General features: G+C 52.1%; 2 protein-coding genes across 3 annotated transcripts; both read left to right on the forward strand.

Annotated features, from left to right (window-relative positions):
• Positions 1-8661: 8661 nt before the first annotated feature.
• CCDC57 (coiled-coil domain containing 57) lies at positions 8662-113444 on the forward strand. Its single transcript, XM_060134261.1, has 19 exons — positions 8662-8688; positions 21688-22102; positions 23291-23399; positions 31486-31587; positions 33017-33174; positions 33339-33413; positions 34734-34934; positions 40121-40279; positions 42278-42440; positions 42838-42972; positions 48866-49088; positions 49736-49888; positions 54737-54840; positions 57808-58008; positions 63227-63413; positions 79963-80063; positions 84356-84475; positions 84907-85123; positions 113202-113444. The coding sequence occupies exons 2-19, from the start codon at positions 21696-21698 to the stop codon at positions 113402-113404; spliced, it is 3018 nt and encodes a 1005-aa protein (XP_059990244.1). The 5' UTR covers positions 8662-8688; positions 21688-21695; the 3' UTR covers positions 113405-113444.
• Positions 113445-116524: 3080 nt separating this feature from the next.
• On the forward strand, positions 116525-135298 carry FASN (fatty acid synthase). 2 transcript variants are annotated; one of them, XM_060134473.1, is made up of 42 exons: positions 116525-116682; positions 118620-118757; positions 119549-119701; positions 120943-121116; positions 121332-121532; positions 121646-121768; positions 121853-121968; positions 122059-122193; positions 122847-123309; positions 123395-123582; positions 123671-123860; positions 124524-124618; positions 124751-124885; positions 124990-125193; positions 125312-125427; positions 125664-125836; positions 125910-126101; positions 126183-126263; positions 126379-126564; positions 126749-126928; positions 127005-127208; positions 127846-128150; positions 128430-128822; positions 128905-129069; positions 129166-129284; positions 129372-129526; positions 129681-129884; positions 130058-130208; positions 130295-130473; positions 130559-130678; positions 130874-130996; positions 131106-131329; positions 131408-131609; positions 131745-131896; positions 132009-132100; positions 132309-132460; positions 132554-132799; positions 133042-133230; positions 133510-133740; positions 133853-134073; positions 134161-134259; positions 134354-135298. In XM_060134473.1, exons 2-42 carry the CDS (start codon positions 118631-118633, stop codon positions 134741-134743), a joined length of 7548 nt encoding a protein of 2515 aa, XP_059990456.1. In that variant the 5' UTR covers positions 116525-116682; positions 118620-118630; the 3' UTR covers positions 134744-135298. The 2 variants fall into 2 exon arrangements, with proteins under 2 accessions (XP_059990456.1, XP_059990457.1); XM_060134474.1 differs by lacking the exon at positions 116525-116682 and having other exon boundaries at positions 118658-118753.
• The last annotated feature ends 4046 nt before the right edge of the window (positions 135299-139344 follow it).

Consider the following 139344-nt stretch of genomic DNA (forward strand, 5'->3'; position numbering starts at 1 on the left):
TCTTAGAAATACACACATGCCGCGGGAGAGGTACACGCCCCAAGCGGGATCAGGTAAGGTTACATTCAATTTCTCCTTTACACTTTTCTAGAATTTCTCAGTTTTCCCGCAGGGAATATCTATTAGTTGACTTTTTTTTTTTTTTCAATTGAGGTGATATTCACATAACATGCAACGGATATGTAAAATGTACAACTCAGTGGCATTTAGTTTATTCATAATATTGTACAAACACCAGCTCTCTCTAGTTTCAAAACTTTTTCATCACCACATTAAAACCCCATAAAAATACCACCCTGTACTCAGTAAGTCATCATTCCCCATTTCTTCCTCCCCCATCCTCTGGGAACTGCTAATCTGCATTGTGTCTCTGTGAATTTGCCTGTTCTGGGTACATCACATAAAAAGCATCACATGGTATGTGGCCTTTGTGTCTGGCTACTTTCACACAGCACAGTGTTTTCAAGGTCCATCCATGTTGTTGTCTTTATAACTTCATTCCCTTTTATGACTGAATAATATCCCACATTTGGTTGTCCATTGATCTGTCAATGGACATTTGGGTCATTTTTACCTCTTAGAGATTGTGAGTAATGCCGCGAGGAACATTCCTATAAGGTCTCTCTGTGGACATAGTTTTCATTTCTCTAGGTCATATACCAAGGAGTGGAATTGCTGGATCATGATAATTCTATGTTTAACTATTTAAGGAACTGCCACACTGTTTTCTGTTTTCCACCTGCACCATTTTACATTCCCACCAGCAATGTATAAGAGTTCCTGTTTATCCACATCCTTGCCAACACTTGTTAGTTTCTGTTTTTTAAAAATCAAAGTCATCCTCATAGGTGTGAAGTGATATCTAAGTGGTATCATACTGTCATTTTGATTTGTATTTCTCTTATGACTAATGACAATGAGCATCTTTTCTTGAGTTTATTAGCCATTTGTATATCTTCTTTAGAGAAATATCTGTTCAAGTCCTGTACCATTTTTTCAAGTGGATTCTATTTTTTTGGTTGAGTTTGTTTGTTTGTTTGTTTGTTTTTAGCTGTGTGGGGTCTTAGCTGCAGCATGCGGGCTCTTAGTTGCGGCATGCAGGCTCCTAGTTGTGGCATGTGGGATCTAGTTCCCTGACCAGGGATTGAACCCTGGCCCCCTGTAGTGGGAGCTTGGAGTCTTAGCCACTGGACCACCAGGAAAGTCCCTTGGTTGAGTTTTAAGAGTTCTTTATGTGTTCTGGAGGCTAATCAGATATATGCTTCTCCTATTTCCCAGGTTGTCTTTCCACTCTCTTACATTGTCCTCTGATACAGAAAAGTTTTATATTTGTTTCTTTGGTTGCTGTGTTTTTGGTGTCATATCTAATAATCCATTGCCATGAAGATGTACCCCTATGTTTTCTTCCAAGAATTTTATGGTTTTAGCTCTTACGTGTAGGCTGTTTTTTTGTTTTTGTTTTTTTTTGCAGTACGCGGGCCTCTCACTATTGTGGCCCTCCAGTTGCAGAGCACAGGCTCTGGACGCGCAGGCTCAGCGGCCATGGCTCACAGGCCCAGCCGCTCCACGGCACGTGGGATCTTCCCGGACCGGGGCACGAACCTGCGTCCCCTGCATCGGCAGGCAGACTCTCAACCACTGCGCCACCAGGGAAGCCCGGCTGCTGAGTTTTGAGTGGATTTTTGTGTATGGTGTGAGGCGGGGATCAGACTTCATTCTTCTGCACGTGAAGATCCAGTTGTCCCAGCACCACTTGCTGATCTATTACTTTCATAATTACAAAACTAGGTAAAATATAAGCCTGCTCCTGTGTTTAAATTGAAGTAGGCATTGCTCGGCATGGGCCACCTTTTGGGTCTAGATGCTGCCCTGGTCTCTCCTTCCTACTCCTGGGGCAGCAAAGCCCTGCCCTAGAACCTTATCCCCTCCAGCACTCGCACGTCAGTGGGCAGATCACCAGCCTCAAGCCAGAGGCCTTAGTGATGGGCATGGAGTAGGAGGCAGGCTCACCTGGGTGCTGGGGGAGGAGCAGCCCACCCTGACATAAAGGGCGTGAGGTGTCTGGAGCCTTGGCTGCAGCAAAGGCCACTGGCTCTGCGGGGCTGACCTGGCCTGGGGAAGCCAGGCCAGGTCGGGTCAGGCCTTCAGAGAGACCCATCTCTCCCTGGGATCAGACCCATCTCTCCCTGGGATCAGGTCAGGCCTTCAGAGAGACCCATCTCTCCCTGGGATCAGGTGGGGACACAGCCCTCCCCTCTCAGCTCAACCTTTCAGCCTAGAGGCTGGATAGGGCATGGCCCCTAAGGTTTGGACTTTCCCTGCCCCAACCTGCTGCCCCAGGCCCTTTGGATCCAGTCCCCCCAACTTTTCCTCCCATTTGCTTCATTCCACCTGCCCTTGGTCCCACAGGTGGCCACTTGGGGATCTGCCATCTCTGCCCCATCCTGAGCTGTGGGCTGGGGGTAGGAGGAGGGTCAGGTCTCCCTCTCCCCCTCCTTGGAGCCAATCTAGGTCCTGGGGGTGGGATTGGGTCAGGGTTGGAATTGTCACTTCGTGCTTTCCACTGGCTAGAGCCCCCCAACTCCCTCTTTGCTCTTTGTGTCCACACCCACTCCTCTCCCTGGGTCCTCCCACACCTGTGCCCCCAGGCCCCACAGGCAGCCCTTCCAGCCTTGCTCCCTGTGGTCCCTACTACCCATTCCTCCCTCCCCTCGTCCTGGAGGCCACACAGTCCAGGCACCCAACATACGGCTCCTCTGTCTGCTGCCTGCAGCCCTGTTCTCCCTCTGGGTCCCACAGGCTTGGGGGCTGCTGCTGTGGGACGCTACCTCCCTGTGCCCCCCTCTGCCTTGCCTGTCGCTGTTTGCCCCCACCTGTGGCCTGAGTGAGGTGCCGCTGAGCGCAGTGGAGTGGCCAGCCAGGGAAGGACTGGTGGCCAGAAGACCACTGGGGGCTGGCGGTGGGAGGCTCCCTGCTGTCGGGCCTGGCACAGCCTCCTCGGACGGGGGCCTGGAACAGAGCTGGCGATCACACAGCCTCTGCTGGCAGTGGCTGCTCCCACGGCCTGTGCACAGCCTGAGGGCGGCCGGGCTATACCTGCAACCTCGCCTGCTCTCCAGGTGAGGCGAGGTGCCCCTTCACAGGTCAGGGCAGCTGAGGAGGCTGGCTGAGCCCAACACCGCACAGACTTCCGCTCAGTTGGGTACCTTTCCCAGGGGGCATCTGGCAAACGCTCACTGTCCCACACTCCCTGTCCAGGTCCCCAGCCCCCAAGTGCAGTGGCCGTTTCTCAGACCACAAGCCTCCAGACCCCCTCTTCTCTCTCTGTCCATCTGGAGTTGGGGGGTAGCCTCTCCCCTCTCAGGGCCCTCAAGACAATCCTTGTGTTGGTGACCCCAAGGCACCCCTGCAGCCCAGACTCCCTGAGGACCCTCAATTCCCTGCGCCAGTTGGAACTCCCTGCTGCCACCCCCTGCACCGGGGGCCTTCCTCCGGGGTCCTCTCTTTCCCTCACTCCCACATCCAGGCCTGGGCAAGTCCTGCAATTCCTCATGCCCTAGGCCGTGGACCCCCAAGCCTGGGAGAGCCTTTGCCCACTCTGGTGCCTGGAACAGAGTAGGAACTCCAGGAATGCAGGTGAGTGAGGACATTCGGGAAAGGGCAGCTTCACACACCGTCCAGCCTCCTCTCCACCCCTGCAGCCCATTCCTCACACGCGGCCAGAGGCAGACTCCCAAAGCACCCCTGGCCCGGGCCTCTGTCTCTCTTCCTTGGCTACCATTCAGGTCTCACCTGCTCAGGTGGGCTGCCTGGTGGCCCAGGTAACTTAGCCCTAGCCACGCACTCTGCACCTGACCTTGCTTTGGCTGCCTCTCCCGACCTTACCGGGGATCTGCGTACCCTCTGGGGGTGAGCTGGGTGTGGGCCCACCTCATTACTTGCTTTTGCTCTCTAGGGCTGAAACTCGGCTCACCTGGGCTGCCCCCTCCCAAGCGATACCCGGATTTACAGCTTCCCACTAATCCCCCTAATCTCAACTTGGAGCATCTCAGCCCCAGGGGACAGAGGTCATGACCCAGCCTGGCACGCGGAGGCCCGGGAAAGTTCTCCTGAGGTGGTGGATGGAAGTCTCAGCCCGACCCTGCCCTTGGCCTTCCCCAGGCCAGAATGGCCAGCTGGAGGATGCAGCCAGGCCCTGGCAAGGAACCAGGCCCGGGAGCCACGGAGGGGGCCGAGAGAGTGGGCTGGGCTGCGTGCCAAGCTCTAAGCATCCCTGTAGCCACCGGGAGGGCGAGGCCTTGCCCAGCCTTCCTGTGCCAACCGCAGTCCTCCTCTTCCCGGTGACTCAGCACAGCTCGGCGGAATGTCTGGGGTCACTCAGGAGAGGGTGGAACGAAGCCAGTCCCTTGCCCCTCAAGCGCCAGCTCACGGGTGGTTTGCAGGGAGGCGTGAGGGTGGGTCCTGTCCCTGCTCTGCTTGGCCACTCGAGCCCCCGGTTCCCCTCACCTTCGTTTCCTCACTTTCACTCCAGAGGGTGGACCTCACGGTCTCTGGGGATTCGGTTACTGGAATCCCTCAGCCTCCCCGAATCCCCTCAGAGGCCACAGTGGGCAGCAAAGTGAGGTGGACATCAGCCCCCCGGGCAAGACGGCTGTGGGGGTCGGTTGACCTGGCGAGGTGCACCCTCTCTTGGTGCCCACTTGTCGGGCAGCTTGTCCTTTTGGCCATGGCCTCACAGGGAACACCGCACTCTGTCCCATCCATGTCCATAGCCCTGCCTCTGCCTCCAGGCCTCAACCTCTAGGAAATGGCTATGTTGGGCCTCCTGGTTCTCTTGTCCCTTCCAGGAGTGCCGTACTTCCAACCAGAGTCCCTTCCTGGTTGTGGCGCCACGAGGACGCCCTCCCCTGCCCCAGCCTGCTGCCGGGTTCGCAGGGCACCCCTTGTTCGGCAGGGGCAGGGATCATCCCGCTGGCTGTCCATGGCCTGGCACATACTGGTAGCGGGGGGGACGGTGAAGGACATCTCTCCCACTGAAGCCTCCCAGCTGGTCCCTGTTTCCTCAGGACCCTACCAGGGAATTTGCCCACCTGCTTCTGGTGGTCCAGAGGGGCACACAGAGGCCCAGGCAGCAGGTGGCAGCCTGGCCTTTCCTGCCCTGGGGCCTGTGAGCAAGTGGATAGGTCATTGCAGCCTAACACAGGCACCTTCCTAATCCGAGGGGGAAGTGACTTGCTCAAGGCCATGCAGGCTGGTGCCTAAGCTGGCCCCACCCAGATCCCTGTGCTTTTGGGACCCCATGAGAGGCCTGCAGCAGGGCTCCCACTGTGAGGTCAGCTCCCAGCACTATGAGCCCCACGGCCAAAAATTGGAGGAAGGACCTGGAGTCATGGGCAGTCAGAATGGGGGCCTCGTCGGGCAGCCCCTGGTACTCCCCTGGGGGGCACTGTCCTGGGAGGGCATCCAGCTGCCAGGCCAGGCTGCCCACACAGGGGTCACTTGATGATCACCAAGGTCAGGCTGTATTCTGGGATCTGGGAGCCACAGCCCAAGCCCAGCCCTTTGATGCGTGGCCATCCTGGTTTATACCACCCCACAGCGAGCCAGCTTGCCACCCAGTGTTGACATCTGCTCTAAGCTTAGGTGCTGGGGGCGCCAGTGGGAGCAGGATGGCTGACCACGCCCAGGCCAGCAGACTTGGCCCACTCCTGAGCCCCCTGGCCTCAGTTTCCCCATCTGTAAAGTGGAGAGAGTTCTAGAATCACCCGAAGTGTGGCTTTGAGGGCTTCATGTGATATAGGGGCCACCCCACATGACAGGCCGGGAAGCAGGGCCCCCCTCAGAGCCCACTGGCTTCTCAGGAAGGTCCAGCACTAGTCCTTTGCTGGCCCTTTAGTGTCCCTGCAATGTTGTTATTATCCCACAAGCATTGTACCCTCACAAGCTCCAACTGTATGCTTGGGGTGAGGGGGCAGTTTGATCCTGGCTATGCTAGTCACGAAGGGGCTGGGCAGGGTCCCTTAACCTCTACTGTTCTGTTACCACACCTGTGAGGGGTGACCACAGGGTGGCCTGTGGGGAGCTGGCCCTGGGCTGATATTAGCCCAGGGAAAGCAGTCTGTAGCAGGTTGAATGGTGGCCCCAAAAAGACGTGTTCTGGTGGTCCCAGTACCTTAGGATGCGACCTTCCTTGGAAATAGGGTCTTTATAGATGTAATTAGTTAAGATGAGGTCACATGGGAGAAGGGTGGGTCTAACCTGATAGGACTGGTGTCCTTAGAAAAGAACACATGTGAAGACACACACAGGAGGAAGGCCACGTGACGACAGAGGCAGAAAGTGGGGTGATGCATCGATGGGCTGAGGGGCACCAAGGACTAGCACCAGTAGTCACCTGAAGCTGGGAAAGGTGGGTCAGGATTCTATCCAGGGCTTTTGGAGGGAGCAAAGACCTGCAGCCACCTTGATTTTGGCTTCTGGCCTCCAGAACTGCTGCCTCAAGCCCCCAGTTTGTGGTCACTGTTATAGTGGCCCCAGGACAGACACACAGTCAGTCAGCATTGGCAACAGCAGGGATGCAGCAGGCTGGCCGAAGGGTCACCTGCCTTGCAGTGTGCGCAGAGGGCATTCTGGGTGGAGGAGTAGGTCTGGACAGGATGGTGGGCAGGTTGGGGGAGACAGACTGGGAGAATGTGGGGTCTGGCCTGACCTGTGGGGAGACCAGGCAGAGAGCTGGGTAAAGAGTAGGCAACATGTCCCTCCTCCCTTCCATGGGCATCTACTGGGCTCCCAGACGTGGGGCACAGATAAGGGGCCGAGCTCCAGAGCCTAAGTGGACAAATTTTCAGACCTTAGAGGGCCTGTGGGGTCTGCCAGGAGTGACAAGGCCCCTCTCGGGGTGGTGAGGGCCTGAGCTCTCAGCAGGGCCCACTGCCGGCCTCCATCATTTTGTGGGCTGTGTGATGTGCAGGGGCAGGTGAGTACCATACCTCTCTGGGCCCAGCACCCCAGAAGCCTTAACTGGGGCTCAGGTGAGGGAATCAGAAGTTCTGGGATGTTGGGCGATTGAAGTGGTAGAAGCTGGCCCTGCCACAGAAATCAAGGCCATGCTGCTCCTGGGCCAGCCTTAGGGTTAGTGCTAGGGTCAGGGTCAGGGCTGGGGTTATTGCAGGGATAGGGTTACGGTAGGGTGGGTCAGGATTAGGGGTTAGGATTAGTGTTGGGTTGTCACAGAGTTAGGGGTTAGGGTCAGGGTGAGGGTTGGGGTTAGGTTTAGTGTTGGGGTCAGGGTCAGGGCTTGGGTTAGGGTGACTGTTGGGGTAATTGCAGGGATATGGTTATGGTGGGGTGGGTCAGGCTTTGGGGCATAGATGGTGAGGTGCAGAGATCATATTTATTGTTAGGATTTGTCTTTATTCAAAGGGGTGTATCCTCTTGGCCCTTTGGGTTTACATAGATACACCCCAGAGGCCCTTCCCTGGGGCTGAACTAGCACCCATGTAGTTCACATGTTGTTCAAATCTATGAGGAATGGAGGGTGTTATCCCTAGTTTATGGAGAAGCAAACAGAGTCCCAGAAAGCTGTAACAAGAGGAGCGGAATTGGGATTTGAAGCTGGACTGTCAAGCAGGTTACCCTGGTCTGGAGGCCGTGAGGCTGCCCAGGGCCTATGGGATGTAGGTTAAAGGTCATGGGGACCCGCTGTGGCTCCTCCAGGCAGGCAGGACTATTTTCACGTGGTTTCTGTGCACTGATAGGATCACATCTTTCATTTTCCATGAGGCTTGAATTATTGATCTGCCTGATTTTTTTTTTTTTTTTTTTTTTTTTGCGGTATGCGGGCCTCTCACCGCTGCGGCCTCTCCCGCTGCAGAGCACAGGCTCCGTTGGTGTAGGCTCAGCGGCCATGGCTCACGGGCCCAGCCGCTCCACTGCATGTAGGATCTTCCCGGACCGGGGCACAAACCCGTGTCCCCTGCATCGGCAGGCGGACTCTCAACCACTGCGCCACCAGGGAAGCCCCTGATCTGCCTGATATTTAATAACCCCTGGACCTCCCTCCAAGAGCTGCCTCCTAAAACAGAGGGTTGGGACTTTTGTCCAGCACTGGCAGGAACAGCTTGGCGACTGGCCCTGGGCAGCCAGAAAGCCATCAGGGTGGAGAAAACACAGATGGAGAGGAGAGGCTGGACCAAAGACTATGTCACCCCGCCTCTGTGCCCATCACTGCCTCTCTACAGCCCGGGCCCCTCCCCTCCCAGGTACAGTACCGCCCCGCTCCGTGCAGTCCCACATCCCGACCCGTCGGAGCCGCCAACAGCTTCGGGGCTGCGAGACGGGCGGGATCGTGGAGCCCAGCTGGACTAGGGGCGGCTGTCGCGCCGGGAAGCCTTGGCCGCCTCCCGTCCACCCGCCACCCACTGATAGTCCTAGGCCTTCCTCCCTCGGCTGCACCTGCGCTCGGGCCGGGGGGGTGGGGGGGGTAGGGGGTGGGGGTGGGGGGGTAGGGGGTGGGGGTGGGGTGGGGGGTAGGGGGTGGGGGTGGATCCCGGAACCTGGCTTCGGGGCTCACGTTTCCAGCCGGCGGGATCCGAGCAGTGCACCAAGCGCGCCCGGATAGCGGCAGACGGACTCGGGTTACCATGGCAACGCGCCGGGACCGGAGGCTGCTCGTAGCAGGCGTTCTGGGTGAGGCGCGGACACGGGGGCGGCGCGGGGGGCCGCCGAGGGGCCTCAGGGGCCCGCAGCGTGGGAGGCTTCGGCCTCTCGGCTCGCTTTTCACGGGCGTCTTTGCTTTCCTTGGAAAAACCCGAGACGTTCAAGTCCTGCCAGACGCAGTGCGCTGGGTGGGAGGGCCGGGGGCGTTCTCTGCCGGCACGCTTTGTTTCGAGTGCTCTAGTGTTTATTCGACCCCTCCAGGAACCTGAAGAGGTGGGTGCTGCAGAGATGAGAGAGTTTACCCCGGACAACAGCCAGTGAGGACGGGTTCAAACCCAGGCAGCCTGGTCCAGAGTGATTTTCTTTTTTTAATTATTTGAGACTTACAAAAGAGTTGCAAAAGGAGTACAGAGATTGCCTCTTTACCTTTTGCCGAGATTCCCCCAAATGTTAACCTCTTATGTTACCATAGTTCATTTTAGCAAACTAAGGAAACTAACACTAATACAAAACCATGATCTAATGTATAGGATTTATTCACTAAGCAATTATCCCACGAATGACTTTAGTCTTTTACAAGATCCAATCCAGCACCATCCGTGTTTTGTCTTCTTATTCGTTAATCTGGAGCACTTCCTCTGTCTTTCCTTGACTTTTATGAGTCAGTTATTTTGCAGAATGCCCCTCAGTTTGGGTTTATCTGATGTTCCTTTATGATTACTTTTAAGTTATGCATTTTTATTAAGAAAAACCTTACCAGTGAAATTGTGTTTTTCTCTGCATCTTATCAGGAGTCATCTGATGCTGATTTGTCCCATTACTGCTGATGCTAACTTCGGCCGTGTGTTTTAGGTGATGTCTACAAGGTGTTTCCCTCATCAAGTTACCTTTTTTCCCTTTCTAAATAGTAAATATCTTGTTTATAACCATACTGCCAACGAGTAATTTTAGCGTCCAGAAGTGAGCATTTTCTGAAACAATTATAAGTGTTGCATTTGCCACATGGTAATTTTTCCGTTTCCATTATTTCTGCTTTTATAAGTTGGAATTGTACTGTAAGGAAGAACTTTTCCATATTTTAATTTGTTCAGTTATTTCTTGGTATAGGCATTTTATTTTTATTTCATAGGTTATAATCCATTACTGTCATTTATTTTGTTGCACTGTTGTCCAGATTTAGCCCATTCAAGTTGGCCTCTGCCCTTTTAGCCTGTCCTCAACATTTTGAGCACTTACTTATTTTCTGACACCACAAGATATTCTGGACTCATTTTGTGCTTTCCTTAACCTAGCCTGGAGTCAGTCATTTCTCTAAGGAGTGTTGGTTCCTTTTAGTTTAGATGTTTTTTTTAGAAACCAAGATCTGGGGGAGGTATGCTCATTGCTACTGGAGTGTCATTTCTTTTTGGCTTTCTCAAAGGGCGAGCTGGGAAACATGTATTTGTGTACACTACATACATCCGTATCTATTTCTATATCCATATATCTGTACATACTAAAAACTGAGTTTATATTGATACTTCCAATTCCAATCCATCACCACAGGGTTCATTCTACATTCCTTTTCCTCTAACTCTGGCTCCTATTGTCCTCAGTACATTTACCTTTTTGCTCAATCCTAGACCGCATATAAAGTAATTTCAGTATTACCAATCCATATTTGTGTGAAAAACAAACCTACTAAAGTATAATATTTGCATGTGGTTGTTTTTGTTTTTTTCCTTAGAATATATAGTTAAAATGCTGTTTTACAAAGTTGTCTTAGTGTGTTTATGTTATTAATTTGTAATAAAGTGAGGTTCATTTGTTTCTGATTATATTTCACTTTGAGTCCTTATTGATTTTTTTTTTTTTTTTTTTTTTTTTTTTGTGCTGCAGTGCGTGGCTTGTGGGATCTTAGTTCCCCAACCAGGGATTGAACCCAGGTCCTTGGCAGTGAAAGCACGGAGTCCTAACCACTGGACCGCCAGGGAATTCCTGATTCCTTATTGATTTAAGTTTTGGTATGTGAAACATTTATGTGGTTCTAAAAGTGAGCACAGTATCAGCTCTTAACTACAAAACTATTCAAACTTCTATTTTATCATTTATTCGCTTTTTTGGGGGGAGAGGCAAGGAAATCTGGCAGCTGTAAATTCAAATAAAAAGCACTCTGTTCCCCTCACTGTAGCAGTATCCCTCACCCCAAGCAAGTTCTGGTGATTGAATTAAGATCTATCTGCTGCTCATCTCTCTCAGATTTTACAAATGGTCATGGGTACTGTTTGGCAGTCAGTGAAGGACAGGAGAAAAGGCTTGGGTCATAGGCCCCGAATTTTCATCCCCTCGATCCTCTTAAAAATTGTCTATACCGAGTTTAGTTCATGCTGGGATTCCAGAGGGTGCCAGCACTGAGTCCCCTGTCCTGAGTGCAGAGATGAGCCACCTCTGGAATTTCTTTCAAGTCCCACAAAAATGTTCTATAAATTCAGCTTTTTGAATATATTTACAGAGCACCAGTAAGACAACATGCCTTACCAAAGTAGATTTGGGTTTTCTGCATTAGGAATGGCGGTTGAGTGGAAAGCCAAATGTATCTGGAGCCACAGTCCTTCGGAGGAAGGAGATAAAAAGAAACCTCTGCTTTAGGTGTCTCTTTGCCCAGCCATTGTGCCTAAATGGCTTGTTTGTGAGCGTCTAGGGACTGACTTTTAGCCTTTACAAATGGTCCTTTTTTGTACATTTTAGAGTTTGCAACTGCTTATGTTTTACTGAAGTCATGCAATGTTTTTTCAGTAAAGTACTTGTCAAGTGTTTATTCTAAAACAATTGCTCCAAGTTTTTGGTCAGACAAACAAAAGTGTGATTAGTTCTACTGTCACATCTGCAATTGGGTAGCCTGTGGGTTCCTCTCTGATTTGGTCATCTTGGCAAGGGGTGAGATTGGCAAGGATGAAATCATCCTCCCAGGCTCCTTCCTGTATACCCAGCTTATAGTCGCTGCTGCCAGCTTGCTGGAGAGTTGGGGCCCCGCCAGGGCAGGGTGAGCCCCTCTGCAGAGCCCACTTGGCTTGGAAAGCTCCTTCTTCTCCATGGAGCTCCTTTTCATATATGGTTTCTTAGGCCTCATCCTTTGCCCCGAACTCTTGTAAGTATGATGTCGGCTGTTAGGAGATGCTTGGCTATAGATCCTCCTTGCAGCCCTGGCCTTGTCGTAATCTGTGAAGAGACACCTCAGAGTCTCCCAATGCCTGGACGAGCCAGTTTCTGAGCCTCTTTCTCAATGCTCCGTTTGATCTGACAAGGCTGGGCCTGCATGGTCAGGGTCAACTGCTGCAGACCACTGCTGGGTTTTGGGTGAGAGAGTAAGTGCCCGAGCTCTTCCACACCCCACTGTATAGTCTGTGGTGGCATCTTGACACCAGGGGTGCATTCGAACTCACTCATGACTGAGGTGGTCTTCAGATAGGGCCTCTGCTGCTTGTGTCTGTTTGCAGCCTGCAAATTTTCCATGTTTGGGAAACCATGACTTTCATGAGGAGTAACTTCCATCTTCCTAAGACCCAGAATTTCCAAGTGCCTTTCAGAACTAACAGGTAAATATCCCCTTTAGATTAAAAAAAAAAAAAAAAAAAGTTTAGAAAGCTCAGCATTTTACAGATGAGAACATCAGAGTGATGAGATGACCTAGCACAGTCCTGGTCCATCCCCTGCTGACCCCACTGCTTCTCTTAGAAGATTGTGAACGACGTGGGCCAAGATGAGTTGACAGTGCGCTCCCCCCGCCCTTCCCGGAGATTTCTCCAGTTGCCCCAGAGGTTTTGTGTGGTCCCTCCTGTAAACTGGGTGTGTACTGGGGATGCCTGCTGGCTGACAGACAGATTGGGTCCAGATTTTGAATCTGTGACCTTTAATAAAAGCCGATTATTCTCAGCCTTGGGGCTTTTAGGATTTGTGATGGATGCAGGGCAGGCTGTCTGTGATGGGGTGGGAGGGAAAGGAGCATAGCACTGGGCATGTCGAGGTCCAGTGGAGCATACACAGTAGAAGCTGGTTTCTCTCTGGGGACCGGCTGGAGGTCCAGAGGGAGCTGTGGTGGGCAAGATGGGCCAGGCCCCATCCTAGGGGTCTTCATATACTGTGCCAAACAGGTTGAACTTTCTTTTGAAAAGGCCACGTGCCATGGGCACAGTATCACGTGGTCAGATTTCTGTACTAGGAGGGCAATTTCCATGGGTGGCTGTGTGACCGATGCATTTAAGAGGCGAGCCTACGGATGGTCCTCAGAGGAGGGAGGCCCGTTGACGTCACAGACCTCCGTGTGCTCTCTCTGTAAAGAACCGCAGTGATGACTCAGGCATTTCATCAAAGATCACAGTAGCATCGGCATCATTTAAAGTTGTGTATTTGCTTAAATCCTGATTCTTTGCCTGTGAGTGTGCACAGGCATGTGGGTGGTCTGTGTGTACGCCGATTTCTGTTGACAAGACTATGCCAGAGCCCAGAGCTCACTAGGCCACGCACCAGCTCACACTCACGCAGCCCCACTGTAGTCAGCTGGCTTTGTGCATATGTTGGCGTTTGGGGAGCCAGCCATTAGACGTCAGTTAGTGTGGGTGAACGCCCAACTGTGGAGGTCATCGAGTCACCTTGTTATTCCACTCCGGGCTTTTCTTGAGCTTGGTGGCCAGGCTGACCCGCTGGAACCCTGGTTTCCCAGTGGTCCTGGGAGGCTTGCAGCCAGGGCAGGGGCCACAGACTGAACAGGATGTGTAAGCCTCCTGAAGGCTGAGCAGAGCCCCTTCCTGCCTTTCCCTCCGGGCAGGGCCTCCCTGACCTCTGACCCGAGCAGCCCTGCGTCTCCGGCCACGCTAGTGATGTGGGAAGTTACCTCCTCTGCCCCTTTGTTTCCGTGCATCTCTGTCTTGTCCCAGTAGGGATGACAACCCGTTGGTGTGGGGACCTGGCCCGTGTCTCCAGCAGGTGAAACAGCACCTGACATGTAGTAAGAGCTAAATAAATACTTGTTAAATGAATGAATTTAAAAAAGTTTGCTATGTTTATGAGAATTTTACATAGTATTTTTTTTCTGGCTACAATGATATACATCCTAACTGGAGTAGTAACAAACATTTGTTATCTCCTTCAAGGTGCCAGGGATGGGCGTACAGAACAGAGTGTGGTGACCTCAGGACATACCTGGGGAATCCCCTCGGCTGTCTACCTGGGGGAAATACTTGGCAACTGACTGAACTGGAAGCCAATAACTCCAGTTTTTACTGAATTCAAAACTTTTTAAAGTGAATGTCCTTAGTTTCCCTGTAGTTCATTGATACAGCCAATAACACACTTAAAGATCAAGTTATTGTTGATCTAGAGTGACTGAATCTGAAGGGAGAGGGCTGGCGATCAGAGTGTGGGGTGCTTGGGTATTTTGGAGTGGGGGAAACCATGGACGGGGTAGCAGAGGTGGGCCAGGCACCTCAGCGGATGCAGGGTCATCCTCTGTGGTAGAGCCACCTGGGCTCTGAGACCACCTAGTACACAGGGTTGTGGGTACTTTAAGGAAGCCAAGCCTTTGGAGGAGGAGGAGGAGTGGTTTGGAAGGGCCCTGGGGGAACAAAGATACCTGCCTCCGGGGTTCCTCTGCTGTAGCCCCAGAGCCCCATGTTTATGTGTTGTCATGTGATAGTTTTCTTACTTTTTTTTTTTTTTTTTGCGGTACGCGGGCCTCTCACTGTTTTGGCCTCTCCCGTTGCGGAGCACAGGCTCCAGACGCGCAGGCTCAGCGGCCATGGCTCACGGGCCCAGCCGCTCCGCGGCATGTGGGATCTTCCTGGACCGGGGCACGAACCCGCGTCCCCTGCATCGGCAAGTGGACTCTCAACCACTGCGCCACCAGGGAAGCCCGTCATGTGATAGTTTTTACCATTTAGTTATTTAATACATACTTTTGAGCGCCTCTTGTGTGCTGGAGTTCCAAGTATGGGATACCATGTGGAATGTGTAGGGAAGAATGATAACATAAGCAATAATCCACCCGCTCCTGGAAGTGCCACGCAGAGAACTTGGATGGGTCTACGGCATTGCACCAGTTTGGGTCGAAGTTGAGGGGGGATTTCCTGGAGTGATCCTTGAGTTGGTCTCAGTGACAGGAAGGAGGCTGCTTGTGGGTTGGGTGGAGCATTCCAGGCAGAGGGGCAGCTGGATTGAGATTGACTGACGGGGTGGGAGGGGGAACCATTCGGCACATCCCAGCCCTGAATGTAGCGATCCAGGTGTTGTAAGTGGACCGAGGAACCGGAAGCACTGCTGGGCGGGGGGCAGTTAGGCTTTTTTTTTAAGATTCCTTTGGTGGCTCTGAAAGGGCAAGTATGGAGCAGAGGGGCCAGTTCAGGGTCTGGAGTCAGTGAGACTCCAGGTGAGGGATGATGGTGGCTGAGGTGTGGTGGGGGGATGAGAGACAGCAGGAAATCCAGGCTAGTTCGTGGTGTTCAGCTTGGGCAGCTGGGTGGAGAGGGGTGCCATGGGCAAGCTGAGGGCAGCGGGGGCGGGGGCGTGCAGAATTGAGGGTGGCAGGCTCAGGGTTTCTGTCAGCACCCTGTTAACTCGAGATGGCAAGCAGGCCCTGGATGGATGCAGCTAAGGAGAGGCTGACAAGGCCGCACTGGGCCTGTGGGTGCTGGGCGAGGCAGGGTGCGACTGCCTAGCAGGAGAGGTGGTGGAGACCGGGGCTGTGCCCAAGGTCTGCCCCGGCAGAGCTCTGCTCTGCCCCAGAGCCCTGCGGGGAGGCCACCACACTGTCCCTGGTTAGGACAGCTCTATCAGGACACTTGTGGAGTTCGGCCGTCCCTTCTGCTTAGGACCCTGCTTCCGAGTTCGTCCTCCCTCCCTGCCCTCACACTCAGGACGCTTGCTTCCTGTCCGATGCCACATGTCAGGGGGCGCTTCCTCCATCAAGCCTTCTCAGATTCTCGGTGGACACCGAGTGGGTGTCCTACGTTTAACTCAGTTCCCACACTAACTGCCTGGGGTTAGTGCCGATCCCACGAGATGCCCCCCTTCTGGATGCAAGTCCAGGTTGTCACCTATGCTCTGCCCGACTGCTGTAAATCAGGGTTCCCATGACGCCTCTCCTCAGGTTCAGTAACGTGCTAGAGCAGCTCACAGAACTCTGGGAAGCGCTTTACTTACTAGATCACCAGTTTATTATAAGCGGATACAACTCAGAGCTGCCAGATGGAAGACACAGGGTAAGGTGGGTGGGAGGGGCCGGGAGCTCCCATGCTCGCTCTCCTGGCACACTGCCCTCCACACTTCCACGCCTTCACCAGCCCAGAAGTTCAAACCTGCTCGTTCAGGGATTTTTACGGATGCTTTTGAAACCGTGCATAATAATTAGTCAAACCCATTCACCTGCCTTCACTAATCAAGGTAGTTTTAAGACTTGCATGTCCTCCGAGCAGCATGTAGCCTAAACAATAAGATGTTTGCCTGAGTTGTTTTCCAGGAACTTGGAGTCAGCTGTGTCTAGTTCAAGCTGAGCCAGTTAAGACTGGATAGGACCACCAACCCTCCAACTGGGCATGTAGGAGTGTCCGCTTGGTGACCTTTTAACACTGGGGGGTCGAAAACTCCACCCTCAAAACGTGCAGAGGCCTGTAGCCTAGTTACACCTGTGCAGACCGATTACCAAACCTTTTTTCAATCACCTTTCCTCATGAGCTTGCCTCTGACTGCCCTGCTTCTTTATTCCTGATCCCATAAATACCCCGAGCCCCTTGCCTCTGGGGAGGTGGATTTGAGATTTGATTATCTTGCAAATAAACACCCTCTTTGCTGCAACCTTGGTGTCTAAGCGAGGCTTGTTGTGTGGGGGGCAAAGTGAACCTGGTTGCCAGCCACAAGGTAAGTCCAGAGGGACGTTTTGCCTGTGCCTCGTTGGCCCCTTGCCAGTACTGAAAGCCTGTAGAGGAGTCTGAGCATCTGCTTGGTCTGTTAGTTCCAGGGACCGTCCCCTGGATTTCCCCAGGGAGGTGTTGCTGACCTTCGGTGCTTAGTTTCATTTTGCAGCAAAGAGACAGGTTTTGGGTTTGTTTTGTTTGTTTGTTTTGCAGTACACGGGCCTCTCACTGTTGTGGCCTCGCCTGTTGCGGAGCACAGGCTCCGGACATGCAGGCTCAGCGGCCATGGCTCACGGGCCTAGCCGCTCCGCGGCATGTGCGATCTTCCCGGACCGGGGCACAAACCCGTGTACCCTGCATCGGCAGGCGGACTCTCAACCACTGCGCCACCAGGGAAGCCCCTGTTTTGTTTTTTTTAATTTATTTATTATTTATTTTAGGTTGCATTGGGTCTTTGTTGCTGTGCGCGGGCTTTCTCTAGTTGCAGCAAGCGGGGGCTACTCTTCGTTGCAGTGCATGGGCTTCTCATTGCGGTGGCTTCTCTTATTGTGGCGCACGGGCTCTATGTGCGCGGGCTTCAGTAGTTGTGGCATGCGGGGTCAGTAGTTGTGGCGCACGGGCTTTGCTGCTCCGCGTCATGTGGGATCTTCCTGGTCCAGGACTTGAACCTGTATCCCCTGCATTGGCAGGCGGGTTCTTAACCACTGCGCTACCAGGGAAGCAGGTTTTGGGTTTTGAGTTTTTGTGTTTGGAAGATGTCTTTTGGGTGAGTAACCTTCTTAAAGAAATGCACCTGTGCCTGTTGCCAAACACCTTGGCTCCCTGTGCACCAATGCCGAATAGAAATACGGAGACAGAGATTTGGAGGAAAAGAAATAGAGAGGCTTTTATTTCTCTGCCAGGCAAAGGAGAGACACGGCATGCTGGCACCTCAAGAACTGTGCCCCTGCTCCTCGGGGAATCAGAGAAGATTTACATGTGGGGCTTGCAGTCAGGCCTATATGATAAGGATCAAAAGTAGTGAAGGTCTTGCATTCTTTTTCCTGCATTATTTCAAAAGAGTCACAGCTGGCCTCAGGCAGCCTGGTAATTGGGTTGTTGGGTCCGTTTGTCTCTTGGTTATCGGCCTGCGACCTTCTTTCTGAAATGCAGATGCTACAAGGGAGCGCAGGATGTCATTCAGTTAGTGTTAAAGAGTGATAGGTTAGCTTTGTGAAGTACAGATCTAGTTACAGACACTACAGATTAGTAACAGTTAAAACTAGGAGTGATTAACTCTTTCAGGCCAGGTTATGTTTCTTGTCTAGCCTGTTCACTGTTCCCTTTATTTTTCTTGTTCTCAAGAGAGGGAAAACTTCATTTCTATTTTTGCTGCAACATGCCTAGATTGTTTGCCAATCCTGTCCAGATTGTGGGTTGGAGGCCCACCTGGCAGGATTTTTAAACCTGATTGTTTAAACCATTAGCCACTGGTGATTGATTCAGCCTCCAGCTCCTCTCCTTTCCCTGAAAGTTGGGAGGTGGAGGTGCAAGTTCCAACCCTCCGGTTCCCCTGGCAACCAGCCCCCAACCATTGGTTATCTAGGGGCTTTCCAAAATCACCTCATTAACATAGACTCAGGTGTGGTTGAAAGAGGTTTGTTATGAATAATGGGAGACATCCTTTCACCTGGAGTTATTTCAGGAACTAGGAACAAAAACTAACTAAAGATGCCCCTGTAGCTTCTGTCACTCAGGAAATAGGGTTTTAGGAGCCTTGTGCCAGAAACCGTGGATGAAGACCAGTGTTTGTTGCTGTATCACAACCCCACAAGGCCCTGCGTTCTCCTCCTTCTCCCTCAGCCTCTCGTGCCTGTGCCCTCTCCCTTTGCTCCGCATCTCTGGTGCAGTCACCCCAAGACAGGCTGGGCTGGAAGGGCATGTGCCTCCTCCCCTCCGTGAGGCTGGCCTGCACCCCCAGTGGACACCGGGGAGTTGTGGATGGATGTTTCTGTCCAGATTGAGATCATCGCGGACGCCTGAGGATTAGGGGCTGCGAGGACCAGCCTTAAGAAATGATAGTATCTGTCACACAGGTGCTAATAAAAGCGTCCCCTGCACAAGTGTCTGGAGGTCAGCACAGCAGGCCTGTGGGAGAGACTCAGCCTATACTTTTTCTGTCCTCTGTGGCTGCTTTCACACAGAGTTGAGGGGCATCAGTAGAGACCCTGTGACCCACCAAGCCCTCAATGTTTACCGACTGGCCAGGAAAGGGAGAAAGCTTGCCAGGCCCTGTCCTGCACAATTTGTTTCCCTTATCGTAAGGAATTCATTTAGATCTAAATGCCGACAGCTTCACCTGGGAAACTGCCTTACTTTTTCCTCATGAAAGATGGCAAATCCTATGATGGATCCTGTTTTCCTTTGTGCTTTGCCTTCCAGCAAGCCCTTAGTCAGATGCATTGCTCAATATTTAATAATTACCTGGACTTCATTGCCCATTCCTAACGTTCATCGTGTGTTTCTTTTTTTTAAAATCAATTTTATTTATTTATTTTTGGTTGCATTGGGTCTTCGTTGCTGCACGCAGGCTTTCTGTAGTTGCGGCGAGTGGGGGCTACTCTTCGTTGCCATGCACGGGCTTCTCATTGCGGTGGCTTCTCTTGTGGAGCACAGGCTTTAGGCGCGCGGGCTTCAGTAGTTGTGAGCTCAGTAGTTGTGGCACACTAAGCTCACGGGCTTAGTTGCTCCGTGGCACGTGAGATCTTCCCGGACCAGAGATCGAACCCGTGTCCCTTGCACTGGCAGGCAGATCTTTAACCACTGCACCACCAGGGAATTCCCTCATCGTGTGTTTCTTATTTTACTTTCTGTGTTCTGAGCACTGTTCTGCTGAGCTGTGAGAAACAAATGTCTGAAAAGTTTGTTTCATGTTCCCACCGTCCACGGGGGTAGACAAGCACGTAACACGCATCTTCTTCCAGAAAACGCACCTCATTGTTTCTTTAGTCCTGACAGAATATTTTGGGAGTCTCTAAATACTAACCCAGACCACTTTACTTTTTTTTTCATTTTGTTTCCAAGATGTTAATAGTAATAATTTTGATTACACAGATAATTTTTTGGTAGGGTGTGTGTGTGTGTTTATTTTTTGGTTTTTTGTTGCTTTTCTCTAGAGTTTTATGAGTTCTGTTATTAGTGATCACCTTTCACAGGGCAAAGAGTCCACAGCTCATAAGCTAAGCAAGACTTGGGCTGTCTGAGGAGAGCAGTGCTGGTGGCAGCAACTCTGCAGGTGTTTGAATTGAGGCCCTACGAAGAGTTCAATCACAGTAAACCTGATGCCATCAAAACGTTGTGTAAAATGAAAATTTTGTTCATTTCTTACCTCCACTGGGTTTTAGAAAGTAAGGTTTCGTTGTAGAACTTTGTGGGTTTGTTTTTCTTTTAATATTTATTTATTTGCTGCATTGGGTCTTTGTTGCGGTGCGCAGGATCTTTTGTTGGCGGAACACGGGCCCTTTGTTGTGGTGCATGGGCTCCAGAGCGCGCAGGCTCTGTAGTTGCCTCACGCAGGCTCTCTGGTTGTGGCACGTGGGCTTAGTTGCCCCACGGCATGTGGGATCTTAGTTCCCTGACCAGAGATTGAACTGGTGGTGTCCCCCGCATTGCTAGGCAGTTTCTTAACCACTGGACCACCAGCGAAGTCCCCCTGTTGTTGGTTTTTGTTATCAGTAATTTCAGGAGTGAAATGAACTTCATGTCTCTAAAAAAAGTAGTCCTCTTTCTGGTTTAGAGAGTGTTTGCTGTAAATGTAATGTTAAAAATAAATTTTAAAAAAGACGCTCAGGTTCTCCTGTTCCTGTTTCTGTGTTAGTTTGTGGATATTTGCTTTACATTGACCAAGGAGAACCAGTATTCATGCTGCTGGTGCCCCTTGGGAGGGGCTGCATGGAACCTCCACAACCTGCAGGGTGTCTTCACAGGCCCCTGAAATCTTGTTCCTCTGCCCAAGAGGGTTTCCATGAATGTGTATTGACCCTGTGGGTTGAGATGGCCTGGGACAGTTTGTCTTTTTCATTTAAAAAAAACCCACTTAAAATGAATCAGACATTTCAGACTCTTTAGGGACAATGATACACAAAAGTCACTGCTGGATGCCTGCCTCAGACCCCACCTGGCCTTCCTGGAAAAGCACTCTCAGAGCCGGGCATCATTCACATGCCACCCTCTACCCCAGAAGATGCCGGTGGTACGTGTGCCAGCCTTTATGCCTTCTGGGCCTGTTGTGTAGCTGGCAGGGCCTGACCCATGGCCTCGGACCCATTGCATAAGTCAAGCCCAGGAGATTCCCCCCCCACCCCCACCAGCGGTTCTGCGTATCAGAATCCACCCCATCTCTGCCAGGTGATGGGACCAGGACAGTGGTGGAGGTGCCCTGGTGGGGAGCAACCCTCACCGGCCCTGCCCCTTGTGGGCCATCCTCTGTGGAGACGGGAAGCAAGAGGTCTTCAGACACTTGTTGGCAACTTGACAAAGTAGTTTTATGCTGTTGAATTTAATAAAAAATCGGAGTTGTGTATTATATATCTTCGTTTTTGTAATTTTCATTTTTGTTCTAGCACTTTATTGTGTTTTAGAAAAGTATCAGTGCACGATGGACTGGAAACACAAGAACAGAGGGGCCTGCTTCTGGGTGGTGAATCTCCGGGAGCCTGCATTCCAGCTCCAGGAGTAGAGCATGGGGGTGGGAAGGGGCATTAGCTCAGGGGCCACCTGGGGCCAGTCACAGCTCAGCTACTGAGCGGCCTTTATGAAACTATTTTAAAGAACCTAGCTTTTGTAGGTGAGCAAACAACACTCCCTGTCTTTGCTTCCTCTCTTACCTCGGTGATCCTGCACTTACTGTCTGTTCCCTCTGCTGTAGGGTGAGGATAGGGTAGAAAGAGCCTTTGGGGTCTGGGCCTAGTATGCCCCTGCCCTGCTGGAGCCTAGGGGAGCTGCCTTTGGCTCTCCAGAACTCAGAGTGTGACCAGAAAGCCAGTAACTGGCCAGAGCATCCTCCTGCTTTGGTGACAGCGATCATTTAGTTGGGGATCTGAGGTGTGTGTTGTGGAAGACAGGGTCCCTAACGGTGAACCCGTTGCCTGCCTCCTCTTTGCTGCAGCTGCCGACATGCTGCCCCCGCCCACAGAGCAGGCCCTGAATGCCCTGCTGGCTCGCAAGGAAGAGGAGTGGCGAGCACTGCAGGCCCAGCACTCCCAGTTGCGGGAGGCAGCCCTGCAGGACGCTCAGCGCCAGCTGGAGGAGGCACAGGGGAAGCTGCGACGCCTGCGGGAGGACTTTGTCTACAACCTGCAGGTGCTGGAGGAGCGGGACCGGGAGCTGGAGCGCTACGACGCTGCATTTGCCCGGGCCCGTGGGCTGGAGGAGGCCAGGCAGGCCGAGGTGAGCGAGCTCAAGATCGAGGTGGCCAAGCTGAGGCAGGCGCTGGCCGGCGAGGCCCGGCGGGTGGAGGATCTGCAGCAGCAGTCCCAGCAGAGGTTGCAGGAACACCGCCTAGAGCTGGAGCGGGTCCACAGGTGAGGGCCAGCAGACCCCACTCCCCGACCCTCCACACGCCTCCCGCCCCACAGCGCTGCCCGGCGCCCACCTGTCCAGTGTTTGTCAAGGGAAGGCAGGCAGGGCCACACCTGGATGTCTTTTTCTGGGTCCCAGTGTGGCTGAAATTAGTGGAGATTTGTTCAACTATTTGGAATTTTTCCCCATGATTTACAAATCTGTATCATTATAATAAAACATATTTGAGCTTATGATTATTTTAATGGTGTGGAATATATATTAAATCCAAAACTAAGTGAGCTGACTTGAGGCAAGTCGACTGAGACCCTGAAGCTGCCGTCAGGCTTGTGGGCTCCGCTCACGGTGAGAAGGGAGGTCAGGCCTCAGCTGTGCGCTCTGCTGCAGCCTTGAAGTGCTGTACACTGTTTTGTGAAGTGTCTCCTCAGGTCTTCTGCCCATTCTTTTTCACCAAATTGGGGACATTTTCAACCGTTATTTCTTCAAGTATGTTTTTGGCCCCACCCTCTTTTTCCTTCCATTCTGGGACTGCAGTGATGACCATGTGAGTGTCACATCTTTTGTTATCCACAGGTCTCTGAGGCTCTGCTCATTTTTTTCAGTCTATTTCTATTAACAGGTCAGGTAACTTTTGTTTTTCACTGGTTCTTTGCTCTAACATGTTCATTCGGCCTTCGAGCCCAACCAGGGTGTCCTTTGTTTTGGTTATTGTACTTCTCAGTTCTCAAAGTTCCATTTGATTCTTTGTTACTTTTTCTTTGCTGAGAGTTTCTGATTTCCATTTGTCCTAAAACTGTGCAAAATTGCTTGTTGAAGCATCTTTATGACGGCTGCTTTAAAATCCTTGTTAGATCATTTCAGCATCTGCGTCATCTTGGTGTTAACATCTGTGGATTGTGTTTTCTCATTCAGGTAGAGATTTTCCTGGTTCTTGGTATGACCGGTGACTTTTGATTGTATCTTAGGCACTTTGGGAATTGTGTTGTGAGAGCCTGGATCCCACATCACGTACTCTTCTGCAGGCAGTCACCTGTCCAGGTGCAGCATGTAGGTCCCCTGGGTCCTGCCAAAGCCACCCCCGCAAAAGTGAAGCATGACCTGTCACCTCATGTTTGCAAAGGTGACCCTGCAAATGTGTAGTTTGGAGACTCTGCAGTGTTACTTTTCTTAACACTGCACTTTTCACACAGTGACAGGAACAGTGAGCTGGACCAGCAGCGGGAGCAGTATGGGAACCTGAAGTGGAAGCTGGAAAGGAGGCTGGAGGAGCTGGACAGCGAACTTGCCCTGCAGCGGCAGGTAGGGCGTGGGGTCCAGTTCCTCTTCAGGTGCCCACCCTGCCCGCCCTCTGTGAAACCAAAATTGTACCAGTTGGAGAAGACCATTTTGTTAGCCGTATGGTATCCTGGGATCACAGATTTCTACTTTATGGTGATCTGTGGGGAAGTGTGATGGGGTGTCTAAATCTTCCTCTGTAGTAACTCCCCCAGGGTTCTCTTTCCTTGGAAATAGAATAAACATTTCCTCCTTTATTTATTTTAGAAAAAAGTATTATAAAGTTAAAGTTTGAGTTATTTACTGTGGAAAAGAGCTGGGAGCTCAAGTTGTGATAACTGTACTTCTTTCAACAAAGCAGTAAATAAGTTTAAATATAGATGTATCAGCTGACAGGTGACACTTAAACCTGTCACCAAAATTTCTCCTTGGTGTCATTGAAACTCAGCCTACACTGAGAGACTCAGCTATGTTGGGGTTTGGGTGAAGGATATCCTTCACACTTATGGCCAAAGTCCATGTCTGGCAGGGCTGCGTGTATGCAAGGACATGGGTACCCTTGGTCTCCTTCCAGGATGTGCCAAGCTTGTGTCATCGTAGCAGTGACTGGTGTTTATAGAAACTGCCTCATGGAGCTCCTTGTGCGTGTGTGTGAATTTATCCGCTCAACACAACAGAGACACAATTTTGTTCTACATTTTCCAGATAGGGGAAACATTAAGTAACCTGCCCAAGATCCCCCTCAGTAAGTGGCAGAGCCGTAATTTGAGTCCAAGACAATTCCAGTGCAAGAACTCTTAGGTACTGTCATCCTGCCACAGGATAACAACTCACGCCTCATTTTTATAAATTTATTTATTTTATTTATTTATTTTTGGCTGCACTGGGTCTTTGTTGCTGTGCACGGGCTTTCTCTAGTTGCGGCAAGCAGGGGCTACTCTTCATTGTGGTGTGCGGGCTTCTCATTGCGGTGGCTTCTCTTGTTGCGGAGCACAGGCTCTAGGCGCGCAGGCTTCAGTAGTTGTGGCTCGTGGGCTCTAGAGCGCAGGCTCAATAGTTGTGGCGCACGGGCTTAGTTGCTCCACGGCATGTGGGATCTTCCCAGACCAGGGCTCAAACCCGTGTCCCCTGCATTGGCAGGCGGATTCTTAACCACTGAACCACCAAGGAAGCCCACGCCTTATTTTTAGACTGTGTCTGTGATATTGGAGAGGAGCTGGATCTAGAAGTCAACCTGTCTGTGTCCTCACTTCTGCCCTTCTTGGAGTGATTGAGTGACTTGGAGTGATTGGCTGACTGAGCCATTGAGCTCTGAACTAGGCCCCTAGTCTCTCCAGTGGATGTGCCACTGGGCAGATGTGAATGGTGTGCCTGCCTGTGCTGGTTCCTTTTCGGGCACTGGGGTCAGCGGTTCTCAAGGAGGACAGACCTGTCAGCTGGCAGACTGAGGCCTGACTGCTGGGCCCTCTGTCCCACAGCATAGCGTCAGTGTCCTGAGATAGGACGGCATCCTGATGTGCTGTACCCATCAGGATGGAAGGCGCCCATGGACACAACTGTCCTTGTGACCGAGCTTTCAGGCATGGCCGCATCTACCAACCATGGCTGGTGGAGGAGGGGGCCCTGCCCTTTCCTTCCCCTCTTGGAAGCTTGAATTTTACTGTCCATGATGCCATCATCGCTTAGAACATTTGAAATTTCCTGCAGAGGACTTTCTTTTGGAGTCCTCAGGGACCAAAGAACTTTTCCATTATGGGCGGGTTTGACTTTTGGAAACAGTCCAAGGTCACTGGGGCATGAGCTGAGTGATCAAGACCAGGTATGACTCATCTAAGTCATGAGGTTTCCTCAAGTGGCATTGGAGTCCCTTCCAAAGAAGGAGTTTCGGAAGGGCTCTGGGCAGTGGTGGGAGTGTCCCAGTTAGCAGGACAGTCAGTGGCACTTGGAGGCAGCAGTGCCCTGGTGGGAGTTGTGGTCGCTGGGCTGGGTCTGTGGGTGGCTTCCCAGCCTGTCCACACTCAGAGCCCTTGCTCCGACTCAGGCTTGTTCAGGCTTTGAGCCCCCTTGTCCACAAGGAGGGCACCTCCGGATGGGAGTTTTTATACCAGCCCTGTCTCTGGAAGGAAGGAAACTTGACGTCTGGACTCTCCAGCTCTGGGCTCCATCCAGAGCTGCTGCCAGGAACTTGGGCAGCCTTTGCTGCCTAGTGTGGTTCAGGGACAGCTGGGGCTCACGCCAGCCTCAGGGCTGTGCTGCCCACGCCCGACTCTCTGTGACTGAAGAAAGGGCCTTATGTGCTCATCAGCTTTGTGGGCTTCCTTTGGGCTGGTTTCCCATCTCCTTTTTCTGAAGATCTTTGTGTTCATTATTGACTTGTCAAAGGTAGAATTGATGCAATGGTAATAGTGATTTTTATTTTCAAGAAAGAAGTATAAGATGACGGGAGCTGAGTTTGTAAGCTGTAGACTGTGGACTTAAGGTGTTTCACTGTTGGTTAGCAGTCACAGGATTAGAAGCCACTGGAGGAGAAACAGTGATTTATTGATTTATTCATTTAACAAATAGACTTTGCCAGACACCATCCCGGGCCCTGGGGTTAGGGCTGAGCAGGGGCCCCACCTGCCCTGAGAGTGAGCTGGCCCTTGTGGGGGCACAGTGGACACCCGAACATTACAGGCTCTGGCTGTAGCATCCTAGGGACGTCACCTGCATAACACAGGGAGGCAGGGTGGATGGGGCTGATCTTTAATAGGCAGGTCAGGAAGGGCACCCTGAGAAGAGGACTTGTGAGCCCGCCTTCAGTTGGCGTCAGAGTTCAAGTTCAAGGGGGCTGAGATAGCAGCGGTGTAGGCCTCCCAGGCCCTCGTGAGGATGGCCTTTGCTCCAAGTGAGGTGAGAAACTCTTGGGGGCTTGTGAGCCAAGTTGAGTTTTTAAAAGATCCTCTGTTGTTGGGTTGAGGACAGCCTGTGGGACTGGGGAGGCAGGAAGACAGGAGGAGGCTGCCGCAGCCCCAGGTGAGGGGGCGGGGCTTGAGCCACTGGCAGGTTCTGGATACACCTAGACGGCAGAGCCAGTGCACACGCTGATAGATGAGATGGGGTGAGAGGCAGGCGCCGAGGACACATCTGGTTTGGGGCTGAGTGCCTGGCGGGATGACTTGCCCTGTTTGGAGATGGGGGAACCACACAGGGAGGATGGGGAGGGCGCTTGGTCGGGCTGCATAGAAAGTGGTTTCTGCGCTCCCAGGTGGACAAACTGGGAGGTCAGGATGGAGCAGGTGGGCCACAGGGTACAGAGCTAGGAACCTGGGGCACCCCCAAAGGGTGACTGTAGGCAGAGGAGCCATCCAGGCTGAGCCGGGGACATCGGCACAGGGCAGGGGCATGGGTGGGGGACTAGCAGGAGAGGGGCCCCCAGGAGCAAGAGAAGAGGGTGGTCGGGAGGCGGGCCTGAGCCGCGTGCCTCTGGGGTGAAGTGGGGATGGGGAGTGGACTTGGACGCAGCAGTGCGTGCAGGGGTGGTGGCTTTCTTGTTTCCTCACCAAGGACACTAAATGCTTGCCCGCTGGTCTGGGCCAGGCTCTGCCTGTGCGAGGGATTCCTGCCCCCTGGCAGCCACAGACTGCAGAACTTGGAGCAGAAACCAAGTGCTTCAGTATTTTGTAGCGTTAGGAGTGAATCTCAATGATTTTCATATTCTGATCCCAACAAGGGTTGCTCGTGTGACCCCTTATACTTCGTCTTGCTTCTCAAGGGATAAAAAAAGTATGTTTTCAGTTGTACTTCTGCATGGTGTCTCTGAGGCCCCCCACCTTCCGAGGAGGGGAGGGAGGCTGCTGTGGAGTTTATTGCAGGGCGGAGGCAGACGAGCCCATTCTTGCCGGCACGCTCAGGCTGGGTTCAGTCTTCCCCGACTCTTCCCTTCAGGAGGCTGAGTCTGTCCAAGCCTCTTCAAAAGCAGGGGCCTCATTACTTGGTCAGAAACCTGGAATCCTGCTAGTGTGCTGGGCTCTCCATGCGCTGTGCTTTCCAGGACGTGCATTTCAGTTTGACTCTGTCCCTCAGTGTGTGATTTCTGCATCTGTATCCAGACCTCCCGTCCATAGGGCACATCAGCCACGAGCGTCTGCTCTCCTGTCACCACTGTAAACAAGACGATAAAGGACTAAGGACAGTGAGAACCCACAGCAGTGACGGGAGCAGGAGAAGGGCCTCAGCACACGGATGAGTGAGCCTGCGCCTTCCCGGGGAGGGCGGGGGCAGCAGCTGGGAGCGGGCCTGTGGGAAACGCAGCCAGTGGGCCTACAGACTCAGAGAGGTTAGGCCTTGGGACACCAGGGGCCATGCACGTGCAGGTGGATGTCTGTATTTGGGGCCGCGAACCACCCCCCTCATGTGCAGATGGAGTGCCCAGCAGCCAGGAGCTCCTTCCCCAGGCAGAAGCTCAGCACAGTTTTCTTTACAGAAATTGAACTACCCATGGGGAGAAGGAAGGCGGCTGTGTGGGCCCTGTCTGCAGCGCAGACCTGACATTAGGGAAGCAGCGACCTCAGTCGGCTCTGCGAAGATTCAACTTAATTGAGCTGTAATTTCCTACAGTCCATGCACCCATGTTAAGCGTGCAGTTCAACAAGGTTTAACACAGGTACTTGAGTAACAACCAAGGCAGAACTTTACTGCCACCCAAAGTTCCACGTGCTTCTTTGCAGTCAGGGAGCAGCACCCCTGGCACCGCCCCACTGGCCTGCTTCCTGCCCCTTGCGGCGAGATCTGTCTTTCGGAGAGTCCTGTGAGAATGGAGCCGCGCGCTGTGCCCTTCTTTGTCTGGCTTCTCTCTCACCATGACGTGTCTGAGGCTCATAGTTGTCATATAGTTGGCAGCTTGTTCCTTCTCGGTGCCAGTGCTGTGTTGTGCGGAGGTGCTAGTCTCTTTCCGTTCTCTGTCAACGCACATTTTGGACACTTGGGTCGTTTCCAGTTTGGGGCCATTTCGAATGAGGCTGCTGTGAGCATCCTTGGCCGTCTTTGAATGGACACAGGCTACATGACCAGGAGTGCAATTTCTGCGATGTGTCCTACGGCTGTGAGTAACTTTTTAAGAAACTGCCGAGCTGTCCTCCAAGATGGTTGTAGCGTCACATTCCACCAGCAGCAGATTAGAGTTCTAGTCGCTCCCCGTCCTTGCTAGCACTTAGTGTTGTCAGTCTTTTTCTCTTTAGCCAGTCTAGTGGTTGTGTAGTAGTGTCTTACTGTGGTTTTAATGTGCTTATGCCTGATGATCAAAGATTAAGCATCTTTTCACATGCTTACTGGCCATTCATATATCCTTTGTGAAGTGTCTGTTCAGCTTTCTTGTACTTAAAAAAATTGGGTTATTTGTCTTTACATTACTGATATGTAAGAGTTCTGCATATATATTCCAGAAACAAGTTCTTAGGTATATATATTTCAAATATTTTCTTCCAGGACTTCCCTGGCAATCCAGTGGTTAAGACTCCGCGCTTCCACTGCAGGGGGCATGGGTTTGATCTCTGGTTGGGGAACTAGGATCCTGCATGCCACGGGGTGTGGCCAAAAAGAAAAATTTTCTCCCATTCTGTGCCTTTCCTTTCCCTTTTTGTAACAGTCTCTTATGAATAGCAGGTGTTTTTTAATTTCAGCATCCCAGTGAACTTTTTATTGCCTCATTCCTGAGTAGGAGCATATAACTGAGGCAGGATTACAAGACAGAGAAATGCCAGCAACATAAGAAGAGGCCCAGAGGAACAGGGAAAATGACCCTGGGTAGGACAGAGATGATTCCCGAGACAGAGATCCTAAAACCCGCCGCCGTGTGATCAGCTCAGGTGTGAGGCAGCACGGTGGGCCATGTGGCCCTGCCCGTGCTAGGCTTGCCCGGGCATGGCAATTGGTTGTCCGTGTTGGTCTAGCTGTCTGCGTGGGCAGCTCTGGTGCTGTGGCCTCCTGGGCTCCGCAGGCAGTGCCAGTGATCCTGCAACTCCTGTCAGCCCAGTCCTGGAGGATGGGCTGGGAGAGTAGCCACCTTCCTGCTCCCAGGGCAGGGGCTGGCTATTTCCCTCCTTCCCATGAGGCTCTTCCTGTGTCGTTCCCCCAAGGTGAGAACTTGAGCCTCTTGGGAATGGGGTGGGGACAGAGCCAGCCACTCATCACATTATATCTTCATTTTCAGTGTCTAAGAGCACATTGTGGGGGCTTCCTGAGATCAGTGTCCCCAGGGGTGTATTTTGCATCCTAACTCAGGATGCCAGGAGGAAGGGCCAATCATAACAACAAAGAATTTTGACAATTAAAAGTATGTATAGAGCCTTCCCTGGCCATCATTAAGACTCCACACTTCCAATGAGGGGGCCCGGGTTCAATCCCTGGTCAGGGAACTAGATCCCCCATGCCATGACTAAGAGCCTGTATGCAGCAACGGGGATCCCGCGTGCCTCAACTAAGACCCAGCGCGGCCAAATAAATAAATAAATATTTAAAATTAAAAAAATAAAAGTATATATAAAGAAATTAATTCAGAAAATGGAAAAAAGACACAGAAAATCCAAGAGAGAATTTAAGAGACATGGAGGATAAATCCAGGATTCATCTAACAATACAAATTCCAGAAACATACAGCAGAGAACAGGAAGGTGTCAGATTATCAAGTAAACATCATAGCCACTTCTCAGGGTGGGGACTTCAGACTGAAAGGCCCCCAGAGCCATGAGCAAAAGGGGTTTCAGAGGAACAAAGAGGAGGTGCTGCAAACGTCCAGAAAACCTGTAGAGTCAGAGCCTGGCCCAAATTCCTCAACCTCAGCTTGGGACAGAAGACACATGACAAGGTCTTCAGCACTGCTGGGGGAAGAGATGTAAGCCCGGGGCCCTGGGGTGTGAGGGTGTGGATGCCTCTGGCTGGGTAACAGCCTCTCAGGAAGTTACTGGAGTGTAACTACTGAGCGAGCCCTGTGCAGCGTGGCTGTGTGTCGGGGCCGAGGGGTCAGCCTTTAGCTGCCTCTGTTTCCCTTTTGAGTTCAGAACATTGAGAACCAAGAGATGGAGTGGAGGAGGCTGCCAGGAGAATGGGGGCCTGAGCTGGGCGGGTCCCCAGGACTGGGTGGCCCCAGTCACAGGGCTGAGCTGGCAGCCTCACCTGGAAGCCCGTGAGTCTGAGAGAGGTGGGGCAGGGAAACTGAGGGCAGCTCCTACTCCAGCCCCCTGGGAGAAGGCCGAGTGGGGCAGGGGATCGTGGGACTCTCACCCTGATGGGAGCTCTTGAGCTGGGGAAGGAGGTCCTTTCCAGCAGGAGTAAACCAGGAGAGAGGATGAGGGCATCCAGGAATACCGAGGACCGCCTAGGGGAGCTGTGAGTCTCGGGCCTGGATGCTGGCTGTGAGGCAGCCCAGGGAGAGACCAGATGGGCATGGAGACTGAGGGCCCTGGAGGGACCATACCCCAGGAGAAGAAAGGGTCACATTATGGGGTGTGTCCTGGGAAGCAGACACCACTCAGGAAACAGGAGAGAACCAGACAGAGAAGGGGCGGCGAGAGAGACAGAGAATTGAAAACTCTGGGAGAAATGAGATGGGAACCGTCATAATCGTTCGCTGTTGGGTGAGCCGTGAATCACTTTATTGTTGTAATAGTTTATGGACTTTTGGGTTCAGCCCGTGGGTGAGGCTTACACAGCCAGGGGAGTGGAGCTGTGAGCCCCGTGTCGGAGGTGTGGGGTGGGGCTGCTCAGGAAGCCGGCAGGTAGCGCGGAGGGAAGAGTGGCGTGTTGTTTAGAGAGAGACATAGACGGAACCAACAACAGAACTGCTGGGAGGGGTGCTTCTGAGCTCATGGGCCTGGTGTCTCTCCTTGTGGGTCCACTAGCAGCTCTGTCTGTGCAGAGCAAAACCCCACAGGACCACAGGGGAGAGGGACAAACCTACGTCCACGGTGGGAACAAGAGCCCTCCGATGTCCTTCATGCAGCGTTACAGGCCCCAGTCCCACTCTTGACCTCGTCCTCCGCTAGGTCCTCTACGTCCCTCCTACCCTCAGCGTGCCAGTGGGTCTTTGCTGGCCCCACCGTGCTCTTTTCACCACCAGCTCTTTTTGTTCCAGGAGCTGCTCCAGGAGTTTGAATCTGAAATGCAAAAGCGGGAGCACGCGTTCCGCCTGCAGGCTGACAGCATGAGCAATGTGGTCCTAGCACACGAGCTCAAGGTAGAGGGCGCCCTCGGACTGTGATCATTTCCTCAGCAGAAGTGAGAAGCCCCTTGCGAGTTAGGGTTCACATGAAGGCCTCCCGCTTTGTACGTGGGCCTCGATCTCTGCCACACAGAGTTGGGGGTGACATGCAGGTGACATGCTTGCCACTGTGCCTGCCAGGGCCCCGGTCAGGAGTGATGGCCACTCTGCCCAGCCAGAGGAACGCTGGTGCCACCAGTCCAGGTCTAGTTACCTGACCTTGAGGAAGTGTCTCCCTCTGGAGAAACCACCACCCCGCAAACTCTGTCCTTGGCCTGTGTACTCCCGTGACACCTCGGAATGGGCCTGTGAGGAGGTGCCACTCATCCCCCTGTTTTCAGGAGGAGGCCTGTCTGCAGTTGGTGCTCCCAGCCGTGGTGCCGGCTCCCCTCCGTGAACAGGACTTCTCTAAAGCACTGGCCCCAACATGGCCAGGGCACACATGAGGAGCACGCATGCCTGGCCTTTAGCACCGAGACAGGGAGCAGCCTGGAGGGGAGGGGGAGTTGTGCCGGGGACAAGGAAGCAGGGTTGATGCCTGGCCCGGCCCTGCTGCCCCAGCTGGTCACATCTGGGCAGCGTCTAGCCAGGTGTTAGTAGTAAGATCGACACCCTGCACTAGTGGTCAGCAAGGTCCCTCCTCTAGGCTGCCAGCCTCCCCACAGGGCTGCAGTCCAGGGGGCAGCACCAGGCCCTGCCTGACCCCTCTGCGGAGTCTCCCTGACTTTCCCCTGGAGGAATGCACCCAGGGCCAGTAGGACCTTGAGGCTGGGGCTGCCTCACAGTGACACCACCACCACCCCCGCCCCGAGGCCACTTTGAGGACTTCTGAGCACCAGGGGAGAGAGAGCAGGCGGGACGTGCAGGGCCAACCTGTGCCTCACAGTGCAGTGGGCACTCCTGTCAGAGGAGCAGGGGACAGGGGTGGGTGAGCCAGGGCATGCCCCACTCCCATCTCCAGCTGCCACGAGTCGGTTCTGGTCCCCTGAACACCTGCCCCTTGAGGGCATCACAGGTTATACACAGAACTGATTTGGGGGCAGCAGTACCATCACCTCTGCATTATAGTCGAGGAAGCTGAGGCCCAGAGAAGCTATTTAACAACTGAATGTGTGGCTGGGGTTTGAGTGGGGTCACTCAGCAGGGAGCCACGTTCGTACAGCCTCCATCTGGCTGTGTGATTCCAGTAGCAAATCATGCCCGAGTCGGGTGCTGGGGTACGACAGGGACTCACACGGGGCCCGTGCTCTCAAGGTTGTGGGAGCACGTGAGGAGACTCACTGTTCTATTGCTTCTCAAATTCCAGTTTTCCTTCGCTCCCAGTTCTGATAAAATGGTAAGGCTTACCTCTAGCACCTCAGTTTGTTCCACTTATATCCTTATTTTGAATTCTTCTCTTTCAAAGATTAAACTGCTGAACAAAGAGCTCGTGGCCCTGAGAGAGGCCGGGGTGAAGGCTGCGGAGTCCCTGCAGAGCGCCGAGGCGGTGAATGCAGAGCTGGAGGATAGGCTGCAGCACAGAGACTGGGAACTCAGGGACCTGGCTGCCGTGAAGGACGCCCGGTGCGGAGTCTCGCCATCTCCCTGTGGGCGGATGTGGCCAATGCGCCCGATGTTTTGCATGGTCTGGACTCCAGCCTGGAGGCATCTGCCTGTTCTGGCTTTTTCCAGGCCGGCTTTGCTGTAGCCCCTTACCTGCTTTTTCCACTAATATTTGATTCTTTCAGGATAAAAGACTTAGAGGGTAAACTTCACTCTGTGCAGCTCACCAAGAAAAAAGAAGAGGAGACGTTTAGGAGGAAGTGAGTGTTTCTGGCTCCAGTGTCAGCGTAGGGAAAACGTTCCCTGATCCCCTTGGGGGTAGACCCAGCCCTTCTGTGGGACTGTTAGCTGGGTCAGGCCTGCCCTTCCAGGGCCTCCCCTCACTTTTCAGTTCAAATTAGTATATTTGTGTGTGTTTGGAGGAATATCATCAAAACACTGAGAATTACAGAACACGCCTTGTAAAATGAATTGCTGAAAGCCGTCCAGATTGACACTTAGAGCCAATATACTTGACCCGTTGAAACAAGTCTTGGGAACAGGGTGCACGCAGATGCTCTGTGTCCTCACACACTGCGTGACCCCGCAGAGTCGTGTGCAGCCCAGGTGGCGTTATTTACGGAGCCAAGGTGACAAGAAACCTGTGTTCCTTGGTTCCTTGGTGTGGGCTGGGGTGTCCATGCCCTGGAGTCTTGGTGTTTGCCTTTTGAAAGTAACTAACCAATGGTCACAGAATAATGCAGTGCAGAAATAACTCCCTCCCTTCACTAGCTGTCATGATCAAACTTTTGTTGTGATTTGGTGAAAAAGAAAGGTATATCCTGCCAGAAACTAATGGGTACAGCAACTGGCATGAGTATAGTTTTTTGCTACTAGAAGGTGGAAAATACTGAACAGTTTGCAAGGTGAGTAAGATGAAGATTGATTGTAATTGGAATGAAAAGTACGGCATGCGACTTGATTAAATAAGGCTTAACGATCTCATTGAACAATGCTGATGGAATCTGAAAGAAATCATGTGGAATTACATTTTTTAGGGCTTTTTACTCTTCATCAAAACCAAATAGAATAAAAGCATAAAACATCATGGACATCACGTCAGCTGTCAGCGACACCCAACAGTGTATTTTCGAGACGAATGTTCTGTTCACAGAGTTCCAGTAGGCTTGGCATCTCTAGCAAAGACAGACAGGCAGCCTGCATCCCGCGGCCCCCAGTTCTGGGAAGCCTCAGATTCCGGGTTGAAAGCAGCCCAGCAAATGGGGTAGCTGCGAGGCCAGGGCAGTTTACACCTGCCTTCTGCTTCCCGAGTCCGTACGGCTTCTGCTGGTGGCCCTTCACTGAAGCACATGTTCTGGGGTCTTTCTCCCATGGACTGTGAGCTTGGGAGGGCTGGGGCCCGGCATCTGAGAATCTCTCAGTCAGTGTTTTCGTGTGAGGAGTGAGGAGCAGAGAGAAGCGGGCAGAAGTGCCCTTCAGGAGGACACGCATGCAGCACTCCTGCAGAATGAGGAAGGTTCTAGGCTCGGGGGTCCTGAGCAGGGCCTGTGTGAGCCACTGGGGACCTCACTGTGTTTCAGGCATGAGGAGCTGGACCGTCTGGCCAGGGAGAGGGACACGGTGCTGATGGCAGTGAAGAGCGCCCATGCAGAGCAGCTGCAGGCGGTAGAGGCCAGGGCCCTGGAGCTGCAGGTGAACTGCGAGAACCTCGAGGTGCAGCTCCGCAGGGCTGAGTGGAGGCAGGCGGACACCACCAAGGAGAAGGACGCCGCCATTGACAAGTGAGCTGCGGCTGAGGGCCTGGCTGCCTAGTTAACCTGTTTCAGATGAAGGGAAGTGGGCACAGGCTGTTGGGAGTCACTCCTGCAGCTCCCGTCACTGTTGTTGTTGTTGTTGTTTTAATTTTATTTATTTATTTATGGCTGTGTTGGGTCTTCGTTGCTGCGTGTGGGCTTTCTCTAGTTGGCGGCGAGCGGGGGCTACTCTTCATTGCGGTGCGCAGGCTTCTCATTGCGGTGGCTTCTCGTTGTAGAGCACGGGCTCTAGGGCGCGTGGGCTTCAGCAGTGGTGGCTTGTGGGCTTGAGCAGACGCTCAGTAGTTGTGGCACACGGGCTTAGTTGCTCCGCGGCGTGTGGGATCTTCGCAGACCAGGGCTTGAACCCGTGTCCCCTGCATTGACAGGCAGATTCTTAACCACTGCGCCACCAGGGAAGCCCCTCCGTCACTGTTTTTAACCATTCTCTTTTTTCATTTTCCTTTATTTGAAAGTATGTGGTTAGTATGTGTGGATGTATGTATGAATGTGTGCATTTATTTATTTGTGGTAAATACACATAGCATAAAATTTACCATCTTAGCCATTTTTAAGTTCAGTGGCATTAAGTACATTCACAGTTGTGCAACCATCACCCCATTCGTCTCCAGAACTCTTTTCTCTGTAAAACTAAAACTGCCCATTAAACAGTAACTCCCCATCCCCCTCTCCCAGCCCCTGACACCAACCATCCTACCTTCTGTCTCTGTGAATTTGACTACCCTAAGGACCTCACATGAGTGCAATCCTACAGTGTCTGTCCTGTGACTGGCTTGTTCCACTCAGTGTGATGGCTTCAAGGTTCATCCACGTTGTAGCGGGTGTCAGAATTTCCTTCCTTTTTAAGGCTGAATAACGTTGCATTGTTTGTATAGAACTACATTTTGTTTATCAGTTCATCTGCTGATGGCCATTTTGGTTGTTTCCACCTTTTGGCTGCTGTGACTAGTGCTACTGTGACTATGGGTGAAAAAATATCTGCTCAAGTCTCTTCTCAGTTCTTTTGGTATGTACGCAGAAGTGGAGTTGTAGGTCATACGGTAACTCTATGTTTAACTTTCTGAGGACCTGCCAAACTGTTTTCCACAGTGGATGCACCATTTTTCACAAAGGTTCTAGTTTCTCCATAAACTAGTTTCTTTTTGTTTTTTTAAATCAAAAACCATTCTTTACAATTATTTTTTATTTTTTTGGCCACACTATGCAGCTTGCAGGATCAGTTCCCCAACCAGAGATTGAACCCGGGCCCTCGGCAGTGAAAGCACAGAGTCCTAACCACTGGACTGCAGGGAATTCCCAACTAGTTTCTTTTTAAACTCAGTTTTCTTTTTCGGCATCTTAACCAGGCCATGACATGTAAGCCACTCTGTCCCACTGTGCCTGATGTCTGCAAAGGGCCGCTGTAACTGAAGTCATAATTGAACTCAGCCTTTTGGCGGCCAGTAAGGAAGTGATCTTTAGAGAAGCTGTGTTTACAGAAGACGATTAAGATAAATAAGTCATTTATAGAGCCTACTGTTTAGCAACTGGCTTTTCTCCTTTGTTTGGAAAATATTTGTCTCTCTTTTTTTTTTACAGAGAATTCTCTGCCAAGTTATATTTCTACTTACGGGGAAAATGGCTCTTAAACTATAAAATACCAGGAAGTTAAAGTTTATTCAGGATAGCTTCCTTAGAGTCACACGTTATATTGTTTGATCTGTTAAACGCAGGCAGCGGTAGCTGGAGGGGTGAGGCAGCTCAGTCTGACGGGCATGTGTTTCCCCAGCCTCTCCTCCGTTTGGACAGGCTCTCCCTGGGCCCTTCTCACGGATGGCAACTCAGATCCCAGTATCCGGGTGCACAGAACTTCCTGCAGGCAGGCCTCCTTCCTCTGCTCTCACCTCTTGGCATGTCCACCCTTGCGTTCCTTCCTGTTCTTCCGTGGGACCAGTCAAGTGGCCATGACAAGCAGCATCATTGGGTTCCCAGGAGAATTCTTAGTGTCTGTATCAGTGTCTTTTCATTCCCAGACATACTCATTATAAATCAGCGACAAAACGGCCCATACTGTGAGCTTGCTGTCTCTTTGGGCCTATTTGTGATAGTTTTCCTGAGACCAGTGGTTTGTGGATGGCAGAGTAGAGAAATGATGACCTGAGACAGTGTTGTGAGAACCATGTGTGTCCGTGCAGGTGTATAACCTATCACATGGAATATGGTGCACTTTAACCTCCTAGTACCCAGAGGTAAGATGCAAAAAGAAATAGGTGAAATTAACTCCAGGGGACTTCCCTGGTGGTCCAGTGGTTGAGATTCCACGCTCCCAATGATCAGGTTCAATTCCTGGTCAGGGAACTAGGTCCCACATACTGCAACTAAGAGTTCACATGATGCAGCTAAAGATCCTGTGTGCCGCAACTAAAAAGATCCCGCATGCTACAGCTAAGACCCAGCACGGCCAAATAAATAAATGAATATTTTAAGAAAGAAAAAAAAAAGAAATTAACTCCAATAACATTATATCTAACTCAGTATACAGTAAGTCCCCTACATATGGATGAGTTCCGTTCTGAGTACACGTTCCTAAGTCCGATTTGTTCATGAGTCCAACAAAGTTAGCCTAGGTACCCAACTAACACAATAGGCTATATAGTATTGTACTGTAATAGGTTTATAATACTTTTCACACAAATAATACATAAAAAACACACAAACACAAAAAATAAAACATCTTTAATCTTATAGTATGGTACCTTGAAAAGTACAGTAGTACAGTACAACAGCTGGCATACAGGGGCTGGCATCAAGTGAATAGGCAAGAACAGTTACTGACTGGAGGAGGGAGATGAGGTGGGAGGCGGTAGAGCTGAAGGATCGTCAGCAATTGGAGATGGAGAGCAAGCTGCAATTTCATCTACACCTGACCTTAATGGCACAGGTTCTGGTTCCTTGCTGGATTCAATTCTATCTACCCTCTTAAAGAAACGATCCAGTGATGTCTGGGTAGTAGCTCTTCTTTTCTCGTCTTAGATGACATGGTAGCACTGGATTGCATTCTGAACGGCTGCAGCAACCTTTGTATACCGTTCTACGTTTGGGTCCTGTGCCTCAAATACTATCAGTGCCTCCTCAAATAAAGAAAATCCCTTGCCATTTCCTGCGTCGTGAATCTCTTCAGTTCTTCAGTTACTTCTTCATCTTCGTGTTTCTCTTTGTCCTTTCTCTGGGTCTCCAATTCCATCACGTCTTCATTAGTAAGCTCCACGTTCACATCTTTGAAACTTCGCAACTTGAGTTGCAATTGAGTAGGTAGAGGGGAAGGAGTGCTTTGGAATTCCAGGGCAGGCCAGGCATCTCGTGTCCTTTCATCTTCCAGCGACACACAGATCGGAGGAGAGCCTTTCATTTCCCTCTGTCACGTCAGACATGGGGCACTCGAGGCTCCAGGGCTGAGTGTCTGGTGGGGCACAGCCAGGGTGAAGCCCGGATGCTGTGGGCAACCAGCCCACCCGCACACACTTCCCAGTGTGGACTTGGCTCCAGGTCGGTGCCTGGGTTGGGAGCCAGCTTTGTCACAGGTTCCTGGGCCCCCACCTGCTACTTTCTCACCCCGACAACTACATGGGACCAGAGCAGGTGCCGCCCCAGAGAGAGGGTGCTGGGCAGACCCGGAGGGGAGCAGCTCCAGCCCCCATTCTGACACCAGCACTGTGTCTTAGCTGGACAAGTTCTGCAGTTTCCAACTTTTTGTGGCCCCTTGTGATATGAGGATGAGCTTAGTTAAGAGTCAGTATGACTCTGGACATATTGTGCTAGAAGTAATTTGTTTAAATTATATGGGCTTCCCTGGTGGCGCAGTGATTTAAGAATCCGCCTGCCAATGCAGGGGGCCCAGGTTCAATCCCTGGTCAGGGAACTAGATCCCACATGCGTGCCCCAACTAAGAGTTCACGTGCCACAACTAAGGAGCCCACGGGCCGCAACTAAGACCTGGCGCAACCAAATAAATAAAATAAAAATAAATATATATTTTTTAATTATTAAAAAAAACCCCAGCACACCGGCCTTGGCGTTTAGGCCTGTTTAAGCTGAAATGTTTAAAGAAGCTTCCCACGAGGGAACCTGCTCCCTTCTCCTTCCCATCTCTGCCCATGTTCGGATGGAGCTTTGTCTGAGGCTCAGGGCAGCTGCACTCGGGACTTTGATCCAAGGCCTTATCGGCTGACAGCCATTTGCCTTCCCACAGCTCGTCCACCTCTGCACTGCACTCCGTGGCCCACCTGTGGGCCTGTGGCTCTGGGCAGTGGCCAGTGAGTGATCACAGCATTTACCCCACAGCATGCTGAGTGCAGATTAGGAGGGAAACAGGCCAGGGCTGCAAATAGGGTGACCACCCTGCGAGCTTTGTGTGGTTAATATCATGGCTACTCTAGTCAATATCGTTAGGTGTTCTTTCTAAAGTTTCTCTTCTTGGGAGATTTATCATATTTTTGGTGATTCTACCAAGGAATGTAAAGAGTTTCTGTAGAACCTTATCTTGCTGTTCAATTTGGAGATATGTGTTGAATGTCTCTATGTGGAAGGGCTATGCCGGGCATGGCAAGGGGTGCCCAGGTGAGTCAGATGGCACTGGTTCAAAACCGTTGGCTTGGGCTTCCGTGGTGGCACAGTGGTTGAGAGTCCACCTGCCGATGCAGGGGACGCGGGTTCGTGCCCTGGTCCGGGAGGATCCCACATGCTGCGGAGCGGCTGGGCCCGTGAGCCATGGCCACTGGGCCTGCGCGTCCAGAGCCTGTGCTTCCGCAACGGGAGAGGCCACGACAGTGAGAGGCCCGCGTACCACAAAAAAAAAAAAAAAAAAAAAAAAACAACCATTGGCTCTGAGAGACACGCCCTGGCACACATTTCCCCGCGCACCTGGCGTGGGCTTGGCATTCTGCAGGTGTTAGTCGATGCTTGGGTTGGTGGGAGGGACGGGTGTGTATTTCTTCTTGGGTTGGACCATTTCTTAATCTAGGCAAGGAAGCCTCTGCCCTGATGAGTGTGAAAGAGACCCTGATCTGTAGCATTTCCTTTGAGGGCTGTGTGCATGTGTGTGTGTGTATTTGTTGTAAAAGAGAGCTTTAGTGAGAACCACGCCCACATTCACGTTGCTTCCCTTCTTTGTTTAGACTTCGGGAAGATGCATCAGCTCTAAAATCTGGCTGGGATGCCCAGATTGCTCAACTTTCCAAGGAGATGATCTCCAAAGACCTCCAGGTTCAGGCGCTGCAGGAAGAAGAGATGAAACTGAAGGCACAGCTGGCCAGATGCCAGCAGGACATTGGAAGGTACCATGTGGTGGGGGAAGGGGATGAAGATGGGGCGGCGGGGTGGGTGGTCAGAGGAGGCCTTTCCCACAGAGCGCGGTTCTCGGTCTGCACCAGGGCTGTAAAAGTGTGTGTGCCATTTGGTCCTGTGTCAGGAATCACCTCTGAGGTCTTTTGTCTGACTGTTAGTGTCTTTTCCTATCAGTTGGAATGAGCACTTGGCTAAAGATAATATTCTCTTTCTTGAGAAATCATTGAAATATAATAAATGTGCCAATTTTAACTGTACAATTGATGAATCTCGACAAATATGTACATAAATATGCAGTATAACCACTACTACAGTCAGGATGTAAAACCCTTCCATTGCCCGAAGCCCGAAGTCCCCTCCCACTTCGGCACCTGCCAGGATGCTTTCTGTCACTGTGGGTTTCTCTTGATCTGGAATTTCATCTGCGTGGAATCCTACTGTTTATAGTCTTTTGTGCCTGGTTTCTTTGGATATTTATTTGAATATTCAGGTTTTCCATTTTGTGTGTGTGTGTCGCTTTTGGTAATTTGTATCTTTCCATGAGTTTGTCCATTTCATCTAATTGTTGACTTTATTGGCATAAAATTGTTTATAGTATTTCTTTATCGTCCCTCTAATATGTGTAAAATTTGTAGCAGTGTCCTCTCTCCTTCTTGATACTGGTGACTTGTCTCTTTTTTCCTCCATCAGTCTAGCTAGAGATTTATCCATTTTACACATCTTTCCAAAGAGCCGGCATTTGGTTTCATTGATTTTTCTCAATTGTTTTTCTGTTTTCAGTTTCACTGATACCTGCTCTTATCCTTACTATTGTCTTTCTTCTGTTTCCTTTGCTTTAATTCGATGTTCTTTTGATAGCCTCTAAGGCTTTCCCCACAAGGTCTCATCTGCCAGGAAGGCTGGTGGGTTTTTTATTTCAGACATTTCACTTTTCATTTCTCTCCTCGTGTGTGTGGTTGCCTTTAATCTCTGAACATATTTACAGTAGCTGTTCTAAAGTATTTTTCTGCTAATTACATCACCTCTGTTGAGGGTCTGTTTCTGTGGCAGCCAGGTCCCCCAAGTAAGTGGGTCTCACTCGGCTGGAATCAAGGTGTCGGCCGGACTGCCCTCTCTTCTGAGGCTCGGGCTCCCCTTACCAGCTCATCTAGGTTGTCGGCAGAGGTCACTTCCAGCAGCTGTGGGTCTGATGTCTGTTTCCTTGCCGGCTGTCAGCCGGGGTTGTCCTGGCCACGTGGTCCTCTCAGCACGGCCAGCAGGAGAATTTCCCTGTAGTGGGCAGGATGGAGCCTTACTTGGTGTCCCCTGTAGAAGGTGTTACCATCCCGCCCTGGTCACAGCCCTGCTCACCGGGGAAGAGGCCTTCCAGCGATCTTCACCCAGCATTGCTCTGTGTGGCTGACGAGAAGCCTCGTGCGGGTCCGGTTCACTCCCCCACGCACTTTTCTTCCATCCCAGCCGGCGGTCTGTACCTTCCCCATGGCGTCTGAAGCCCCTCCTGTCCAGCACTCGGAAGCTTTCAGGCAGAAGGCGCATATCCCTCCCCAGCCATGGTGGATTTCCTCCTATTTCCGTGGTTATTTCCTCCTTCCATTCTGATTTCTCCCAGCCCCCTGGTAGATGGACGCTGGTCTTCTGAGTTCTGTTTGACCTTTCAGCGCACTGTTGACTATCGAGCTCTGTCTGCTCTGCTGTGAACCCTCTTGCGTTTCTCTAGTGCAACCATTTTCTTGTTTGTCTGAGTTTGCTGCCTTTCTTCCTGTCTCCTCTTACTGAGTTTGACCTCCTCTCCCACAGTGCTGGGTTTCTCGGTATTGGGAGACCCGGCCGCCTGCTCCTCTCTGAACCTGGGCCTGTGTGAAGGTGTCAGCCAAGCCCGTGAACAGGGCTGGCCTGGGGGCCCAGGAGGAGCGCCTCCCACCTCAGCTACGTCACAGCCCAAAGGGACCTCAGGAAAACGTTCAAGTTGATGGTTTTCACCCCCGCAGGTACAAACAGCAGCTGTCTCTGGCAGTAGAGAGGGAGCAGAGCCTGGAGCGTGACAAGGTGCAGTTGGAGCTGGACTGGCAGCGCCGCTGTGAGGGTGTCGAGCGGGAGCAGTACCGGCGGGCTGAGGACTTGATTCAGGGCCTAACCGCGGCCAGAGACCAGGTCTCTGCTCCCCAGGGCTGTCTGACTTCTTTCTGCAGGAGGAAGGGCTGGGAATGTCCACTGAGGTGCATGGAGCCCGGCTTGGGCCCTCACTGAGTTATCCTTTGCATTTGAAAACACTCAGCCTCACTGAGCAGTTTGATTTATAACAACAGGACTTAAAGTGATAAGATGAGTCTGCCCATAGCCTTTCTCTAATGGCCAGTGCAGCTGCCTCTGGAGCTGGATCAGCGATTGCTGTGCTCTGCCGGCTCTGATGGCCACGTATTTGCTGGGGTTTCTCACCCGAGTGTCTGCTGTCTGCTTCCCCGCAGGATGGGGAGCTGGTCTGGACCCTGAAGGTGGCACTGCTTCCTTGTAATCCTCCCAGGATGAACTGAGTCTGTGTTTTCCCCAGGTTGCTGCCAAGTTGCAGGAGACAGAGCGGGTGCTGTGTGGCCAGGAGGTGGTGCTGAAGGCCGTGACCCGAGAGAGAGACCAGGCTGTGCAGGCGCTGCGGACGCACGGACTCCACCCTGAGGAGGAGGCGCAGGTGAGGGGCCACCTCCTGCTGAGCCTCCGCACGGCTCTTCCTCCCAAGCCCCTTGGAGACACCCACTCCCCCAGCCAGAGGGAAAATATGCCAAATAGAACCAGCACTGGAGGCAGGTCTTTTCAGCCCTATTTCTTTTAAAATGACTGTTTGCACAAACAAGGGTGAGGCTGAGCCTCAACCAGTTAATGGGAGTCTACACTCAATCTTTGTATCTTCAGCATCTGAAATATCAAAAAAACCCCAAATTCAGATATTGCACCGTGGCAGACAGTAACACGAAGAACCAAGAGGTTAGAGCTTTATCCCAAAACACACTTCTTCATACGTGGTGAGTAAGCCATGCAACATGCGACGATGGCCGTTCCTCTCATAAAGCACAGACTTCCTTACTGCTTTGCACTGGCCAGAGCCTGATACTGTGGGATGCCTGCGGGTTGAATGGTGGCCCCAAAAGACATGTTCCGGTCTCAGTGCCTCAGGATGGGACCTTCCTTGGAAATAGAGCCTTTATGGATGGAATTAGTTAAGATGACATCACATGGGAGCAGGGTGGGCCCAACCCAATAGGACTGGTGTTCTTAGAAAAGAACACACATGAAGACAGACACAGGAGGAAGGCCATGTGACGACAGAGGCAGAGAGCAGAGCCTGTGTCTGCGGGCCGAGGGGTGCCAAGGACTAGCGCCAGTAAAACCTGAAGCCAGAAGTGGCAGGATTTGACTCAGAGTTGCAGAGGGGGCATTTGCTTCCACTGAGGGGGACCCTTGGCGCAGGCCTAGAGTTTGGCATTACAGTGAACACAGCCCATGTCTTGCCTTGCCTCTTGCCTTGTCCCCCGTCCAACCAGGGCTCCAGAGGGAAGCCCTGTCACCGGGCTGCTAGGAAATCTGGGCAACCCGCAAGGAGAAGTGCCTTCCAGAGCTGCACCAGCAGAGCGCAGCCCGAGCCTGTCTCAGACATGACCTTCCTGGTTCAATGGCCCATTGTTTCAGTAGTCTGACCTCTGTCCATTTGTGGAAAGTCACTTACCCGGTCGTCCAGGATAATGGAGCCACTGAAATCCTTAGGATGTCTCCAGGGGTGCTGGCCTCTTCCCACCTGTCCAGCTGTCCACCTGCAGAGGGAGGATGGATGTGGCACAAGCTGCGTCTCCAGGCGTCCACCCAGCCCTGCTTGTGCCTACGTGCGGGAGTGCAGGTCGTAGCTCATGTGTCCTTGCTGGGAGGACTCGTGCTCACTGCGGGTGGAAGGGGGCCCTGGGGCCTCACTGCGACCTCTGTGGCTGGCACTTGTCCGCAGTTGGTACTGGGTTGACCTAGCGTTCACCTGGTGGAGGTGGGCTCCTGCCAGCCATGCTATGTGGGCAGTGACTGTCCTCTCTGCACAGGTGACTGCGCAGCCCCCAATCTGGCCACCCTCAGAAACCTCAGGAGCTTCCGAAACACACCCCTCTGAGTCCCAGCAGGACCTACTAGGCCCGATGCCTTAGGGGTTGAGCTCCGAAAGACGAGTCTGTTAACAAGCCCCTGGGGAGATTCACCGTCAGCCAGTCGTCAGGTTTGGGAGCACCGGTGTTCCCAGGTGGGGCTGACCCCAGCCTCCAGAGTCACCTGTGGTCCTGGGGGCTCACAGCAGGTGGTCTCTGCATGGGTGCCTTCCCTAGGACACATAGAGAAAGCAAATGCCTCTTTTTTTTTTTTTTATCAATGAGCCCCCACCCCAATTTTTCGTTGTCATATTTTCCCCCCAGGCTGGCAATTAAAAGAAGACATGTGTCTCCAAGCACCAGCTTGGCTGGTCAGGGAGGCCTCTCATGGCTGGTTGCCTTGTTAAGTAAACAGGGGCTTTAGAAATGGTCTAGGGGTCAGAAACAAGTGCCCCGCCCATCCATGCAGAGTGGGGAGATGCAGTGGAGGCACCTGCGAATGTGAGCTGGCGTGGCGGTCTTGACAGAGATGTGGCTTCCAAGCCAGGACCCAGGGTGGGGCAGAATGCTGCACAAGTTCCCGGCTGACCCAATGGAATGAAGTTTTTTGAATCCTGCAGCTAATAGCAAAACACCTGTGCTCCTGTAGGGGGCCTTAATGCTGGGAACAGGTTAAGGATGTGACCACCTGGTAAAGCGGCAGGTGTGGGCGGGCAGCAGTTGGTGCTGAGTTCTGCAGGGGTGAGCCCTTGGCAAACACTAAGGTAGGAGCAGTGAGGGAATCTGTCATACACCGAAGTCAGAAATAGAGGCCGCCAGGGAGCGAGACACTGTGCTTCCTGGGGAGCGATGAGCCCATCACAGATTCCACTGTTCAGATGGACAGGCTCTAGGCTTTGGCCACATCTTCTCCCTCGCTTGGTACTAGTTCCGAGCACGGAGCCTCAGCAGAGCCGTGGTGATCACCCCACGGAGACCAAGGCACCACCGTCGGGCAGGCATTACCAGGGCAGAGACGCAGCCACGGCCGCAGGGGCAGAGGATTCGCCTTGCAACTGGGCTGCACTGCGGCTTTGAGGTGGATCCTGTTGTTCAGGACAAGGAAGCTGAGGACCTGAGAGGAGTGGTCCCTGCCCCACAGGTGGCAGAGGGAGAATGTGAGTAGCACCAGCCAGCTGCACACTCACGGCCCCGACCACACTGCTGTCTGCCTGAGTGGGAGCAGCCTGAGGCTCTGCCACGGAGAGGGTGGGAAATGGCCCAGTGGGCACAGAGAGGGAGGTCGGGTGTTTGCAGCAGGAGCAGTGGGGCCAGAGCAGTGGCTGGAAGGCGACAGAGCAGGTGCATAGCAGAGCCAGTGGTGGCTTGAAAAGCTGGGAACTGTGAGTAACAGAAGAAATAGCTTCATTCTGAAAGTAAAAGTAATATGTGGCCACTGCAGAAATTTTACAATTTTAGTTCAGCACAGTGTTCTCTGGAGTCAGGTGGGCCCAAGGTTCACTCCAGCTCAACTCCTCCTTGGCCAGACCTCTTGGGTCCCCCGTGGTGCCTTAGTGGGAAGTTGGTGACAGCGTGTGTCATGTGCTTGCTCAATGCCAGGGCTGAGCGTCGTGGCCAGGTCAGACCCATGGAGGCCGTGTGCTTGTCTGTCATCAGCGTGTGGCTGTGTGTGGTCGGGTGGCCCCCGAGAGCTCGCGTCTCTGTTTCCTCATCTGTGTGAGGGGTACCCCTGGGAACGCTTGGCCCACTGCGGATGGATGTGAGCTCTGCAGATGTGAGCCAGCATCACTTGGAACAGAGAAGAGAACATATCGTGTCTGTCTGACACTCAGATGTTTTAGTGTATTTCCTTCCAGCCACCTGTATCTCCACATCCCATGTATGTTCCTGTGCCCATACTGTGTTCATATAGCTCAGGTCATGCTATATAACGTTAATTCTTTTTTAAAGTTTCCATAAATATTTCTCACATCATTAAAATTCTTTAAAAATGCAGGACTTCCCTGGTGGCGCAGTGGTTAAGAATCTGCCTGCCAATGCAGGGGACATGGGTTTGAGCCCTGGTCCGGGAAGATCCCACATGCCACGCAGCAGCTCAGCCTGTGCGCCACAACTACTGAACGTGCGTTCTAGAGTTGTGAGCCGTAACTACTGAGCCCATGCGCCACAACTACTGAAGCTTGCGCACTTAGAGCCCACGCGCCACAATTACTGAAGCCCGCATGCTCTAGGGCCTGTGTGCTGCAACTACTGAGCCCACGTGCTGCAGCTACTGAAGCCCACAAACCTAGAGCCCATGCTCTGCAACAAGAGAAGCCACTGCAATGAGAAGCCCACACACCACGACGAAGAGTAGCCGCCACTCGCCACAACTAGAGAGAGCCCGCATGCAGCAGCAAAGACCCAACGCAGCCAAAAAGAGAATAAATAAAAAATAGAATTCTTCAAAAATGCAACTTAAATGGTTGTGTACTTTATTGTATGACCATGCCACGGTTTACTTCATCATTCTCTCACTAATGGCCGTTGGGATCATTTGCACAGATTCTTGTAATGCTGCATGGGCATGTTTGTGCGTCTCTGAACTTGTTAGAAGCTCGCGTTGTGTACACATAGTCTTGGTCTCTCTCAGCAGGACTGGTCAAAGGTCCTTGCGAGCCCAGCTGGTTTGCTTTGCTGGTAAGCAGGATCCAGCAACCAGTCGGAAAGTCAGAAAGTCTCAGGATGGGACCTGGGCCTTGAGTGGGGAGTGAGCATGTGCTGCTTCCTAGGGGAGGACCTTCGTTCCTGCCCATTTGGAGGTTAGTGTGCTGATGGGGCAGCCATGGAGGAGAGGAGCCTGGTGCTTTCTGCAAGCAAACATCCACAGAGGGCTGGGTTGTGCTGGGCCCAGACGCAGAGAACTAGGCAAACCACGGGCTCCCTTCCTCTGTCCCCTCCTCTGGCACCCAGTTCTGTATAGGCAGTGTCTGAAGACAGTGGTTTCATAGAATTTGTGTGGTTTTCTAGTTGTTTACAGCCAGAAGGCAAGTCCCGTAGCAGCAAATCCCTCATGGTCAAAGGCAGAAGTCTCTCTTGCCATCATTTTCAAAGGAGATTTTCACTCTGGGTGACAGGTTTTTATTTTCTTTCTGCACATGGTTCCATTGTCTTCTAGATTTCATTGGTTCTCATGAGAAGTTGTCAGTTTCTTGTATTTGTTCTTCTGCAGGAACATAATGTGTCTTTTTTTCCTCTGGTCGCTTTTAAGAGGTTTTCTTTATCATTGTTTTTTAGCAATTTGACCATGATATGCTGTTTGGTGTAACTTTTTGTGTGTTTATCTTGCTTCAGGTTTCTTGAACTTCTTGGATCTGTGGATTTACGTTTTCATCAAATTGGAAATTTTTTTGCCAACAAGTTCTGAATCCTTTTCTGTCCCCCTCAATGATCTGGGTTAGTGTGTTTCTGCTTCACATTATTCCGTGGTCACTAGAGCTCTGTGGTTATTTGTTCTTTTTGGTCTCTTTCACTCTGTGCTTGAGTTTGAATACTTTCTGCTGCTATGTGTTTATGTCCCCTCGTCTTTTCTCCTGTAGTGTCTGATCTGCTCTTAATCCCATCCTAGCCAGTGAATTTTTCCTTCAGACAGTATACTTTCCATCTCTGTACATGCTATTTGGTTCTTTTTTGATATCTTCCATTTCTCTCTTTATGTTCATGTTTTTCTTTAAATCCTGGAATATATTTATGGGAACTGCTTTAAAGTCCTTGACTGCCACTTAGCATGATGTCTTCATGGTCCTTCCATGTTGTAGCATGTGTCAGAACATTGTTCCTTTTTCTGGCTGAGTAATGTTTCACAGTGTTACCCTTTGTTTATCCATTATCTGTGGGTAGACATTTGAGTATTTCCATTTTGGCTACTATGAATAATGCTGCTCCAAACATGTGTACAGGTTTCTGTGTGTATGTATGTTTTCAGTTCTCTTAGGTCTATACCTAGGAGTGGAATTCCTGGGTCGTATAATAGCTCTGTGTTTACTTTGTTGAGGAACAGCCAGACTGTTTTCCACAGCAGCTGCACCATTTCACATTTACAAGCCACTGCATACCTTTACCTTTTACAGTGTACAAGGATTCCATTTTCTCCACATCCTCAGCAACACTTGTTATCGTCTTTTTTATAACTACCACTCTAATGGGTGAATGATGGGCTTCTGACTAAAAAGGAAGGGTCCCCAAATTTCTCAATAAAAATTATCTTTGAAAAACCGTGGTCTTGTCTTTATGAAACACAGAAGAAAAAGTTTTTTCATACTTCTGTCAACATTACCCACCTCCAGGACAGATGACGGGGAGCAGGAACAGGGGGCAGGTGGACGCAGATGCAGCTGGCCTCAGTGCACAAGGGAATCATCAGTTCTTGGCTGTAACCAATTTCTTTTCTTTCTTTTTCTTTTTTTTTTTTTTCGTATTTGACAGATGCTTGTAAGGCATCAAGAAGAAGAAATAAGTAAAAGTTTTCCATCTACTGTGATCCAGCATCTACAAGAGCAGAACACAAGCTTGCGAAATGTTATTGCACAGATGAGGAAAGAAATGGAAACTCTAAGTGATCAGATTCTTCCTTCTGCCCAGTTAGGAGGGGAGACCTCACAAACAAACCAGCCTGGCCCAAAGGCAGCCGCTGATTCAGCTGTACCTGGTGAGCGAAGGGGAGAGGGAGGATGAGATGCCATCTCTACTGGGTCCATGATAGGCTTCACTTGGAGTCTTACAAGTGAACATCCCCTTTGATAGATTACTTCAAAGTATGACAGCTGCTTTTCCTCCAAGGGAAGGGTCTTAAGTCAAATATTTTGTATACAATAAAAACTTTTTATTGGTAAGTGGAGGGAAAAAGTGAAGGATACACACTTGACGCACTTAAAAACCAGAGCGAGACTTGGACCAGGGACTGGGTTGGCGTTGTGCTCTCCTGGAGTGGGCAGGTGGGGCTAGAGGAGCAGGCCCTTCCTCAGGGGAGCATCCAGGCCCCAAAGGTCGCCCAGCCCCACGCTATTTGGAGCAGGGTCTCGAGGGGTGGTGAGTGGAGGGGCAGCGCCTGAGACGGCTGCACTCAGGATGATATGGTTGTGTCGGTGCGTCAAGGGTTGCAGGACTGAAGGAGGGTGAGTGTTCGCTCCTGACCATGGGGCCCCCTTGGAGAGCATGGCGAGCTGATCTCTGGAGGGGAGGGTATCAGACACCATGGGACAGTCATGAGGGTCGGGCAGAGGAGGACAAGGGTGGTAGATAAAGGGTGAGAGTATAAACACATGCGCCTGTGTGTTTACTGGGTTTTTTTGGAAGATTATGTTCTGGCCCTTGAAGCAGAAATGCGAACTCTAAAGCATAAATTAAAAACCTTGGAGGAACAACTAGAAGATGTGTTAGATGCTTCGAAGACGACCTCGTCCTGTACTGGCGTTCAACCCAGTGTCCTGGCCTCCACAGACACCACTGGTGAGAATCCTTGTGTCGTGTCGTGTGCTCCGTCCAGTGACTGTCTAGTAACACAGCCCGAGGAGCTGTTACAAATGTGCCATCCCAGGAGCCCCTTGTCCTCCTGAGCCAGCCACTGTCCTGACTCCTCACCCTGTGGCTGAGTTTTCATACAAGTGGAATTACACGTGTGTACTCTTGTCTGGCTGTCTCCAGACTATTCACACCATTTCCTCTCCCAACAGCAGTTGTGAGAGCCGTTGCTCTGGTTCCTGCTGACACAGCACAGCTGGCCATCTCCTGTACAATATATCCATGAATCTTATTTATTTTATACATAATAGTTTGTACTTCTTAATCCCCCGCCCCTATCCTGCCCCTTCCCCCTTCCCTCTCCCCACTGGTAACTACTAGTTTGTTCTCTGTATCTGTGAGTCTGTTTCTTTTTTAGTTATATTCACTAGTTTGTTCTTATAAGTGTTATACAGTATTTGTCTTTTTCTGTCTGACTTCTTTCACTTAGCATAATGCCCTCCTGGTCCATCCATGTTGTTGCAAATGGCAAAATTTCATTCTGTGACCAAGGAGGCAAGAATATACAATGGAGAAAGGACAGCCTCTGCAATAAGTGGTGCTGGGAAAACTGGACAGCTACATGTAAAAGAATGAAATTAGAACACTCCCTAACACCGTATACAGCAGTAAACTCAAAATGGATTAGAGACCTAAATGTGAGACCAGAAATCATAAAAGTCCTAGAAGAAAACATAGGCGGAACACCCTGCCATAAATCTTAGCAATATTTTTTTGGCTCCATCTCCTGAGGCATCAGAAGGTCTTAATTTAAGACAAACTTATCCGTCAGTCTGTTCCTCTGTGGTTGGTCCAGGATCACAGGCTTGTTCTAGTCTCTGCTTTCATTACTCTTAACTTCCTTTTCCGACAACGAGAAGCCTGGCTCCCGACCTCCTCAGTACATTATTTCTTCAATCCAGTTCCTGGGTGTGAGCAGCCTCCCTAGCACGGAGGCCTTTCCCCACATGGAGGCCCCACCCTTTTACCCAGGCCCTCCTGGGCTCTGACAGCCAAACCAGGCTGCCCTCCACCCTGACACCCTCGCCTGCTGGGCCACCAGCCCCCAGGCAGATCGCTCACAGAGGGTAACCTCCTGCCACCGCCCATCTGATCATTTATGGGTCCATTGTTCAGGAAGGAAAGGAAGGGGCAGGCAGGACACTCTGCCTACCTAGTCATCTTGTCCCAAATAGTGGACGTTTTATTTTTGTCTTTTCCAGTGCTGATAGCTTTTACTTTTTTCTCTTGTATTACTTCCCCTGAGTGGAATCTCTAGTATGATGTTGATCATAGCTGGCTTTCTTCCTGATCCCAGAGAAGAACTTTCAACACTTTAAAGTTTAATATTTACTTTTTTTTGTCAGATTAAGGTTTCTTCCTATTCCTACTGTAATACAAATCTGTATTTTTTTGCCATGATTCTATCAGTTTTTGCTTAATGTATTTTGAAGCCTTGCTGTTCAATGCATATACATTTATGTTTTCTTGGTGATTTCACCTGTGTATCATTATGTGGTGTTCCTCTTCATCCTGGTAATTTTCTTTCCTCTCAAGTCTACTGTCTGATGCTAATTCAGCCAGTCCAGTTTTCTTCTTCTTCTTCTTTGGCCAAGCTGTACAGCATGTTGGATCTTAGTTCCCTGACCAAGGACAGAACCTTAGCCCCCTGCATTGGAAGCACAGAGTCTTAACCACTGGACCACCAGGGAAGTCCCAGTGCTGCTTTCTTCTGATTGGCGTTTGCATATATATCTTTTTTTTTTTTTTGCATGTATATCTTTATCGTCCATTTTCTTTTAACCCACCTCCATCATTGCATTTGAAATGAATTTCTTGTAGGCAGCATGTAGCTAGGCAGTTTTGAAATCCATCTTGTGATACTTTAGCAGATGGGTTTAGAGTGTTTGCACTTGCTGTAATTGTTGCCGTGTCAGGAGCCAAGCCTGCCATTTCACATTTGTTTTCTATCCGTCGGTTTCCTCTTTCCTGCCTCCACTGGGTCACTTGAACATTTTTTAGTGTTCCACTTTAGTCTAGCTTTTCAGTGTATCTCCTTGGGTACTTTTTCTAGTGTTTGCTCTAGGGATTTCAATATCCTTACTTATCACAGTCAACTCGTGTCAACACTGCAATTTCAAGTGGAATGTGGGGATCTTACCACCAGTCAGGCCCCATCACCCCCTTTATTGTCGCAAATACCACCCCTCTGTACATCGAGAACCACATCAGACAGGATCCTCGTTTTTGCTTTCAACTGTCAAACATAATTTTAAAAACTCAGGAGGAAAGGTATGGTCCATTCTTTTCCTGGATCCTTCCCCTCTCCGTGACTCTTGATTCCAGGTTCCTTCTGTCTGAAGCACTTTCGTCAACACTTCCTTTACAGCAAGACTGCTGGTGACAAACTCTTGGTTTTTCTTCATCTGAGATGTCTTTATCTCACCTTCATCCCTGAAGAGTATATTCACTGGTATAGAATTATGAGTTGACAGTTCTTTGCTTTCAGCACTTAAAATATAGCATTTTCTTCTGGTGAGAAATCAGATGATCATTTCTGATGAGCAGTCCATTGCCTGTGAATCATTTCTCTCTGCCTGCTTTCAGAGTTTGTCTTTAGTTTCAGAAATCTGATTATGATGGTCTGTGCACAGATTTCCTTGGCTTATCCTTTTGACATTGAATCTGAAGATGTGTCTTTTGCCAAATTTGAGAAGCTTTCAACCATTATTTCTTCAAGTATTTTTTTCAGCTCCACACTGTTTTTCCCTTTCGGGACTCCAATGGCAAGAGTGTTAGATCGTTTGTTATTCTCCCACAGGTCACTGAGGCTCTGTCTGTCTGTCTGTTTCCAATCTGTTTTCTCTATTGTTCAGATTGGAGAATTTCTATTATATCTTCAAGTTCACCAGTTCTTTCTTCTGTTGTCTCCCTTCTCCTATCAAGCCCATACAGTGAGATTTTTATTATGGTTTCAGTTCTGTAATTTCCATTTTGTTTTGCTCTGTATTTTTTATCCCTTTGCTGAAACTTCCAATATTCATTTGTTTTGAGAGTGTATCAGATTGCCTGTTGGAGTCACCTTAACCTGTCATCTTGTTGTTGTCTTCTTCCATTCAAGGTGAGATTTTCCTTGTTGTTGATATAATGAGTAATTTTGGATTCTGTCATGGACATTTGAGTGTCATGTCATGAAATCCTGATTGTCTTTGAGTCTGTTTTAATTCTGCTTCTGTTTTACCAGCAGCCGTGCGGGTCTCCCTTTTCCTGGGCCTTGGTTCCTGGTCTTAGCTCAGTGGTGTCTCTGAGTCGTGGCTGCTCCAGCACCAAAGTTGGGAAATACAGGAAGGAAAAAACTCCAGGAACTCACTGTGGGTCGTCCTTTGATTCCCAAGGTCCCCAGCCTCTCTGCCTGCTTTTCCTCCCTGTTCAGAATCTCCTCATCTGGCTTGGTGTGTGGTGTCCAGGGCTGTCAGCTGTAATCAGGGAGAGGAGTGGGGTGGAATGCACACACACATTCATTTTGTTCAGAATGAGAAGCTTAAATTGGTCTTTGAATGTTAAACCAACCCTGCATTTCTGGAATAAACTCAACATGTGATATATTCTTCTGCTAATATTTTATTGAGAATTATCACATTTATGTTATGGGTAAGATTGGCCTGTAATTTTCCTTCCTCTTGATGTTCACGTCAGGTTTTGGAATCAGGATTATTCTGGCCTCATAAATAAGTTGGAATATGTTCACTATCTCTCTGTTTTCTGAAAAAGTTTATATTAGACTTATGTTAATTTTTCCTTAACCAATTGATAGACTTCAACTTTGAAACCACCTGGGCATAGAGTTTTCCTTGTGGGAAAGTTTTAAATTTTTAGTTCAGGTTTTTTTCACAGTTAAAGGACTATCTAGATTTTCCTTTTTCTGTGTCATTTTTTGATGTTATAATTTGCTAGAAAATTGACTATTTCATTTAAATATTCAAAAATTTGGTATAAAGTTGCTTTGGGGAGTGTATTCTCCACACATTTTCACAGCCCCCAGGATCTAAAGTAACAGCCTTTCCATCTGCTATATTGTCTCTGTCCATTTTTCCTGCTTAATCTCACCAGGGACTTAACTTTTTCAAAGAACCTCCTCTGGTCTTATTCACCCTCTATTGCACGTTGTTTTCTGTTTCCTCAGCATCTAATACTGACTTTGTTCTGTCCTTCCTTGTACTTTATTTGCTTTTTTTCCTCATTTTTCAAATGGATGTTCAGTTCATTTATCTTTCATCCTTCTTTTCTAAAATAAGCTTGTATGGCTATAAATACTTTTGAAAGGACAGCATTAGATGCGTTCCTTAAGTTTGATAAGCAGTGCTTTTATGATAATCAGTTCAAAATAATTTCTAATGTCCACCGTGATTTCTTCTTTGACCTGTGGGTTCGTGGACATTTTCTTAATTCCCAGCCAAACGACCAGGAGGCTATGCAGGTTGGCCTCTACCAGACACTAGCTGGAAAGGTTGGATTTTTTTCTCCACGAAGACTCCTGCTTTCTTGGCATAAGGATTGTTCTTCATGTGCAGCTCATCTCAGTCTTTGGGGGCACCCAGCTGCATCCACTCAGCTTTAGAACATCTTAATGTCACAGCAGACCAGCAGTGACAGTAGGCATCCTTAGGGGAAGGCAGAGAAGAACACACCTCTGCCCTGGATGCCTCAGATGTCCATCTCCTCAAAGGGAGGACAGGCAGTTGGAAGTTCCCAGGGCTTTAGGAGATGTGAGTCTGACAAAAATCTCTCTCTCTGCAGGAGGAGCTGTGCCGGTTGATGGTCCATCCACGGGACTGGCGCTCCAGAGGCTTGGAGACAGGGCACATCTCCTGAGCTCCCTGGTGGCACAACTCAGACAGAAGGTATGGCTGCCCTCTGATGCTAGACTGTGTAGGTCTTCCGACTGAAGGCACTCCTGGGGTGGCACTGAACCCCAGGAACCTGCTGTGGCCTCTCTGTGCCTCAGGTTCTGTGCAAGGAAGGGGTTGTTGTGAGGAGCAGCTGGTTCACCTCTCGTGTGTCCCTAGAAGGCACGCAGTGAGGACCTGGTAGATGAGAGAGGAGAGTCCAGGGCATGAGGGGCAGTGCTGGCCATCGATGTGCAGGGCCCCGTCTCTGCCCTCCCAGGACATGCTGGGCGAGTCCCGGGACCCGTGTTAAACCCAGGCACTAAGCTGTGGCAGGAACATGTGCTCATCATCACTGTGACTCTAGATGCCTTGGCCAGTGGCGACCCTTTCTGTCCCCTGGCCCTGCCTTCCTTGGGGACGGGTTGTCACCAGGTACTCGGCCAACCCACTGCTTCCTGGGGAGGCAGGACAGCTAGGCAAACTCCAGTGCAGTTCCGCCCTGGCATGATGGTGCTGGTGTCACAAACTGTGCTTTATTGCTATTAATTCATGATATCTCTTTTTTTTTAGTGCTTTTTATTAAATTCTGGTAAAATATACATAACATAAAGTTTACCATTTTTGTGTGTACAATTCAGTGACGTTAAGTATATTCACAGTATCGTGTAACCATCACCAGGGTCTGTTCCCAGAACTCTTTCATCATTTGAACAGAAACTCTGTCCCCATTAAACACTAACTTCCTGTTCCCCACCCCCAGCCCCTGGTAAACTCTACTCTTTCTGCCTCTACGGGCCTGAGTCCTCGGGGAGCCTCATATCAGGGGAATCATGCAGCACCTGTCCTTCTGTGACTTGCTCATTTCACTCAGCATAATGTCCTCAACGTTCATCCATGTTGTAGCAGGTGTCAGAACTTCTTTCCTCTTAGTAACTGGAGAGTACCCCGTATTTAGTGTACCCATTCATCTGCTGGACACTTGGGTTGCTTCCACTGTTTGGCTGCCGTGAATGTGGTGGACACATTCTGCTGTGAATGCGGTCTGTCCAAGTCCCTGTTTCAGTTCTTCGGGGTATGCATGAAGGAGTAGAATTGCTGGGTCACAGGGTAATTCTATATTTCACTTTTTGGAGAGCCACTAATGTTTCCACAGAAGCTGCACACTTTCCACCCCCAGCAGGTGCACGAGTGTCCCCGTGTCTCGCGTCCTCACCAGCACCGGCTGCTTTTGCTGTCTTTTTGACTCTAGCCGTTCTAGTGGGTGTGAGGTGGACCTGACCTGTGGTTTTGATTTGCATTTTCCTGATGAAAAATGATGTTGAGCATGTTTTCATGTGCTTATCGGCCATTTGTATATCTTCTTTGGAGAAATGTCCATGAATATCCTCTGCCCATTTTTAATCGGGTTGTTTATTGTGTTGTTGAGTTTTCAGAGTTCTTTGTATGTTCTGGATACAAGTCTTTTGTCAGATATATGACTTTTTTTTTTTTCCCCCACACCGCAGCATGTGGGATCTTAGTTCCCCGACCAGGGATCGAACCCACTCCCCCTGCATTGGAAGCACAGAGTCTTAACCACTGGACCGTCAGGGAAGTCCCCCAGATATATGATTTGCAAACTTTTTCTCCCATTCTCTAGCTTGTCTTTTCATGGTCTTGACAATGTCCCTGGGAACACAGTCCTTACTGCTGGTGCTGGTGGTGTTATGCCACTCTGTCGCCTTGTGACGTTTCTTTCCCATGAGGCCGTTTTCATGTGCCCTTTCAAGTCCATAAGTACATAGGTTACACCATCCTGCAGACTCTGCATCTTCCATGGAACAGAACACCTGGCTGGTGACAGACATTGCTTGGCGATTTCTGTCTTTTGTGGGGAGCAGGCAATGCCCAGAAATCAGATGCCTTGTCTTGGCTGAAAGTTCATTTTTGCTGTTGCAGTGGAGATGAACTGGACCACTTTTCTGTCTCTGGGATTACAGACCTATGTCACATATGAGAGGAGGGGGTCTTCAGATGCTTGCCCTTTCCCAGTTCTGCCCCACCATCGGGATGTTACATCCCCCCACATGCCAGACACAGGAATAAACATGTAAATAAGAGCTTTTAATCCTGTCTTGATAATGATAGATGGTTTGATTATCCTGAGGAAAAAAGTCTACCTTGAAGTGTTTTTTAGTTAACAGTGTATGTTTATCAAATGGTCATTTTTTTAGTGTATGTGAATAAATAGAATAAAATATTCATTATGAATTCTTTGTAGGAGGCTCTCGAATAGGAAGATATTTTATCTTCCTGAGAATAAAATTGGCAAGTTGAGGGTGTAGAGAGGTGTGTCTGTCTTTCTACCTGTCCTTTTCCCCTCCTTATGTTGGGAGAGCAGACGTTGTCGAGAGAGGTAGCTGAAGGACGGGGCGGCCCTGGAGCTCTGGCCAGGGCTCTACTCGGGCACCTCCTAGCCGCCCCGCAGCTGCCCCAGGTTGTTCGTGCAGCCAGGACTTCCCTTCCTGCCTCTTCCTACGCCTTCATCCACCTCTGCCTTTTGATAGGCTTGGGCCTCCCCACCCCTGCCTGCAGTTACGTGCCCTTTGTCTCCACCTGGGACTAGGGCCCAGGAAGAAGGTTTTAAGGCCCACTGTCCAGACACCGTGCAGGGACTCTCCCCAACCAACCTTGGGTCCAGTGTAGGCTCTGCTGCAGGTGCCCGCGTCCCCACTCTGGGGGCGACAAGTGGAGCCGCCTGGGAGCCTGGTTAGGTGGGACCGGAAGAGCCACAGCTTGGCGGTGGGACTGCAGGCTTGTGGGTGATGGAATTCGGCCAGAGAGGGGAGGCTGACCGGCATGTGTCCTTCTGATCTTTCTGGACGTTCTACCATCTACTACTGCCCTTCTCTTGCTTCCCTGTCCTCCCTGCAGATCTGTTCCAGACCCCTTCCCAGAGCTGGCCGCCTTCCTAACATTGTCTCTGAAACGGCCTCCCAGGTGCTGCGGGAACCCCTGGACGTGGACACCATCCAGCGAGAGCTTCCCCACGAGCTGGACCAGGTGCACCTGGAGGTTTTGCAGCTGCGGAAGCAGGTGGCTGAGATTGAGAAGCATCTCAGGTCAGCCCAGAAGGAAGGCGGGGGTGCTTCAGGCAGGCAGCAACCGCTCGCCTCAGACACCGAGGCTGTCGGGGGAGAGGTGGGTGCCCTGTGGGTGCTCTGCGTCCTGTGTGGGACTGGTCTGGGGTGTAGTCTTGGCCATTGAGGGGCCCGCCCGCCCCGGCCTCCCTCTTCTTCCTTGACTAGGCTGACTCTGTCGGGGCTGTTCTCCACAGACACTGTCAAGGGCTGCCAAGCCCCTCATCCTCCAGGTCGCTGAGATCCCGTTAAAAGCATGTAGGGAGGCTGCACACATGAAGAGGACTGTTCGGTGTCCTCTAACACAGGAGTCCTTGACTGTGTGCTTCAAGGGCCTGGGAAGCCCTGAAATGGATGCAACATGGTGGGTTCTCCTTCCAGAGGACCCTCAGGGATGGAGCCTGTGGTTCTCATGAGCTTCTCAGAGTGTTTGAGATGCTGTCCGGAGCACGGGCCACCAGGCCACCTGGCGTCCTGGTCCTGGTCAGGCCCTTGGCACCCAGTTCCCCTCCAGTTCCGTGGCTGGGTTTAAGCCAAGGTCCCAGGCCAGGGCAAGAGCTCTGCAGCAGCACGTTGTCCCCACATGTCTGCCAGACAGGCCACCTTCCTGCTTCCTGAACACCGTGATGGAGGTGCTGCAAAGAATGGGCTTTCTTCACAGGGCGTCGTGTGACATGCCTCCCGAGACCTGTCAGTTACCTACTTGCAGTCACAGATGGTGACCTGCAGTTACCTGTGATTACCTGCAGTGACCTGTGATTACCTGTGTTACCTGTGGTTGCACATGGTGACCTATTCATAAGCAGAAGGTTTTAAGGACAGTAAAATGATGTCTGGAAGGCATCAAGAGTCCTCAGGCAGAAGTAGCATCGATCATATGCCCCCCAGTGGTTCTCATCACATGGGCCAAGTTTTGAGAGTGATACTTAAGGACACAAGAGGGACCAGGCTCCAGGACCTACTGTCGGGGACTGTGAAGGACCTGGAATGGAGAAGATGCAACCCAGGACACTATCTGGCTTAAGGAACATGAGGGGGGCCAGCTGTGCGTTGGCAGGGGCGAACATATGAGAAGGGCCTGCAGAGGGAGATGGGCTGGTGAGGGGGAAGCTGAGGGAGCCTGAGCCCCGAGGGGGCACTAGAAGTGGGATACTGAACCCTCTGTGCCATCGGTAGGTGGATGCTGTCCCCAAGAGCCCCAGACCTCCCCACAGTCCTGTAATCCAGGAGTTAAGTTCAGAGGCTCCGGGCCCAGCTGGGCAGCAAATGCCATTGGTGATGTGTCTGCTCTCCCGCCATGGCCATGACTGTTCCAGGTGCTGCCAGGGGCTCACTGCAGCCCAGGGACCCTTGCAGCTCTCCTGTTAGCAGCCCTCGCATAACTCTGATCCCCTTGTTTAGAGTGAAGGGGGAAGAAACCATGCAAATGAGTGGAAGTTAAAATCGAGGTATTTAATCCCTTGGCAGACAGCCTGGGACCTGAAGCGACTTGAGGCCCAAGGCCGCTCTCCCAAGGTGGGTGTTGAGTGAGCTCTCTGGGCCTTAGTTTCTGCATGGCTATCAGGGTCCCACCTCCTTCCAGGTCTAGGCATCCTGTGACCTTGGTGAGATCACTCCCAGGGTGAGAAATTGGAGGCACAGGAAACCCTTTGCCCAGGCCAGGCCCACCCAGGCTCTGCTCGTAATTGCCCAGCTGTGTGTTGGGTGCCCAGGGAAGAGGATGTGGGCACCAGGCTTCTGAGGCTGGGGAAGAAGGTGGTCGGTAGGGCTAGGATGCCTCTGGGGCTCAGGTTGGGGTTGGAGTCACCACAGTAAACTCGTGGGTTACTTTAAAGAGAGAGGTGTGCACATACCCCGGCTCTGTCCACCAGGAGCCAAGGGGCAGTGGCTCCCCAGGGTGGGGGAGCGCACCCAGTGCCTAGATTGCATTCCCGAACTTCCTGCTCTGCTGAGAGGAACCAGGGTAAGTGGCCAATTCTACCACGGAGACATGACAGGGATGCAGGAGCCCTCATAAAGGGCTCCCACTGACCAGATCTAGGCCAGTCAGTCATGAAGTCAGGGTCATCATCTACCTACTAAAACGGAGTCGCATTCACTCTGCTGCAAATAAACCGACAAGGAAAGAAAGGAGAGAGGAAAACCCTTCCTTACTTAGAACATCAACCAAGGACATGAAAGGAATGACACAGCCGGGGGGTGTCATCAGATGCTGAAATTCTGGACAAGCTGTTTATGTGGAATCTTCCCCAGAAGTTCTTCTTATTGGAAAGGGAAAACAGTAACTTTCTGGTGCTACAGCCAGTGGACGCCACTTCCGAGAGATCAGCTCCCATTGCCAACACTGGGACAGACGGACATCACGAGCCTCCGGACAGGAGAGGGACACAGCCTCACTCCTAACTCCAAGCACAAGACCTCCTGACTCCAAGGACAGACCCAGACCGAGGGGCACTAAACCCACAGCCTGTCCTGTTGAGAACATTCTGCTGGGGACTTAGGGGACCCAGGATGCAGAAGCCATGCAGGGTCCTGGACCCCGGGCGGGAGGAACAGGCCATAAAGCACGTCCTCTGGGCAGCTGGTGGAGGTGCCTGTGGACTGTGCGCTAGGTCATAATGCCACGTCCCTGTGACATTTCTGGTTCTAATAACTGGTTATTAAGAGAATGTCCTTGTTTTCAGAAAGTACAAGCTGAAGTATTGGGGCATAAAGGGGTGCGATGTCTCCAACTCACCCTCGGATGGTTCAGAGAGAGATGTGTGTGGAGAGGGGAGGAACCACCAGCAGTGAGACAGGGGCGTGGGCCTTGGGCCATCCCTGCAGCTGCTCTGTAGGGGTGGGACCCTGCCACACAAAAGCCAGCACCTCAGCCCAGAAGGGACCTGCAGACCCTGGAGCTCCCCGCAGTCACAGGAGACCCTGTGGGGCAGGTGGCTGCACTGTCACACTTGCATGGTTCTCGGCTCACCCAGGCCCCTCCCTCCTGCAGGCTGCCCTGCCCAGGCCCCAAATAGACAGATGCTGGGTTTCCCCAGGCCTCCCCACCGGGCACCTCGGACCGCTGGGGGGCAGTGTTGGCTGGCGATCCCTCTGGCTCTGCCTGGAAGCTTGGGAACCTGCCCCAAGGGAGCCCGCGCTACCTCTCCCTGGGCCTCAGCCTCCCCGCAGGGCTTCTTCAAGGAGCCCAGGCACTCCCTTCCCTTGGGAACAGAGTTGTCATTAGGATGCCTCAAGCTTTCCCTCTGCTGCGTGGATGTTTCCGTTCTGGCCAGGATGCTGGGACCTGCACCAGAGCAGGCGAGGGCAGGTGGATGGGGCCATCACGGGGTGGGACCTTGGGCCCTGAACGCAGCAGTGCAGAAGCTCCTGGGCATCTCAGGTCATTATTAGCATTGTGTCATTGTGGGGTGAGACTTTAGAGTCATCAAAATAAGCTTCATCTTACCAGGAACTAAGCTTAAGAGAGGTGGGGGCCAGCTGCAGCACCCGCTCATCGCGTGCAGTCACTGTGTGACAAGAACATGGGCCGCTCAAGATCAGGACTCCCCATCCCCGAGCCCAGCCACGCCTGAGGGCACGCCTCAGGCAGCATGTTCCTCAGCCCAGGCCAGGGCCATCTTTGCAGGGTGGCGTCCTGCTTTTGAAGAGATTTTTAAATCTCTAAGTGTTCTGAGTTTTGCACAGTCTCTGTTTTCAGGATTGTTCTTTCCTTACTTAAAATAACACAAGAGAATCCCACAGCATATCCTTGTAGAGGACAAAGCCTGGAGAAAGAGTGGCCTGGCCAGTCCCCCAATCCCAGGGCTACATCCCTGGAGGTTGTGTACCTTTCCCAACGGGTCGGGTTAGCCGCCTGGGGCCTGTGCAGCCCTGTGTGTGAATCCATGCTACAGGTCTCCAAGACACAGCCCCCCACCGGCCCTGGTCCTGTACACTCGAGAGACCCCGAGCCGGGGCTGCGGGGCGGAGGCCTTTCTCTGATGGTCGCTTTACCGCATCACCTCCACGCCCCGCTTCATGCCAATACGTCAGGCATGTGCTGGAGGCACTGGTGTGCAAACACCGTAGCTCCCAGGCCACAGGAGGGCACAGGTGCTTGCCAGCCCTGGAAAGGCACACCAAGAAACAGGGCCAGGACAGGGCGTGCTGGTCTCTTCCAGGGACGTAGAGCAGATTCCTTGTTCTGGCGCCAGCTCGAGTGGCTGGGACGGCACAATGTGGTTTTTCATAGGTGTGAGGAGCAGCCATGCCTAAGTAGGCCACCTGCCTCCTTTGGGGCCTTGGACGCCACTGGCTCCTCCTGGGCCCCTGCCTGGAACAGAGGCCGCCACACACGTTCTCCTTTTTCCCTTTCTCCTTTCCCCACACCCACCCCATTCCAAGTACCCCTCTGGGTGGGAGCACACATCTGTGTGTGAGTCCAGACTGGGACAGTGGTAGGATGTAGGGCCGCGTGGTGCTGCCCGAGCAACGGGGTTCAGACCTCGGGTGTTGGCCCAAGGCAGCCTCCAGGCCCAGAAGCGGAGGCCCCAGGCGGCCACTGCTCCCTCCCTTGGCCTCCTTTGCTTTCTCTCTGGCACCTTCGTCCGGGTCAGGATGGTGGGAAACCTGGGCTGGCCTGCAGGTGGTGGAGGGGAGTCTGAATGGCAGGTAGAGAAATGACTGAGACAGGAGTATGGACGATGGAGCCAGAGAGGAGGCAGGGAAGGCAAGGTACTGAGTGAATGAAGGCAAGGGAGGCGTTGGAGAAGGGCCCAGGGCAGAGGGGCCCAGCAGTGCAGACGTCCAGGGCAAGGGGAAGAGAGTAATGGAGGCTGGGTTCCCGTTCCAGGCCACCTTTCGGGTCTCTGCCAGCCCCCTTCCACACCAGGCGGCCAGCAGGCACCCAGCCTGTGACCATGGGGCCCTCGAAGGGGGTCGGATCACACGTGTAGCCCTCCTGGGTCCCGGGGGCACCTTTGGAGGGAGCCCAGGCCTGGGTGCCAGCTGGCTCCTCACTGTCACTGGAAAGACAAAGGCATTGGGGCAGGGCACAGAGTCACCAAGTGCAGGCAGGCCTTGGCCTGGGAGCCTCGAGGGCCTTCATTCAGCCCAACCCCGCCCCCCTGAGAGAGAAGGTGGGCATGGATGCATCATGGTGGAGGGACGTCACCCAGCGATGTGGGTTCTGGGACAGTCGTTCGGGCAGTGGCACCCACCATCCGCACCCTCACTCCCACTTCCCGTTCCCCTCCAGGACTCATCTGATGGCCTCTGCTGTGTGGATTTGTTCACAGGACCCGGCACGTGGAAGACCCGCAGGGACCGAGGACCAGGAGGCACAGCCCCCTCAGGCCCTGTCTGTGCCCCGACTCCAGAGGAAGCTCAAGGAGGCAGCCAGGAAAATCCTGCAGCTGCACCTGGAGAAGGAGCAGCTCCTGGAGCTGGGGAACCGGCTGCGTGCAGAGCTGGGCCACCTCACTGGTGGGTCACCCCCCCCCCCACCGGCCCAGCATCGCCTGCGCCATGTGGTTGGGGATGCTGGCAACAGAAGAGCCGCGGTGGGGGGACCGGAAGAGGGCCAGAGGGAGGAGGGCCGGCCAGGCTGGCGGGGCGGGGGGTGGGGGAGGTTTAGAAGGGAGAACAGAGCCGCCCTGTGGAGCGGCCAGGTCAGGAGTCAGGCACAGAGCTTGGCTTCATCTCTGCAGTGGGAGTTCCGTGAACCCACTCCTCTGGCAGCATCTGTGAGAAAAATACCGCAGGTTAGCAAAGCAGCTGGTGTTTCTATGCGGCTTTGTGGTGACGGCAAAGGCTGCCGGGTTCCCAGGCCGGCTCGGGCCTCGGCTTCCTCGAGATAAAGGCGACAGTGTATGCGGTGCAGCCGAGAGGCCGGGACTGTGGGCCGCAGACACCCAGGCTGCCCGTGGGGGTCTTGGGTGCTGGTTCCTGAGAAAGGGGCCCATGGAACCCACCAGAGCCACCACACATTGGGCCTCTCCTGGCGCCTTGGCACCATCCGGTTCTCACAAGCACCCCCGGGTCACCCAGCCTGGCTGAGTGGCGCTCGCGCTGCCTCTGCCTTAAGCCCCTCGGTTTTCCTGCAGCTGGGGCACAGGCCGCTTTCTCACAGCTTACCCCTCAACTTCTGTGGCTTCTGCTTGTCTGTCCTTTTCCAGCAAGAGCTTTGAGTCACTGTGATGATCCCAGAGTCTGGGAGCTTTGGGATTCTACCCTGTTGTCGACTTGAAACTAAGCCATCCCCTCTCTCCATGACAGCTCACCTCCTTGAGGAGCAAGGCTCCAGGCTTGTGTTTCCTACTGGAAGCAGAGCACCCCAGTGTGCCTCTAAGGAGCTCGGAGCCATGGGGTGTCTGCAGAATGCTTCCTCTTGGCTAACTAGAGTCTTGGCTTCCTTCAAGGGTCCTCCTCACCCCCAAGCACTGCAGTGCCCAGAAAGCACTTCCCACTGAAGGGGAAGGAGGTCGGGCGGAACATCCATCCCCGGTCTCTTCGTAGCACTGAGCTGTGTGTACGATAATAGTAGCTTTTTTTTTTTTTTTTTTGCGGTACGCGGCCTCTCCCGTTGTGGCCTCTCCCGTTGCGGAGCACAGGCTCCGGATGCGCAGGCTCAGTGGCAGGCTGAGCCCAGCCCAGGAGGCTCACGAGACCAGCCGCTCCGCGGCATGTGGGATCTTCCCAGACTGCGTCATGAACCCGTGTCCCCTGCATCTCAACCACTGCGCCACCAGGGAAGCCCCAAGGGCTCCATTTCTTAATTCTACCCCATTCCCTCCCACATCTGAACCTTCCTGCCCCTTAACCTTGGCCTCCGTGCCAAGCCCTGCCACTGCCAGGGTTCCCTCTCCCAGCCCTTGAGGCCCCAGACCTTTTTGATCACAGCCATGCCTCCCTCTCCCTCTGACCTTTTATCCCAGTGAACTTTTCTTTCCTCCTCATTGTGGCTTCCTGTAATCAGCTGGCCTCATGGCCAAATATTTGAGTCATCCACCTACCTACCCACCCATCCACCCACCCACCCACCCACCCACCCATCCATCCCTCACTCATCCATCGCCCATCCATCCAGTAGAGGAGCCCCTGATCGGTGCAGACCCTCCATTGCCAGGCCCCAATCTGACTGAACTCCTCTCCCCAGGCCTGCTCCCTGTGCCTCCCAGTGTCAGAGAAAGCCGCAAATCCCTAGTGACCAAGTTTGCAGCCTTCTCTGAAAGTTGGAGCGACCTCAGCAATAGAACTTTCCATGCCTGGTGTTTTCATTAGTGGTAGACTTTTAACCACCTTTCATTTTCTTCTCTGGTGATTTGTCTGTATGGATTTTCTGCCTCTTCCTGGATCAATTTTGGACGTTTACATTTTGCTGGAAATCTATCCAGAGTTCCTAGCCTTTAAAGTACTACCGTAGAGTGGCACATAGTGGCCCATAACTCTCTACTTTCTTCTGCATCTGTGCTTGTTACCTCCTTCATTTTCTAAGACTTCCATATGTGCAGAGATGTGGCATTCAGCTCCAACTGCCCTTCGCCCATTGGCTATGCACATATTGACTCAGTGCATCTTTGCAACAATCCCAAGCATGAGGAAGGCTCCCCTTAAAAAGTTTAAAACCACATAGACATGGAAAAGTCAAAAATCAACAGATTTGATGTCATTACATCTTTTTTTTTAATTTATTTTTTATTTTTTTGGCTGCGTTCGGTCTTCATTGCTGTGCACAGGCTTTCTCTAGTTGCAGCGAGCGGGGGCTACTCTTCGTTGCGATGCGTGGGCTTCTCATTGCAGTGGCTTCTCTTGTTGCGGAGCACAGACTCTAGGCGTGCGGGCTTCAGTAGTTGTGGCACGCGGGCTCAGTAGTTGTGGCTCACGGTCTCTAGAGCGCAAGCTCAGTAGTTGTGGCACTCAGGCTTAGTTGCTCCGCGGCATGTGGGATGTTCCTGGGCCAGGGCTCAAACCGTGTCCCCTGCATTGGCAGGCGGATTCTTAACCACTGTGCCACCAGGGAAGTCCCTCATTACATCTTAGTATATCTCTAAGGAAAAGACATTGTAAGCAAAGATAAAAGACAAATAACAGACTCGGGAAATGTTTGCAACATACCTGACAGGTAAAACGAATCAGTACCCAAAATGGGCATCTGCAGATCACAGGCAAAATGCTGGATGGCACGTACAGGAGAAAATCCACAGAACTGACAAGGGTATGGACGCCACGTGCCTCTGCAGGAGTCTGAGGCGGGCAAGTAAGTCAGCATCAAGTTTACGCCCAGACTAAAAAGTCCCACCCTCATTGTCCAGGAGAGTGTGGGGACACCCTGCCTCCGCGGGAACCTTCCCTGGTGAAGCCTTTTTGGAGGGCAGTGTGGCTGCATCTCTCAAATTTTTTAATGTTCGTACCCTTTGAATAAGCTACTCTTCCCCTAGAGATTCTTTTAAAAGATTTTCTCACAGATCTGAAAAAGATGTACATACAAGGATATATATATATATATATATATATATATATATATATATTTTTTTTTTTTTTGCGGTGCATGGGCCTCTCACTGTTGTGGCCTCTCCCGTTGCGGAGCACAGGCTCTGGACGCGCAGGCTCAGCGGCCATGGCTCACAGGCCCAGCCACTCCGCGGCATGTGGGATCTTCCCGGAATGGGGCACGAACCCGTGTCCCCTGCATCGGCAGGCGGACTCTCAACCACTGTGCCACCAGGGAAGCCCATACAAGGATATTTTTGACAGCGTTTTTATTACAGTAGGAAAGTTATTGGGAAGGTCCAGGTGTTCATCCATGGGACATCGGAGTCGGAACTTGGATGCTGCTCAGCCCTCAAGAGAACGAAGGGGCGCCCGCATCCCCAGCAGGCGCCATCTCCACACAGGCTTCTCAAACAAGAGGGACAGACAGCCCGCTTTCCGCATTCAGCTCCAGTCCACTGTGGATGATTCTTTTGTCAAGTACAATAAAAATGTGGCCCTTCCAAATTACTTCAAAGCCCCTGACGTCCTAACGCGTATTCTCACTTTGTGTCCTTTCCTCGCGGGCCTGGACACTGTAAGGACCAGCTCGGCCCACTGACCACACGCTGTGTGTGCTAGCCCAGACGCGTCAGCCTGTGAGAGGAGCAGCCCGCCGAACAGTGTGCTTGGAGCCCCAGGTGAACATACAAAGCGTGTGTGTGCACGCGTGCACATACAGCGCGGACTGGAAGGAAGCACATCCAGCGCTTTGAGGAGGATAGCGGAGTGAGAAGAGATGGGTGAAGGGTTTGGGGTTTGCTCTGTGAACTTCTCTGTCACTGGTGGTTTGTAAGAATGTCCAGCATACTCCGTTGGTTCCCATTTGGGAAGGCCACCCTCCCCCAACACCGTGCGATGGTAGGTTTCTACTCTCCCACATTTGGGGGATAGCAAAGGCTGTGAACAAGACTGGTCTGTCTGCATTTTTTTACAAAGATGATTTACCAGGGTCATCAGTCATGTGACTGCGATCATTAAGTGGTACAGAATGACCAGCTGTGACAGAAGTATCTTATCATCACTTGACAATATTGAAAATGTGAGACCGTACAGCCAAGGCAGAGCCACACCCACTCTGGCTCCCTCTGGTTTCAGCGCCACCAGGCAGGGTTGACCCCAGCGTACACCTGCCCCTGCCCCAAGGCTTGTCCTCGCCTGTGTGCCTCTGGGAAGGGACCTCATCCCCGCAGGCAGCTAGCAGAGCAGCCCCTTCACTGGCCCTGGTTTCATCCTGCATCCTCCACAGCCTGGGGTCAGGCTCCTGTGCCAGCCACGTCCCTCCCTCTCAGGTCCGGGCCTTCGGATCCGCATTTACAGACAGGCAGACTCGCGTGGTTGGGCGTGTGGCCCAGAGCTGCCCAGGCGGCCCTTGATTCAGCCCTTCACTCCCCCACCTCTTCTCCAGGCAAGTGGGTGGGTGGCAGTGCTGGGGAGTCACCTGTCCCCAGGTGCCCCGTCCCCGTTTGCACTCCTGTCAGCCCAGCTCTGAGTGCTCACCCCTCACTTCTGAGAGGCCATTACACCATCTGCTGTGGGTGAGGCCAGGACCACGATGGATGCCAGCACAGCCTGAGCAGGCCTGCACGGTGGAGGGCCAGAAAAGGGCAGGTCATGCAGCCAAACTGAGTGGACTTCAGCTTGGCCCACCTCTCTCCTACTCTGTTCTTCCTCCTGCTGCCAATTCAGCTTTTGCCAGAAATTGGAACTGCACATGATGTTTTCCTAATCTATGGTATACAGCTAGGATACCTTAAAGTGTTGTTTCTAAGGATCTTAACATCTAACACTTTTGAAAGACTTTATTTGGGGGGTAGTTTTAGGTTCACAGCAAAACTGAGCAGAAGACACAGATTTCCCGTACACTCCCTGACCCCGCACACGCACTCCTCCCTCATAATCCACATCCACTCTAGATGGTACATTTGTCGTAATCAGTGAAACTACTTTGACACAGCGTCACCCAGAGTCCGTAGTTTACATCAGGTTCACCTTGGTGGTGTGTGTTCTGTGGGTTTGGAGCCTCTGTGCTCCACTGGTCATCCTCCCTCCTGACTTCTGACAACCACTCATCTTTTCACTGTCTCCATAGTTTAGCCTTTTCCAGAATGTCATACAGTTGGAATCACACAGTATATAGCCTTTGATAGCCAGCATTTGTTTTTATTTATTTATTTATTATTATTATTATTTTATTTTTTTGGCTGTGTTGGGTCTTTGTTGCTGCACGCGGGCTTTCTCTAGTTTCAGTGAGCGGGGGCTATTCTTCGTTGTGGTGCGTGGGCTTCTCATTGTGGTGGCTTCTCTTGTTGCAGAGCATGGGCTCTAGGCGCGCGGGCTTCAGTAGTTGCAGCTCGCAGGCTCAGTAGCTGTGGCTTGTGGGCTCTAGAGCGCAAGCTCAGTAGTTGTGGCACATGGGTGTAGTTGCTCCGCGGCATGTGGGATCTTCCCGGACCAGGGCTCGAACCCATGTCCCCTGCATTGGCAGGCAGATTCTTAACCACTGCACCACCAGAGAAGTCCCATAGCCAGCACTTCTTAAAAGCTCTCTTTTTATTCTGATTATGAAAGGCTGTTTGCTCACTATAAAAATACAAATGAATGCTGAGAAATTGTTAACTTATACTGGAAAGCACAAATTACTGACTAGAACTCATCCGCATTTTGGCGCCTATCTGTCTGTCTGTCGGGGTGTGTGTTCACACTGTCACACGCACCCTCACGTTGGAACTCCACGTGGCCCCTGCCTCGGTCTGCACTCATTCCCTCGCTGGCCCCGCTGGGAGGAGACTCCACGCTGGAATCACATGTCCGTCCTGCAGCTCGGCAGTCATGCTGTAGCCAGCCTCGCAGGAGGGCATGGTCGTGCCCCCAGTCCACCCCTACCCCCCACCAAAGCTCATCTCAGGCATTTTTACAACAATAAAGTGCCTACTTGACCACAGCTTCACAGAAACTAAAAATTCATTAGAAAATGTTTTTTGCCAATTTAGTTAGGTAAAAATAGTTCATTGTTTTAATTTGTATTTCTTTACATTTCTCTGTGTGTGTGTGTTTTGGCCATTTATATCTCATTATCATGTAGTTTTCCTGCTGAATTTCTTTTGTCCCTTCCCCCAACTTTCTTCTTGCTGAATTTTTAATTCATCTAGAAATGATTTAGTAAAAGAAAAGAACAAATTAGGGATTTATCTTTATCTTTTCCTAAGCGGTTAGCTGGCTGACCCAATGCTGTTTATTGGGCACACTTACATAAATAGTAAAATACCTCTTTACATGTAATTAATTATGATCATACATAAGGATTTCCAATCCTACTGTAAATGATATTAATTTAGAAGCAGTGATTTCAGTCACATTTTATGAACTCTTGGCATGTTTGCCCCTCGCTGTCAGTAACCTGCCACACTCTGCTTCTCTAGGACCCTCGGGAGCCCTGGGTCATGCACAATTTCACACATCTCTTCTGAGGGCCTGGGAGGGAAAGGAACTGACATTCAGGGATCTAGTCTTTCCTTCAAGAAGAACCTGTGGGCAATAAACTCTTTGTCTTCATAAAATGATTTTATTTTGACCACTTTCTAGAACGATGGCGTAGCTGGAAAGAGACCTCTGATTAGCATTTTCTTACAACTTTTTCAAAGACAATAGCAACTTCCCTGGTGGCGCAGTGGTTAAGAATCCACCTGCCAATTCAGGGGACACGGGTTCGAGCCCTGGTCTGGGAAGATCCCACATGCTGCGGAACAACTAAGCCCGTGTACCACAACTACTGAGCCTGTGCTCTAGAGCCCACGAGCCACAACTACTGAAGCCCATGCGCCTAGAGCCTGTGCTCGGCAACAAGAGAAGCCACCGCAAGGAGAAGCCCACGCACTGCAATGAAGAGTAGCCCCACTCGCTGCAACTAGAGAAAGCCTGCACGTAGCAAAGAAGACCCAATGCAGCCAAAAATTAATAAATAAAATAAATAAGAAAAAAGAATCCACCTGCCAATGCAGGGGACACGGGTTCGAGCCCTGGTCCGGGAAGATCCCACATGCCGCGGAGCAACGAAGTCTGTGCACCACAACTACTGAGCCCGTGTGCCTAGAGCCCGTGCTCCAATGCAAGAGAAGACACTGCAGTAAGAAGCCCGCGCACTGCAGCCAAGAGTAGACCCACTTGCCACAACGAGAGAAAGCCCGGACGCAGCAACGAAGACCCAACGTAGCAAAAAAAAATAAAGACAATACCCTGCTGTCTTCTGAGAAGCCAGCATTAGTACAAGCCCCTTCCTCGTGGGTGGCCTCCCTTTCCTCTCTGGCTGCTCTCAGATTTTTTTCATCTAATCCGTTTGTGCTCCTGTTTTACCATCCTGTGTCTACGTGAGAGTTGCTCTGCTTTAATTTAACCTGCTCTGGAATCAGTATGTTTTTTAAATCTTAAGACTGTGGTTGGTTGGTTTTGGTTTTTTTTTTCTGATTCTTTAAAATTCTCAGCCATTTTTTTTTAAATAAATTTATTTATTTTTGGCTGCATTGGGTCTTCGTTGCTGCGCGCGGGCTTTCTCTAGTTGTGGTGAGTGGGGGCTACTCTTCGTTGTGGTGCGCGGGCTTCTCATCGCAGTGGCTTCTCTGTTGCAGAGCACGGGCTCTAGGCCTGCAGGCTTCAGTAGTTGTGGCACGGGGGCTCAGTAGTTGTGGCTGGTGGGCTCTAGAGCGCAGGCTCAGTAGTTGTGGCACACGGGCTTAGTTGTTCCGCGGCATGTGGGATCTTCCCAGACCAGGGCTCGAACCCGTGTCCCCTGCATTGGCAGGTGGATTCTTAACCACTGAGCCACCAGGGAAGTCCCCATTGTTTCTTTCTTTTTTTTTTTTTTTTAACATCATTATTGGAGTATAATTGCTTTACTGTGGTGTATTAGTTTCTGCTGTATAACAAAGTGAATCAGCTATACATTTACATACATCCCCATATCTCCTCCCTCTTGTGTCTCCCTCCCACCCTCCCTATCCCACCCCTCTAGGTGGTCACAAAGCACCTAGCTGATCTCCCTGTGCTATGCGGCTGCTTCCCACTAGCTATCTATTTTACATTTGGTAGTGTATATATGTCAGTGCCACTCTCTCACTTCGTCCCAGCTTACCCTTCCCCCTCCCCATGTCCTCAAGTCCATTCTCTACGTCTGCATCTTTATTCCTGTCCTGCCCCTAAGTTCTTCAGAACCATTTTTTTTTTTAGATTCCATATATATGTGTTAGCATACGGGGTTTCTTTTGCTCTTTCTGACTTACTTCACTCTGTATGACAGTCTCTAGGTCCATCCACCTCACTACAAATAACTCAATTTTGTTTCTTTTTATGGCTGAGTAATATTCCATTGTATATATCTGCCACATCTTCTTTATCCATTCACCCATTGTTTCTTTAAATACCACTTCTTCCTATTTCTTTCTAATCTCTTCTGGAGCATGTTAGATGTGTTTATTTACATTGTGTGTGTGTGTGTGTGTGTGTGTGTGTGTGTTTTAAAATTTCTCTGCTACCTTCCAGGGGGTTTCCTCAAAGGTGACTGCTTGGAGCCAATGGGTAGATTCCTGTGTCTTTACCAGAAGTTTCCATTTCATCTTTATTCATTCTTTTCCTTGGGATAATTTTATTGTTCTTTCCCTGATTTCTTAAACATTTACTTCATTCTTTTTTGTTTAGTAATTGCATTTTTTATATATATAAATTTATTTATTTTTAGCTGCATTGGGTCTTCATTGCTGTGTGCGGTCTTTCTCTAGTTGCGACGAGCAGGGGCTACTCTTCGTTGTGGTGTGCGGGCTTCTCATTGCAGTGGCTTCTCTTGTTGCGGAGCACGGGCTCTAGGTGTGTGGGCTTCAGTAGTTGTGGCACGCAGGCTCAGTGATTGTGTCTCATGGGCTCTAGAGTGCAGGCTCAGTAGTTGTGGCTCACGGGCTTAGTTGCTCCGCGGCATGTGGGATCTTCTCGGACCAGGGCTCGAACCCGTGTCCCCTGCATTGGCAGGCGAATTCTCAACCACTGTACCATCAAGCAAGCCCAGTAATTGCATTTTTTAAGGTGTGAATTTCCCATCTGAGTATGGCTTTGGCCATGTCCCAGGGGTTTTGAGGGATCATATTATCAGGGTGATTAGTTGCCAGATGTTCTGCCCCTATGGGCTCAGGTTTTCCATTTCACTCAAGTTAGGTTAGGATTGTTCACCTAAAACACAAAAATGGCCAGTTATTTTTCCAGCAAAATGGGAACAGCAAAGAATTGCCATTTAGGACTGCAGCTACGGTGAACCACGTGGAAGTCCAGTAAAACGAGAGGAAACGGGTTTTCTCACGGCTGAGATAGGAGTACCACACGAACTACTGTAGGGGATAATGAGGCCATAAGCCTCAAAGTCTTCTATTATGGACTTTATACCTTGAAGGGCTTTTTTACTTGAGGAGAGGTTTTGAGGGATCTATTTGAATCTCGATGGGAGGTACACTGTGGATTTTGCCAATACCAATTGGAGAGTTTGCCCATAAGGAGAGTGGTGGCTGATTCAATAGGGACAAATGATTAGTGTTTCCGGAATCAGTTCCAGAACCGTTGGAGACAGAGCAAATAAAAGATGTCGAAGGATCATTTAATTCACTTGGTGGCTATTTTGATGGCGACTGTCAAATTTTACTGTTTCCCCCTTTTGGAAGAAAGAAGTTCAGGCATGATACTTTTCCAAGAAGTCTCAGCCTATTAAATGAATAGGGACGGAGGAGCTAAGGAGAAGAGGGTGTGTATCTCTTAAAGGGTCTAAGCAAAAGGGAATAGGTTCAGAAACAGGACCCTGTTGAGGTGCATTAGAGATCCCCCACTGTTTGGACCATTTTAGTATTTTGAGGCAGGGGCTCCTTTCTAGCAGTGGGGCTGAGCACTGAGAGTGTGGTCTGGTGTCTGTAAGGACAGAGAGAGATTCGTTCCCAATCTGGAGAGTGGCTTCTCCAAGCTGATTCAAGGAGAGGATTGGGAGAGCCTCTGTCCTTCCTTGGAGCCCCTCATTGGGAGTTAAGAGGATATTGGAGAGGCTGGTTAGAGGGCTGAAGATGCCCGAAACACTTAAACTTGTAACAGTCTTTCCAGTGTCCTCGCTCTTTACAGTAATAGCAGAAACTAGAAGGTTTTGGGTTTCGTTAAGGGGCCTTCATTTTCGGGAGTTGAAGATTAAGAATTTAGTGGTCTTTCTTTCTTTTTTCTTTTTTCTTTGCAGTACGTGGGCCTCTCACTGTTGTGGCCTCTCCCGTTGCGGAGCACAGGCTCCGGCCGCGCAGGCTTAGCGGCCATGGCTCATGGGTCCAGCCGGTCCGCGGCATGTGGGAACTTCCCGGACCGGGGCATGAACCCGTGTCCCCTGCATCGGCAGGCGGACTCTCAACCACTGCGCCACCAGGGGAGCCCTAGTGGTCTTTCTTTTAGGTGATTCATCTAGGATTCGAGTGAACTAATTTGCCAAGTTAACTAAGTCTAGAGTGGACGTAATTTCCCATTCCACCCTTGTTCTTTTAAAAGAGAAAGATCCTGGTTCAGCCCATTCATAAGTATGGAGATAAGGGGTATCTGAGTGGTTTGAACATCTGAAGGAAGACCAGAATTTTCTTTAAAAACAATGTGAAGTCAATTATAATAGTTATGAACAGGTTCATCAGATTTTTGTGTGAAAACCTAAATTTTATTCCCATCAACAGGCTTAGGAAAGACGACTGTAATTGCTGGTGGAGGTTTTCAGCACGTTCTGACCTCTTGCCAAAAGCTAGGGGTTTGTTTTTCTAAATCCCCTCCAGGGTGTTTCCATCGGGCTAATTTCATCCAGTGTTTGGCTTGCCCCTCAAAAAGCATGTAAACTAACTGATATAAATCTGAGAAACCAGACTGGTAGGTTTGAATAACTATGCTAAATTCTCCAGCAAACCTACCGGGGGCCCTCAGTTACTTTAGGAAAGTCTTTAACTGCGTCTGGCAATTCACCCTTCCTCAAGGGAACATAAGTAATCTGGGGTCTCTTTGGACCCTCAGAATATTTCACTTTAAAGGGCAGGTTCTGATAGGTTCAGAGGGTGGCAGAGCCTGAGACAAAGAAGCAGGGGTGGGAGGATGAACAAGATGACACCAGGGACAAAGGAGTTGGGGGAGCTGAGCATGAGACTTCAGAGCCATTTTGTCTTTCTTTAATTGTTTGCCTCAGTTAATGTAATTATTGTATTTGCAGGGAAGCAATTTTAAATTCCTGATAATGTTTGGAAGCCTCAAAATAGCAACCAAAAGAGGCTCCCGGTTTAATTTTGATGATTTCAGAGCTATGGCTAATATAGTTTTAAGAAAGGTAAGTTTGGGGAGCCTGAAATTTCCCCATAGAAATGTGCAGGAGGAGGGGCTGTGGTTTTTAAACATAAAATCAGACAGGGTCCTTGAATGTGGGGTGCCCTCAAGACATTTAGATAACTGGGATCCCATTTTCGAGAGTTTTTTTTTTTTCTCTTAAACCAAAGAGGTAATTCTTAAACAGCCTGCAGGCCAAATAGCATCACAGTTCCAGTAGGGACAGCCTGATCCCAACGGAATCAGGCCAGAGGCTGAATGGCACAGTTCCAAATAGGAACAGCCCAGTTCCAAAAGGAATTGGACCAAATGCCAGCACAGTTCCAATAGGGACAGCCTGATTTCAAGTCCGGCTGAAGTGCCAAGTGAGTACTCACGGACAAAACAAGGCCTTAACAAAAAAAGGATGAAGCCTTTGAACAGATCCCAGATAAAGCCTAGAGAGCTTCCAAATGCAAAAAGAGTGGAGCTCAGATCCAGGAGAAAAGCTTACCCTCAAACTCCAGGGGTGACTAGAAAAACAGTGAGCTCAGTGGGCTCTGTTGGTACCATACCTGTTTGCTCACCAGCCTTGGGGTTGTCAGGGGTCTGCTCTGGATCTCGGTCGGACCTCCGTGTAATGTTAACCTAAAACAGTTATTTTTATCAGCAAAACGAGTTTATTAAGGAGCAGCAAAGAATTGCAGTTCAGAACATACAACTATGGTGAACCACACGCAAGTCGGGTAAAGCAAAAGAGAGGAAACTCTTTTATAGAGGAGAAGGGGACATTGTGGGGAGCCGTTATAAACAGTCCATTGGAGGAAAATGGGGGTTCAAAGTGTAGTGGTTTTTCATTGGCTAAGCTGTAATGATCTCTCATTGGTTGGGCTGCTGCCAGGCAAGGAGAATGTCTTCCTCCCACAGGCAGCAGTAAAGCAGTGTCACTTCCGTATGGAGATGCAAGGTAGTCTCTTCTGTTAGGATCTGTATTGATGTGAGTGGGACGTGCATAAGGGCTCCCCTTCTGGTCTCCCACTCCATCTTAGTGAGATTCCCTTGGTTAATTTTCACAAGAGAGAGTTTCAAAATTCCTTTAATGGGCTTCCCTGGTGGTGCAGTGTTTATAAGGATCCACCTGCCAATGCAGGGGACGTGGGTTCGAGCCCTGGTCCAGGAAGATCCCACATGCCGCGGAGCAACTAAGCCCACGAGCCACAACTACTGAAGCCTGTTCACCTAGAGCCCGTGCTCCTCAACAAGAGAAGCCACCGCAATGAGAAGCCTGCGCACCACAACAAAGAGTAGCCCCCACTTGCCACAACTGGGGAAAGCCCGCGTGCAGCAACGAGGACCCAACTCAGCCAAAAATAAATAAATAAATTTATTTAAAAAAGAATTCCTTCAGTTATTTTTAAGCATGAGTTGAAGTCTACTTTTGATTCTGTTCTATTAAGCAGCCTTATTAAATATATTTTTTTCTTATTGGAAAAAAATTACAGTTTTATTAAAGATGCTAAAGAAGACCTAGATAAACAGAGATATAGTATGTCCACTGATACAGAGAGTTTACTTTTTTGAGGACGTCAATTCTCAAACTGATCAAAATCCCAGCATATTTTTTTCAAGGAGCTGGACAAACTGGATTTTATGTTCACATGGATGAACAAATGAGCAAAATACCGAAGACTATCCTGCTGGTCTTGGGGGGTCTCCGAGGAGGTGGGAGGCAGCTGCAGCTCACTGTGGGGACAAGGACACTGGTGGCGGAGGTACCAGGGAACACCCACTGGCGTGAGCTCTCCTGGAGACCACCACCCTGGCACGAAGACCCAGCCCCACCCAACAGCCTGTAGGCTCCAGTGCTGGGACGCCTCAGCTTAAATACAATTATTAACATTCTGTCTAAACTTCTTTATACTCGTCGACTTGAAAAGCCAAGAACCATGATCTTTGTGTTAAAATCTTGCACTGCTCTTGTATTTCTGTCCATTTCTCCTCCTCACCATTGTGTTGTATCAATTTTTATGCCGTGTTACTTAGAGCAGAAGTGTTCATGACAGTTAATAGCTCATCATGGTTCATATTAGTCAGTGTCCTTTCTGATGTTTAATAACATTTAATAATATTTCTTTAACCAGGTTTTAAAAAGTAATTTTCAGAAAGAAGTAAAATATGGCTCTCAAACAGATATGAAAATGATCCCGGAAAAAAAAAAAAAAGATCCCGTGTTTAGAATTCTCATCTGTTTACTAAACAGTGAGGAAATCAGTCACATGTTATAAGCAATTCCAAGGAAAAATCAGGAGCACAAATTTATTTGGAGTAAAGGAATTGAATTGCAAATGGGGCAGAACTGGTTTCTCTAAAGGGGGGAGGGGGAGCCCATGAAAACTCCAAGGGACAAGGTGTAGTTTGCGTGTCTGTCAACTTCCAGAGTTGTAAAGTAGTTCAGGCACAATGAGAGGCAAGAACCTGATAGCTCCTCAGGGTGCGCAGTAGGCTATGCAGTTTCCACTGGAACACAGTTTTTTCCCTGCAGTTTCTTTTTAAAAAAATTAATTTATTTACTTTTGGCTGCATTGGGTCTTCGTTGCTGCGTGTGGTCTTTCTCTAGTTGCGGCGAGCAGGGGCTACTCTTCGTTGCAGTGCACAGGCTTCTCACTGCGGTGGCTTCTCTTGATACAGAGCACGGGCTCTAGGTGCACAGGCTTCAGTAGTTGTGGCATGCGGGCTCAGTAGTTGTGGCTTGTGGGCTCTGGAGCGCAGGCTCAGGAGTTGTGGCGTTCAGGCTTAGGTGCTCCGCGGCATGTGGGATCTTCCCGGCCCAGGGCTCGAACCCGTGTGCCCTGTTTTGGCAGGCGGATTCTTAACCACTGTGCCACCAGAGAAGTCCCTCCCTACAGTATCTCAGCTTTTGATAAAAAAATAATCTCGGGGAATTCCCTGGCGGTCCAATGGTTAGGACTCTGCGCTTTCACTGCTGAGGGCTTATGTTCAATTCCTGGTCGGGGAACTAAGATCCCACAAGTCACACAGCGTGGCCAAAAGAAAAAAGAGAAAAAGAAAAATAATCTCAAAGACTATTCTTGATCACAAAACAAGTCTGGTATCATTTGGCCTGATCGTTTCCATAGGCGCAGCAAGAGTGTTAATTCACGGTGTTAGCCTTCTTGAGTTTGCTTTGCTGGAACTTTCCATCACGATTTCAGATTGGACTTTTGAAAGCTTGTTTGTTGTCCTGAGTCCAGGAAGCCAAGAACTCTCCATGTTTCACCTGCTTGCTGATTTTGAGAAAATTCCTTTTTTCTTGAGGTTTCCAAAATATTCTGAGGTTCCTGGACCTGCCAGGAGATGACCTTCCTTAACCCTCTGTGAGCCTGGCACCTGCCAGTTATCCTGGGAGGGAGGGCTTTGTGAGCATTGCTCCATGAAGTCAACCACAGATCCTTACAGGCAATGGGTCCTGATAATTAAATGAGTATCATTCTCAACTCTGGCTGCCCAGGCAGGGCCTTGGCTGCATAATCCACATTTCCAGTCAAATCCTGGTAAAAACAAGGACAGATTCTCTTTGAGCCTATGCAAATTACTATATTGTCAGGCAAGTAAGAATAGTCAACAGGAGTTTCTGAGTTCTGGAGGACTCGGGCAGGGAGAACAAGATACCACTTAGAAATGTTTCATTTCAGTTTACAAAACCAGAGACCACTAAATGTATGTGGACTACAGACAGCTTAAGGGGAAAAAGAAAGAGTTCCTTGCATATCTAGAAAGGAGAACATTAAAATCACATCTATAGTGTTCCCAACAACAGCTGCCTCGTCCCTCATTGGTTCCTTCAGTCCTAGGTGGTTAATCCTTGTTCCTCTCAGTCTTGGTCCTGAGGTCTCAATGGTCCATCTGCTTCTTGACTAGAGTTCTGGAAATCCTGAGTCAGTCCACTGGGATGGCCTCACGGTGGTCTAAGCAATGCCTCTAAGCACAGTCTTTTCCCACTGTGCTGACCTGACTGTAAAGCTTTCTCTCCTTTTTCTTCTTTCTTTCTTTCATTTTTTTTCCATTAAAGTAAACAAACTCTTTGTAGATGTTCACTGAATTAAAAATGCACAACCTAAAAGTTGAGAATTATGTTTTATTCAAGAACATTACTGAGGACTGTAGTCTGGGAAGGTAGCCTGTCAGATGGATCTGAGAGACTGTTCCAAAGAGGTCAGGGAGGAGAAAGAATATGTAGGAGTTTTTGCTGAAACAATATATATGTAGTCAGACATCAAAAGATTACTGCTAATCACAAAAAGCAGACATCTCGAGGATTTTAGTGCCTTTCTACCTATGGGAAGATGCAAGACCTTGGGCCCATTGAAATCATTCCTTTGATATGCATCTTAACTATGTAGGGACAGTGTCCTGTTTTTCTCCATCCCAAATCCCCTCAGGGTGCACAGTTGGGGTGGCTGCAGAGGCTGATAGCTTGGTGGCAGGCAACATTCTTTGTTTATTGAAATGGCAGACAACATATTTTTTGTCCATGGAGATGTCAAAGACTTAACATGGCCATGGTTAACTTACTAATAATTTTCAAAAGTGAAAGATCTGATGAGAGTTCATAACAAGAATAGTGCAACTGAGAAGTTACAGTTGGTTGTTTCTGTGTCATGCAAAACAAAGTTAGTCCCCCACCGCCCACTCCCCACCCCCACCCCACCCCACCCCCCCACCCCCCACCCCTCACCCCCGGCAAAAAAAAGTTTTAGATAAAGTTAATCTAAGATGTTTACGCCTATTTTCAAAGAAGACTGCTGAAGCATTGATTACAAGAATAATCCTCAAGTGTATATACTTAAACTTTTTTGCTTCTTATTTTTCTCTGCTGCGGAGAGGGTATGTCTTTGGGTCTCTTAATGGATGGCTCATGACTGCCACTTTGAGAAGCTGCGTAAGGGGTATGTGCTGCTGTGGAAGGCTTCTGTGTGTTCTGAAGTCTGCTGAAATGCTGGTGTGTGTTGTACAAGTCACAGGTGTCCACCCCCCAAGTTCTCTTGAAAGAGAAGTGACTTTGGTTTTGAAGAGGTACTTACTGTTCTTCTTGAGTATTTGAATTCACCACGAGAGAAACCCAAGTGACGTGCACACAGAGGACAAACCATTTCCCTCATCTCGTTTATAGGGAAGCTGCCTCATCACCCCCTTCCTACCCCTGAGGCCCAGGGTTCAGGTGAGGCACCTGATGCACGCTTGGGACCGTTGCAACCCCGTCTCACAACTCAGGTAACACTCCTTTACGTAAGAAACTTATTTCTAATAACTTTTTACTGATTGCTTAAATACTTCATTTCATAACAGAAACTTCAAAATACAGTAAACACAATTTAAAAAGTTTCCAACTTTTAGCATTTCAACATAGTTGCCGGTAACATATCAGTGTGTTTCCTGCTATTTTTCAAAATTACAAAGTATAATATATATATATGTTTTATTATATAGCTTTACCTACCTAGGTATTATTTTCTAAATCTTTACCAACATAATAGTTTAAAAAATGCATCTTTTAAAAATGTCTTATATTCCGAGCAATTTTAAATTTTTTAATCTATTTATCAGCCATTTATATTTCTTCTTTTGTGGGTTATTTATGCAAGTTTTTAGCTAATTTTTCTACTTGTGTGTTTGTATTTTTCTTGTTAGTTTGTAGGGGTTCTTTATGTGTTAAGGAAATTGCTCCTTCTCTGTTACACATGTTTCTCAAACTTGTCATTTGCCTTTTAATTTTTCTTTTATTAAAAATACACAGATAACTTTTTTTTCATCTAATGAACCCTGTCAGTCTACTTTAAAGGTTTATTTCACTGTTTTCTGGCTTAGAGGTTTCTTTCTATATTTTGAGTTTAGGTAAATATTCACCTGTTTCTCTAGTTGTTCTATTTTACTAATTGTCATAGTACCCTGTAAGTAATTATCCTCCTTTTTCTCACTGATTTCGAATTGACATTTTTATCATGTACTGAAAATCTATACTCTTGCTTATGTTTGTGTTTAATTTTTTATTTTGAAATAACTTCAAATTTACACAAAGTTGCAAGCATAGCACATATACCCTTCACTTAGATTAACCAATTGTTAACTTTTTGCTACATTTGCTTTATCATTCTTTCTCTTCCCTCCCTCTGCTTCCTCCACATTTTAGAGAAATAGGTAGATCTAAGTTGCAGACATCGAGCCCCTGGATGTCAGAATACAAGGACACTCCCTGACATATAGCTGCAGTAAAATATAAATTATCAAAATCAGGAAACATAATATTAATGCAGTTCTAGAATTTAATACATATTCTGTGTTCAGATTTTGCCAGTCACCTCTTTTCAGCCATCCTCCTCCACCAAGCAGGCCGTCCAGGACCTGTGTGGCATGCAGCCCACGCGTGTATGTGCACATGTCTCCTTCAGCCTGGGCGACTTCTCAGCCCTTCTTTGTCTTTCACAACATTGGCATTTTTGAGAAGTTAGGCCAGTGCTTTGTAGGCGATGGGCCTGATGCTGCAGCATTGTTAGGTTCGGGTTCTGCATTTACTTTCTGTACAGTTCCAGTGAATTGTCTGCTCCTGAGCGGGTGCTGTCCTGCTCTGAATCCCGCAGCTTCGTAATGTTTTAGTAAGTTACAAATACATATAACAGCTTGCCCTTTACAGAATTTTCTTGGTTGTTCTTTCCATTTATTCTCTGTTGGGTGGATATTGTTATTTATGTATTTATTTTTATTTTAAGTATTTTTAGACTTCTAAGATAAAAAGACTAATATAATGAAACCTGTGTGTACACCATCCAACTTAATAAGCAAAATGTTGTAAGTTAAAACCCCTTTGAGTTTTCTGCCCCCAATATCCATGGTCCCTTCAGACTTTCCCGAGCCTGGTGTTTCTCTCTCTCAACAGATATTTAAAGAATCTGTGTAAATCACACCGAGCTGTGTGTACATCGTTCTGTACGCATGCTCTCATTCAGCACTGTGTTTCTGATGTACACCGTTGGCCCTTGAACATCGTGGGGGTTAGGGGCACGGACCCCCCACCAGCGGTCAAAAATCCACGTTTAACTTTATAGTCGTCCCTGTGTATCCGTGGTTCTGCATCCGTGGATTCAGCCAGCTATGGATCATGTAGTCCTGTACTGCATATTTATTGAAAAAACACTGCATATAAGGAGACCCGCCCAGTTCAAACACATGTTGTTCAAGGGTCAACTGTATATATGTTGGTACATGTAGCTCTAGTTCAGGAATTGGTAAACCTTTTCTGTAAAGGACCAAATAGTGAATATTCCGGCCTGTAAGGGCCAGAGTCTCTGTTGAAACTTCTCAACTCTGCGTTTGTCCTGAATGCCAGCACAGGAGATACGTAAATAGGTGGGCATGGATGTGCTCCAGCAAAAGTTTATGGACCTTGTAACTTTAATTTCATAATTTTCATGTCATGAAATATTTTTCTTCTTTTTTGATATTTTCAACTATTTAAAAATGTAAAAACTATTTTTAGCTCATAGGCTGTACCAAAAAATGTGGTGGGCAGGATTTGGTCTACAAGTTGTGCTTTGCCGACCCCAGGTCTAGACACAAGTTGGTGTATTTTCTTTCTATTTTGTGAATACACGAGCATTTACTTATCCATTCTTCTATTGATGGGCATTTAGGTCAGTTACCATTTCTTTGGTGTGAACATTGTTACAGATGTCCTCATGTGCAGAAGTTTCTCGGGCATGGACCTAGGATCAGAATTGCTGTGTTCTAGGCTGTGTACATTTTATCTTCCTTAGATACTGTTGAACGACACTGTCAAATTGTTATACTGGCCTATACCTTCAGACAATGCATGAAGATCCTTTATAGTGTGTCACATATAGGTATTTCAGAGGTCAACAAAATATAGTCATCTGTTTTTGTTGCTATCAAAAATTTTTTAATAAATAGGCTTCGTTTTTCAGAGCAGTTTCAGATTCACAGCAAAATTGAGCAGAAAGTATAGAGAGTTCCCGTGTACCTCCTGCCCCGACACGCGCACAGCCTCCCGTGTCATCAGCAACCCCCAACAAAGCGGTTAATTTGTTAGAATCAATGAGCCTGCCCTGACACGTCATCAGCACAGTCCACAGTTTACATCAGGGGTCACTCTTGGCACACTTTCTACGGGTTTGGACTAGTGTATAATGGCACATGCTCATTATTATAGCATCACACAGAGTAGTTTCATGGCCCTAAAACTCCTCTGTGCTCCACTATTCATCACCCGTAACCCCTGGCAACCACTGATCTTGTTCCTGTGTTCATGGTTTTGCCTTTTCCAGGATGTCACAGAGTTGGAATCAAACAACAAGTAGCCTTCTCAGATGGGCGTCCTTCCCTTAGCAACATGCGTGTAAGGTTCCTCCATGTCTCTTCCTGGCTTGAGAGCTCATCTTTTTATTGATGAATAATTGTCTAATAGCTGTACCAGTCTGTTTCTCTTCAACATCCCTTTAAACTTACACTTTCCTACTGTTGCTGGTCATTTGGAACAGAGTTGACTTTTGTAAAATGATTTTGTAGCTATTAACTCTTCTGAACTGATTGATGCCAACACATGTGTCAGTATTTCTCTTTGCTTTTGTGTGTTGATGGACGTAGCATCTGGGGTAAGGACCGGGCTGCTTCCTTTTCTGGCCTCACACCATTCATCTTTTCTCACCCCACTGTCCTGGGCAGGACCCCACACAGCGTGGAGGAAAACTGGGTGGCTGACACCCACACATTTGTCCTGGTTTACAGAGAATGCTTTTCCCATTTTTTATCTTCAGGTAGTATGTTTGCTGTAGGCTTTAGTATTATGTTGAACCATACAAAATTGCCATTTTATGGGTCAAAAGTGGTCAGATACCAGCAATTTCATATAATTTGACCTAATACAGACTCTCCATCAGTTTAGATAAGTTTGTTTGTTTGTTTGTGGCTTGTGGGATCTGAAAGTTTAACTGAAAGTTAAAACGAAAATGTATGAGTGCATTACTTGGCTGAAAATCCAAAACTTAATTAAACTTGAGCAGGAGAAGCGGCAGCAGCAGGTGGCCCTCCGTGCAGGGCTCTGCACAGTCCCGGGCTTCGGTTCTCCTCGGTGCCCCCTCCTGACTGCTTTTCCACAGGCTTCCCCTCAGAGGGAAGATGTGAGTGTTTAGGCTGAGGGGGCCAGCTGTGCACTGAAGATGTGTCACAAACAAGAGCTGCAGGGCCCCTTGTGTGCCTGGCAGGGCCCAGGGTGCCCTCCCTGGGCACCACAGGAAGGTTGTGTGACTTTCCGGTGCTTGGTTGCCCTCGAGGGCGGGGAGGTACTTCGATTGCCATGATGAGGCCTGTTAAATTCGTCCTGGCCGGTGAACCCAAGCAGGTTCCCCACTTTGGCTTGTCACAGAGCCGAGTAAGTCCCTCATATCAGAAATTTGGGGAGAGCGTTTCTCCCTAATCTTGAGGGAAAACTCAGTAAGGTACCCCATCAATGACCCACGAACACTGAATTTCTTTTATTTAAATTTCCACGACAGGACTCTAAGAATGCCAAGAAAGAATGTTTCTCTGAACGCTCAGGAGAGAGCCAAGCCCGCTTGGCACAGACAGTCTGCAGAAGGGATGCTGAGCCAGGCTGCACAGCGGGGCCAGGGCTGGTACGCAGGATCCACCAGGGCCAGGTCTTCATGCCACATCCCGACCCAGGAAGCACCTGGAACTGGAGTGCTTCGTGTCAGAGAGGGTGGCCGTTGCCCAGAGTGACAGGACTTCACCTCAGGGCATTGGCCCTGGTCCCCAATCCCACCTCCCTCGCCTCCCTCGAGATTGTGTTTCATGTTTTTTTTTTTAGCTGCACCGCGCAGCTTGTGGAATCTTAGTTCCCCGACCAGGGATTGAACCCGATTGAACCCGGGCCCTCGGCAGTGAACGCACAGAGTCCTAACCACTGGTTCGCCAGGGAATCCCCCATGTTTCATGTTTAAATGTCCAGAGCCCCTCCTCGGGCCACGTCCACTGTCTTATCACCCCAGGAGGGCAGGGAGAGAGGGTGGCTTTCAAGGATAATTCTCTTTTCTCTCTTTCACAGAGGCAACACAGAATCTCCACAGTGACTTGCAGATCAGCTCCTCAGAAAGAAAACCAGTCCCCAAAGCCACGCCTGGCTCAAGAATTCCAGGAGGAAAATGGCCACCACACCCAAAGGTCCTCATCACTTGCCAGCAGTTCCCTCCAGGACACATGGAAGTTACTGGACCTGGGATCCAGCCCTTCTGGCCTCACCTCCCAGGACGACTCGCCTCCAGGTAGGTGAAGACGTACATCCCCAGGCCGTTGCCCCATTGGTCTGGGTGCTGGCCATGAGGACAGCTGTGGTGGCCACTCGCAGGCTGACACACAGATTGAGCACGGCGTTCTTCCTGCTGTGGTTAGGGAATCTGTAAATTCTGCAGTCCTGTCCTCTGATTTGGTGCCTGACCGTCCCCCAGGGACAGAGGGTGTCTCCCAGCCCCGCCTCCAGCTGACCATGTCACCATGTCTACCCAGAGTAGAGCTCACAGGTCACGAGGGTGGGGGCACTGTGGTCAGTCTGTGACTCGGGCAGGCGGGTGTTCTGTGTTCTGCTCAGCCTCACAAGGCCAGGGCAGCCCACGAAGTGCGTGTCCTCTGCCCCCGGGAAACTCGCTCACTGTGAGGTTCTCAGGAAAGTTCATTTGAAGGGCCACCTTTGGGGGAACTGCGTGAGACCAAGATGTAGTAAGCAGGGTGGGCAGAGAGGAGGCTGTTTGAAGACCGGGGTTGGGGGAATGAACTTGGATCCCCTTCCGGATCAGCTCACAGCAAGCGCCCTCATTCTCGGCTCTCAGCCTCAATGCATGAATGCTTCCTGCTGTGCCCAATGTGCCAATGGGCATTTTAGATTATTTCCAATCTTTTGCCGTCACCAATAACGTTACAGTGAATTACTTGTACATGCTGTAGCGCATGCATAAAAGCGTAAATGTAAATTCCCGGAGGGTGTATCATTTTGTCCAAAGGTATGTGCATGTCCAGTTTGAGAAGATGTTAGTTGGGCTCCATCAGGTGGTACCAGTTCACACCCACTCAGCAAAGGCTGAGAGGGCATCTTTCCCCAGACCCTCTCCAGCAGTGTCATCGAACTATAATCTTTGCCAGTCTGTTAGGTTTCTCCTGTTAGGAGGTTGTGCATCTTTTCACATGTTTGAGTCATTTCCTTTTCCTTTTCTTCAGTTCTCTGCCCATTTGTATACTGGGTTTATAATCTTTTTCTTATTGATTTGTATGAGCTTATTATATATAATGGAAATCAGACCTTTTCTGAGATATGAATTGCAAATATTTTCCCACAGTTTTTCATTTGTTTTTTGACTTTGCCTATGGTAGTTTTTGTCATGCACATATTTTTTTATTTTTATGTAATTTAATTAATGTTCTTGTTTTTAATCCTTTCTGGGTTTTGTGCCATACTTGGGTTTTTTCCACTCCAAGATTGAAGATTATTCTGCCATGATGTCTTCTAATACAGTTATGGTTTCCTTTTTTCATAATTAAATCCAGGATCCATTTGGAATTTATCACTGTGTAGGTTATGAAATAGGAACCAAACTTTTTTTAACCCCAGGTGGCAATCCAAATGTCCCCACACCAGTTTTTTTTTTAATATTTATTTATTTATTGGCTGCGTCAGGTCTTAGTTGTGGCATGCAGAATCTTTTGTTGCAGCACACGGGCTCTTTGTTGAGGTACGTGGGCTTCTGTCTAGTTGTGGCACACGGGCTCCAGAGCACGTGGGCTCAGTAGTTGCAGCACCTGGGCTTAGTTGCCCCGCAACATGTGGGATCTTAGTTCCCCAACCAGGGATGGAACCAGCGACCCCTGCATCCTGTGACGTATTCTCAACCGCTGGACCACCAGGGAAGTCCACTCCCCATACCCATTATTGAATAACTCACATTTCCCCACTTGTTTGAAATCCCGCTTTTACTATCATGTTAGATGTTCTGTGTGTACTTGAGTCTGGGTCTGGAGCTCTTGTTCTGTCCCTTGGTTCGGCAGTCCCCAGCCTTTCCACAGACAGGGGTGCAGATGGCTCAGGCGGTAATGTGAGCGAGGGGGAGCAGCAGATGAAGCTTTGCTGGCTCGCCCGCCGCTCACCTCCTGCTGTGCCGCCTGGTTCCCAACAGGTCACGGGTGAGTACCAGTCAGTGGCCCAGGAGTTGGGGACCTCTGCCTTGATTTATTGGTCTTGGTCTGTCCACGTGCAGTGCTGTTTGAATTGTTACTGCTTCCTGGTCCCTTGTAATGTCTACTGACTTAGGATCTCCAGTTATGCTTCTTTCTCAGAGTTTTCCTGGTAATTCTCATTTGTTTATTTATTTTTTTCCCATACAGTCTTTAGGCCCAGCCCCAAAACTCTGTTGTGGCTTTTCTCAGGATTTGTTAAACCTGGGTTCTGCCCCTGGAAGGAGCCACATCCTCCCAGTGGTCCACATTCTGTCCCCTCTGGCTGCAGCATCGCCCCTGTGATGCCTCGAGTAGTCTCCTCAGATGCAGACTGGTCTGTTCTCCTCACAGCTCCCGCTTGAGCTCATTAATCTGAGAAGCTACTGCTTCAGTACATTTTAAATTCAGGAACGTTTTGCTGTATTTTTCATCGGCTCTATCGGAAGTTTTTGGTGAATGTTCATTGTCGTTTTGCTGGTTTCCTTCCTTCTTTTTTCTCGTAGCACTTTTGTTCCTTTGTTCCCCCTCATCTTTAAAAGAGGTGATTTTTCCTTGACCAGGTATTTGTAGGAAACTTATAAGGGAAATGAGGCCAGGGCCATTGTCCAGTCTAGCAATTTTGTTGGTGGTTTTTAACTAAGTCCGGCCTTGACTTATCTCTGCCCGTTTTCACAAAGCCCAGCTTCTCTCCCCTCCCACCCAGGCACGCTGCATCCAGGGGGTTGTGCTCCCACCTCCTGGCTCCTCCTGAGGCCTCCCACCGTGCCTGTCCTTCCACACACCCCTGCTCATTTCTACCGCCTTTGGCAGAACCACCATTTTTCCCATCTGGAATTTTATCTCTAGTTTTCATGAAAATTTTCTCTTTTGGGGGATGATTTACAGGAAGAGTAGGGGAGAAATGCTGACTCAGTGATGCTTTCTTCAGGCCACACGTCCATCTTATTTCCTGATAAATGCACTTTCCTCCAGCTCTGCTTTGCTTTAGCAAAAAAACTGAGCAACTGTGCCCCACCCGTCCCTCACTAAAAAAAAATTCCAGAGTAGGTGTCGGGCCGAATAGTGAGTATTTTCGGCTATGGTCTCTCTTGCAACTACTCATCTCTGCCTGCAGCTCAAAAGCAGCCGCAGACAATGTGTAAGTGATCGGTGTGGCTGTGCACCAATAAAACTTTATTGACAAACACAGGCAGTAGTGATGCTGTTTCTCAAGCTGAGTATACAGGTTTCTGTTTTATTCTTTGTTTTATTTTTTAACAATTCTTTAAACGATACACGTATGTTATATGTGCTTGATGTAGTTTGGTATCTTTTATAATGAAAAGATTTTAGAGGGAGGGAGTGGTCAACTGGGTGGAATGCTGCAAAGAGGTCAGGGAAGTTCAGGGCAGAAAAGTGCTCTGCGTCACTATGGCCTTCTGGCTGTCTCAGTGGAGTGGTGGACTTGTCATCCAGCCTTCCCAGTTAAAGGGGCTGGAGAAGAACGGGTGGACAGCTTAGTCAAGATTTCTTGGGACTTCCCTGGTGGCGCAGTGGTTGAGAGTCCACCTGCCAATGCAGAGGAAACGGGTTCGTGCCCCGGTCTGGGAAGATCCCACATGCCGCAGAGCGGCTGGGCCCGTGAGCCATGGCCACTGAGCCTGCGCGTCCAGAGCCTGTGCTCTGCAACGGGAGAGGCCACAACAGTGAGAGGCCTGTGTACCGCAAAAAAAAAAAAAAAAAAGATGTCTTGCTCTGAAAAGCAGCAGTTAAAATAGGGACTGGGGACTTCCCTGGTGATGCAGTGGTCAAGAATCCACCTGCCAACATAGGGGACACAGGTTCGAGCCCTGGTCTGGGAAGATCCCACATGCTGTGGAGCAACTAAGCCCATGCACCACAGCTACTGAGCCTGCGCTCTAGAGCCTGAGAGCCACAACTACTGAGCCCGTGTGCCACAACTACTGAAGCCCACGCGCCTAGAGCCCATGCTCTGCAAAAAGAGAAGCCACCGCAATGAGAAGCCCGCGCACTGCAACGAAGAGTAGCCCCTGCTCACCACAACTAGAGAAAGCCCATGTGCAGCAACGAAGACACAACGCAGCCAAAAATAAACAAACAAATAAATAAATAAATTTACATTTAAAATACTTTAAAAAAAAGCGATATTGGAGGAAGTTGTGGAAGTGCAGCCTGTCTATATGCAGGTTGGGAAGATGGGCGAGATGTGTTGCTTGTGGCTGGGGAGGAGGGCAAACCCAGGAGAGAAAGGGGTTGGGGGGCTCAAGGGGCTGGGGTTTGATAGCACAGATCAGAGGCAGGGAGGTGATGGGCAGCCAGAACTGGGAGCTTACTGGCCACACCTGACAAGCAAGCTGCCACAGCCTCACAGGCACCGGCAGGAGACGCGGAGAACTCGTCGCTCGCAGCACAGCAGGCAGCCAGGGGTCTCCTCAATCCCTGTCCCACGGGCCAGGGCAAGAGTCTCAGCTGAGCGACCCCAAACGGGCAGAACCCAAATCTTTCATAGTGGGCTGCAGGCATATCTGCCCTTTGCCCCCGAGGGAGTCGTGCCGTCTTCTTCTGAGGCTGTTGGCCATGGAAACACCCAGGCAGGAGAGTCAGGAGCAGAAAGCCTTCAGTGGCCTGAGGAGAACTGTCCCAACAGCAGGTCTGGTGGTGGGAAAACAGGTGCCGGTCGGTTCCCTTTATTTCCTCCTTTCAAGTATGAGGCAAAGCCATGGACTCTGAGAGGAGGAGGTGGAGGGAGAGGTAGAAAGAGAAGTGTGAAATGGTCGTCTGGTATATGAGGAAGCAGGGACAAGTAGTGGTGGATGGTGCCATCAGCCATGCAGGCCCCCATGGATAGCAGGGCCTGGATCAGGGCGAGAACAGCCCGCTGGTGGCGGCAAACACGGCCCCCGGCAGTGGAATTGGCTTGGGGTGGAGGTGGGGATGGTTTGTATTAGTTTAAATGCTTTTGGCTACAAGTCACAGCACAGCCTGATGAAAGTAACATACAGGAGCTTCCCAACCTTTATCTCATCATGGCACCCATAGAAAATCACACATGGTCACTGAATGAGGAGGAGAGAGCCAAGGTGGCCAGCATCATGGTAGCCTTCCCGACACACAGCGTGCGTGCACAGCAGCAGGACACGCTGACCAAGAACTTGCATGTCAAGGCCGGGGTAAATGAGCTTACGGCTAGCTCCTCTGGGACTCTTTCCTCCTAAAGGTTCCAAGATGGCTGCAGCAGCTCCAAGCATCACGTCAGAAGGCCAGAGATGGAAGGCATACTTCTCTCCTCCTGCTTTGGTTTCTTTTCATTGGAAAGGGAAACGTTTCCCCAGAGCTCCCAAATTCCCTTTTCCATCTCGCTGGCTGTCGGGGTCACATGGTGTCCCTTGACCAGTCACTGGGAGATTATCTTAGACTCTGTGAACCTGCTGCCTGGAACTAAATGGTGTTGGGGTTCCTTGGCAAGAAAGCTGGGGAAGGGCTGTGCTGTGGGTGGGCCTGCAGCAGAGTCTGTGCAGGGGAAGGTGCTAAGACACCCATACAGAGGGGTTGAAGCTGCTACTTCTCAGCAGCACTTTGCAGTAAAAAAGTAGGAATGATACATTGCTGCCTAGGCTTTTGGTTCGCCCCGTGAAAGATTTGGTTGGGAAGAAAGGTTGAAATTAATGCAGTTTAGTTTTAAGTTCCCACAAAGCTTCTTTATGCTCTCCTTGTATCTTGAATATTTGAGCACGCATAACTGAACTACCTGTCTGGTATTTCTACTTTGTGTAAGTGTACTTTTTAAAACTTTATTGGTGACTTAAATGATAACCACAGCTCTGGTTAAGACGTAAGCCTGTTAGTATTTATGATAAAGGATTGCGTGGGCTTCAGTCCGCAGTCAAGCAGTCTGGAAGCTCCATTCTGGAAGGTGGGATGTCTTGTCCTCTGCATTTTTTTTACATTTTTGGCGCATTTTGAGTAGCAAACTGTGAGACCTAGCAGTCATGAACTGAGTTAAAAGTGATAACGAGAGAGTTTAACAATTTGTGGCATCTGCATTAATAACATGAATAACTACGTGGTATTTCTCAGGATGGAGGGAGGTTTTCCTGCTGAAAGGCCACACTCCTCATGGTTTTGAGGTGGGGCCAGGGCCGCCCCTCCCACCTCTGCCCTGACACCCCCACCACGCCTGTCCCTGCCCCTCCTACTCATGCCCCGTCCCTCCTACCTTTGCCCCGCCCCTCCCTGACGTCCTCCCCCTTCCTCCCACATGCACACAGAGCTGCCGCTTTGCCGGCCTTACAGAGTCCTGCTGCAACCTGGTCTCAAGGCAGGGCTGCAGCCTGACATCCTCGGCCCCGCTGCACCCCAGATCCCAGGGCCACTATAGCCCCCTCCTCCATCCTCCTGGATCTGTGGTTCGCAGGGTGTGGCCTCTCCATTCCCAGCCTCCTCTCACCCTAACTCTTGCTGCATCTGGACAGTACCCGGTCCCTCTTCTCCCCTCCCCTCCCCTCCCTTCCCCTCCTCCCCCCACTTCCTGGAAGCAGTGGCTCAAGGACTCCGACCCCATCTCCCCTCCTCCCCAGACACATGCAGCCCAGCTCCCTCCTGCACCTGTGGACTGTGGACACACCCCCACCCCATACCTGCGGACCCCTGACCCCTGTGCACGTGTGGGCACCCTCTACCTTCCTCTCCCCAGCACCTGCCTGTTCCTTGAATCCCTCCCTTGCTAAAGTTCACTCCCTACCTGGCTTTCTTCCCCCTTAGCACTAGCCTCCAGACCACGTGCTATTTTTCTCATTTATCTTGATTCTGTTCTGTCTGCTGGAAGAATGTAGGGGTGGGGGCATCTTCCTTGATCCTTGACCCCTGGCCAGCACAGACAGGTACACAATAGGTGCTCAATCAGGATGTGCAGGAAGATAACTGGGAAGAATGGGAGCCCAGCAAGGCCTTGGGTCCGCAGCTCAAGGATCTAGAGGCTCAGGAAGTGCATGTGATTAGAGAAACAACCAAGCATTGTCTAAAAAGTATAAGATTTGAAAGACAGACTCTTCCTGGATGGAGTATTAAATATTATAAAGACAGCTGTTTTCTCCAAATTGAAGTAACCAGTTAGTGTAACAAAATATTGACAGAGGGCTTCCCTGGTGGTGCAGTGGTTGAGAGTCCGCCTGCCGATGCAGGGGACACAGGTTTGTGCCCCGATCTGGGAAGATACCACATGCTGCGGAGCGGCTGGGCCCGTGAGCCATGGCCGCTGAGCCTGCGCGTCCGGAGCCTGTGCTCTGCAATGGGAGCGGCCACAACAGTGAGAGGCCCGCGTACCGCAAAAAATAAATAAATAAATAAATATGGACAGAGTTTCTCTTGAAGCTAAAATAAGTGGATTTTCAAGTTCTAGAGCAATAAAATGCATGGGGAAGGGGGAGTAGCAAGACCCAGCCTCATGGCTGTGTGGCAGGCACAGAGCAGAAACCCTTCCCCAGCAGAGCCTGCAAATCAGAGCCCAGACACAGCAAGGTGGGGACACAGCATGCTTCCATCCTCACAGCCCGCATCCAGACTACACACTAAAACGCAGCCCAGGCGCAGTTAAATGCCTTAAAATCAAACCTAAAAATATGCAGAATTGGAACTATTTACAAATGACTAGAAGGTTATAACCTTAGATGTGACTTAAAAATCACAGATTTCTAAGGTATTCTTTCTTAACCTCAAAAATAACCCAACTAGAAAGATATTTTGAAGCAACATGACAAAGATCAGTCATATATAAATAACTCATCCAGGTTGACCAGAGGTACAGGGGCGGAAGCACTTCAGCCAGGGCAGTACCAGAAAATATGGATGTTTGACCTGTCAGCAAAGCAGCCCTTGAAGAGCTGATCCTGGGCCTAGAGGGGGCGGCCCAGCCACTTGGCCTTCTTGGAGGGCATTTATTGGTGAATCTGCCCCAGGGGTGGTTGGGAGTCATCAGCCTCCCTAGTGTCCGTGCTGCACGTGCAGGCGGCCCAGGTTGGCAGGACATGGCGTATCCACTGGAGCAGAGGGGCTCCAGACATCGTCCAGCATGAGTGACACCTCCTTGTGGCTAAGAAATAAACTAAAACAGCGCAGAGGGTTTTCAGTGAAAGTCAGTCTTCTCCGTTTCCGCTTCCCTGCCCACCTGGCCACCTGTCCCCTGCTCTTCTCCGGACACACTCTGCACTCCATGGCTACGGAAGCATGTATTTAAATGTGTGTGCGTATCCTCTTCCTGCTGTGTAAAGTGCTGTCTGCGGTGTTTCTCCATTTTGGTTGACACAGAGCTCACAGATCTTTTCAGTAGTTCAGTGGTCCTCTGCATAAGTGCTTCCTTTCGCCTGCCTCACATTCACGGACACTCGGGTCGCTTGTAGTTTGCAGTACTTCAGCGAGTCTGCTGGTGTGGGTGGTTGCTTGTGGGAGTGTGTGGTCAGGTGAGTGTCTAGGAGTGAAATCACTGGGTCAAAGGTGTGAGTGGTCTGAGCTCTGGGAGGTGTTACCAAATCGCCCTCAAAGAGTTGGTGCAATTCATGTTCATGGCCACAGGGTGTAAAGCGTCCTTCCTCACTCCAATACTGGTGGATTTTTCTCAAGCATTTTCTTTTTTTTGCCAGTCTGATAGGTGAAAATATGGGTTTTAATTTGCAGTTTTTAAATGATGGGTCAGATTGGCCATTTTATGTGTGGTTTGTATGTCGTTCAGGTTTGTACCCCTTTTTAAGGTGACTATGAAAGGTAGCAACAGAAGAAAATGCATGTTCGCTGTGGTCTTGAAGTCAGGACACAGAGGGTAGAAAAGTGCTCTAGAAGGGGCTGTGGCCCCTGCTCTGGGAAGAGGGCTGGGCGTGGGAGGCGGGGAGGGGCTGGACATGACTTTTACAAATAAATGCAGCCTGAATGGGTTTTTTAAAAGAGAGGAGTCCAGCTAGAAGCTAGTATTTGTTGAGTGCCCACCTGTGCTAATGCCTTAGTGCCAATGCCACTCCCACAGTAAACCAATGCCATCCAACCACTGGGTCCCGTTTTCAAAACAGGACGCCTCACCGCCCAAGGCCGGAGTTCCCAAGTCCCAACCCTCATTCCACCCCCTGGAGTCCCAGAGGAAAGAGGCCTGACCTCATCCTCAGGGCAGAAGGTCAGGAGGGGCCAAGGTTGTCCCTGGGGTCACACAGATAATGGGCAGAAGCTCCTGAGGAATGCAGCACTCCTTCAGAAAGAGAGGCACCTACCTGCCCGGCCCTGCCCTGGGGGCCGGACACACCTCCCCACATTTCAGTGTTCTGAGCACGGCCCAGCACCCCTGTGGCCTGGCTGGTGCTGGGGCTGGCATGGAGCGAGGTCCCTAGGTTTCTGCTGTGGGGTCTGAGAAGGTCCTGAGCAGTCCGGCTGTGCACCCTGCTTTCTCCTGGGTGGAGACTCTTCCCCTGGGTGCTCCCCACCCACTGAGGATGAGGGAGTGAAAGGGGATAAAGTTTTTAAAGGGTACAGTGTTAGTGTTGAGGTTTTTTTCTTTAAATTTTTATTCTTCTGAAAATCATATTAGTTCCTCCTGAAATTAAAATTTTTTCCTTTAACGAGGGTTGCATAAGATTTTAAGATGGAGCATGCATGAGCCTGTTAACTGGTTGCTAATCCAAAGTTATTTTTAAGCCCTGTATAGTGAGAACATTTCTGTGCAGATCTCACTGTAGAGATGACACCTAAGTCATAGTTGCCAGGCTGTTCTGAGGATCCAGGAAGCCAACAAACAACCACCGCCTGTTCTCAGCCCAGTGCTTGCTCACATAGTGCCCGGTATCGCCATTAGCCCGGATCGCACTCTGCCCGCCACAATGGATTCCTCTCCCAGCAGCTCCTGGAGGCCAGGGCTTGACATTCAGATGAAGAGACCCAGGCCCAGAGATGCTAGGCTACTTGCCCAAGGTCACATAGCCCCCAGTTCGTGGACCAGGACCTGGCTGAGAAGGGTCCGAGACACCAGAGCCCCGGGCACCAGGCAGCAGGTGGCTGAGTGACGGCGGCAGAGCCGTGCGGGCTGCAGGGCGGTGCTCGCTGGAGGGGGTTGGTGGCCCGGCCATCTGGCCTGTCCGGCGGGGGCAGTTGGTGACTCCACTCCGTGGCTGCCCCTCCATGGCAGTGTGGCAGTGTGGCTCCAGCAGTTTTTTAAGATGATAGAAATCTTGTTTTTTATATAGAATGTGTCAGTTTTTGAATATTGGCAACTAATTTAAAAATCAAAGGAGGGCCAAATTGCAGCTCCGTCTGTGAGCTACAGACCCCTGGGAGCCAGATCCAGCCATGCCTAGTGGTACATGGTCTGTGTGGCCTCCAGCTCCAGGGGACTTGCTCCAGCAAAGCACCTTCTCAGACCGGGAATAAAATGACTGCCAGGTAAACTGAGATTCTCCTATTCTGAGAGTCACACATGATTGACTGCAGAGCAAACGTGCCAAGTCCCCCAGTCTCGTCTTCATGGTTAGTGGGCCATTCTGCAGGGTGTCACCAGCCTATGAATAGGGCTAAGTGGGCCCCCAGGACACCAGCTCACCCTGGTCTTGTGTGTTTTTGAGTGAAGACTGTTCCGGACCTTCCCTGAAGGACGCTTGGACTCAGAAACAGCATTTGGGGCCAATCTCTGAAGGCAGATCGTGATTCAGCCACGGCTCTGCCGGCCCAGCTGTGCTCTGAGGACGTAGATACGTACTCTCAACGCAGGACCTTAGAGCCACCTAGTCTGCACGCCCTCAAGACCAGGAGTATCGCCATCTGGCCTCCCCACACATGCTTTGTGTTTCTCAGTAAACCTAGGGGCTAAGCACAGGAGAGCAGATTCAGATGCCCCGGCGCTGCATTGAGTGAAAGATGGAAGGAGCAGCCGCCTGTGGTTGGACCTGTGATAAGAAAAGGTGAAATCTCACCTCAGAGAACAGTCTGTGATTCCAGGGTAAACACACCTGGAATATTACATTCTCTTCTCCCCATCTGTGGTCCTCAGACCTGTGTGCAAACCAAAGAATTCTCCTTGGGTCTGAGACTCTGTCCTAGAAGGTGGGCACCAGGCTCCTGGTGCGTCGCAGTGAGATGGCAGACCCAGCTCGGAGACTGGCGAGCCTGACCCATGGGGAGGGAGGCCAGCATGAGCCTGGGGAGGGGCTGTCCTCCACACCAGACACGTGTGAGGGTGGAACACGAGCCATCAGAAAGGCTCAGCCCACACTCTCAGCAGCCACTGTCGCAGCGGCCTCTTGGGGTGGATGGTAATGGGAACTGCCCAAGGGAGCACAGCCAGAGGCTCACTGAGCAACGTGACCAGAACTGTTCCAGGATCCGGGGGGACGAAGGGGTCCTGCCCTGTTTTGCCAGCATCACGTTTGTCCTTTTGGCTCTGCCCATTACTACTCTGAAGATGGGACTGAATGAGAGCCAGGTTCACCAGCGTGCACCCCCTGTCAGCATCCTCTGTAACTGCAGCTGAAGAAATCTAAGAACCAGTGTTCTGGTCAAAGGAGGGAGCAGTGCAGTATCTTGAATTAGGTGAGCAACTCCAGCTTCCTGCCTTTACTGATTATTATAACCTGAGACATTTTGGGAAGTACAGAGTATCCTCTAAACTTTTTGAGAAACAGATAGTCAAATAGATCTTTGTTAGCTATTTTCTTGAAGTTGTTATGATGAAACAACTTTTCCTGCCACTTAGGAAAACACTTGTGTTGAAATAACTTTTAAAACACAGTAAATACTTTAAGATAGAGCCAAATCAGCTTATACTTTAGTGATGTTTATTCTAGGGCCACAGCATGACCAGCAGTCCCTCCTGCTTCTGGCCAGGCTAAGGACTAGACATTAACATCCCTCCATAAACAAAATATATGAAACAGCTGTCTTCAGACACTGGAAAATAAATAGCACAGGAGTGTGCTTCTTGAAAGAAGGGAAACAAATGAGGCACCTTCCTGGTCCCCCTGGATTTCTGCTGCAGGCACAGGGAGGGGAACACCAGGCAGGGTTCAGTGCCTTCCTGGGTGGAGGAAACAGGAACTGCAGTTTGGGGAGGCAGAGGGGCTGGAAATTGCAGGGAAGAGTCCAGAGAAGCAGGGGGAGGGATATGCAGAAGAGACCTCCAGAAGTCTGAATAGGGATTGTCTTGAGTCCTTACTGTGTACTAGCCCATAGATGTACAGAATAAGACTGCACAAACCCAGGCAAAGGAAAGACAGCTTATAAGCACAACCATTTCCAGAGCTCTCATGGGGTGGGTAGATATTCAAGCTCCAGCCTTCATTCAGTGGATACCCAGAGAAGTTACACCTTGGTCGTAGAGCTCACTGTCTCTGAAGTGCAGGCCCATCTAGACTTACTTTAGAAAAGCTTAAAAACAATCTTTGAAATGACCAAATGAGGAACCTAACTGCCTACAAAACAAAGCCCAACACTCTAAAAAAAAAAGTCGAAATTTCAGCACAATACTTAAAATGTCCAACAGCCAGTTAAAAATTATAAGATTTTTGAAGAAACAGGAAAATGTGATCCAAAGCCAAGAGGAAAACCATTCAATAGAAAGAGGTCCAGAGATGACAGAAATGAGGAAACAAGCAAAGACGTTAAAAGGACTGTTATGACTATTTTCAGGTATTTAAAGGAAAATACGTACATAATGAGAAGAACTGAAAATATAAAAAAGAACCAAACAAAACTTCGAGATGAAAAATACAATATTTGATGAAGAAAATACATTGGATGGGATTAACAGTAGAACAGAGATGGCAGAAGAAAAAACAGGGAACTTGAAGACATAGCAATAGAATCGACCCAAAATGACACACAGAAAGAAAACATGGGGGATGGAAAACAGCCCCAGCAACCTGGTGGAAGATAGCATCCATTAGTCTTAACAGAGAGGAGAGAAAGATGGGCAGAAAAAGTGTTTGAAGAAATAATGACTTTTTTTTTCTAAATTTGACGAAAACTCTTAACTCACAGATCCGAGAAATTTGTCTACCCCAAGCATCAGGATAGACACATGGGCACAAATGCAACCCAGGGAATATCATAATCAAGTTTCTGAAAATCAGTGATAAAGTAAAATCTTAAAAGCAGTCAAAGAAAAATAAAAGACACATTATATGGAGATGAATGAAGATAAAAATTATGACAGGCTTCTCTTCAGAAACTGTACGTGCCAGAAGACAAGGGATCATTGTCTCTAAGCCAAAAGAAAAAGGAGCTGCCGAAATAGAATTCTATACCTAGCAGAAGTATCCTTCAAAAATGCAGGCAAAATAAAAACGTTCACAGACAAACAAATCAGATAGAATTAATCACCAACCGACCTATGCTACAAGAACTAGTAAAGGATGTTCTTCAGGCAAAGGAAATGACAGCAGATAAAAACTGGGGTCATCAGAAATATAGAGACAGCAGGGTGGGTTTGTGGGTAAACGACAGAGATAGCCTTGTGTTTTTCTTTGAAAGATCACTGGCTGTTTAAAGCACACATGATAGCAGTGTACGATGGGGTTTGTGATACATGTACAAGTAAAATGTATGACAAAATGGCATAAATGGTGGGAAAGGGAAAAGGAAGTACACTCCTGTAGGGCTCTCATACGTGAAGTTGTATAATATTACTTCAGCGTAGAATGTAATAAGTTAAAAATGCATAAACCATAGTGCAACCATTCAAAAACAAACAAACGAAACCCACAAAGAAGTATAGCTAATAGAGCAGTAGTGGAGATATTGATAAAATGGGATAAAAAACATAAATTCAAAAGTAGGCAGGAAGGGACTTCCCTGGTGGTGCAGTGGTTAAGAATCTGCCTTCCAATGCAGGGGACGCAGGTTCTATCCCCAGTCAGGGAACTAGATCCCACATGCATACCGCAACCAGGAGTTCGCATGCCACAAGTAAGGAGCCCACGAGCTGCAACTAAGGAGCCCACAAGCTGCAACTAAGGAGCCCATGAGTCACGGCTAAGGAGCCCGCCTGCTGCAACTAAGACCCAGAGCAACCAAAATAAATAAATTAAAAAAAAAATCTTGGGGCTTCCCCAGTGGCACAGTGGTTGAGAATCCGCCTGCCAATGCAGGGGACACAGGTTCGATCCCTGGTCCGGGAAGATCCCACATGCCGCGGAGCAACTAAGCTCGTGTGCTACAACTACTGAGCCTGTGCTCTAGAGCCTGTGAGCCACAACTACTGAGCCCACATGCCGCAACTACTGAAGCCTGCGCGCCTAGAGCCCGTGCTCCACAATGAGAGAAGCCACTGCAATGAGAAGCCTGCACACCGCAACAAAGAGTAGCCCCCACTCACCGCAACTAGAGAAAGCCCACGTGCAGCAACGAAGACCCAACACGGCCAAAAATAAATAAATAAAATTTAAAAAAAAAATCTTCACAGAAACATCCAGATTAACGTTTGACCACAGATCTGGACACTGTGGCCCAGCTAAGTTGATACATAACATTAAACATTAAAAAAAAAGAAGTCAATTAATCAGGAAGATATAACAATCCTAAGTGTGTATGCCCCTCATAAGACAGCTTTAAAACACATGAAGTGAAAACTCACAGGAATGAAAAGAGATATAGACACATCCATAATTACAAGTGGAGAGTTCAGTGCTTCTCTATCAGTAATTGATAGGGCAAGTAGACAGAAAATCATTGGGTATAGAAAAGACTTGTACCTCACTATTAACCACCATGACCTAACTGACATGTTTAGACCTCTCCGGACAATAACAGCAGAATATACAATCTTTTCAGGTACACATGGAACAGTCGACAAACTAGACCATATATTGGGCCATAAAAACCGGTCTCAGTAAATTTAAGAGGATTAGAATCATACAGAATATGTTTCCTGACCACAGAGGAATTCCACTGGAAATCAATAACAGAAAGATATCTAGAAAAAGATCCAAAAATTTTGAACATAGAACACTTCTAAATAATCCATTGATCAACAAAGAAATCACAAAGGAGTGCTTAGAAATTTATACCTTTAAATTCTTACATTAGAGAAGCACATTGGTCTGAAATCAGTGATCTCTACACCTTCACCTTAAGAAGCTAGAAAAATAAGGGACTTCCCTGGTGGTCAAGTGGTTAGGACTCCGCACTTCCACTGCAGGGGGGCATGGGTTCAATCCCTGGTTGGGGAACTAAGATCCCACACGCCATGTGGCATGGCCAAAAGAAAAAAAGAAGATAATAATGGAATAATAAGAATAACTACATGCCAATAGTTTCACAAATTAAGTTAGATAAAATTGGCAAGTTCTCTGAAAGACCCAAGTTACCAAAAACTGATTCAAGAAGAAATAGAAACGTGAATATGCGCGTATTTATTTAAGCACTTGAATGTTTAACTTAAAACCTTCCCACAAAGAAAACTCCAGGCCAGGTGGCTTCACTGGTGAAGTCTATAAAACATTTAAGAAAGAAATAATATTAATTCCACCCAAACTCATTTTCAAAAAACAAAGGATGAAAGAAGATATTCAATTCATTTTATGACACCAGCACTACCCTGACACCAAGACCAGACAAAGACATTACAGGAAGAGAAAACTCTGGGCCAATATCCTTAATGAATATAGACCAAAAAATCCTTACTAGAGTATCAAATCCAATGATACGTGAAAAGCATAGCACATCCTGACCCAGTGGGTGTTATCTCAGCAATGACAGGTCGGTATAACATTAAAACATCAATATGCTATATTAACAGATTAAAAAAGGAAAGCCATATGATATGTCTCAATAAATACAGAAAAAGTATTTAACAAAATTGAATCCACTCATGATTTTTTAAACCCTCAGCAAATTAGGAATAGAAGGGAACTTGTTCACCCTGATAAAGGGAATCTATGAAAAACCTGCAGCTAGTATTTCACTTGGTGGTGAAAGGCTGATCCCACTTTCACACTTGCATTCCACACTGTGCTGGTAGTCCTAGTCATGTAAAAAAGCAGGGAGGCTGGACATACAGAATGCAAAAGAAGAAGTAAAACTGTTTCATCCACACACTGCATTATCTAGTACATAACAATTGTAAATAACCTACCAAAAAAAAAACCTACTAGACCTAAAGAGTGACTTTAGCAAAGGCCCAGGATATGAGATCAATATACCAAATCCATTATATATCTAGCAATGAAAAACTGGAAATTGCAATAAAAATACCATTAACAGTAGCATCCAAAACCATGAAATACTTAGGGACATACTAAACCAAATACCTGTACACTGAAAAAAAAATCATTGCAGAGAAAATTAAGACCCAAATAATGGAGATATAGCATATTCATGGATCAGAAGACTCAATGTTAAGATGTCATTCCTTGCAAAATTTATCTATAGATTTAACACAATCTGAATTAAAATCCCAGCAGGCTTTTAAAATTGAAATTTAAAATTTACATGGAAATGCAAAAGATACAGAACATCCAAAGCAATCCTGAAAAAGAACAGTTGAAGTCACTTAAACTACCTGATTGTAAGACTTACTGTAAAGCTCTAGTAAACATGACAGTATGTTGTTGGCATAAGGACAAAAAATAGACACACACACACACACACACACACACACACACACACACACACACACGGTGATTGATTTTTCAATTAATGTAACTTAAGAGGAATAGATTGTTTATGCAATTAATCATGCTGGAACAACTAGATATCCATGTGGGGAAAAAACAAATCTCAACTCTTTTACCAAATACAAAAATTAAATCAAAATCTATCATAAGCCTAAATTTAAAGTTAAAACTATAAAACTTCTAGAAGAAAGCATAGGAGAAAATCTTTGTGACTTTGGGATAGGCAAAAATTTCTTAGGATTAAAAAAAAGTTCCAACCATAAATGAAAAAAATTTGCTAGATTGGACTTCATCAAAATGTTAAAGTTCTACATCTCCAATGACACTGTCAAGAAGATGAAAAGATAAGCCACAGGCTGGGAAAAAATATTTGAACACATATCAAGGACTCGTGTCCAGAACATTCAAAGAACTTTACAACTCAGTAGTAAATGAATAGCCCAATTTTTAAAATAGCCAGAATACTAGAAAAGACACTTTACAATAGAAGAGATACAAACGGCCAGCAAGCCCATGAAAGCTACTCATTGTTAGTCATCAGGGATATGCAAATTTAAACCACAGCGAGGTGCCGCTACACGTTCCTTCACTCAGGTAACCGAAAACATACAAAAACATGACAATATCAGTGGTAGCGAGGATGTGGAGGGGCTGGAACTCACACTGCCTGAGGGAACACAGGATGGTCAGCTGCTTTGGAAACTAGCTTGGCAGTTTCTTAAAACTTTCTTACTACACAACCCAGCCATTCAATTCCATGGTAACCATGGGAGAGAGATAGAAACATGCACGCACCGGAAGGCCTTAACGTGAATGTCAGACTGGGAACAACACAGATGTCCATCAACACATAAATGGAAAAGCAAATTACTATGTAGCCGTATGGTGGACTACTACTCCACAAGCAAAAGAACTACCGATACATATGACAACAGGAACTCAGAAACATTTCTTTGATCTCTGGAAGAACCAGACATCAAACAGCACCTAGTGGGGCTTCCCTGGTGGCGCAGTGGTTGAGAGTCCGCCTGACGATGCGGGGGACACGGGTTCGTGTCCTGGTCCGGGAGGATCCCACGTGCCGCGGAGCAGCTGGCCCCGTGAGCCATGGCCGCTAAGCCTGCGCGTCCGGAGCCTGTGCTCCGCAGCGGAGGGGCCACAACAGTGAGAGGCCGGAGTACCGAAAAAAAAAAAAACAGTACCTAGTGTACGCTTTTTATGTGAAATTCTAGAAATGAGCCATATAGTCAGTAATGACAGAAAGCAGATTGGTGGTTGCTTAGGGCCGGGGGTAGGGATGTTTGGAGTGATGGAAATGTTCCACATACATGGATATATACATTTTCTACAACCCATTGAAATGCACACTTAAAATGGGTACATTTTATTGTTTGTAAATTATAGCTCAATAGAAGTTATTTTTTTTAAAAAAACAACAAAGGATCTCCTGTGTTTAGCATCACCCAGACAGCAGCTAGGAGCTTCTGCTCTCTATGTTCTCCTCTCTACGTTCTGTCTCCTGCCCCATGGTCCCTTCCAGTCTCAGTTTCTAGTCTAGGAGACCTGCGTCTGTCACAGGCAAACCCAAGAAGGGCCAAAGTGAGAAAGACACCAGTGTCAACTTGCCTCACATTTGATGGCCGCTGCAGGTCCTTGCAGAATTCTTGTAATTCCTATCAATTTACTCAGGCTCTCTTAATTATCCTCCACTATGGCACTCAGGACTCCTAGGGGAGGTCATTACTGTCAACAGTGCCCTCTTAGCGGGCCCCAGGGCCTCTCGGAAGGGCCTCAAGAGCCCTGGGGGGTGGGAGGGATGAAGGAGCCTCTGGCTTCCTACCCTCATCCCAGCCAGAGCTGCCCTTCCCTGCAGGCCTGCACTCAAGATTTTGTTTAAAGAAATAGTACCTCAACTTTAAAAACCATTAGAATCAGTGTATATAACAAACCCACTTCTGGTTTCTTGATTCATACGCGGTCATTTGCTCTCTGGAGAACACTGCAGATTTCACACTCACTTTGTAAAGAGAGGGTGGCCTAGATCCTCCTTCGCTGAGGGAAGGCCCCCAGGTGCTGCAGGCAGAAGCAGCAGTGGAAATAGTGGCCACCCTCTGGCCACAGACAATGATGACAAGGCATCGGGCTGCATCCCAGTGAGACTTCATTTACAAAACAGGTGGCAGGTTGGTTTAGAGTCTTCTTGCTATTTCCAGTACTTTATCCTATTTGCCAGATGGTTACAGTTCTGTAGAGAAGTGCTCTGTAGTAAGCAGGCTGATCTGTCTACCCCCCTTGCTGAACTTCCACATTAACACTAATAGTTTGTCTTTGGTGCTTTTTTCCCTAAGTGGATGATCTTGCTGTCTTCAAATAGTGAGTGTTTCTTCCCTTCAGTACTTATAGTCCTATTTAGTTTGCTTTCCTTACAGAGCTGGTTGGGGCCCTGGAATCATATTAACAGGAGTGTCATCATGGACATCTTGTCGCATTCTCTGAGTTGAGGAGGTTGAGGCTAGTTTTCCACTAAATAAAGTGATTGCTGTGTGTTTTTAAAATATAACATCTATCAAGTTAAAATTTTTTCCTTTTTTTCTTTGGTTGCATTGGGTCTTAGTTGCAGCAGGCAGGCAGGCTCCTTAGTTGCAGCTCACCGGCTCCTTAGTTGTGGCATGTGAACTCTTAGTTGCAGCATGCATGTGGAGTCTAGTTCCTGGACCAGGGATTGGCCCCCTGCATTGGGAGTGCAGAGTCCTAACCACTACGCCACCAAGGAAATCCCTTCCCTTACATTCTTTTTTTTAAAAATAAATTTATTTATTTATTTATTTTTGGCTGAGTTGGATCTTTGTTGCTGCACGTGGGCTTTCTCTAGTTGCGGCGAGCGGGGGCTACTCTTCCTTTCAGTGTGAGGGCTTCTCATTGTGGTGGCTTCTCTTGTTGTAGAGCATGGGCTCTATGCATGTGGGCTTCAGTAGCTGTGGCTTGCAGGCTCTAGAGCGCAGACTCAGTAGTTGTGGCGCGCAGGCTCAGTAGTTGTGGCTCGCGGGCTCTAGAGTGCAGGCTCAGTAGTTGCGGTGCACGGGATTAGTTGCTCCGCCGTATGTGGGATCTTCCCGGACCAGGGCTTAGAACCCATGTCCCTTGCATTGGCAGGCGGATTCTTAACCACTGAGCCACCAGGGAAGCCCCTACATTCTTGATTTACTAAGAGTTTTCATCATAAGTAAGTGTTAAACCTCATCAGCTGTTTTTCTGCATTGATTATGATAATCATATTTTTTTTTGCTTATTGTGGTGAAATATGGTGTTAGATTTTCTGATATTGAAACAGCTTTGCATTACTGGGATAAACTATACTTGATAATGATATATTTTTAATACTTATTTGATTTGATTTGCTAATGTTTATATACAGTTTTTATAGCTACATTTATGAGTTAAACGGGCCTGTAATTTTTTCTTGGGTGGTCCTTATCTGGTTTGGGAATGTAGATTACTTATAAAATGAGCTGGGTAGCTTTCGCTCTTTTTCTACTTTTCTGAATAATTGGAATAAGATAGAAATTGACTATTCCTTGAAATTTTGGTTTCTTTGAAAATTCAGTAGAACCTCCTGTAAAGCCATCTGAACCACCAGTCTTTGGGGAGGGAAGTTTTTGATCATCATTTCAATTTCCTTAATAATTGTTGGACATTTCAAATGGTTTTGTAACTTTCCCTTTCATCTAGATTTTATTAACTTACTCGTGAATAGGTCTTTATAACATTCATTTTTACCCAGTTATTCCCCTGCCATGTTCATTTTCTCTCCCTTTTTTGGATCAGTCTTGGCAGAGGTTAATCTTATTAATCTCTGCAGATAGCAGTTTGGGTTCTGTTGATACTCTGTGCTGTTTGTTTTCTTGGAGATTCTATGTCACTGAAACTTGCCTTTAACGCTGTGACATGCTTTTTCCTGTTCCCAAGTTTGTTCTGTTCCTTACTCTCCCACTTCTCCCATTGGAGGCTAGCTCATCTCCTGGTAGTTTTAACTGTTAGTATTTCCAGATAAGTGTATTTAAAGCTGTTTCAGCTCTGTCCTACAAATTCTGAGATTCAATTCTAAATATTTTTTTAATTCACTATTTGATTTCCTGTATAACTCAAGGATCATTCAGTAATACATTAGTCAGTTTCAAGGCAGAAGAAATTTGGGGGAATTTAGATGTTGATTTCTAATTTTATTGTATTTTATTTGGAATGAATTGAGACTTGTTCTGTGACCTGATATGTGGTCTGATTCTGTGTGTGGACTGTGTTTGGCTAAAAAAAAAAAAAAAGTGTGTTATCTGCCTATTAGTTTAGACATCTCTGTGTCTAATAACTCATGGTAATTAATTCCATTGACTAAGTCTTTGCCATCTCTGTGTGGGTTTGTGATCAACAGGGGTGATTAAAACCTTCACCTACCATTTTGGATTATCTATTTTGCTCTGCAGCTCTGTCAGATGTCATTTGATATGTTTTGAAGTTGTCCCTTCACCAGAACACAGAGTTCTTCTTTGCCCTTTATGACACTTTGTGCCTAATTCTATTTTTTGTTTTGTTTTGTTTTCAATTTTTATGTTTGTTTTCTTTTGGCCTCACCACACGGCTTGGGACATCTTAGTTCCTCAACCAGGGATCAATCAAACCCAGGCCCCCAGCAGTGGAAGCACAGAGTCCTAACCACTGGACACTGGACTGCCAGGGAATTCCCTGTCTTTTGTTTTAAATGGGTCTTTTATACAACATCTTGTTGGATCTTGTTGTTTTTTTTTTTTAATATAAATTTATTTATTTTTTTATTTTTGGCTGCGTTGGGTCTTCGTTGCTGCACGAGGGCTTTCTCTAGTTGCGGTGAGCAGGGGCTACTCTTCCTTGTGGTGCGCGGGCTTCTCATTGCGGTGGCTTCTCTTGTTGCGGAGCACGGTCTCTAGGCGCACAGGCTTCAGTAGTTGTGGCACGTGGGCTCAGTAGTTATGGCTCGCAGGCTTTAGAAGACAGGCTCAGTAGTTGTGGCGCACGGGTTTGGCTGCTCCGCGGCATGTGGGATCTTCCCGGAGCAGGGATCAAGCCTGTGTCCCCTGCATTGGCAGGAGGATTCTTAAGCACTGTGCCACCAGGGAAGTCCTGTTTGTTTTTTTTAATCCAATTTGAGAATTTTTTTCTTCGTTGCTGAGCTTAACTCATTTATGTTTATTTAGTTCTTATCATTGGGCTTAATTCTACCTATTATTTACTTCCCATTTATTTACTTTGTTTCTTTTTTCTACATTCCTGCCTTTCATTGGAGAAATCAAGTTTTCTGCTGCTGCACTGTAAGTTACAGATTCTACTTTTACCCTAGGATAATTTCACTCACTCACACCCATGTTCACGCAGCCCTACTGATTTCTCACACTTGTTACCACTTTCCTGTTCCCCCGCCATAGGCACGTTCTTTACACACTCCTCTCCTCCCCATGACCGGCTGCCCCACCCCATCACAGCCACAGTGTCTGGAATTCTCATTTTGGGTCGTTGTGGGTCTGCATGGGTTTGACTTCTCTGTTTCTAACGTCTCTGGCAGCTTCTTCGGGATTTGTTTTTCTCCTTCTGTAAACACTCCTCCCAAGAGTATTCTCAATGTGGATCCTTATACTGAACCAGAATTTGTATCCCACTTGTCTGAGAACCCCTCGTGCCTGCATCCCTGTAGGGATTTAAAGTTTGTGTCTGACAGATTCTGTCCTCCATCAACATCCTGTAAGAATGCTGTTCAGTCCTCAAGTAAGCATAATAACTATGTAACTAATCCTGGGAAATGAGCGATTTGTTTTTTAACTTGGGAAAGACAGTAAAAGATTTCCTGGGCTTTGCACGTGTGGCTCTCGTGGCCAGGTTTCTTGTGATTCGAAGGTTCAGCCCTGAGTGATTTTGGCATCATTACACATGCTACTCCGTTTATATTTTAGTGTAAAATAGAGAGCCAGTTACAATCCTGAACTACAGATGTCACACACAAGTGAGCAGGAAATCTCATAGCGTAAAATTCTGTTGTTTAGCTCTCCACAGACCCTGCTACAAACGTGTGGGTTTCGGGGTTCACTCTACGACCAGGGCTGAGCCTCCCTGGTCCACGTGGGGACTGAGGGAACTCTGCAGATGGGCAGAAAAGCCCAGCCATCTACAGAAGGGGCTCCCAATTCATGGGGTGGGACGTGGGTCAGGCGTTCAGAGCTGCACGGGCACCCTCCTCCTGGCAGTGCCCTAGGGAGGCCTGACAGAGGGGCAAGAGCTGCATTCTTGCTTCCAGCCCAGCGGCTGCAGGTTGACGGTCCTGGACTTTTGCTCTCGGCCCAGCTGCACCACCTCTGTGTCAGGACGGGGGTCCCGTAGTCCCCGTGTAGGGGCCGGGTGTGAGGCAGGTGTGTGCCCAGGAAGCTTCACCTGGAGCCAGGCCTGGCACCGTGGTGGCACTCGGCAAATGCCACACTTCTGCTCACACGGTCAGTCGTTCCGGCAGCCCAGGCCCCTGGAGAGGGCTCCTGGCCTCCTTGCCAGCCTCAGGCCTCCCACTTGGGCTGAAATCAGACAGGGAGCAGCAGAGAAGCTGTGGGGAGCTACTGGACACGCAGTAGGTCTGCGCAGAGCTCACTCCCGCTGGCCACCTGCCCTGCAGGGCACGACTGTCACTGGCCTCTCCTCCTGAAGGGGGTGGGGTGTGGTGTTTGCGGGGGTGGGGACCCAAAGCAGCCCACAGGGTCCTCAGGCTCATCGCCTGGGGCCTGGTCCGGACTCACAGGGCCTGGAACAAGACAGGCAGCCAGTGTGCTTGTGGCTAATTGGTGGCCCTCCCGAGGGGGCAAGTTTCTGTGGAAGAGGAGAGCATTGCCTCACTCACAGCTGTCCCCCCTCCAAGAAGGAGCAGAGGGCAGCCCTTCGAGGCGTGTGGCCTGCCGGTCTGCACCCTGGCTGGGTGCAGAGGTGGGCAGCCCCTCCACATGAGGATCTCCAGTGGTGCTTGGGTGCCCGGCCTGGCCTACCTGGGGGCAGAGCCCCCACAGGTCCCTTTGAAAGTGTACCTTTCATGAATGTCATCTTGTTTATCAGGTTTTCAGGCTTTGATCTCTGGAAAGAAGGCAGATCAGAATCTACCCTGCCCCATGTGCCCTCCCTGCTGTCCTCACACATGCCTTACAGAGGACACAGGCTCTCTGGGTGCAGCCTGGGCACTCGGCTCCCCCCCACCCCGCCAGGCAGCCCCGCCAGCCCTCTTCCCTCCAAAGGAGGGACCCAGCCAGGCTTGGTGACCCAGCCTCTGCTTTCTGCCCCCTGACCGCAGCCCCCACTGCCCTGACCTCTGTCCTGGTGCCATTTCCTCCTTGCCCACGCCTGCACTCATGTGCCTGGCGCCTGCCCACCTGACCTGGCCTCTGCCAGCCCCTCTCCTCTGGGGAGCTGGGGCTCAGACAGGCCCCGAAAAGGGGTAGAGTCACCATGGAGGCGGTGCCAGCTCCCCTCACGTCCTCTGCCACAGAGTATTTCTGCTAAGTCCCCTGCCCAAGTCCTGGCACCCTGCGGCCCGGCAGCCCTTCCCAAAGCCCAAGATGGAAACCACACTGGGCCACACTGAGGGATGCTAGCAGACAGTCCTGGATGAGCCCAGAACCAGGGAGGAGGTACCCCCAAAATGATGGTAAGCAGGAGCAGTTAGGGGTTAGTGTCAGGCCTTAACTTCAGGAAGGGAGGGGGAGGAGTGGTGATGCTGCTCTGTTAACCAGGTTGGTCGGCGCAGCGTCCCCAGCCCAAGGCTGCGGGTGGCTACAGGACCCTGAAGGAGCTGGCGTTTCCTGCCTGCCCCTCCTCCACCCTGCTGAGTAGAGTCAGGCCTGGCAGTGTCCTCCCAGAGCCTCTGCACCAGGGACCAGCAGCAGCTCCCGGCAGGGCACCATCCACACCCATCATACACGGAAGGCTTGGGGCGCTATCCCAACAGTGGTGGGAAGCCTTGGAAGGATTTGGGGCTGGGGAGTGTAACAGAATCTAACTTTTAACCACTGATCCACAAGGAGGCCTAGGGTGAGGGTGAGGAGACCTGGGGGTGTGACTCCCCCAATTTGAGAAATGTTGAACTTTGGGGCTTAAGGGGCTCCCAGGGAAGCAAGAGAGAGGTCTCGACAGAAACGAGGGGCCGCCGGCACACAGAGGTGGTCACCCAGAGAGGAGAGGGAAGGACTGGCTCGGGCAGCTGAGGCTGAAGTGAGCCTGAGGAGGCCTCGTCCCCTGTGGCCGAGGCCACAACTGGTACCTGCGTCGAGAGCAGCCACCCAGCTCCAGTGAAGGCTCTGGAGAGCCGCGGCAGACACGGCGCCATACCCCCTTTCTCAGGAGTGCAGCTGAGTCCCCAGCCCTTCCAACTGCCCTTCCAGGCCTGGCAGGCGTGCTCAGGGTCGCCCTGAAAGCAGGCAGCCTAGAAGCCAACTCAGAAGGGAGCTGACCAGCAGCTCCGAGCCTCCAGAGAGCTGTGCTCAAAGAGCCAGCCCTAGGAGGCCCTGAGACAGGAGACTAGCCCACTTCCCCCGGGGCGCTGGTCCACAAGAACTTCCAGGCTCAAGGTCATTACAGGCGCCAGGAAGGTTGTGGGGAAGGCCACCCACCGTAAGTGCAGGCCCACACCCCCCTTGGCACTGTCAGCCCCTGCAGGGCCCCCCGTCCTGCTCCCGGGTTCATACTGGGAGGTCTTTGGCATCTCACTGAACCTTACTGAGAGCTGGAGCTGGACCAGCAGCCCATGAGAGGCAAGTGCTGTGCCCCCAGATTTCCCTGAAGCCTGATCAGAACCAGTGCAGAAAGACAGCAGAGCAGGTCAGGCAAGGGAGAGCAGGCAGAGAGCACGGTGGGAGCCTCGCTTCCACACACCAGCTCCTGGTCCGAGTGAGGGCGCAGAGTAACCAAGCGGAGACCACGGCTCGGGCACAGGGAGTGTCCTGAGGAGAGCAGGCCTGAGGTGTCCAGCTTCGTGCCTGAGCCAGGACTGCCCTGCCCTGGGAGCCTGTCCTGGAGGAGCCAGTCACCCCCTCAGGGTGACACTGCAAGGCCGCCTGTGCCATCCTCCCAGCCTCGGCTCAGAGGCCCTGCCCGCAGGCAGACAGGTGGGTCTGCCTGGCCTGTGCTCCCAGCACACAGTGGAACCACCTGCCTGGCATCCGGCTGAACGGGCAGACAGCTCCTGACAGCTGGGCACAGGGAGCTTGGCCTCCCAAGCAAAGGTCTTGGGGCCTGGGCTGGCCCTTCTCCCTCCACCTCACTTTCTCCAGGAGCCTCCAGGTGGAGACTCTGGGATAGACTCAGGTCATGCCCACAGAACCCCTGAAGGGCTGCTCCCTCGAGTTATAGGGAAGGACCCCCAGCATCACAGTGGTCAGGGTCCTGACCCTGCCTCTCCCCAGTGGCCGCTGCATTCCAGAAGGAAACCAAGTGAGCAGCATGGAGCTGACTAGAGATCCCTGTATAAGTACTTGTAAAGGCATCTGGGGTGGGAGTGTCTCTGTGTAGAGAGGAGGAGTTCGTCTGGGGTTTAAGAACCACAGACACGGGCGCTTTCCCAGAGAAGGAGAGGCAGCCATGGCCAGTGGAAGCAGAAGGGAGCCTGGGGACGTCCAGGGACGCACTTCCTCACCCCACTCCAGGACCCGGCGCATGGAGGCACTGGGCAGGAGGAGAGCAGAACCTGGCCCAGCTTTGGGGCTGAGGGCTCTGGGGAGGCCACTGGGTGTGACCCCTGGAGGCTCCGGGAAAGGAGGAATGGTTCCAGATATCTCCAGAGGCCAGAGGAGCAGAAAGAGCACAAGATGAGAGAGGGGGTCAGGGCCTGGGTGCCCGTGGCAGACCCCGAGCTCATGGTGCTGGAGTCACTGGAAGAAGCCCAGCACGCAGCCCTGTGTGTGTGCTTTCAAAGCCCAGGCCTTTCCCATCTCCCAGCTCCACACCAGCACTGTTCTTTTCCTCCAGAGGCTGTGCAGCTGGCCTGTCCTCGGCCTCAAGTCTTGCCCAGGTTGGTTCCTGTCGTCCACCTGTACAGCACGCGGCCATGCGCTGGGCAGGCCTTCCAGACCTCTCCCCACAGCGTCCCACCACCAGACCCAGGGGGGTGGGCTCGGTGACACTGGGTAGACGGTGTGCGTCACTGCAGTGTGTGTCACACGTGTGAGATGCCAGTGCCAGTTGGCCAGGCCCCACCTGTCTTTACACCCTGGGGCAGCATTGTCTTTTATTTTACTTATTTTTTGGCCTCACCATGTGGTATGTGGGATCTTAGTTCCCAACAGGGATAGCACCTGTGCCCCCTGCAGTGGAAGCATGGAGTCTTAACCACTGGACTGCCAGGGAAGTCCCAGCATTGTCTTTTTGTGCAGACCCTCCTGGAGCTCCAGACCCCGGTCCTGCCTGCTGGGCCAGCCCAGGAAGGAGAGCCGCCCCTGAGCTTGCATCTCACAATTGCTTTTTATTTATTTTTATTTTTTATACAGTTTTTAAAGGGTTACACTCCATTTACAGTTATTACAAAATATTGTCTCTATTCCCCATGTTGTACAGTACATTCTTGTACATCTTCTTGGTACTTCTAAAAAAGAAATACAGGGCTTCCCTGGTGGCGCAGTGGTTGAGAGTCCGCCTGCCGATGCAGGGGACATGGGTTCGTGCCCCAGTCTGGGAAGATCCCACATGCCACGGAGCGGCTGGGCCCGTGAGCCATGGCCACTAAGCCTGCGCGTCCGGAGCCTGTGGTCCTCAATGGGAGAGGCCACAACGGTGAGAGGCCCGCGTACCGCAAAAAAAAAAAAAAAGAAATACATTCTTAGTTCTAAAAACTAGGAAAATAGAGAAGAGCTCAAAGAACTTTTTAAAAAATCACCTATGGTGCCCTAGTGCAAAGACAGTCGTTGTCAATATTTTGGAAGTGCTGCCCTGGAGCATTGACCCATACCTGTGACACGTGGTGCAGCTCCCGGTCCTTGGTCTGTGCCTGGCCACGCGTGTTGGGGCTGCTGCGCGGTTGGAGATGCCCGGCAAGCATGGCCAGAGGGCAGGGGGTGGTTGACAGCCTGGGAAATGCCTGGGAAGTGTCGTGAGTCAACCATTAACCCTGGTACCTCCCTGGGACCTATTGCGAAATATGCACGACAGGGATGTCGTTTTCAGGGCCAAATGTCCTGAGTACCCAGTGGAGGAGCAGGCCCAGGCCCTGCAGAGCATCTGGAGAGCACGTGCCCACACAGACCTTCTTTGCGGGGACACCAGGGCCAGAAACCCCAGGAACAGCTGTTGCCCCGGCATGGGCTCCTGCAAGGAACCAGGGCAGGCATGGGGTCTCTGGTTCCTGCTGGCGAGCAGCTCGGCCACTCGCACTCAGTGAACCCAGCTCTCTGTACACACCGCATCCTGCCCCTTCCTGCCCCATGATGACGCACCCTCCTTTCTCTTTTCTCTTCACTGCTAGAGCACCCAGCACCTCCAGCAGCCTACAGCCTCCAACACCCCGAGGGGAGCTCCCTGGCGCCTTGGGCGGCCTTTGCCGTCGAAGGGATGAAGATGGAAGCCCAAGCAAGGGGCAAGCCTGCCAGACACCCCAGGGCTCATCCTGCAAAACCTAAAGGCTGCCAGCGGCCCCCCAAGATTCGTAACTACAACTCCAAGGACTGACCTCCTCGAACCGCCCCTCCCCACCCCTCCTCCTCCCTCCCCCGCCCCTCCCCCTTCTTCTCATCCCTTCCTCCCTCCCCCCTCCCCATCCCTCTCTCCCCACCCCTCCCCCTTCTTCTCATCCCCCTCCTTCCTCCTCCTTCCCCTTCCCCCTTCCCCTTTTCCCCCTCCTCCTCCCTTCCAATCCATCTTGGTCTCTTCCCCCTCCTCCTCCTTGGTGGCTTTATCTCCATATCAGGGGTGTGTGTGTGTGTGTGTGTGTGTGTGTGTGTGTGTGTGTGTGCGTGCGCGCGCACATGGGTGGGCACAGTGAACTGAAGAGCAGCCTCCCCAGTGCTGCTAAGGCGCCTCGTGGACCGATTGCAGAGCCCCAAATTGTTCTTTTAACTTGGGAAGGACAGTAAAAGAGTTCCTGGGCTTTGCATGTGTGGCTCTCGTGGCCAGGTTTCTTGTGATTCGAAGGTTCGACCATGAGTGCTTTTGGCATCATTACACATTGCTAATCCTGGGGCCTGGTCCGGACTCACGGGGCCTGGAACAAGACAGGCAGCCAGTGTGCTTGTGGCCAGTTGGCGGCCCTCCCGAGGGGGCACATTTCTGTGGAAGAGGAGAGCATTGCCTCACTCACAGCTGTCCCCCCGCCAAGAAGGAGCAGAGGACAGCCCTTCGAGGCGTGTGGCCTGCCGGTCTGCACCCTGGTTGGGTGCAGAGGTGGGCAGCCCCTCCACACGAGGATCTTCAGCGATGCTTGGGTGCCCGGCCTGGCCTACCTGGGGGCAGAGCCCCCACGGGTCCCTTTGAAAATGTACCTTTCATGAATGTCATCTTGTTTATCAGGTTTTCACGCTTTGATCTCTGTGGAATGAAGGAAGATCAAAATTTACACAGGCATATTGATGTCCTAACCACAGATGCACTGCTCATCCTGGGCGCAGTGCTTGGGGAGCTGCGGAGGCAATGGCAGGTCACTTCTGATGTGCCAGGAAGGAGCACGCTGGGAACAGCTTTGCTGCCAGGTGGCGGGGGTCTCTATGCTCTGCTGTGTCTGGCATGTGGCCCTTTAAGTGAGGTGTTGCCATATGACTTCCTTTAGATGAAAAAGTGAGGAGAGATGCCCTGTCGCTTTCCCTAGAAGCACTTCAAAGCCCATGAGTCTCCAGACCTCTGTGGTACAAACCAGGGACTCAATCCCAGCCACCCAGCCTGTAATCGTCCCATCACCTGGGCTCCTGGCAGGCTGCAGTAAGCAGAGCCCTACTGACCAGCAGGAAGTGAGCCTAGGATAGCTTAAGACACCAAGAGTTGGGGACTTCCCTGGTGGTCTAGTGGGTAAGACTCCATGCTCCCAATGCTGGGGGCCTGGGTTCGATCCCTGGTGGGGGGACTAGATCCTGCATGCCAATCCCGCACGCCACAACAAAGATCCCAAGGGCCACAACTGAGACCCGGCGCAGCCTAAATAAATAAATATTTTAAAATAAATAATAAGACGTGGCCTTTAAAAAAAAAAAGACACCAAGATTTGAGGGTGTTTGTGCAGCACGGTCCAGCCACTCCTGGTCCAGGTTACCAGGTGTCTGAAAAGGTCTTAAGTAGGAAGGAAAAGAAAATCCCACAGAAAGGTTGTTCGGGACAGCAATTCAGCTGTGGGATCTCGGGGCCCTCTCTCCCCTTTTCCTGTCCTGCCCTTTATTCCACAGTGTGCGAACCAGAAGCCCCCAATGATGAAGCCAAGGGGAAGAATAGAGCAGGGAGTATGGAGCTGCCCTGGGACTACCTGGGGGCCTAGGGAGCACTGTGGGGGGGGTGGTGGCGTGTGGCCACGTGAAGCCATGTTGTCTGGTTTGACGTGCCTGTCCGTTCTGTGTTGTCCCTGAACATCCGCGGACAGTGCCACACTCCACTGACAGCCCCTGAGCTTCGGAGGGCAAGGCAAGAGGGGTTGCCAAGGAGCCAGGCGAGGAGCGCAGCAGCGTTTGATTTCAAGACGATGAGGCTGCGGGGCACCAGCCCCAGGGAACTGCCAAGGCTCCTCTGGCCTCACAAGGGTCTGTCTGTGGCCCCAGAAGATAGCCAGGGCGGTGCAGGGCGTGGCCACCAGGCCGGGAGGGCCGTCTTCCTGGACTCTCACTTGACCCCAAGACGGAATGTCTGTTTCTTTTTGGTCTGGAAGTTAAGGGTTTTTTGTAAATTCGGTAAACATTAGAGCAGGGGAATTACAAAGGAGGGCGCGCCGGTGAGCGGAGACGCAGAGTTCCGCCGGTGCGTGTGCGCGCCCGCGGGTGAGAAAGGCCACGTGCGCGCGCGAGTGCCTCTGCCCAGGGAGACTCCTTTGTTCAAATCACACCAAGAGGTGTCCGTACACAGCCCGCTTGCCAGATGGCCGCGCCCCGTCCCCGCGGCCGGCTGCGGGGAGCCCCTGCCCGGCCTCGGGAGCGTCCCCCCGGTCCCCGCGCCCGCCTTGCGAATTTGGGAGGCGAGGCAGGGAGGACCAGCCGCGCCGCGTTGCGGTGACCGGCAGTAACCCCGCGCGGGGCGCCCTCGGCCGGGTCAACGACCGCGCTCGCCCGCTGCGGTCCGCGCAGCGCCGGCCCATCACCCTATCGCCTAGCAACGCCCACTCACGCGCCGCCATTGGTCCAGCGCGCACGCCCCCGGCCCCCGATTGGCTGCGGCTGCAGAGCGAGCCACGCCCCGGGCCGGCTTCGCTTGTCCCGGACGCCGGCCCTTCAGTCCTTACGCCCGGGGGTTCGTCCGGCCCCCAGTGTGGCCCCAGTATAACCCCCAGAGTGACCCAAGCAAGCCCCATCCCGTTTCCACTGCGCGCCGTGCACACGTGGCCCCCGAGGCCCCGTGGGTGGGGGCGGCCCCGGGATGCGTGGGGCGCGGAAGGGAAGTCGTGGGGCGGGGGTGACGCTGCGCCCCGCCCCAGCGCCCCCCGAGTCCCAGGGCCCCCAGCCCGGCGCCCCCCTGGCGCGCCCCCGCGCAGAGTCCCGGCGTCCGGCGGCGGCGCGCGGCATCACCCCACTGGCGGCGGCGCGCCTGGTCCCGGGGCGCAGCCCTGACGCTCATTGGCCTGGGCGGCGCAGCCAAGCTGTCAGCCCATGTGGCGTGTCCGCGCGGGGACGGCAGCGGTTAAATAGCGCCGGCGCGGGCCTAGAGGGAGCCAGAGAGACGGAAGCGGCCCGGCCTCCCCTCTGCCGCGCGCTCCATCCTCGCTCTCCCTCCGCCGCCCACGCCACCGCCCGCGCCCGCGCCCGCGCCCGCGCCCAGACCAGGTACGAGCGGCCAGGCCGGGCCGGGGTCGGGAGTTGGTTGCCGGGGGCCGGAGTCCTGGGGCCGGGCAGGGGCCGGGGCGGGGGTGGTGCGGTCAGGCTCGAGGGGGCGCCGCCGGCCCGCATCTTCCGGCCTTGGGCGCGCGTCGTCCGGCGCGCCAGTGGCGAGGGGTAGCCCCGCACAGCCTGCCCTGGTCTCGGGGTCCGAGCCCCCGGTATGGATGTTCGAGCCCCACGGGGCGCCCGAGGCCGGGCGGCGAAAGGCCCTCGCGGCATGCCCCAGGCCCGGCGGGGCAGGTGGGCGGATGGCGAGGGGCGGACGCCCAGGAACGCCGCGAACAGCCATTTTGGTCTTGGGCTGGGCCGGGCGGCTGCGGACCCTCGAGGGCCTGTAGGAGCCCCCAGCCGCCCGGTGTGCGCCTAGCTCCGGCAGCCCACAAGGGCCTCGTTTCAGGCCGGGCCGCCAAGCCCCTCCATCCGCAGCGTCCCCCCACCTCCGGGTGCGGGATAGCAGAGTCTCAGCCGACCAGAGGGCCTAAGAAGAAGGGAGGGTGGTGGGTGGAGGAGGCGCGGGGCCGGATGAGGACGGCTTCCCCACCACGTGGGCTCCGTTTGGAGCCCCCGAAGTTCTGGGGGGAGAGCGGCTCCTGCCCCGTACAGCCTCGCGGCGGCGCAAGCGAGACAGTGCGCTCTGCAGGGGTCTCCACCCCCTTGCCTAGTCCCGCCGGACTCCGCGTGAATAGCAAGTAGGGGGAGAACAGAGCGGGCGCTTTCTGGAGAAGCAGCCGCCCCGGGAGCTGGTGCCTCTGGGCCGGCAAAGGGCTCTTTATTTAGCGCTGGGGGAGGGGGCTCCCTCTCTGCCGGGACAGCAGGGTGATCAGGGCACCCAAGGAAGACGCTCTCTCCACTTGCTTGTGCTTTCCTTTGCTCAGAGAGACGCTGGAGGGCCGCTGGTTGGCGAGTCCAGCAGTCATTAGCGCCATGAGGCCCTGGAGCCTTGGTGGAAGTGTGCAGGATCAACCCTGGCCTTGCCCCCTTCCTCAAGGGCTGTACAAGAGCCCCCATCCTGAGCCCACAGCCTCAGGGTAGCCTAGGCTCCCTCGTTGGCGTCTTGGGAACCTGGGTCTGGGTGGCCAGGCAGGCTGCGTGGAGGTTGGCAAGCAGGACTCTGAGGCCTCAACCTGTGCAGGTGTGTGGGTCTGGGTAGCACTTGACCGGCACCTGACTAGGAGTAGTTCTCCAGGTTGGAGCTCGCTGGAGCAGCCATACGGGCTGGGTCTGTTCACTGTGGGGCAGGGACCAATTTTGCCCCAGAGCCCCCCAGGCCTTGGCACTCTCAGTGCCTGAGCCGTTGGGCCCAGCATGGAGGACAGCGTGGGGTGCTGAGTGCAGAGCCGGCCGGTCAGCAAGGGTGCGCTTTCTCACCCGCACGTTTGCCCCTTCTCCTTCGCCTGCTAAATTCCCTTGGCCAGCTCTTGATAGGCTGATGGCCAGGCAGCCCTTTCCTAGGAAGGGTTTGGGCCCTTCTCTGGGTTGGCCCTGCCTGCCTCCCACTGTGAGGCCCCCTCCTGAGACCACTGCAGCAGGGCCGTTTTGGGGTCACCCCAGGCCAGGGCCAATGCCCAGAGAGCCCAACACTGCCAGTGAGAGGTGCAGGCAGGCTGGACCGGAGTGGACTCCCCGCCTCCCAACCGCCGTACACATACTTCCCCCAGGGCATCCGTCTGGCTGGCACACAGCACAGGAGCTGGCCGTGTGGATCTTTGTTGTGGGGCTTTCTGAGCTGCTGCCCTCAGACCCTTGGGTGGGCCAGATGGCGGAGGGGGGTCAGGGAGCCAGGGCCGGGGGAGCAGCAGCTGGGCCTCCAGTGAGGCTGCAGACTGGCAGTGTGGGTGCTGAGGTTGACCAGTGACCGGGCCCCCACACCACCCTCCCTGCAGAGAGAGCAGCCATGGAGGAGGTGGTGATCGCTGGCATGTCCGGGAAGCTGCCTGAGTCGGAGAACTTGGAGGAGTTCTGGGCCAATCTCATTGGCGGTGTGGACATGGTGACGGATGATGACAGGCGGTGGAAGGCAGGTAAGTGGGCCTGGGTTCTCCTCTCACTGCCGCTGGGTACACAGTCTCCAAGCTACCAGGACAGGCCTGCTCTGGCCTGAGCTCCCGTCCCACCTGCAGAGCCAACGGTCACCCAAGGTGAGGCCATGCTGCAGGCTCTTCCTGCGAGATGGCGCCAGGAGAAGGCTCAGGGTGAAGGAGAAACTGGGGCCTCTGGCCAGTGGACTAGGGACTGAACTCCAGTCCGCAGGAGACTGAGGGCTGGCCCTGGGCGTGGTCTTTGCCCACTTCACAGATGAGCTGGGTAAGCTGCGAGGGGGCAGATCCAGAACTAGGCCAGGTGGGTGAGCACCTTTGGCCCCACTGCCCACCACCTGGTCCCTGCAGAGCCTGGCCAGCCACTGCTGGCCCACATGTCCCAAACTGTCAGATAAGACATGAGGCTCTCCCAGGAAGCTGGTTGGACTCCCTCACGCCCAGTAGGTTCTTCAGCAGAGCGGCTCTTCCTGATCTACGGGATGTGAGTCAGTGTGGCGGAGCCTGGCCTGGCCTCAGCCTCTGGGGCCAGTGTCAGGCCAGGCAGGGGGTCTCTAGCCAGGACAGGACAGTGGTGGGTGGGAGGAGGGGGCCCTCCCCCCACCGTGCTGTGCTCTGGGACACCACCCGTGAGCCTCCCCCTAGGGCCCCCTCTCAGAAGTGGGCCCACCCATCCCGGGGAGCCTTGGCTCCCTGTTGCCACAGGGACGCCACTGTCAGTCACTCGGGGCCGTGAGGTTCCGTGGCTGGCCCCTCCACCTGCGTGTGTTCCACAGGACTGTATGGCCTGCCCCGGCGGTTAGGCAAGCTGAAGGACCTGTCCCGGTTTGACGCCTCGTTCTTCGGGGTCCACCCCAAGCAGGCAAACACAATGGATCCCCAGCTGCGCTTGCTTCTGGAGGTCACCTATGAGGCCATTGTGGACGGAGGTGGGTCATCAGGAGGCTGACAGCCAACCTGGGACTTCTGGGGGCCCATCCCTGAGGTTCCTGCCGCCCCTCTTGAAAGCGTTCCTCCATTTTGCTTCTAAGAGCAACATGTGTTCATGACAAAACATCCAAAACATAGGAGCTGTTGAGGGAGCGGAGTCCTGGGCCGGGGCCAGTGGGCTGGGGAGGCATGGGCCTTGGGCAGGTCACATTTCACAGCTGCACACCAGAGGTGTCCTAGGCATGTCCTGATGCCCCAGTTTCCTCACTCCCCATTGCATGGCTGATCCTGGGGGCGAGGGAGGGTGCCAGGCAGAGTAGGAGGCGAGACCTGGCCCCACGACTGTTACCCTCCACACTCTTCTCTGCCGGCTTAAGTCTGGCTTTGGACAAGTGCCTCGAAGCCAGCTGCCCCTTGTCCCAGGGCACAGACTTGTCCCAGGGACACCAGGGACGTAGAAGTCCTGCCAGGTGGGAGAGGGCAGGCTGACATGTGGGTGAGGCCCCTCAGTAGGTGAGCAGTGAGAGCTCAGCTCTGAGGGGGAACCTGGGGCCTGCCTACTCCCACCTGTGGTTGACAGAGTGGGTATCCTGGCCTTGCAGTTTCTTGTCCTGCAGCAGATGCTAAGTAGTCTCTGGGGTTGACACTGAGCGTGATGGGGTTATGGACACATGCTGCCCGGGGTGAAGTGGAGGGGAGGGGAGAGGACCCTGGTAGGGGAAAGTGGAGACCTTTCCACTGCCCAGGCCCCACCCGGAGACCTTGGATGCGGCTCCCCAGGGGCCGGCCAGTGTCCCTCCCTCCTTCCCAAGCCTGGACACTCGGCTTTTGTCTCTCTCTGTCTTCTTATCTTGGCCCGCCCAGGGCAGGCCGCCCTCAGGGCTCACCAGACCCTGCCAGCAACACCAGGGGCCAGGGGAGTAGCCTAGGGACAATGCTGCCCTCTGTCCCCACCTCCGGCTGTCTCTGGCCGCTGCCTGACCCAAAGCCTGGAGCCCCACCTGGCACCCCGCCCGTGCCTGGGCCCTGGTTCCTTGTGACCTGGTTATCCGTTCTCAGCCCTACCTGGGCTGGCCGCCCCACTGTGGCTCTGCTCTCTCTTCCCTGGCCCACCTCGTCCCTTCCAGAGCCAGGCTGAGATGGAGCCTCCTCTCACCCAAGCCAGGGAGGCTGAGAGGCGAGAGCTGGGTGGTGGGCTGGGCATGTCACAGCAGCTAGGGCTGACCTCTGTCTCCTACAGGCATCAACCCAGCTTCCCTTCGTGGGACGAACACCGGTGTCTGGGTGGGTGTGAGCAGCTCTGAGGCCTCAGAGGCTCTGAGTCGAGACCCTGAGACCCTCATGGGCTACAGTATGGTGGGCTGCCAGCGCGCCATGATGGCCAACCGCCTCTCCTTCTTCTTCGACTTCAAAGGTGGGTGCACACACAGCTCCTCTGGGCCTCGGACTGGGGCAGGGTGGGGCCGGACGGCAGCTGAGACCCTTCCAGACTCTGACCTCCCCCCTCCGAGGAGGGCCTGCAGGGGTGAGGTCCTGGTATCATAGGCTCCACATGGAGGGCACCTGCTAAAGCTGCCAGGGCCCCAAGGTTGGGGGAGTCCCACAGCTGCATTGTGCCCTTGCCTGCAGGGCCCAGCGTTGCCCTGGACACAGCCTGCTCCTCCAGCCTGCTGGCCCTGCAGAGCGCCTACCAGGCCATCCGCAGTGGGGAGTGCCCCGCGGCCGTTGTGGGTGGCATCAACATCCTGCTGAAGCCCAACACCTCGGTGCAGTTCATGAAGTTGGGCATGCTCAGCCCTGAGGGCTCCTGCAAGTCCTTCGATGCAGCAGGTGAGGGCGGAGGGCGTGGGAGCACAGGATAGCAACCCCGCCCCCGTTTCACCCTACACCAGCCCCTGAGCTCTGCCCTGAGCTCCTAGGCCTGAGGTGCCCTCTGCCCCCAGGGGACGGCTACTGCCGTGCAGAGGCTGTGGTGGCCGTCTTGCTGACCAAGAAGTCCCTGGCCCGACGGGTGTATGCCACCATCCTCAATGCCGGCACCAACACTGATGGCTTCAAAGAGCAAGGTGGGAGCATCCCGGGCAGGGTGAGGGTGGGGCTGCAGGCGGTTAGGTGATTGGTGGTGTGCTGAGGCCTGGCCCCGCCCACAGGCGTCACCTTCCCCTCTGGAGAGGTGCAGGAGCAGCTCATCCGCTCCCTGTACGAGTCGGCCGGGCTGACCCCCGAGTCCCTGGAGTATATCGAAGCCCATGGCACTGGCACCAAGGTGAGAGCCCTGCCTGGCCGTGTGCACACCCCACACCCCATGCCGGAGAGGTGCCGGGGTGGAGTCCTGACCTCCCTGAGTCCCCCACAGGTGGGCGACCCCCAGGAGCTGAATAGCATCATGCGGGCCCTGTGTGCCACCCGCCAGGACCCCCTGCTGATCGGGTCCACCAAGTCAAACATGGGGCACGCGGAGCCCGCCTCGGGGCTCGCAGCACTGATCAAGGTAGGCGGGCGGTCTGGGGCCATCCTGCCCCTGCCTCCTCAGCTTCCTGCTGCCCGGTCGGGGGAGGATCCCCACAGGCTGTGCTGGGGGGTGTGGGCCACTGAGACCCAGACAGCAGGGTGCCAGCATGTAGCCATTCCCTGCCCTGGTCCACTGGGCCAGACATCTTGCCCGGCACTGCTCCACAAGAGACCAAGCCAGAGGGTGGAAGCAGCAGGGCGGCCCCACCTGTCCAGGGCTGCCCTTCCCCGTGGCCTGCTGACCAGTTGGTAGCCCAGAGCATCCAGGTCAGCCCTGCTCAGGCTCCCTGGTGCTCTGGGCTTCCTGGGCCACTGTAGCCACCCGTCTGCAGCTCTTAGATCGGGACCTGGGGTGGAGTCTGGCTGAGGGACCTTTGTGTCTAGCCCCATGGCCATTAGTCCGGAGGTGGCAGGGACCCTAGATGAGGCCCAAGGCCGAGAGGGGAAGGGGCCTGCGGCTCGGTCACCAGACCACTGCACTGGGGCTGGGCAAGGTTGGGGGGGAAGGAAGTCTGTTGCAGCGGGCAGGTGGCCTCAGAGTGTCCTCAGGAAGGGAAGTACCTGAAGCCCACCCTGACCAGCAGGGCAGGGATCCCGGGGCTGGCCACCCCACTGACCATTAGGCACCCATAGGTGCTGCTGTCCCTGGAACACGGGGTCTGGGCCCCCAACCTGCACTTCCACAGCCCGAACCCCGAGATCCCAGCGCTGCAAGACGGGCGGCTGCAGGTAGTGGACCGGCCTTTGCCCGTTCTCGGGGGCAATGTGGGCATCAACTCCTTCGGCTTCGGCGGCTCCAACGTGCATGTCATCCTCCGGCCCAACGCCCAGCCGCCCCCGCCACCTGCCCCACACTCTGCCCTGCCCCGTCTGCTGCGGGCCAGCGGGCGCACCCTTGAGGCGGTGCAGGGCCTGCTGGAGCAGGGCCTCCGGCACAGCCATGACCTGGCTTTCGTGAGCATGCTCAACGACATCGCGGCCGCCCCCACGGCCACCATGCCCTTCCGTGGCTACGCTGTGCTGGGCGGCCAGGGCGGCAACCAGGAGGTGCACCAGGTGCCGGCTGGCAAGCGCCCACTCTGGTTCATCTGCTCCGGTGAGCCCCCGGCTCCCCAGGGTGTCCCCGAGGGCAGTGGGGGCAGGGCCGCGCAGCCCTGCCCTGACGCCTCTCACTGGGACAGGGATGGGCGCACAGTGGCGCGGCATGGGGCTGAGCCTCATGCGCCTGGGCAGCTTCCGCGATTCCATCCTGCGCTCAGACGAGGCCGTGAAGCCTTTGGGACTGCAGGTGTCGGACCTGTTGCTGAGCACAGATGAGGCCACCTTTGATGACACGGTCCAGTCCTTCGTGAGCCTCACTGCCATCCAGGTGCACCCCCGGGGTCTGGGGTGAGCGGGCCGGCAGGGCGGTCAGCCTGGCGTCCCCGGGACTGGCGTGACGCACCCCGTTCCCCCAGATTGCCCTCATAGACCTGCTGACCTCCATGGGCCTGCGGCCTGACGGCATCATCGGGCACTCCCTGGGTGAGGTGGCCTGCGGCTACGCCGACGGCTGCCTCTCTCAGGAGGAGGCTGTCCTCGCTGCCTACTGGAGGGCCCAGTGCATCAAGGAGGCCAACATCCCGCCTGGGGCCATGGCAGCTGTGGGTAGGTGTTGCCCTGCGCTCTGCCATCCCACTCCACCCATGGGCCTGAGGGTCTCCGTGGGAGGGGACGTCTACGCTGGCACTTTCGACATTGGTGCTGGGCAGAGGCAGGGTTCTGGGGTGACTCGCCGGCCGCCGTCCTCCTCACTTCAGGGTGAGAGCGACCCTGACAGCCTGCTCCAGTGTGCCCTGTATGGCCCCCCTGAGCCTGCTGGCCTTGGTGCTCAGCACACTTGCCCATGGGCATCAGGAGAGGCCAGCATGGTTTTCCCATGAGCCTGAGCTAACTGGGGGCTGCAGGGGAAGGAGTGGGCCTGTTCGCACTTCAGGCAGGCAGGGCTGGGGACGGAAGGACACCCGAGAAAACCTGAGGGACTGGCAGGAGAGTGAGGCCAAGGTCCTCTGTGGTTGGTCAGACGTAGGAGCCTTTGGCCTCAATACTGAGCCGAAACTGGCTCCCGCCTCTGGGGTAGCATTAACGACACCTCTGCCTGAAACCAGACACGGCAGGGGTGAAAGTGCCTCGTAAAGGTGCCGCTGTGCAGCTGTCATCACCACCTCTGTCGTTAGAGCCACCCCGGCAACGTCTTCCTCCCCCTGGGGAGGGGCTGAGTGAGGGTGCCGGCTCCCTGTGGCCACCTTCTGAGGCTGTCTCTGCCCTCAGGCTTGTCCTGGGAAGAGTGTAAGCGGCGCTGCCCCCCTGGTATCGTGCCTGCCTGCCACAACTCCAAGGACTCTGTGACCATCTCCGGACCTCAGGTGGGCCCTGGGAGGCGAGGCCTCATCCCCAAGTCCCCTCCTATCCCTCAGGGTGAGCTCTGCATGGGAAGCGGGGCACAGGCCTAGGACTGCTCGTCCAGCGCCCCTGCGCCCTCCCCGCCCCCACCCCAGGCCGCAATGTCCGAGTTCGTGCAGCAGCTGAAGCAGGAGGGTGTGTTTGCCAAGGAGGTGCGGACAGGTGGCATAGCGTTCCACTCCTACTTCATGGACTCCATCGCCCCTGCGCTGCTGCAGGCACTCAAGAAGGTGGGTTGCTGCCCCATGGGCTGCCTGGCGGGGGCCTCCCGGAGGGCGGGCGGGCAGGCGGCCCCAAGCTCCCTCACGCCGACCCAGCCTGACCGTGTGTGCAGGTGATCCGGGAGCCACGGCCCCGCTCCGCGTACTGGCTCAGCACCTCCATCCCCGAGGCCCAGTGGCAGGGCCACCTGGCCCGCACGTTCTCAGCTGAGTACAACGTTAACAACCTGGTGAGCCCTGTGCTGTTCCAGGAGGCACTGAGGCACGTGCCCGAGCACGCCGTGGTGCTGGAGATCGCCCCCCACGCCCTGCTGCAGGTGCGTGCTGGGGGGGCAGGATGGTCAGGTCCGGGAGGGATGGCGGTTGGGCTCCGTGTGGCCTTGTGGGGTTGGGTGGGAGCTAGTCAGGGAGGCCCAGCCTGTCTCTGCCTCTCAGGCCATCCTGAAGAGAGGCCTCAAGTCCAGCTGCATCGTCATCCCGCTGATGAAGAAGGACCACAGGGACAACCTGGAGTTCTTCCTCGGCAACGTGGGCAGGCTCCACCTGATGGGGTGCGTCCCCTCGCCCTGCTTGACCCTGGGAGCCCCTCAGCCATAGGCTGGCCTTGAGATCGTCCCCAGGAAGCGGGGCTGTGGGTGCTGGGCCACTGTCACACCCTCACTGCAGCCCCCACCCCACCCCGTCTCGGTCATCCCTGGGGTCTTAGGGGAGAATGGTTGGCAGTACCCACCCCAGGGTGGTCCTGGGGTCAAATGTGCTGCTCACATCTCCCCTCTCCACCCTCCAGCATTGACATCAACCCCAACGGTCTGTTCCCACCCGTGGAGTTCCCGGCCCCCCGGGGGACCCCCCTCATTTCCCCGCACATCAGGTGGGACCACAGCCAGACTTGGGATGTGCCCGCCATGGAGGACTTCCCCAGCGGCTCGAGCTGCTCCTCTGCCACTGTCTATAAGATCGGTGAGTGAGGTGTGGGCAGGCGGGGGGCGGCTCCTTCCTCCCGCTCGCTGGCACTAAGGCCCATGCCCCACAGATGCCAGCCCTGAGACCCCTGACCACTACCTGTTGGATCACTGCATCGACGGCCGCGTAATTTTCCCCGCCACTGGCTACCTATTCCTGGTCTGGAAGACACTGGCACGAGCCCTGGACCAAAACATGGAGCAGGTGCCTGTGGTGTTCGAGGACGTGACACTACACCAGGCCACCATCCTGCCCAAGACAGGTGAGGCCGGCGGCTCGGGATGCGGGGCGGGAGTGCCGCCTGCTGACCTCTGCTGCTGACCTCTGACCCTGCTGCCTGCAGGGACCGTGCCCCTGGAAGTGCGGCTTCTGGAGGCTTCGTGCACCTTCGAGGTGTCTGAGAACGGCAACCTGATCGTGAGCGGTGAGCGGGGGCACCCGCCCAGGCTGCAGAGTCCCTGGTGGGGGTCTCTGGGTGGACCCTGGCTGCCAGCTCAGCCCGGCCTTGCCCTCAGGCCCTCTGCCACCCCCGCCCACAGGGCAGATACACCAGTGGAAGGACCCCGATCCCAGGCTCTTTGACAACCAGTATGGCACGGGCCCCACACCTGTAGACCCCAGTGCTGCGTTCCACCTGAGCCAGAGCGACGTGTACAAGGAGCTGCGGCTGCGGGGCTACAACTACGGCCCCCACTTCCAGGGCATCCTCGAGGCCAACCTCGAAGGTGGGTGCAAGGGGGCCCCACTTTATACTCAGGAACATGCTTTGGGGCTAACTCCTGCTGCCCGGCGTTAGATGCCCAAGCTGGGTGAAGGGAGGGCAGTTGTGGGTGTGAGGGGGCCGCATGGAGGAGAGGGCCCACTGGGGGAGAGACCCAACCTGGCCGACTGATGGTCCCTCCACCCCAGGTAACACAGGCCGGCTGCTGTGGAAAGACAACTGGGTGACCTTCCTGGACACCATGCTGCAGATGTCCCTCCTGGTCCCGGGCCACCGCAACCTGTGCCTGCCCACACGCATCACCGCCATCCACATCGACCCCACCACCCACCGGCAGAAGCTGTACGCGCTGCAAGGCGAGACACAAGGTAGCCCCGCCCTGGCCCCGCACACTTGCGTCCCTGCGCCAGGTGCTGCCCGCACTTACCCAGCATGTCCCCGCAGTGGCCGACGTGGTGGTGAACAGGTATCTGAACAGCATCGTGGCCGGCAGCGTCCACATCTCGCGGCTCCACGCCTCGGTGGCCCCTCGGCGGCAGCAGGAGCAGCTGACACCCGTCCTGGAGAAGTTCTGCTTCACGCCGCATGTGGAGAGCGGGTGCCTGGCTGGGAGCCTGGCCCTGCAGGAGGAGCTGCAGCTGTGCAGGGGTGAGGCCTGCGCCCACCCCCTTCATCCCGGGGTCCAGCTCCCAGTTCCTGTGCCCAGTCTGGCAAAGGGGAGCTCATCACCTCCCCTCATCGCCCCGTCACAGCCCCTCCTTCATGTGGAGCCCAAATCTGCCTTCCCCTCGTGAGTGCCCCCAGGCCTGGCTCCCCCCACCCAGAGCTGATGTCTTCAGAGGAGGCCTAGCACACACAGGTGACAGATTTGTCCTCTTCTGTCTATGCCCCTAGCCAGGCATATAGGCGTAATGCCATGAGACAGCTCCCTACACAGGGCTCACACCCAACCTGATGGGTGGGGAGAGCTGGGGAGGGGCAGCAGGGCCATCAAGGCACTGAACCCACCCTCTGGAGAATCCACCCTCTGTAGGGCTCACACCTGGGTGGGAGGCAGAGCAGCCCTTCACCCGCCCAGTGGTCCAGATGGTTGATGCCAGTTTCTAGCCCTGGAGGACTGGACTGCCCACTCCGTCCTTCTATTTGCTGTCAGTGGGCAGAGCCGGGCGGTGGGTCCTGCTTACCTCTGAGTCCCTGCTCCAGGCAGACACCAGTTGCTGGGGGACCTTCAGGAACCCCAGCCCAGCTGAGGCTCTTCCCTAGCACCCATCTCTCTCCTCCCCAGGGCTGGCACAGGCACTGCAGACGAAGGTGGCCCAGCAGGGGTTGAAGATGGTGGTGCCCGGGCTGGACAGTGCCCAGGCTCCCCGGGAGGCCCCGCAGCAGGGCCTGCCTCGGCTGCTGGCCGCTGCCTGCCAACTGCAACTCAATGGGAACCTACAGCAGGAACTGGGCCAGGTCCTGGCCCAGGAGCGGCCCCTGCTGTGTGACGACCCCCTGCTCAGCGGCCTCCTCGACTCCCCAGCACTGAAGGCGTGCGTGGACACCGCCCTGGAGAACACGGCCAGCCTCAGAATGAAGGTGGTGGAGGTGGGTGCTGGGCGCAGAGGCAAGCACTGTGGACCCAGACGCAGGCAGCCCCGAACACCAGGAGGGCCGGGGCCCCTCTGAAGCGAGGCCGCCCACACACTGAAGGGGAAGGAGCACAGAGAAGGGGCTGGAGGTGGGCTCTGCGGGTGCTGTGGACAGGGCAGCGCTGGCCCGTGGCCTCAGCGGAGTTGGTGGGTGGGCCTTTCTGGGAGACACCCAGCTGAGGGGGTGGGTGCGCCTGCCCCGCGGCAGCTGATCCAAGGAGCTCTTCCACCCCAGGTGCTGGCTGGTGACGGCCGACTCTATTCCCGCATCCCGGCGCTGCTTAACACCCAGCCCCTGATGCAGCTGGACTACATAGCCACTGACCGCCACCCCCAGGCCCTGGAGGCGGCCCAAGCCAAGCTGCAGCAGCTCGACCTGACCCAAGGCCAGTGGGACCCTGTGGACCCGGCCCCCAGCAGCCTGAGCAGGGCTGACCTCCTGGTGTGCAACTGTGCCCTGGCCACCCTTGGTGACCCGGCCACGGCCGTTGGCAACATGGCGGCTACCCTGAAGGAGGGAGGCTTCCTGCTGCTGCACACGCTGCTCGGAGGTTACTCCCTGGGGGAGACTGTCGCCTTTCTCACCTGCTCTGAGTCACATCAAGGGGGGCAGCACCTCCTGAGCCAGGTGCGGGGCGGGGCCGGGATGGGGAGGGGCCGGGATGGGGAGGGGCCAGGAGGCTGCCGAGCACTGACCCCCCAACGCACAGGACGAGTGGGAGAGCCTATTTACCGGGGCATCCCTGCACCTGGTGGCCCTGAAGAGGTCCTTCTACGGCTCTGTGCTCTTCCTGTGCCGCCGGCCAGCCCCGCAGGATAGCCCAGTCTTCCTGTCCGTGGAGGACGCCAGCTTCAGATGGGTCGACTCACTGAAGGTCAGTCCCTCCCAGCCCTGGCCAGGCCTGGCTAATGCAGCTCCAACGCTGGGGCCTGGGGAGCCCCCAGAAGCCAACCCCTCCCTCGTTCTACAGAACATCCTGGCTGACTCCTCGTCCCGGCCCGTGTGGCTCATGGCCGTCGGCTGCAGCACCTCAGGTGTCGTGGGCATGGTGAACTGTCTCCGAAAAGAGCCCGGCGGGCACCGGATTCGGTGAGATGCCCACTGAGCTGCATGCCCCTTGCTCCTCCCCTCCAACCCCCCCCCCCAGCTTCCCCTCACCTGTCTGGCTGCCCATAGGTGCGTCCTGGTGTCCAACCTCAGTAGCACGTCCCCCACCCCTGAGATGGACCCAAACTCCTTGGAGCTGCAGAAGGTGCTACAGGGGGACCTGGTGATGAACGTCTACCGGGACGGGGCCTGGGGGGCGTTCCGCCACTTCCCACTGGAAAAGGGTGAGCGCCCAATGTGCCACCCTGCCCCCCCAGTCTCCTCACCTCGCAGCTGGGTGGGCTGAGAAGGAGAGGGCAGGGGGACCCTGGCTGGAAGCCCTGCCCAGCCCAGGGCTGCGTGTGACCCTGTGGCAGCTCCACTTTCTGTCACCCACAGACCGGCCAGAGGAGCAGACAGAGCATGCCTTCATAAACATTCTCACCCGAGGGGACCTCTCCTCCATCCGCTGGGTCTGCTCTCCTCTGCGCCACGCCCAGCCCACTGGCCCTGGAGTCCAGCTCTGCACCATCTATTATGCCTCCCTCAACTTCCGAGACATCATGCTGGCCACGGGCAAGCTGTCCCCTGACGCCATCCCAGGTACAGGCAGCACACGGTGGGGGGACCAGAACAAAGACCCTTGGGGCCAGGACCTGGGAAGAGGGGGGTCCTCACCCCACAATGCTCAGGAACCTGGGAGGCTCCTCGAGCCCAAGCTCACACACTGGGGTCCTCCTGGGGAGGTAAGGGGCTCACCCACCATCTGCCCCCAGGAAAATGGGTCGCTCGAGACTGCATGCTGGGCATGGAGTTCTCCGGCCGAGATGCCAGAGGCAAGCGTGTGATGGGGCTGGTGCCCGCCGAAGGCCTGGCCACCTCCATTCTGGTGTCTCAAGACTTCCTGTGGGACGTGCCTTCCAACTGGTGAGTCGGTCAGGGCTGTGACCTGGGGCCCAACATGGATGTGGCCAGGGATCAGGCCAGAGCTGACCCCTGCGCTGTGCCCATAGGACCCTGGAGGAGGCAGCTTCAGTGCCCGTCGTCTATGCCACAGCCTATTACGCGTTGGTAGTACGCGGACGCACGCAGCCTGGGGAGACAGTGCTCATCCACTCGGGCTCGGGCGGTGTGGGTCAGGCCGCCATCGCCATCGCTCTCAGCCTGGGCTGCCGCGTCTTCACCACTGTGGGTAAGCCTACAGCCCTTCCCAGAGCCCAGGACTGCCCCTCCAACGCCTGAAGCCCAGACTTACCAGCAGCATCTCTCCCCACCAGGGTCAGCTGAAAAGCGGGCATACCTCCAGGCCAGGTTCCCACAGCTCAACGAAGCCAGCTTTGCCAACTCCCGGGACACGTCCTTCGAGCAGCACGTGCTTTGGCACACGGCCGGGAAGGGTGAGTGGCTCCCATCACTAGCCAACCGCCACCCACCCATATTCTCAGCCCCCTCTTCCTCCCATCCCCCCCCTCCGGCCAAGCTGGAGGAGACACCGGCCCAGGCGGGGACAGGGTCTGGCCTTCTGGACTTGTGCCACGTTGGCTGGGCAGTGGTCTTGACTGTGAGGACCCCTCTTGCCCCCCCACCCCAAGGTGTTGACCTCGTCCTGAATTCCCTGGCGGAAGAGAAGCTGCAGGCCAGCGTACGGTGCCTGGCCCAGCATGGTCGATTCCTGGAAATTGGCAAATTTGACCTTTCCAACAACCATCCCCTGGGTGAGGCTGGGCAGCAGGCCGGGTGGGCAGGAGGCTGTTGGGCAGGGCAGGGGTCCACAGGGTGGGCTGTCAGCTGAGTAGTGAGGCCGCCACCTGCCCACCTGTCCAGGCATGGCCATCTTCCTGAAGAACGTGACTTTCCACGGGATCCTGCTGGATGCAATCTTTGATGACGACAGCGCCACCTGGCAGGAGGTGTCGGCGCTGCTGCAGGCGGGCATCCGGGACGGTGTGGTGCAGCCCCTCAAGTGCACCGTGTTCCCCAAGACCCAGGTGGAGGACGCCTTCCGCTACATGGCCCAGGGCAAACACATCGGCAAAGTGGTCCTCCAGGTGAGTAGGGCACCCCAGGCACCCCCAGCTCCGGCCCCTGCCGGCAGTGTGTGAACAGCGGTGCTACCTGGGCTGCAGGTACGCGAGGAAGAGCAGGAGGCGGTGCTGCAAGGGACCAAGCCCACCCTGATGGCGGCCTTGTCCAAGACCTACTGCCCAGCCCACAAGACCTACATCATCACAGGGGGCCTGGGTGGCTTCGGCCTAGAGCTGTCCCAGTGGCTCATGCTGCGAGGGGCCCAGAAGCTGGTGCTGACCTCCCGCTCCGGGATCCGCACAGGTGACCGGCCCCAGGGAGCACGAGGGTGGGGCGGTGGGAGAGGCCTCAGTCAGCTCCCCGTCCTGCTGCCCTCCGGGCGCCTGGGCCTAGGGCCAGAGCCCTGATTTGCCCATCCCCACCATCTGTGTCCCGCAGGCTACCAGGCCAGGCAGGTCCGTGAGTGGAGACGCCAGGGTGTGCAGGTCCTGGTGTCCACCAGCAACGCCAGCTCGCTGGATGGTGCCCGGAGCCTCATCACTGAGGCCACCCAGCTTGGGCCTGTAGGCGGCGTCTTCAACTTGGCCATGGTGAGGACGGCTCTAAAGGGGCTGCAGCCAGCTGCCCAGGGAAGCCCCCCGCCCCAAGCAAGCCCTCCGAAGCCCTGGGGCAAAGGCAGGTGCTAAGATCCCCTCACCCCAGGTCCTGAGAGACGCCATGCTGGAGAACCAGACCCCTGAGTTCTTCCAGGACGTCAACAAACCCAAGTACAATGGCACCCTGAACTTGGACAGGTGGGCTACTCCATTCTCTCTCTCCTTCTCCCAGCCCTCCCCCGCACGACCCTCACACTGCTGTCCAGAGACCAGGCCACAGGCCTCTGCCGGGGTCTGAACCAAGGGTCCGGGACAGTGGAGGCGGTTTGGCAGGCGAGCCAGGGATCCTGGGCATGTCGGCCGGTGGGCTGGGGAGGCCGGCTGGGGGTGACTCAAGAACCCACAGGGTGACCCGGGAGGCATGCCCCGAGCTGGACTACTTCGTGGTCTTCTCCTCGGTGAGCTGCGGGCGTGGCAACGCCAGCCAGACCAACTACGGGTTCGCCAACTCCGCCATGGAGCGCATATGTGAGAAGCGCCGGCATGACGGCCTCCCAGGTGGGTCCGCCCGCCCCTCCTCCTCCACTCCTGCGGTGCCACCCTCACTTGTGCCCCTTCTCACCCCAGCCCCCCACCCTCCCTCACCCGCAGGCCTCGCCGTGCAGTGGGGTGCAATTGGCGATGTGGGCGTCGTGCTGGAGACCATGGGTACCAACGACATAGTCATTGGCGGGACGCTGCCCCAACGCATCATCTCCTGCATGGAGGTGCTGGACCTCTTCCTGAACCAGCCCCACCCCGTCCTGAGCAGCTTTGTGCTGGCGGAGAAGAAGGCCGCAGCCCATGGTGACGGCAGCAGCCAGCAAGACCTGGTGAAGGCTGTGGCTCACATCCTGGGTGAGGGAGCACCCTGCACCCCCCAACTGGCAGACACTCAGCTCCCCTGAGTCTGGTCTCCCTGGCTGCAGAAGGGGGCATGCCGGCTTGCTCATGGAGGGAGAGACACAGGTGGTCTGTGCAGAGCTGGGTGGGTGCTGTGTGCCATGACCATAGTGATGATGGTTGGGGAAGACCCAGCCGTCAGGATACAGTACCCACCAAGGCCCATCCCCCATTGCCAACTGAGCGCCTCTCCCCAGGCATCCGTGACTTGGCCACTGTCAACTTGGACAGCTCACTGGCAGACCTGGGCCTAGACTCACTCATGGCCGTGGAGGTGCGCCAGACGCTGGAGCGAGAGCATGACCGGGTGCTGTCCATGCGGGAAATCCAGCAGCTCACGCTCCGGAAGCTGCAGGAACTTTCCTCGCAGGCTGGCACAGCTGATGGTAGGTGTGGAGGGGGGTATCCCCGAAACAGCACAGGTCCTCTCAGTGCTGCTGGCCTGTGAGCAGCCTGGACCCACCTGCCCCCACCCAGGTCAGGGCTCGTCCATCTGGCCCCGTCCTGAGAGCCCTCAGTGGGAGCCCAGTGCCCCCATCCACCTCCTACCCTAGCCACCAGCAGCCCTAGTCAGGTGTGTGCGTGTATATGTGTGCATGCTGGGGGATTGTAGCAGGGGACCCCATGTGGCCCCGGCCCTCCCTGGCATCTGCCCCTCTTCACAGAGCTGGTGGCCCCCACACCCAAGGAGGACAGCCCTGCCCGGCAGCAGGCCCAGCTGAACCTGAGCACCCTGCTGGTGAACCCTGAGGGCCCGACCTTGGCTCCACTCAACTCTGTGCAGAGCTCCGAGCGGCCCCTATTCCTGGTGCACCCCATCGAGGGCTCCATCACGGTGTTCCACAGCCTGGCTGCCAAGCTCAGCATTCCCACCTACGGCCTGCAGTGCACGGGAGGTATGTCAGGGTCCTGCGGAGCTGTCCCCACAGCGGGCCTCCTCCGTCCCCCAGTGGGTTGGGGGTGACGTGCACGTCCAGACAAGGGCTAAGCCTCACGCTGTCCCTGCAGCTGCGCCCCTGGACAGCATCCAGAGCCTGGCCGCCTACTACATCGAGTGCATCAGGCAGGTGCAGCCAGAGGGGCCCTACCGCATCGCTGGCTACTCCTATGGGGCCTGCGTGGCCTTTGAGATGTGCTCACAGCTGCAGGCACAGCAGAGCGCCGGCCCCACGAACAATAGCCTCTTCCTGTTCGATGGCTCGCACACCTACGTGTTGGCCTACACGCAGGTGAGGATGGCAACGGCGCCCCTGGGGCCGGGTCTGGAGTCCCAGCCCCTTGTGCCGCCACTGCAGCAGCCCCTCCTCCCTTTGCAGAGCTACCGTGCCAAGATGACCCCTGGCTGCGAGGCCGAGGCCGAGGCCGAGGCCATGTGCTTCTTCGTACAGCAGTTCACTGACGCGGAGCACGGCAGGGTGAGTCTGCAGATACCGCGCGGCCAGAGGCCTCCCGACACCCCTGCCCCCATTCACGTGCCTGGCGCCACTCATCGTCCTGTCTGTCCTCCAGGTGCTGGAGGCGCTACTGCCCCTCGAGGGCCTGGAGGAGCGCGTGGCAGCCGCCGTGGAGCTGATCGCACAGAGCCATGCGGGCCTGGACCGCCATGCCGTCCGCTTCGCGGCGCGCTCCTTCTACCAGAAGCTGCGGGCGGCCGAGAAGTACACGCCGCAGGCCACCTACCATGGCAACGTGACACTGCTGCGCGCCAAGACAGGCGGCACCTACGGCGAGGACCTGGGCGCCGACTACAACCTGTCCCAGGTGTGCGACGGCAAGGTGTCCGTGCACGTCATCGAGGGTGACCACCGCACGCTGCTGGAGGGCAGCGGGCTGGAATCCATCCTCAGCATCATCCACAGCTCCCTGGCCGAGCCCCGGGTCAGCGTGCGGGAGGGCTAGGCCGGAGGCTCCTGCATGTGGGGCCCACCCCGTCGGCCCCGCACCCCACGTGCAGCCACCAGTAGGACCAGCGCCCTCCCCGCTCCCACCCCCATCCCGGCTGCCCCGGGCGCGGGGCTGGGACCCGCGCCGCCAACTCGGAGACCTGCCCAGTCTGTGAAGAGTCGGCCGAGCCGCCAGCCAGGCCAAGCTTCCTGAATCGCGCGGGCTCTGCCACGCGGGTCCATTTGTCGTTTCTCCGTTTGGATTCTCCTATTTATTGGGTCGCCAGGGAGACGCCGGTTGGTCCACCTGTGAGGCCGGCGCACGGTAGCCAGGCCGGGGCCCCATGATGCCGGCAGTGGAGCGGAGCAGCCCCGGGCACTGGGCACCCACCCTGTTCGTCTGTGTTCATTTTTCAAGAAACAACATTCAAACTGCTGCTTGGATTTTGAAATTTACTGTAATTGTCTGTGTAAAGAACCATGTCTGGATACTGTTTCATTTTTACACCAACCTGGTAGAAATGTTGTCTCCTCTGGAGCCTCCCCACGATTAAACCGCACGTGCGCTCTGGCCTCTGGGCATCCTTTCTTCCTGACCAGCCCTGTGAGCCTGCGCTGTCCTGGCCAAGTCCTGGTGGCCCGGAAGGGACCACCCTCTGCTCCCTGCTGGAGGGAGGGGGCAACGCCTGGCTCCTGAAAGCAGGCTGGACACCTTGAGGCAGGGGCCCCTCTATCAGGGAAGCTTGACCAGGAGGAGACAGGTATGCCGTCTTATGATCCACTGGCATAATTGTGGGGTACCCCCTAGGGTACCCTTGCCAGATTTCCTTATCCCTCAGGGAAACCTCAGGTTTTCTCTCCTGGCCTCAACTGAGTGGAGGATGCCCACCCACATTATTGAGAGTAAACTTTTATTTGAAGTCACCTGATCGTAGACGTGAAGCACACGGACCAAATACCTTCACAGCAACACCTAGGTGAGTGTTTGCTTAACTGGCCTAGTCCAGCGGAAGACTGGCCACACAGGTTTAGGCAGAAGGAATGAAGGCTACATGGAAGGAAGTAGTGGGGCAGGGAGGCCCCTGAGCATCTGAACCTCGCCAAGCCAAGGGATGAGGTGGACGCACTGGGCTGGAAGCTTCTGGGCCAACAGCAGAGGTGAGATGGAGCAGGGAGAGAGGTGGGCCCTGCACTGGGCCAGGACTGAATCTGGGGCCGGGGGAGCAGGCCCACTGCTAGACTTCTAGAAGGATGTGTTGAACCCAGAACATCCGGGGGCCCTTATATGTTCCTCAGAAAGTTCAACGTAGAATTACCATGTGAGCCAGTAATTCCACTCCTAGGTATAACTCAAAAGAATTGGAAACGGACTCAGATACTCGTACGCCAATGCTCATAACACGAAGTGTTACTCATCTACAACAGCCGAGAGGTGGAAATAATCCAAGAGTCTGTAAACAGATGAATGAGTATACAAATGTGGTCTGCCCACATAATGGGTATTATTCAGCCTTAAAAAGGAATGAAGTTCTGATAACATGCTACAACATGTATCAGAACATAGTGTGAAAAAGTTTCTGGAGCAGGTATGTTAATATCGGAAAAAGTAGGTTTCAGAGCAAAGAATAGGTTAGATATAAAGGATCATTTCATAATGATAAAAGTGTCAACTAATCCAAAGGACTTGAGAACCCGTGCTCCTATAACAGAGCTCCAAATTACACAAAGCGAAAGATCTGGAAGAAGAATCGGAATTCCCTGGCAGTCCAGTGATTAGGACTCCGTGCTTCCGCTGCAGGGGGTGTGGGTTCAATCCCTGGTCGGGGAACTAAGATCCTGCACGCTGCATGGTGCAGCCCAAAAAAAAAAAAAAATCAGGCAATCTACAATTACAGTTGGAGATTTCCAAAACCCTTCTCAATAACTGAACAAGTAGAAAATCAGTAAGGATATGTAAGACTTGAGCAATACAATCAACCAACTGACATTTGTAGACCGACCAGCCAACAGTAGCAGAATGTACATTCTTTTCAGATTCACATAAAACATCTACTAAGATGGTTCACATTCTGTGTCATAAAACCAGCCTCAATAAGTTGAAAAGAACTCAGCTTCTATAAAGTATTTTCTTTGACCATAATTGAATAAAATTAGAATCAATAGCAAAAAGATCTCTAGAATATCCTCAAATATTTAGAAACCAAATAACATACTTCCAATAACCCATGGGTTGAAGAAGAAATCAGAAGAGAAATCAGAGAGTATTTTGAACTGACTGAAAATGAAGACGGCATGCCAAAATTTGTAGTGTACAGCTAAAGCAGTGTAGGGGAAATACATAACAATAAAGGTCTATGTCAAAAAAGAAGAAATGTCTCAAATTAATGACTTCAAATTCTGCCTTAAACTAAACAAAGAAGAGCAAATGAAACCCAAACTAAGCAGAATAGAGGAAATAATAACATATCAGAGTGAAAGTCAAATAGGAAACAGAAAAGCAGAAAATGAAATTAAAATCTTCTTTGAGAAGACCAGTAATTCATAAACCTTAAAACAGATTGAGCTGGGAAAAAAAATAGAAAAAACACAAATTACCAATAGTATCAGGAACGACAGAGGTGACATCACTAAGATTCTACATATATTAAAAGGCTAGTAAGGGAATATTATGAACAACTTAATGCCAAACAATTGGACAACTTAGAAATGAACAAATCCCACACAAAACACAAAGTCAAGAAGATATAGGCAGGGCTTCCCTGGTGACGCAGTGGTTGAGAGTCCGCCTGCCGATGTAGGGGACACGGGTTCGTGCCCCAGTCCGGGAAGATCCCACATGTCGTGGGGCGGCTGGGCCCGTGAGCCATGGCCGCTGAGCCTGCGCGTCCAGAGCCTGTGCTCCGCAACGGGAGAGGCCGCAACAGTGAGAGGCCCGCGTACCGGAAAAAAAAAAAGATCCCATGAGCCGCAGGTAAGACATGGCGCAGCCAAATAAATAAATATATTTTTAAAAGCGCATTGAGATATCACACACGTATTTGCATGGCTAAAATTAGGCATACTAAGTGTTGGTGAGGATGTGGAGAAACGAACTTTTCTACGTTGCTGGTGGGAATGCAAAATGGTGGAACCACACGGGAGAACAGTTTGGCGATTTCTTTGAAAGGTTCAACACGCACCTACCATATGCCCCAGCCATTCCACTCCTAGGCATTTACCCGAGAGAAACAGAGCATATGTCCACACAAAGACTTGTCCGTGAATGCTTCCTGCAGCCTTATTTGGAATGGCCAAAAACTAGAAACAACAATCCTTCACAGGTGAATAGGCAGACAAATTGTGGTTCATTTCTGAAATGGAAAACCACTCCACAATAAAAAGGAATGAACTACTGATACACACAGAAGCATGGATGAATCTCAAAATAATAATGCTGAGTGCAAGACACCAGACCAGAGAAGAGGACAGCTTTTCCTTGACTTACGATGGGATTATGACCAATAAACCCATCATAAATTGAAAATACCATGAACTGAAAATGCATTTGCTACACCTAAACTACCGAACATCACAGCTGAGCCTCGCCCACCTCAAATGTGCTCAGAACACCAACATCAGTGGGCAGTGAGGCAAAATCATCTAACACAAGCTCTATTTTATAATAAAGTGTTGACTGTCTCACGTAACGGATTAAATACCATACTGACAGTGAAAATCAGAATGGTTGTCTGGGTCCAGGATGCTTGTTCACCCTCGTATCACGGGCTGACTGGGGACTGCGCTCGCTGCCGCTGCCCAGCATCACGGGAGAGGACCAGACTGCATATTGCTAGCTTGGAAAAGAGCAACGTTCAAAATTTGAAATATGGTTCCTACTGAATGTGTATTGCTTTCACACCATCATAAAGTAAAAAAAATCGTAAGTTGAACCATCATAAGTTGGGGACCATCTGTCTATGTAATATGACTCCATTTATACAAAGTTCTAGAAAGGAAAATTAATCTGCAACAGAAAATGGATCAGTGTTTGCTAGGGATAGGAGGGGGAGGGGAGGGAGGACTTACAAAGGGGTAGAGGAAGCATGGGGGATAATAAATATTTCCATTATTTTGATTGTGGTAGTTTTACTGTTTACATACATGTAAAAACTTATTTCCTTGTCACCTTATGTGCAGTTTTAAACTGTTAATTATACCTCAATAAATCTGTTAAGAAGTTTATATATATATATACCAAATAAAAGTCACTTAGACACCTAACATAATAAGACACTTCTCTCATTCTAAGAGAAATACAAACGACAACCACACTGAGCTATCTCATACCTTACCCATCAGACAGGCACAAATTGAGAACACCGCCTACATCCTCTGATGGTGAGGCCGTGGGGAGACGGACTCATGCGCTGCTGGTGGCAATGCAAAAGAGCACAAATCCTCTGGAAGGAATTTGGCAATCTGCAGAAAGATTACCTATGCATTCCCACGTCTTGTAATTTATCCTAAATGTATATCTACAGCAATTTTTGTAAAAAACCAAACCACACATACACAAGCAGATTCATTGCAGCATTATTATTATTATTATTATTTGGCTGTGTTGGGTCTTCGTTGCTG

The sequence above is a fragment of the Lagenorhynchus albirostris genome, chromosome 20, assembly GCF_949774975.1.
Source record: "Lagenorhynchus albirostris chromosome 20, mLagAlb1.1, whole genome shotgun sequence".
NCBI lineage: Eukaryota > Metazoa > Chordata > Mammalia > Artiodactyla > Delphinidae > Lagenorhynchus > Lagenorhynchus albirostris.

Excerpts from the sequence above, each read along its gene's own strand:
- CCDC57 (XM_060134261.1), top strand. The coding sequence starts at position 21,696 with ATGCTGCCCCCGCCCACAGAGCAGGCCCTGAATGCCCTGCTGGCTCGC. Across the intron at positions 23,400-31,485 it reads AACTTGCCCTGCAGCGGCAG|GAGCTGCTCCAGGAGTTTGA; the intron begins GTAGGGCGTGGG and ends TTTTTGTTCCAG. Across the intron at positions 85,124-113,201 it reads CCAGGACGACTCGCCTCCAG|AGCACCCAGCACCTCCAGCA; the intron begins GTAGGTGAAGAC and ends CTTCACTGCTAG.
- FASN (XM_060134473.1), top strand. The coding sequence starts at position 118,631 with ATGGAGGAGGTGGTGATCGCTGGCATGTCCGGGAAGCTGCCTGAGTCG. Across the intron at positions 129,527-129,680 it reads CCACTTCCCACTGGAAAAGG|ACCGGCCAGAGGAGCAGACA; the intron begins GTGAGCGCCCAA and ends TGTCACCCACAG. Across the intron at positions 132,800-133,041 it reads GGCTGTGGCTCACATCCTGG|GCATCCGTGACTTGGCCACT; the intron begins GTGAGGGAGCAC and ends GCCTCTCCCCAG.